This window comes from Megascapheus bottae, chromosome 1 (assembly GCF_031878675.1).
Source record: "Megascapheus bottae isolate mThoBot1 chromosome 1, mThoBot2.hap1, whole genome shotgun sequence".
Taxonomy (NCBI): domain Eukaryota; kingdom Metazoa; phylum Chordata; class Mammalia; order Rodentia; family Geomyidae; genus Megascapheus; species Megascapheus bottae.
Genome location: NC_143509.1, coordinates 21,631,481 through 21,766,102, shown reverse-complemented (window position 1 = coordinate 21,766,102; position 134,622 = coordinate 21,631,481). Strand labels below are relative to the sequence as shown.

At 38.5% G+C, this 134,622-nt stretch overlaps 1 protein-coding gene across 1 annotated transcript; it reads left to right on the top strand.

Annotated features, from left to right (window-relative positions):
• The first annotated feature begins 15,566 nt into the window (after nt 1–15,566).
• Nucleotides 15,567–129,928, top strand: Wdr49 (WD repeat domain 49). Its single transcript, XM_090335375.1, has 19 exons — nt 15,567–15,650; nt 16,010–16,243; nt 29,957–30,397; nt 33,572–33,748; nt 34,560–34,734; nt 43,243–43,410; nt 45,424–45,572; nt 56,083–56,316; nt 71,362–71,526; nt 74,999–75,114; nt 85,255–85,385; nt 87,597–87,695; nt 89,868–90,023; nt 92,409–92,596; nt 93,525–93,725; nt 100,643–100,821; nt 109,705–109,808; nt 112,590–112,739; nt 129,761–129,928. Exons 2-19 carry the CDS (start codon nt 16,055–16,057, stop codon nt 129,904–129,906), a joined length of 3,168 nt encoding a protein of 1,055 aa, XP_090191501.1. The 5' UTR covers nt 15,567–15,650; nt 16,010–16,054; the 3' UTR covers nt 129,907–129,928.
• The last annotated feature ends 4,694 nt before the right edge of the window (nt 129,929–134,622 follow it).

Sequence of the window (134,622 nt, the reverse complement as noted above, 5' to 3'; positions counted from 1 at the left end):
TGCAGCTATTACCATGTTTCACTTTAGATAGGTAATCTTGGGTCATTTAGATACAAAACAAATCAGACTAAATTGTTTTATTGTCATAATGTTAAGGTATACTGTTTCCTAACAAAGTTTTCCCTTCCTAAAACATAGATACAGGTACACAATGAAAATAGAGAAATAGAAACAATGTAGGTGACAAGTAAGCAAGAATGAACACACTGCCACAGATTCTTTGTCCGGTCCAGTGGGACGTCAACTAGGGCCAAGAACCTAGAGGGAGGAATGAAAGGGACAGGAGACATGAAGAAGGCAGCAAGACAAGCGTTCTGATCAAGCTGCGATTTTTATTTTTCACACGGGTTTATATACCTTTTCAGGAGAGGCAAGAGGGGGTTGGGGTACTGCTTGGGGTAGGAGGTCAGGTGATAGGATGTTTGCATATCAACATAAGCAGGCATGCATTGCTTAGTAACCTAATTTACAAAATGTTGCCCTTAGGACAAGGAACTATGCAGGCACATTCTTATGCTAAGAATTCAGGGAAGGGGAGAATGTTCCCAACATATCCTCCCTAAACCTTAAAATAAGTGAGGGGCGAGGATTTAGGCAATATCTTCAACTGCAGGTGCGTATCCCTCAGGTGGGGATTACGGTTCCTCTGGGAGCCCCATAGTCCTCATACCCATTTAGCATCTCCCACATCTAGGCTGTTCAGTACTGGATGGAAAATTCCCTTCACCCATCCAGAGTCACCATAATGGCTGCAAACACGTAGGGGACTTTTGAGTTTAGCACAGAATGTCCCATCACCAAGAGTTTTTCCAGTCCTCTCAGCAAACGGCTGTGGAGTGGTGGTGGATTCAGGCAGGACAGAATATGTGGCAGCAGCCTCATCTCTCAGGAACTCCAGTGGAATGTCACACCTCCTGCTGGGTTGCCTGCAAATTTCTGGGCAAACTGGTTAAAGAAGCTTAACCTAAGGCCTGAATTCGGTGAATAGCAACCAGATTTCCTTTAAATGAGGCTAGGATTCTCTAGACAGGTATAGAAGACTTGAACCTGTAGCCATTGCCACTCTCCACAAGTGCAGTCTCCACTCTTGCACATCTGTTACTACTCTTTCCCATACCTCTAATTTATCCTGTCTCACTTTCCAAAAATGACTGGTCCCTTCATCTTAAGGGGAGTTGATGGGCGAAGATTCATCTTCTATAACTTCTTCAAGCTGACTCAGGGGTGTTGTCTCTGTACTTGACCAGGGACCTTAAAAAGCTTAGCCTATTTTACCAAGGGGTTGCCAGGATTAGCTATCAGGAACAATGATTTGCTCCAAACTAGAGATCATATTCAACATTTAACAACTGCACAGACCTTCTTTGGCTACAATAGTTTAGCTTACTTAGCACCCATTTGCAAAGGAATTTTCCTGATTATCTGGGGAACTTAATCCTGCGACTCTTAACTATGCTTCAGTTGCCAGATCTAAACAGATCAATAGGGACACAAGCCTCAGATACACAAACTTTCCTGAATTTGTGGCTGGTGTTAAATCAAAATTCGCTCAGTTAGGACTTTAAACTACCCACTATCACAGATGATTGACATGTTTCTGCCCAGTTATGAAAGGCATGGGCATTAGTAAGGCATGCTTACAAACTATTCTATGACCTCCCGGCTCTGATTAATATTGAATGGCCAAGCACGAGTGACTCTAGGATCTGACACCATCTCTGCCATCCAAGCAGAGGCTTTCTGCATCTGGGTGCTTTATTTCTTTTGTCCCAGTAGTGTCTCTCCATACAGGGATAAACAACCCATTGGCATTTCACTTTGTTGATTGCTGGACTTGAACTTGGGGCCTGGGTGCTGTCCCTCAGCTCTTCAGCTCAAGGCTAGCACTCTGCCACTTTGAGCTCCAAAGCAACTCTGCCTCAATAGCACTCTGCTGCCAGATTAGACACCACAGTATCAAAGGGACTTTGCTTTGCCCGGGGTTGGCTCAAAACTGCAGTTTTCAGATCAATGAGTCCTACAAAAGGCCACGTTACTCCAATTAAAGCAACAAGGTGGTCAACACAGAAATAGTCTCTAAGCATGATCTTACCTGGAACTTGGTGAGGGTCAAAATTACATCTGAATAAGGATCTGCTGTCCTTCTCCATGTGCCTGCTGGAGATTGCTATAAAGTAACTTACAAGAGCAAGCTGAAATAGCAATTAAGCAATCATTTTGGTAGTCCTAATTTTCCTTTTTTCTCTTTCTTGAAACAAACATTTAGGACAACTTCACTTTCAAATTTTGTTCAGAAACCCATTTCTAATGTTCTTTAAAACTTTTACTGATATATTTGCTTAAACAATTAACACTTTAGGCTTTATTTGTATTTGAAAAACCTTTAAGGTCCCAAGAAACTCCCTTTGCCTTCAAGCCTCCTAGGGCTCAAGCACTACCTTTTTCTCCAGGTCTCCTTGGGTTCAAGGAATGCCCTTTGCCTTTTAGAAGAGCCCCCCCCCCCCTTTTTTTTTCAGTTTAGATTACTTCCTAGAACTCCAGTAACAGTTTAAACTCCAATAAGTTTTTCCTTAATGCAAGAACTACAATCATCAGTGCACCAAAAATCCAGACATAGTTTCCTTCTTTTCTAAACTATATCCAATTGCGAAGTAGTATGAAACCAAATTGTAAGGAAATAAACTTTTAAACATTCCTTTTAAAACCCTTCTCCCCAATTTAATACATTTTTAGTGGCAGTTTAAGAAATACGAGTTACATCACCCATATTTTATTATCAGATTTCCAGTGTCAGTTTGCAAGGAAAAAGATAGATAGGATGAAGACGGTCCACTCTGCCGATCTGACCAGGTTTAAATGAACAGCCTCTATGCCAGCTTACTTTTTTTTTTTTTTCACCATGCGTGGACCGTCCCTAGGGCCTGTCCCACCATGGAAACCCAGAGCTGCACCTTTGCCCATTCACCTCTCACCCCCAAAGATGGCCACACAGGACTATCCCAAGTTTTCTCTGTCCTTTCTCTTGACATTTGATTACCTAAACAGTTTTAAAAGACAGGCAAAGTTTTTGACATTGATAAACAAATTCACATTTAAATCCCTAATACATGTCTCCAAACTTTAAGGAAATAAATTCCAAATTCCCTAATGCCTCTGTGCTGAACAGGATACAATGTTTGCGATGTAAACAGCTGTATGCATTGCAATACCAGATTTTTTAAATGCAGATTTCAGGATCTTTAGAAAAATACTTTTTACCAGTTTCTCTTTAACACAATGTAATTATCCTTTGAGACATAGGAAACATTTAAACCTAATACTTTTCTTGAAGTTTAAACTTAGAATTACCCAATTGCCTTTGTGTTTAAGTATAAATTTATCCATTGTTTTACATAGCATGCTGACAATTTAACCTTGAACAATGTTCACTCATACCCATCCACACACACATTCATACTCAAAGATCTTAAAGCGTGCAAAATTAATATCGGTTGTTCATATTCCAGAAATTTTAGTATCATGAGGTTTTTTTTTTTTTTTTTTTTGCCAATTTTATTCTTGGAGGTGACAACCAGGTTTTAAAACAAAGCTTTCTAACAAGGCAACTTAGCTGAAATTTATTCTTCCAGAGCTCGTTTCTGATATCAGACATATTATTTTTTGCAGAAGAAAGTTGGGTGGGAGTCTTAAACCTAGAAGAACTAAGACTGAAGTCTGTGTCCTGCCACCAACTGTCTCCACACTGTCACTTCAGCAGGTTGTTAGGAAAAAGGAAACTAGACTAAGCCTGTAGCTGCTTTGTCTGGTCTCAGCTCACCTCCACTGCATCCGAGTGGGAGGGGCCATACCAGGCCCTAGACCTACCCCAGGTGGGGACGAAACTTTTATTTTCCAGAAATAATGAAATAGATACACAAGGAAAAACAAGAATAAGACAGAAAAGCAGAGACTTTTAAGAAACTCCTAAACTTCTGATGGCATGCCTGGCCTTAAACTACCAGAGTGATGGAAAGACCGAGGGGCCCTGAAATCGGGAATTCAGGGGGTGCCTCCCCTATGGACATTTCCATTCCTTGGTAGCTGGCTGGCGGAGGCCATACTGACCTATTCTCAAACAGAACCAGACATTGACTTACAACAGAAAACAGGACTCAATCGGATACATTTAACACAACAACACGAACTCAGATGAACGCTCTCACCAAACAACTTATTTAGACATGTCTTGCCGGTGAGAATCTCAGACATGCCCTGTTACTGACAAGAAATCCAGAAGGGGGTCAAACGCGTCCCTTGACCACCCAGGCCTTGCTGCATCCAGCTTTTTTTGGCCCACAGTGCACTTTTTAGACAGACATACAGGGTGGTTGGCCGACTTATACTTACCTTGGAGGCCTTTGCTTTAAACCTGGGTGTCTTCAAAAAAAAGTTGTTAAAGGAAAATCAGTATTTCTAGAAAAAAGCAATCTTTTATGTCAATAGCATAAATATACAAATTATTAGGAATTGATGAAAGCCTTGGGAGCCCTGGTTGGGTCGCCCCCATGGGCATGCTGCAGGGAGATCATGAAGAAACCTGTATTTGAAACTTGTATTTGTCTGATCCTTATTAATTTTAGTCGCTCCACTTGTTTTTCCCACCAATAGGCCACTGCTCCCTATGCGATTAGACTGTGGCCCCTAGAATTGGGGGAGCAGTTCTATGCTAATTTTTCATAACTAATGCAGTCATCATAGAATGCTACAACATCCATATCTTGTCTCTCCATAGAGATTATAGGACAGGTCCTCTTTAAGAGCAGTGGCTGGATGGCTCTAGCCAGGACAAGGGGCATGCCAATTCCTAAGATGCTGCTAGGCCAGCTACACCCTGGAGCTGGGGCCTGTGGCAGTTTCTAGTTGCTGGGAAATAAGGCCTGAGGGCCTGCAGCTCCTGGGGACAGGGTATTTTAGGTGGAGTTAGGCCTTTTGTCTGGCCTGAAAGGCTTCCCTGTGAGGGATCAGGTATCCACCCCCCAGGGCTATGTCTTTTGACTTGGCCTTGCTGGCCACACCCATAACAAACTCCTCTCCCAGCACCAGTAGAAGAGGTAAGCACGCAGGCCTTTTGGGCTTGTAGGGCCACAACCAGCATCTGTGACTGGTGGGCTTGAGTGTCCACATCCCTAGTGACAACTATCCACCTTCGCATAGATCTTTCCTTCATTCTTGCACAGACCAGTTTGTGGTCTGGGGTCATACAGGGGGCCAGGAAGCTCAGCCTTAGTTAAATTTTTCCAGTCTTGGGTGGTGAGCTGGTGAGCCAGGCCTTGGAGGATGGTCTCGGCCCAGGGCGAATTAGGCCCATCCTCACAGACTGCTTTCTTAAGCTCTTTTAGGGCAGGTCTATTGCCCCCAGGGTTAGCATTTACCGGGAAGGCCAAGCATGGTGGGGAGGAGTAAAATGGCGGCTTGACCCGCCCTTTCCGTTCAGGGGATGAGCTGCCACGATATGGCGGGTTAACCTCCTCTTCCTGTTTAACACGAGGTAAGCGCGGGAAGATGGATAGTAAAATGGCGGAGGCCGCTCAGCCCCCCCAATTGTCTGCTGCAAATTCCGGGGCAGGAGCACTTGGTGTAGGGCTCTGGGGCCCGATCCCAGGATCAAAGGGGCCCAAAAATCCCTCCTCAGGGTGAGGCTCTAAACCCTTTTTGTTTTCCTGAGCAGCGGGAGGGCTAGCTTGTCACAACTGTGAGCACTCCTTATTTAAAGTTTCCTTGGCCCTAGATGTAACTGAGCCAGGATAGAAGCAGGCCTTAAGGGCAGACAAAGTCGGATAGACCCCAAGGGGAGGGTCCTCTCCCAAGTAAATCTTCCTCCTTCTCACCAGGAGCTATATGCAGTCCCATGTGGCCCAATTGAAAAGAATGGCTGCCATTAACGCGGAGCATGTTAAGGCCTCCCAGACCTTCTCGGCCTGGAGATCTGAAATCCAGATCTGACCTGTCCTGAGCCGCCAACAAAATACCATCAGGGTGTAGGGGAATTGTAAAAAAGCAATCTTTAGGATCAATGATCATTTTATCTACATAAAAACAATTCTTTGTCAAATACATTTGGTAAAGGCTATTTACAGTGTACATGGCCAAGCATGCACTATTTAGTTTCAAGCAGAAAATGTTCCTTATTTGACCACAATTGCAATAACTACATGAAAATTCTTATAAAAACATGAATCTTCTTAATAATCTCCAACTCTTTGCCATTTAACCTCATTAATCCTTCCCTCGTTGGGAACCAAGGACATAATTCTCCTAGGTAATCGAAAAACGCCTTTGAGTCTTTCTTTTTAACCCAGTTTCCTCCTGTCTTGAGAGCCTATGAACGATTCCTGTGACGATGATGCCTGTCCCATGGCCAGTCACTTACCTTTCGTCGTCTCCACTCTCAGCGTTGACCGAGATGTCTCGGGTGGGCCACTCCGAGCTGGTCACACAATCACTTGGATCCAAGTTTTCCTGGAAGACAGCGTTCCTCAGCCTCTCAGGCACTCGAGCCGCACTTCGGGCGCTATTTGTCCCGCCCAGTGGGACGTCAACTAGGGCCAAGAACCTAGAGGGAGAAATGAAAGGGACAGGAGACACGAAGAAGGCAGCAAGACAAGCGTTCTGATCAAGCTGCGACTTTTATTTTTCATCCAGGGGTTTATATGCCTCTTCAGGAGAGGCAAGAGAGGGTTGGGGTACTTCTCGGGGTAGGAGGTCAGGTGGTTTTTGAAGGTACGTACTGCTTAAATTATCTTACAGAGATTGTGATTTAATTCTTTGATTTTTACAGGCAAAGATTCTGAAGTAAGGGAGGTCATGGTGTTGGTTATTGTCACAGATCTTTTGCACTTCCTCCCTAAATTTGAAATTGATTCCTTCCCCTCAATTAATATCTCCTTTGGTAAAGCCACAAGGAGCAACATTAGCATAACTACATCTTCCAAAATAGATGATTGCTTTCTCCTCAGCTAACTGCATCCCCCTGCTTTACCTACAGCGGACCCAGAACTGTGATTAGTGTTGCTGTCATTTACCCTGAATGTGTACCACTTCCTTTTCCCTCTCGCCTCTCCAGAAGCTCATAGGTCTTCAGCCAGTTGCAAGAGTTAATCTTGAGAATTAGCAAACTAAAATGTGTTGAGAGTAAATTGGGATCCATTTTTTCTGACAGCATTTAGTCTCAGCAATGATTGCAAATCTCCATCTGCATTTTGCAAGATGACTTCTATCTGAGCAACTTGCAACCACGTGATTTAGGAATGTCTTGTTCATATTCACTTGACAGTAGCTGTCTCTGCAGCTGGGAGCTCGTGGCCCTAGGCCTGCAGAATCTTTCCTCAGAAGAGGAGGGCTGCGCTCTCGGAGGGAGATGTATTGTGAGTGTGTGCTCTCTCAGGACTACAGCTTCCAGTCTTTGGAAGTGCAGATGCTTTCAGAACTTTTGAGTTTTTCAACTCTGAATTCCTTCTCACTGCATTCCCTTGCTCCCGTTTTGGCTTTTATTTTCTTTGCTTTCCTACACAAAATTTCTTAAGCCAAAGGTGACTCCCAACATTTTTTTTACAGACTGGGGACTAGCACATTATTTTTTTAATACGACATAGTTGGTAGGCCGAGAAAAAAAAATCAGTATGAAACAATAGTGAGTAAAATAGAATATACACATTCATACATATACACATATATACATACATATATATGTGACATATTATAAATAGAATATACATATGATGACAAACGATGGCTCTTTCCATTATCCCCTTTTTTGTTCATTTAATTAATAAATATCTGCTGTTTACATGTCAAGGTCTGTACTAGAGGGTTGACATATAATTTCATTACAATGATTATATATTTATATTTTATATAATTTCAATAGTACTAATAGTAACATACATTATGCCCATACACTATTTTTCCTCTAGTTCCATTTAGCCAATTGAATTTGTTACCAAGGTTTCCCATGGCAATTTCTCACAAATCAGTGACTCAGCACCAGAAATGTATTGTCTCAAAGTTATAGAAGCTAGAAGTGTGATATCAAGGAATTAGCATGACTGAATGTCCTTTAAAACACTAAGAAAAGTTCCATTCCACGCCTGTCCTTTAGCTTCTGATAGTTCTTGGGCTTGTGGCACCCAGACTGCAGTCTTCACACACCCTCACTGAATATGTGTTTAAATCCAAACTTCCCCTTCCTGGAAGGACACTAGTGTGCTGGATTATGGGTTCTCCCTACTCCCATGTAACTGCTAGTATAACTGCATCTGATCTCACTTCCTGAGATATACAGAGCTAGGACAGAACACATACATTTCAAGGGCATCTAGTTCTAGCCATAGGCCAACTCCAGTATCACCTTCTACCAGGTACAGTCTACCAGAGTTCCTCAGCAGTCTTCATGCAAGCTTGTTCTTAACTGAAGTCACATCTACATCACTGTGACTTCTTTAATTCATGAGTATGCACAGGATCCCTTACTGATAGTTATTTGTGTTGACATAGAGGTGCCCTGTACATGTTAAGACATATAAAAATCAACCAACAAAGAAATATTGACATAGCCCTTTCCAGTTAGCTTCTATTTACATATGCTTGCTTTTATTTCGCCCAAAGTGATGTGTTCTGAAGTGTGCGGGTAAGAATGATTGTTTGATTGGAAACTGTCAGGGAGATGAACACCCAGAGTCCGCAGAGCAGAGGCCTTGTATTCCAAGTCAGACCCCATGTCAAGAACCTTCCCATGAAGTATCTCAGCCTTCCAAAAATTGTTTGCTAGTCTGAGACGCTCTTACTTCCCTTTTACTCCTCTGCTTTCCTGCCAGTGAGCAGTGGTTACCTAAGATATTATTAAAACTGTCCATAATTCTCCCTCAGACTGTTTTCCCCTCCTTCTCCTCTCCTTCCCCCCCTGCCTTCTCTCCCCCACTTTTTTCTCCTATCTCCTTCCCTTTTTTTATCCCATCTTCTCCTGTCTTCCCTCCATTTTTGCCCTCCCTCTTCCCTTCTATCCTTTACTTTCTCCCTCTCCTTATCCTACCCTTTCCCTTTCCTCTCATCTTTCCCCTTCCTTCTCCTAGTCTCCCCCTTTTTTGTTTCTCCTCCCCTCCCTGTCTATTTCTCTCTATATCCCTTTGTCTCTCTCTATATATAATTTTATATATTACATGTCATGTAATATAATGTGCATAATAATCTATTTCATATACAATGCATTTTATATATTATATAATACATAAAATATATATTTGTTATATATTATAGGATATAAGTATATATTCTATGGTTATATAATATACTATCATTACAATTTAATATTATATATATAATCCCTTTCTTTCCCTTGATGCTAAGCCATTCAGTGAGTCGACATTGAATTAAAATCAACTTATCTAGAGGAAGGGTTTTAATGTGAGATAAACAAAATAGGTGATTCTAGCATTCAAGCATTCTAAGGTTCACATGATAGAGGGTAAATGCCTTGGGTTTCTTTTCTCTTTTTATTTAAAACATGATTCACACAGAGCCAAGCAGATTAGGTCTGGAAAGACTTTAGTTGCCAGTATCTTGACTAGTTCTCAAGCAGAATTCTTTTTTTCCCAAAGGTCTTTCCCATCCCTCAACACACACAATGACTGCACTCAACAAGTAACTAGAATACCTACAGTATTTTGCCCTTGGGGATGGATTTAGACGTGAGGCCGTCCTAGAAGCAAAGGAAATGTTTCTGGAATCTCAGCCTCTGTAAGAAAGGTCATGATGACATTTTATAAATTTGCTTCATTTTGTTTTACAATTGCAATATTCTAGTCTGTCTGTGGATTTCTACCTAATTAACCTAAAGTTTCAGGGACCTTGCCTTTCTCTGTCTGCACTAATGATGTTAACTCATGTATAATGATTTTGCAATTTACATAGAGACTTCATTGTATTTTCCATTTTTCTCTTAATGCCATCCTAGGAGATACTTTCATCTTTATAATTATAATACTGAACTATAATTGTAATACAATTATAATACTGAAAATTCAAGAATCAAGATTTGAACCAGGTGTTGTGACTCCAACTTCTAAACCCCCTTTCACTCTGTTACCCAGTATGCACTTCTTTAGTTCTCTACATTCTTTTTGGAAACTGGCAGTAAAGAAGGACTAAGAAAGATCTAGGGTTTGAATTTTAGCCTTGCTTCTTCTTTGCTGGGTGATCCTAGCAAAATTATTTAATATGTCTAAATTTCAATGTCTTAGTATAAAAATTGTAGCAGTGGATGAAGTGGTGGGTTAATGGGAAGAGTTGAGGAATAAAGAAGGGGATATGGCGCAAATACAGCAGGAATCCTTAATGTACACATATGATAAGGGAGTGAGGACTGTGATGGGAGGGTGACAAAAGGGGGAACTCTGAGCAGGAAACACTGGACACTTAGATGGACATGTTAAATTGTAATGTACAGCCTTTTGAAGTTCAATAAAGAAGGCGACAATAACAGTGACCACACACAGAGCTTTCCGTGGAATCCTGGATCAAGTTCTTAGCAGAAGAACTAGCACTCTTTTATTGACATTCTTATATTGTATGGCTTGAAAGGAAGAGATGCTTCATTTCCTTTTACTTCGCTCATCTGTGATAAATGAGGAAATATCAAGTATCTTGTAGGAACATCATGAGGTTTTAATAAAATGCCTTGTAAAAATTCTTAGTGCCATCTTAAGCCTATAAAAGGAATTCAATAATTTTTTCATTTCTATTCCATTGCATTCTTTCAGTTTCCCCAATCCAAATGTGTTTACTGGGTTCTCAGTGGTTCTTTTCAAGCAGTTCTTTCAAGCAAGCCAGTGTTTTAGTGGTTTCACACAGTCCCCACAGTCAAGGTGCCTTTGCCGCCCTGCTCTAAAGCTTCTAGTAGAAGAGAATGCACTGTTCTCTCAGAGAGGCAGCATAAAGTTGCTGGGTAGCCTCAAACAGGTCAATCTCCCAGTAGGTGGCTTCCTTGTGAAAATGCCTGCATAGGCCCTAGAGACCCACAGTGCCTGGCAACAAGGACACTGGACTAGAAAAACAAGCATGCGCTATGCTAAAAGCAAAGGGCAAAGAAGTGACCTATGGTTTGGGCATGTCTCATAGCATTCGAATAACTGATAGAACCTGAAATGCTTTTGAGAAGCAATTGTCAGTACTAAGTCAGTGAATTCAAAAGATGCCTCCTGATAAAACCAGAGCAGCCTTTATTTTTTAAGTAAGTGGAAACAATGATTCAGTAGCTACAATTTACTATCCATCTGAATTCTCTTTCTGTGCTTTTATATATTGCCTAAAATCTGTCTGTCTGTCTGCCTATCTATCTACCTGTCTCTCCTTATCTCCCTTTCTACCTATCAATCATCTAGCATGTATCTAACATACATGCATACCACTGCTTGTTTGGCTAGAATTTTACATGTGATGGTACTTGTTACAAAATTGTGTATTTAGTAATTTAAAATATGATACTTCATAAAATCCATGTTCAAGTACTTAGAAAGTCTAAGGAAAACTGTGATAAAATCTCATTTCACTTTGAACATTGTTCAGAAGATCCAAGAATTCTGTTGCCTAAGGTCTCACAGGAAAGTTGTGTTCTCAAAAGACAGTATTACTTGAGCACAGGTAGGCTTTCCATTTCTTGTCTGTTTCCAAGGGGAACCAGTGGAAAAGAGGAAAAACATGTTTCCATTTTACATAGAAATTGTACATATAAAAAACATGCTTTGTTTCAAAAGTGCTTGAATAGTTTACTAAGTTGTGTGGTTTAAAGTACAATATTAAGTTTTGCTCCTCTTCTCAATCGTTTTTTTTTTAATAGGTCATAGGGCTTGAATTCTGGGCCTTGATGCTGCCCCTGAGCTCTTCAGCTCAAGGCTACTCCCTTACCCCTGGAACCACAGCCCCACATCCCTTTTTCTAGTGGCTAATTGGAGAAAAGAGTCTCAAAGTCTTTAGTGCCTGGGCTGGTTTGAACCGAGATCCTTAGATCTCAGCTGCCTGAGTAGCTAGGATTACAGATGTGAACCACCACGCCTGGCCTCTTCTCAATTTTCTAACATCATTTATGCATGTCTTTCCAACTCAGTGCTACTTACCCTCTCCTTGCAAATAAATAACTCACTGGTGAATTTCATTTCCCCCATGTGATTTTACAAGGACTCAAACACCACAAGGTTCTTGCGTTTAGCAATGTGAAATTACAGACATTAGAGAGATATGATTTCTGTTCTTCGGGAGTTAACTTGATGTGTGAGTATGCACAGAAAACTAGTTCTATTATAAGGCAGACAGAAAAAAAAATGCTTTGGTTAAAGTATTAAAAAAAAAAAATTGTGGCCAGGAGTTTCGGATTAGTGTTAGAGTGCTTGCCTACCATGCACGAAGACCTGAGTTCAATTCCTCAGTACCACATACAAAGAAAAAGCTGGAAGTAGTGCTGTGGCTCAAATGGCAGAGCTCTACCCTTGAGAAAGCCCAAGGTCAGTGCTCAGATCTAGGAGCACTGAGTTCAAGGCACAGGACTGGCACACAAAAAAAAATCTGCAATAATCAATTCTAAGCGTGAAGATCAGGAACGGGGGACAAAAACGAATATTTATTATGGTTTTAAAAATGTCAATATTGTCGTGGAGCTTTCTCCAGGACTCTGGGAGGAGGCTGTCTTTACACTGTGCTATTTGCTTCCTAGGGCCATGTTGGAAAGGCCTGAGTTCAAGAGACAACCAGACAGTTTTGGATTACTGTTGGGAACTGAGTGTGGGGTCAAAGAGACCTTGGACCCGCACAGCTGTGTACACAAGGAAATAAGCTATTAGCATGACCTTGGGCTATGTTAATCCTTCTTGTTTACTTGATTGCTGTTTTATATGAATGCAACACCTGGCAGTTTCCTGGTGTTTAGAAAAGTATTTAAGATTGGACTAAAGAAATAAACGGGGCTACAGTCTTAAGCTCGCAACCTTCTTGGGCCGATGAGTTGGGCTGTAGTCCTCCCGACCCCATCTTTTTCTTGTCTTCTTCTTTTCCAAGTCTCTACCCCCAAAGTCAGGAATCCCCATTCGCTGCTGGCTGGCTCTGGCAGATTACTCCTCTTTTGGCCTGGAGAAACAGTAAATGGGACAAGGAGGTGGCTGGACTTACTTTGGTGGGAAACCCAACTAGGAAAGGAAACCTGGTTGGATTTCCAATTAAAAAACAAACAAACAAACAAAAAAAAAAAACAAAAGCTGAGGGAGGATTGTAAGGGAAGTTGAGGTGGTGACTGGAGAATTCTAGGCTAGGATGCAGAGCGTTAGTCAGAAGAGGCTTCAGTCAAATGGAGGACAAGCACCAGAAAAGGGATTAGGAGAAGTGGGTGGGTCTGCCCTTGCATTGGTGGAGATAAACTATGGAAGCAGGAAAGAGCTAGGATTTGGGTACAAACTTGAAAACATAGATTGGGATGAGACACACATGACTTTCTGCTCAGGAGGAAGAGTTACTCAATCCCACAGATATGCTTGCAGACAGGTTGGCTGACTCTGCCATTCTGGGTGCTGGCTGATTCCTGATGGGAACATAGGCTGCCCCGTTCCTATATAAGGGGAGTAAAACACATGCTTAAAATCTCCTTTTACCGGGATCCTGAATAAACTCGGGTTAATTATAAACACCAGACATCCTGTTTTGTATCTGTCCTCTGTTCTGAGCCATGTCTCCTGTAGCCACTTTGCAGCTATGGAAAGAGGAGGACCTGCCCAGCCCCAGTGCCTCTGCTGTAACAAGGCCCCACCTGATTGATGGGGAGACAGTGGATGTCAGACCTCCCCAGGCTGAACTGTCTCTGAACAGTACTTGTGACAGAACTTCCACCTCTATGCATAATTCTTCTTAAATAGAGGTGGTTGTTTGTATTTTTTCCTCCCTGCACAGTCAGCTGAAGATATCTGAAGATGACTTCCCATCTTGCCATGTAATAAATTTCCTTTCTCTGGCCTTCACTGTGTATTTCTACCTGGCACATACACAATGGTGAACAGACCTGACACGTGGAACGCCCAAGTGTTTAAGCCTGGGGTCCAAAACTCCAGGTGCAGAACCACTGTGAATTGATGGGTCTTCTCTCTCTAGCAAGCTGTCACCAGTGAGCCTACAGACCACCTTCATCCAGCGACACCCCTGCAGAATCTCCTATTGGAATGGGCACATGGAAGATCTTCACATAGGTAACTGATTCACAGTAAGCAAGGAGGCGAATCTCAGCAGGCTGGGGGATACAGTCATGCACCTGAAATTATGCCACACTGCTACAAGGAAGGTCGAAGCCATTTATGACCATAAAGAGCAATTTCTAATGCCATACTTTTCCGGAAATGACACTGTGTCCATTGATTAACTTCTACTGTCATTTGTTGGCAGCTCATTATACTTTCCTGTCTTGGCTAGTGACAACATACAGAGTTGCATCTTTATGGACATAGCTACGTAGGCCAGGCAGCTGCACAGCCTTAGAATGATGAGAGGCTTTTTCATTGTAAGCAAGGGGACTATCTGCCTCTCCCAGGGTAGGGTCTCTGGATATGGGGCTTCCTCCCCTCTTCTCTCCCTTAGTATCTGTTACAATGGCGGGGTGCTGCTGGCTCATGCATGTGATCCTCTCTACAGAAGAGGCTAAGATCTGTGGAGGCCAAGAGATTTGTGGTATCCATAGCCCAAGTGAGAAGCCCCAATGGGATGATCACATCTGGGAATTGGAACCTGGAACCTGGAAGAATGGGCTAGGCCATACTGCATTGTACTGTTGTACAGCAAAATACCATTGACTTGCTTAAGGTAGGATGAGAACACTGAGGTTCCAACTCAAGGACTCATGCTTGCTCCGCAGGCATTTTTACCACTGGAGCCACAACCCAGCTCTTAGTGTGTGATTTAAAAAGCATACCTTGAAGAGGGGCTGAGAGTTTGGCCTAGTGGTAGAGTGCTTGCCTAGCATGCATGAAGAAAAAAGCTGGAAGTGGTGCTGAGGCTCAAGTGGTGGAGCTCTAGCCTTGAGAAAGTCCAAGGACAGGGATCAGGCCCTGAGCTCAAGCCCAGGACTGGCAAAAAAACAAACAAACAAACAAAAAACTCCAAAAAAACAAAAAAAAAATACCTTGAAGAGTAGAACACAATCATATGATACCTTGAATGAAAACAGAAAGTAGCAGTTAAAAAGAGAAAGATGATAAGATTCTTACTATGTAAAAAATAAGGCATGTATTTTTGTGTGTATGGGAAATATAAAATTGCAGCAACTAATTATGTTGTTTCATAATTCCTAATGTGCATTGTAAAAGTTGTCTTTACATCATTGTTTACTAAAAATGAGTAGGCTGCCCTTCTTTAAAGAAAACAATAACTGACATTTACATTATGCATTCAAGCCTCACTTCAGTCACTAGGGGTGGAGGGGAGGAAAAGGAAAAGTTTTAAGCTGGCTTTATGCTTGTTGCCAGGAGATACACAAAGGCACCAGGGAGAGATGAGACAAACAATGCCACCACGTTGCTGAGAAGGTGTCCTTGTGGGGCAGATATGTCACTGATAAAAGAACATTGAGTTGTGCCACGAAATGCTCTCAGGTGAGAAAATGCTGCTGGAAACTGTGCTGTGTTCATGTAAGCAAGAAGAGCCAAAGACATTTTGGGAAGTTGCTTTTCTACTGCATTTGAATTGTCTTCAGAGTTGGGTTTTGGTGTGTCAGTTGCTATAAACATAGACGAAGCTTTATACATTTTTTATCAAGTCAGGTTAAACCTAGTCAAAGGAGGGGCATTGTGGGGTTGAGATATAATCCTCAGAAGCAAATAAGTGAGCAGAGGGAGGGCTTTCATTGCCAACCAGGAGTTGGATGTTTTACCTCTTGCTTGGATGCCTTTAAAAGTTTGTGCTTTTGGCTTTTTGGAATGTTGTTCAGTGTAGTTTTTGTTTTTTTCTGGAGGTACTTGTTGAAGGGAGCAAAAATAAAAGCACAGAAAGTTGAAGTATGCTGAAAAGAGGTGAAATTGTTATGAGTTACCAGGACACAGCAGATGAGTTAAACAAGGAGTCCCAGTCTGGATCAGAGCACTCTGAGAGGAGAGGAGGTGGAGAAGGCAATGAGGATTATGGCTCTGTCCCACTTGAGAGCCGGCTTAGTGTGGGCGACTTTGAGAAAATACAGAGCGCCTTCAAGGTAAGTATGGAGCTTATTGAATAGAAGGTTTGTGTTGCACACAAAGTCATTAAGCTAAAATGGGCAGTCATTTCTCTTTTTAAACAGTTTTTAAGGAGTGGAAACTCATCAGGTCTGGATTTTACATCATCTGCTTGGTAACTGCATCTCTGAATTATTTCAGGGTCACTCATATTTAGTTTGAGATGTCTGTACATGAATAACATGGCCATTGAAGATGGATGGTTTCTTAGAAATTAATGTATTTGAGGGAAACAAATATTATGGTTGTTATTGAGAAAAGCCACATGTGATGGTCTGAATATGATATAACCCCCACAGACTTTCATGTTAAAGGTCAGATCCTTGGCTGGTGATGTTTCTTGGAGGAGACTTTAGGAGGCAGGCGTAGGGCTGAGTTGTAGGAAATGAATCATGGGGTGGGTATATTGTCCCTACTTCCCTCCCTCCCTTCCTCACTCCCTCTCTCTTCCTCTTCCCCCCCTTCCTGTCTGTCATGAGATTATGTCTCCTGTAGGACCAAGTAGTTGTGAACTGAAGGCTCTGAAATGGCAAATCCAAAGAAATATTGCCTTCAGTGAAGTTCTCTTGGGTATTTTTATCACACCAATGAGGAAAATCAGTAATACAAGAGTTTGTTAAAGGAATCACCAGAACCAATGAACTGTCTTCCCATTTGACATGAACATAGAACTGGGCAAATGCAAACATCAACATCTGTTGTATGAAAATTCTCTCCATAAAAAAGACCCATCTCCTATACTTCTTGTTGGTCTTTGAGCAGTGTCATTTTAATTCCATATGGAAAATATACCCTAAGATTTAACTATAAATGAATAATTTCCTTCTCCTTACCTTAGTCAATTCACGTGAACTTTGGTAACCATGAATAATGAAGAGTATGTATCAAAGTGATTGGTAGCTTCAAATAGGAAGAAATATCTTCTGATGCTATGGAATTTAAATAGAAAGAGCTTCCATTCTTTCTACTTCATTATGGATGCTAAAATTTGATATCAGAAATTCATAAGATTCTCAGTAGGTGGTCAGAGTATCTGTATTACTGGAAGCAGGTTTGCAGTATTTCAGAATGCAACTTTGAAATTAACAGCATGTGAAACTTAATATTGGCTTATAATTGGCACACATTTTAAAAATGTTTAGCTATCCATCTACACATTACCTTTTGCATAACTATTCACATTCTCTCTGTATAAAAATATTGTCATCTTTATCTACCTTTTTTTTTTTTTTTTTTTTTTTTGCCAGTCCTGGGCTTGGGCTCAGGGCTTGAGCACTGTCCTTAGGTTCTTTTTCTCAAGGCTAGAGCTCTACCACTTGAGCCTCAGCACCATTTCTGGCTTTTTTCTATGTATATGGTACTGAGGAATCGAACCCAGGTCTTCATGCATGCTAGTCAAGCACTCTACCACTAGGCCAAACTCCAGGCTTCTACCTGCCATTTTTAAAATAATAGAGTCTACAATATTTAGCATCAAAGACATGCCCATACTTTTCTCATTTTAGTTCTCATATATCTGTTATTCATCCATCTAACCCTCTTTTTCTGAAAGATTTCAGTGTTACTCCTGCCCAATGCCACAAATGAATCTGGCAGATTTTGGTAGACACAGCATCATTTTGACAGCTTGTGGACAATGAGGGAAATGTAACAGCACATGATGACAGCTTGGACTCTGGAATGAGCAGAAACATGATAGTTTAGTTCTGGTGCTAAGAACACAAAAGATTTGAATTCTGGTGTCTATTAAGAGAACAAATGTTAGTAAAGTTCTGTGAGTGAAACTGATCCCCAAGGTGAGGGGTAGACATATTTTCAAACTACAGATTAGCAGCTCAAGTGAAACCGGAAAATCTAGTCAGAGGTGTTTTTGTTGGGGGGGGGGAATGTCATTTGTTTTGCATTAAACCTTTCTAAGTTGGATCATTAATTTTGAAATTACCAGCTGATACTAATGGGCCAAAAATGGAGAAAAGAATATGATTTAGAGCTTCCATTGTAAATAGAGGATCTATGATAGCTTTTTATAAAATTGAGAGGAGGGCTTTTAAGAAAAAAGTCCGTCCGTTCTTAACACATTCAACAGCCAAAGAAGTTGTATGAGTAGAAGAACAATAAAAGTCACTGGTGGATTTCATTTTCTTTCAAGTGATGATATCAAAGGCCCTTCTGTCAGCCAGAAGGGACTGAAAGGTGTATTATTCACAGCACTATACGATAATAGCTACTCCAGCTTTCCTATAGAACTTGAAATGCTTCAAGAAATGACGTGTCTCTGGATATTTATATCATTTTGATGTCAGTTGTATTGTGTATTCTCTTAGAAACTACAAAAGCCAGCAATAATATAGGAAAGAGTGGCTCTGGTACTGATTTTATAGGAATTATGAGCAGTAAAAATTATTATCTAAAGGAAATGAGATTTTTTTGAAAGCTTCACTGGGGTTTGTGAGACATATATTAGGTTTCTTGTGCATGATGAGCTATATAGGTATACAAACATTTATTTGTTTGCTCTGTTGTTGATCTTTTTTTCATATATTTTTATTGTAATTAATAGAACGGTTACATTATATTTGCCAGATAGAAGGTGCATTAATTCACATACATTGATACCCTTTCTCATATCTTGGTCCCCATTTCCTTCCCCCCTACCTCCACCCTCTGGTGTTGATCTTTGGGTGTCAGTATATTCTCTCTTTTGTCTATTTGATCTGGGACTATAATTTGCCTTCCACTGCTAGGCTGTCTGGATTGGGTCCTGAATTGTCTTTCCCAGCAACTGTTTGTTTCATTTCCTGGCACATGTGTGTTGGCCCTGGGTTGTGGGTTCAAAGCCAGGTGCTGGCCCTACTTTATCTACTGAATGTTACCATTAATCCAAGCTCTGACAAATATTTAGTTTTATATCACTATTGGAAACATGTAACCCATGAGGTATTTATGCTTAAAGTCAAATGCTTCAAAATAGTTCAGTGTGAGAAAACAAAAACATCCTAGCAGGAAGTTTCCAGAAACGATCCAGTGAGAATTCTTTGAACAAATTTACTTGGGAGTGAATGAAATCTGATCACCACAGATTTGTGCTTCCTTAACTCAAATGCCCAGAAAATTCAGAAGGAGATTATGGAGGCCCTAAAACTGTGCTTGGAGAATAAAATAAAATAATAACAGTTACGGAACTTATCTTTGATTTATCTGTATACAAATCTCAAAATGGCAGTAGACAGATTCTCTAACAGGAAGTGTTAACCATGCTTCTTTGTCTCAACTGGAAAAGCTGAGGATAGACATCTTGCTAGACAGACTAGGCTTTATGCACATTTAGAAATTTAGGTTTGATTCTTTCCTACCTTTTCCTTATTTTTTCTTCTTTCAAAACAGTCAAGTTTCCTCACAACTTATGAAGAACCCAAATTTGATGGACTTTCTTCTTGCTCAGTGCACCTTCACTAGTACAGTCGCCAATGATCAAGCCTGAGTGGACATGTCCCAGAATGCACAGTGGCTCTTGAGCCTTCCCTTCCCCCAGACACCATCATTTTGATCAGGAAGTACAATTATACATGATCATTTCATTCCTTTCATTCTGGACATTCGGATTTTGATGGATTTTCATAAAATAGGAGAAAGGCTGTGAATATCATTTACATTTTTGTACGTAAGATTGCTACTTAGAATATGAAATATGTTACATAATAAACTTGTTAATTTTTAAAAATAGTATTTTCTAATTTTCTGCATTGAAAGGTATGTGGCATGGCATTATTAGGTGATATCCTATGAAACCATCATCATAAATGTGGTTCACTGTTATTAAAAGGACATTATGCAGTGCGAGGCTGATAGTTTTTAGCTACCTTAATTCAACCTACCCCTACCCCCAAAGTTCCTTCATTTTTGGGTATGATATACATTCCCTAAAATGCTTTTCAGGTTCAATGCATAATAATCTTATGCATGCATGAAGTTCTTGTCACAATCTTATGATTTTTACCTAGTGGATAATAGTTCCTTTAAAAGTATATATTTAAGGCTGAGTAACATAGGCTTTTGCCTGTAAATCTCCTACTCAACAGGCAGAGATCTGAGGATTGCAGTTCAAAGCCAGACTGAGCAGAAAAGTCCTTGAGACCCTTCTCACCAATTAATCACCAATAAGCCCAAAGTGGAATGGTGGTTCCAATAGAAGAGCACAAAGTTTCAGTGAAAACTCAGGGACAGTGCTGAGATCCTGGAGCACTGTGCACACACTGAAATTTAATTATAGTGATACAAGAGAAAGGGTATACACACACACACACACACACACACACACACACACACACACACACACAACACAACACATGAAGCCCCCTCGCCTCACTTGTTAACCTCGGTCTCTACATTTCTAAGTTCAGTAAAAGAGATGATCTGAGATGCAGTAAGAATTGAAAACTTTCAGGATCCAAGAGGAAAATAAGAACAATTCGGTTTCACCAGAATTATGACCTTCTTTATTTAAAAAATGAAGATAGATGTATTGATCTTGCTTTCCCCTGCAGCCACAATTGTGTTCAATTCACTTCTACTTCATAGGAAACTTGTTGGGAGCCAGAGTGGAATCAAATTGTACCTTGATTTGCATCAGACAATGGCTTTATTGTCTTATTGTTTTATGGCCTTATTCTGTTTAAATGACCTGAGATTTACCATATGAATGTAACAGCTGGAAGTTCCCTGGTTTCAAGAAGGGATATAAGCCTGGAGTTGACAATAAACGAGGCTGCAGTTTTTACCTGGGCGGCAGACATCCCGGACCCGATGTGTTTGTCTCTCTTCTATTTTTTCCAGTCCCTGCCCCCTATTTCAGGAACCCCAATTTGCTGCCAGTAGGCCCCGGCAGAAACTCAGTTGTTCCATTTTTTGGCTGGAGAGACTTTCATTCCAAAGTTTCGTTTTTTCATGCAGAGATTTCAGGGGCTTGTGTAAATATTAGTCGGGACACTTTAACTCCATTTGATTTTGTGAGTTCTTGAATCATTGCTAACATAGTGTAAAAGCAAATTAAAACCAACTGAAGCCATTGAAGCTAGAAAAAGCAGTGCGATGAGCATTGGCTGGCAGACTGGCATCTACTGTGCTGTTGTTCAGTCTCTCATGAATGTTCATTGGAAGATGAAAATTGCAAGGGTGATAAAAACTGGTACATCTGCTCTGAAATAACTGATCTAATCTTCTGCTCCAGAAGAGGACCATGAACATTGACAGCAAGTGCTAATACATATTCACAGCTAGTTTATGACCAAGGGAAATTGAGGCAAACCCAGCCGCATAACGCATGTTTATCTGAAATTTAATTATAGAGATAGAAGGGAACGGGTGCTTTTTGATATTGTATACTCACTCAACTGTCACGGAACATTACCCCCAAATCACGCCTTGTGTCTGACAAAAGAAATATTAATTTCAGGGAAGTGGTTCATAAGAGTAGCAGGTCCTGGAGAAAGCAACAGTGTGTCATCCTGTTATAAATCATTTTTTATGTAAAGAACAGGGCATTACAGAATTATAATGATCTGAATTAAAAACATGAAACTTACCAACTAAGAAAAGAGTTTTGGCCTTTATAGGATTTCTTTTTTTTTTTCCTGTTAAACATTTTTTTTATTGTAATTAGTAAAAGAGTTACATGATATTTGCCAGATAGAAGGTGCGTTAATTCACATACATTGATACCCTTTCACATGTCTTGGTACCCATTTCCCTCCCCCCCCCACACCCCTCACCCATCTTGGTTTTCCCCCTTCCCTATCAAATTTCAAATATCCAAATACAAATAAATTCAATATATCAGATAACAAAGTGAGATACTATACCAATATGAGATAACCAAGGGACAGCAAAGGAGATGAGAGACAACATAGTACATTAAGGACAACAATCATTCATTATATGGCTTTTGTTTCAATATCCTGGAGGCCCTTTCAATTTAGAGGATTTCTTTTTAAAACAATGTTTTTATTATCTTTCTGTAGTTGAACAAAGGAGTTGCTATTCAACAAAGCAGTTTATGAACACGTTGATTAATGTCATCCCTTGTCATTCTCATCCATCCCTCTCAGCTCACCCTTCCCTCAATTTTCTTGTTTTTTATTATTTTACTTTTTTGCCAGTCCTGGGCTTGAGCTCAGGGCCTGAACACTGTCCTTGGACTTTCTCAAGGCTAGAGCTCTACCACTTGAGCCTCAGCACCACTTCTGGCTTTTTTCTATGTATGTGGTACCAAGGAATCGAACCGGGGTCTTCATGCATGCTAGGCAAGCACTTTAACCACTAGGCCAAACTCCTGGCCCTCCCTCAATTTTCTTAATTTTGTAGAGCATTCATTGAGTTTGTTGCTGCATTATCCCCCCTTCCTTGTCTTCTTCTTTTGTCTATCCCCATCTTGTCCCTACCCAACCTTTTCAAGTACTTTTTGGTGTTTATTTTGTTGAGTTATGGTTTTGTCTTTCTAAAGACTTACATTGTTTGATTTCTCTCCTAAATCTCTATATTTCAATTTGTACATTTATGTACACTTGCATACGAACCACCACATTTACTTTTACATTTAAAAACTAAAATCTAGCTTCCACAGATAAGGAAAATATTCAACCTTTTTTGCTCCGGGCCTGGCTTACTTCACTTATGTTTTTCTAGGTCTTTCCAATCCTTTGGAAATGGTGCAGTTTCCTTAGATTTTTGTGACTCTAATGTTTCATGAAGCCTAAAGTCTACATTGCATTGAAAATTAAAGCAATATAGATGTGATATTCGTGGTAATTTTTACGTTCTAGTAATCTAGGGCCATTGGTCTTTGGTAACAACTGGAACACCTATGCCCCCCATTAAAGCAACAATATATGAAAACTGCCTTCTCTGTATTGTTCAAAGCGAGTGCTCAACATTTAAGATGATATTTGCCATGAAAGGATGTATTCATCAAATGAATGAATCTACCCCATATTTTTTCCTTATGATGCATTGTTTATACTAATGAGTTGAAGCCTTTATGGGTGGATAGATGGATGGATAGATGGGCTCAAAATATGGATGGATGTCTATCACCATTTGACATTTGTTTCTAGGGTCTGGAATCAAATATTCACCAATGGATAAGAGCCATGAATCTTAGATCCAAACTCATCTCTGTCTTCTCTGAAGACAGAGAAGAATATCCAGATTTCTAGTGAAATTGGGTGTTTCTTTCTCTATAAATTTAAACTGGAATTTATATTCTTATTTTACACGTCTCTATTTATGGAGTAGAAGAAAGGAAACACATATTTTAAGAAATAAATATAAATAACATTCACAGCACAGTAGATTTTGAAAGATGAAGTGAAGTGTATGCTCTGAGAATGTATCGCTCTTTTAATACCAAGAAACAAGGAAATGTGTAGGGTTGTACAAGAACTACAATGCATCTACAGCTAATGAATCTTAAGAGCAATACTGCAGCCTGGCCAAGTGTTTTACTTATTAATTTTTATAAGGATAACTTTATATTGAATTAGTGAGAAGTAAATCTGATCAGCCTTTTTGAGGAGGATTTGGCAAGACATATCAAAAGCTGTTAGATTTGCATCTCTCTTATGGCCAGAGATGTTCTGACCATAAAACAACATTGAGATTCCACCTCATCCCATTTAGAATGGCCAATGTCAGGAAAATTAATAATAACAGATGCTGGAGGGAATGTGGCCAGGAAGGATCACTACTGCACTGTTGATGGGAATGTAAACTTGTTCAACCACTCTGGAAAGCAGCATGGACGTTCCTATGACCCAGCAACCCCACTCCTGGACATTTACCTAAATGACCACAAAGAAGGTCAACTAAAGCTACCATCACAGTATTTCTTCCATAACCAAGACATGGAATCAACCAGATGCCTCTCAGTGGATGACTGGATCAAGAAAAATGTGGTATAGATACACATAATTCTGTGCTTCCATCAGCAGGCATGATTTCACACCATTCATAAGGAAATGTAAAGACTTGAAAACCATCATATTAACTGAAATAAGAAACATAGGCTGCCTGGTTTCCCTCATTTGAAATAATTAGTATATGTCTAGGATAGTTCTAACAGAGGATCACAGTTGCTCAATAACTATGTAAATATGACCTTATACAAAAGTACCAATCGAAATGAACTACAAGATACGGAAATGAGAATGTTTTTTTTTTTTTTTTCTTGGTGTACTGGTTACTCTTTCTTCTTTTGTTTCCCCCTGTTTGGTTTACCCCCTGTTGATATGCTTTGTATTATATATAAGCTTATCTGATTTGAGGATGCGATAGGTAATCACAGAAATGGTGAGGGAAAAGGACAAAAAGTGAATAATGCAACAGTGACACTCACAAGACATTTTGAAATGAACTTTATGGCTTGTGGGGGGAGGATAGTTGGGGCGGAGGTAAGTGGGAGAAAACGAGAGAGAGAGTAACAATGTTTGACAAGAATTGTATTCAATTCCTTACTTATGTAACTGTAATCCCTCTGTGTATTACCTTTATAATAAAAAAACAGCATTAAAAGCTATGAGAATATGCATAACCTTTTAGGGATTATTTTCCTCAGGAATGAATTATATAATCAAATAAAGATGTATGTATAGTCCTGTGTTATATGCAACAGTAATACCCTGGGGATTGTTGAGTAATAATAGAGGTTATAAATAACCTTATGTTTTATCCACAGACTATTATGAGGAAAAAGAACAATGTATATTCTAAGAAATACTGTCATAGTCTTACTTAAGGCAATCTGAAAGATTAATGTATTAAAGAACTACTTGGTAGGGGCCGGGAGTTTGGCTTAGTGGTAGAGTGCTTGTCTAGCATGCAGGAAGATCCAGGTTCAATTCCTCAGTACCACATACATAGAAAAAAGCCAGAAATGGTGCTGGATGCTCAAGTGGTAGAGCTCTAGCTTTGAGAAAGTCCAAGGACAGGGCCTGGGCAAAAAAAAAAAAGAACTACTTGGTAAGCAATACATAGTCATTTTGACTTCTGCCTAAAATATATCTTAGAGGGTGAAAATGTAGAAGATTTTTCATATTTTCCTTCCTCATACTTTCTTTTCCAAGCATGGCATATTTGTGAAAAAAAAATTTTTTTAAAGCATTTAAAAACTAAGTTTGATTAGCAAACTCAAATGTTTACAACTCAAAACTTGGGATCTTAAGGACAAAAACCAGTCTGTATAAAGTTTTTATTTTTAGAAAGGGTGCACTTTTGGAGTATACACACACATAGGCAGTTTCCAGTGTCAAAAGAGAAATCTGAGTCTAATACAACTCAAAAGGAAATTTTCCATTTTCTTTTTTTAATTTTATTTAAAGATTTTATTCACTGATTTCAAATGTCATGTTTAAAAAACAAGTATTCAAGAAGCTCAACCGGAACTGACCAATGCAGAAAATGTTTTCCAGGCAGAAGAAAATAACTTTCATGATGTCCTTTCAATGTGATTCAGGCAAACATACTTTCTAATCTTCTAAGGTTATGCAAAACCAGGTGTGATAGCATTTGCTTGTTACCTCAATACTTAGGAGGTAGAAGGAAGATCATGGGTTCAATGCCAGCCTGGGCTGGATAGGTAATATTCTAGTTCAGTCTCAACTAATCAAACAGACCTTTGTCCAAACAACAAGGACTGGGGCTAGTAAGGCTGGAGGTTTGATTGTCAGCACCAGATGTAGGTAAGTGATGTTTGCCAAGGAAACCAACCACACATCCTGAGTGTATCAGTCATCTGATTCTCGTAAGAACAATTGGAGCTAACAATTCATAATTTTCTTTCCCAACTGTTAGAAAGATGCAGCAACAATGAATTTACAAACATTGTTTTGTAAGAACCGCATAAAACTATGCTTTACAATTGCACACCTACATTTCATATGGTCTAGAAGAATTATTCTAAGAGAGGCCAGAGTACTGCATTTTTAATTCAAGGAGACCAGACAATATTGATTAATATCATTGAAAATCTATTGTGTAGATTTAAATCATATAGATTTAAATTATAAGACTTAAATATAACATTATATAATTATTATCTGAAGGGCTTATGTCCATGTCGGAACAAATTTTATATTGGGAGGAAGGTTTTATCAAAGCTATAATAATTAAACTTTCACTAGAGAGGGATGAGTGATTTTATGCTCTGTTTTATAATTTAGAAAATTAAGTTTCCTAAATTCTGGTTCCTTTTTATACCTGTCTTACATGCTTGTGAATTTAAGTTTATATGGACATATCTTCAGTAAGAGAAAGTAAAGCTTAATGGAGCAAGTTAATGTAAAGATAGCCTCTTATGTAGATTTTCTTATCAATGTCTGTCTCATCCAAACCCTGAGAGGTGATGACTGGCCTAAAGGTACACAGATACTGGATGATAAATTTAGACATAAGAGTCTAAATGCTAACTAGAGTCTTTATTCAAATACATATATATGTATATGAGTATATATCTTCAAAGTTAAAGACTATTTTGCCTTATTATACTAAATCTCATGCATTGTCTGTTTAAAACAACTAAATCATGGTACATGAGCAGTTTTTTTAGACCAAGGTGTTTTCTTAGGTTCTTCTCCATGGAGTTATCTCCTGCCTCCAATTCTTTTTTTTTTTCTTTTTCTTTTGTGACTCAGTCTGGGCACTGTCCCTGAGCTCTTCAGCTCAAGGATACTACCCTACCCTTGAGCCACATCCCATTTTCTAGACATTAATTGGAGATAAGAGCCTCAGGTCCTTTTGTGCCCTGGATCCTCTGATCTCAGCCTCCTCAGTAGCTAGGATTACAGGCATGACTCCGTGCCTGACACTGCCCAGAATTTTCTAAACACACACACACACACACACACACACACTATATATATATATATATATATATATATATATATATATATACACACACATATATATATATGGAAGGTTTCTGGCAACAGAGTGTCTTAGAACAGTTTCTTACTTGTGTGTCTATGGCTCTGAAAGAGTATGTATAGTTATTTAATTTCAGGTCAAAACTGTCTTCTATACCATCATGACAATGGTGATAGAAGCAGAGCTTGTGGTTATCGTGTTGGGGGTATCTACTGTACATAGTTGATCTCCCAAGAAGTATTTTAGTATCAGCTAGCATGCGCCACCTCTGATTGAAAAGATCAATTTACTTAAGTCAAAAATTATTTATACTTTCTCTCTCTCTCTCTCTCTCTCACACACACACACACACAAGTTCAGTTATGAAGTCCTTAATAGTTTTTAAACCCTTCTGAAGAGAATTAACATTTATTGTGCATTAATGGGCTAAACACACATTAAATTATATCATAGGCTACACAGATATGAAATTACCAATTAATCCTAAAGCAGTCCCAAGAGTGAATTATCATTATCCCTATAGAGATATGTAACTGCAAGCTGTGGCTGGAGCTCAGGCGCTCTATCCTTCACTATCTTTCCATAGTTTGGATATGTGTTGTATGCTGGAATGATGGCATTAATTCTAGTTCCTGAGGATCATTGATGAAATGAAAATCAAGTAGGTGGTATCAAAATTAGTGCATTTGTGCTTTTATACTTAGACTAGGTAGTTTAATTGAATATTTAACTCATTTATCCAATTTGTTATGAAATAGAATTTATAAATTTAAATCACATTATTGATTGAAACACCATAATTTTTGATGAGTTAAGTCTTTGGTCCTTGAGCCTTTCTGCTCTAGAGCTTGAGCTACAGATTCACCTTTAGTTTTCTGGTGATTATTTGGAGATTAAAAGTGTTGTGAACTTTCTTGCTTGGGCTGGTTTTGAACTCATGGTCCTCAGCATCCTGAGTAGCTAGAGTTGTAGTTGTGAGCTGCCAGTGCTCAGTCAAGTTAGAATTTTTTAATTTAATCCTATTTATTTTTATCTTTTTAAGAACATTCTTAAGCTTTGAGTAATGGTATGACAAACACATAGTTTTTTTTTTTAAACTTATCTCAATAAAGGTAATTAGCAAACACCAGTAATGGGGAAACTGAGTATCAGTGGGGAAATATAGCTAGCTAGAGGTTCTCACATATTGGCTGGATCTGGGGTGAAAACTACATTTGTTTGACTCATGCAACAATATGCAGCTTTCTGTGTCATGTTTCCTGACTGTGTCTCCAATGTAGGAAATGTTGATAACTTACTACCAATCTGTCAAAATTGAACTACCCACTTAGGTAAAAGAAAGTGCATCTTCATTATTCATTGTGAATGTGCCTGCTTCCACAGATTTATCTGCATCTATAGTCATGGCATTGATTTGAGAGGCATTTAAAAACATATTAGAATCTAAGTTTCCCAATAGCAAGACAAGGGAGAGAAGATGGGAAACACTTACTTGGTCCTTGGGTTTTAGCTCTTAGACTTCCAGGAAGTCTTCATTTATTTCTGTTGGTGATTTTTCTGTTTCACATAGCCCACCCCCACAAGTGTGATGGTAAAGTGTGGTAAGTTCAAGAAAACTGTGATGTTGGAAAATATATATACATGCTAGCTTCTTTTGGAAGGAGCCTAATGTATTTGGCCCTGGGTTCAATTGTGATGAATTAGCAACATAAAAGGAAGTGACTTTTAACAGGAGTACATGTGAAACCTAATTGTGTATTGGGCTAATTATTAAAATGGGGTGACCACAGGGTTACAGAAACTTGACCCCATGTTTTCCCTTGGAACAGCTACCGGGGTGTGCAAAAGATCCTGCAAAGAACACTACCTGGAAAGCCGAGACCTCAAGGCCAGGTGTCTTCACTGTTCTTTGGAAGGGCCTGTTTACACGAGAGGATTGCTTATCCCTCAGTGAAAAGTTGGTGTTATTATACTTTTACTGGTGATATTCAACCACTTTTGGAAATTTGTCTTTTTCTCATCATGTCTGTATTAGTTGCCTGAGGCTGACATAACAAATGAGCAGGAACAGAGGCTTGAATGTGTAAACTTATGAGCTTAAAGCTGCGAAAGTCATAAGTTGAAAATGGATTGTGCACTACTAAAATTTAAGTATCTCCAGATTTATCTTCCTTCTGGAAGCTCATTTTCTTGTCCTAGAGGCTACTTTGTGTGTGTGTGTGTGTGTGTGTGTGTGTGTGTGTGCAGTTATTGTTGTGAATATCTGAACACCTCTGTGACCTCTCTTTCATGAAACAACTTTTCTGACTCTCCTGCCTTTCTCTTCTAGCATCAGGACTTTGCAGTTAAGGATGTCATTTCTAGCCCTGTGAATTATGTTCCTTAGCCACTATCCATTTAATTGTAGCACCATTTTTTCATATATTTTTATTGTAATTAATAGAAGGGTTACATTATGTTCACCAGATAGAAGGTGCATTACTTAACATACATTGATACCCTTTCTCATGTCTCGGTCCCCATTTCCCTCCTCCCACCTCCACCCCTCATCCTTGTTTTCCCCCCTTCCCTATTCTATTTCAAATAACCAAATATGCATATATAAAATATATCAGATAACAAGGTGAAATACTGTAACAATATGAGATAAGCAAGGGAGAGCAGGGATACCATTTTTCTTTGCATCTTAGAATTATTGATTGTTTGATGTTGGGCAACAATGCTTTGGAACCTATTATGCTTTTGCTATTGTATTAAATCTCTATTTCTCTGTCTAGTCCCTAGAGCCAAGGAGAACCATTTGTTTGTCCAGAGATGAATTCATGCAGAGGATGATTGAGACCATTGGCTGGGGCACCAAGGAAGAATACGGGGAGCTCTTTGACAAAGTAAATGTGACCCGGGATACCTTTATTAATTGGGACAAGCTGGCCTCCTTTATTCTGTTATCTCTCTATGAGAAAGACGAGCGGACCAAGGCGATGGTGGTTCTCCAGTGGAGCGATCTGGAATTCCTCCCCGGAAAACACAAGGACACTATTCAGAAAGTGATTTTCCTAAAAAATTCCAGTCGTTATCTGAGTATCAGTAAAGAAGGTTTACTGGGGATCTGGGGAGAGAATTTAAAGCTCCAAAAAACACTGCCTATCACATCAGATGCCACCAAGCTCAAACACCTGTGGGTGACAAGTCTTGTGTCTCTGGAAAATGTAAACAAGGTAGGAGGCCTTGCTAAGCCTTTCTAAATCCCTTTGTTAAAAAGAATAACAATAATTAATAATAAAAGTAAATAATAAAAATAATCAAGTTAAGGGCTGGGAGTTGGCCTAGTGGTAGAGTGCTTGCCTAGCATGCACAAAGCCCTGAGTTCTATTCCTCAGTATCACATACACAGGAAAAGCCAAAAGTGTTGCTGTGGTTCAAGTGGTAGAGCTCTAGCCTTGAGAAAACCAAAGACAATGCTCAGGCCCTGAGTTCAAGTCCTAGGGCTGGCAATAAAAATGAAAGAAAGAAAGAAAGAAAAAATATAATCAAGTTAAATAAATAAAAAGAAAAAAGGAAGATGGTGGGAATACAGGGCAGGGCTCCTGATCAATCTCAAGTGTCTCAAGGCAAGAGAGTTGCCTGACTCTGGGTGTGCCTTACCTGACCTGAAGGAAATGGAAGTAGAGGCAAATGAGTGCCTCCGTTTCCCAAGCTGCTCCCTGTTGCCTTGAAATGACATCACTGATAATGGCTCAGACCCTAGGCTCTGTCCTAGACATGTCCCTGCTGCATTGTTAACTAGTAAGTTAACAGTTTGCAGCAAGCTGGTGAATCCCACACAGAGCAAGAGAGGCATGGGACAGCTTAATGTCCTTAAGAGAAATTCTACTGGTCCCTTCCTTCATCCTGACAGGTGCAGTGACTTAGACCAAATGTCTTCACCTGACTGTACCTGTGACCAAGGGAAGATTTTGTAAAGAAACTTAACTTGGTAGTGGAAGTAGTCACTTAGAGAATTCATAATCTTTCCTTTATCAGGGTTGAACTGGGATCTTGTGCTTGTTAGGCAGGAGCTGTGCACCTTGAACCCTGCTTCCAGCCCTTTTGCTTTGGTTTTGCTTTTAACATAGGGTCTTGTGGTTTTGCCCTGGCTGGCTAGGACTTCCATCTTCCTATTTATATTTTCCATGTAGTAGGGATGTAGATAGACACAAGCAACCCTGCCCAGCTATGAGCTGAAATGAGGTCTTGCTGGCTTTTGAACTGCGATTCCCCAGAGTACTGAGATGACAGATGACAACCACTGTACCGACCAAGAAGATCCATATTTTACCATCTCTTGTCACACAGATGGTCAAGCGTATCCTAGTCCACATCACAGGCCTAGACAAGCATGATGAACAGTTTGTAGAACCTGGTATGCCCTGGGACCTTGAAACCACGGTGTCTACCCAGTCAATATCAAAAAAGCTTCGTCAAATTATTTCATCTGTCAATACTTTTGCATTTCTAAAAGGCATATCATGATCAAAACAAAAATATCAGTGTTGTTCCTTCTGTTAATAGCAAATAATCACTGGCTGAAGCCTCTATCCTAGCTATGCAGGAGGCTAAGATCAAAGAGGGAGAGGCAGGGCAGAAATGTCTGTAAAGTTCTATTTCTGTGAAAGGAACTTGGCACGGTGGCAGGAACCTGTCATCCCAGGTGGATGATAAAAATAGGTGGATCACAATCTAGGCATATACTCATCTATATGATTACCAGTACAAAGAAAGGACTGGAGTGGTGGCTCAGTGATAGAGAACCTGAATTAAAGCATTGGGCTCTGACTTCAAATCTCAGGACTGCAAGAAAAGAAAAAACTCCTGAATGTCACCAACTACCTAGTCAAATTACCAGTCTCCTGAGTGCCTTAGGGTCTGAGAAAGGTTGCTATCTTTGGAATTATTGACATGTATCCTCTTTTTCCTTTCGGGGAATCTTTCCTTTTTTTGTTTCTTTTGAACTCAAGGCCTCATGCATGTTAAGCAAGTGCTGCTCCATTGAGCTAACTCTACTTGTTATGTCTATTTTGAGTTACATACTTTTTCTGGTGTTATTTCTGGCTATGGAAATTGAGATTTTTGATTAAAAAAACATTAGATGTTTGTCTCTAAGAGCTTCCCATGTCTAGATTTTAATGGGTGTGCAGAGGATGAACACATGTACCCGTTACAGGCATGTTAAGTGAATTGTCATCAAATGAGCGATCTTACTCAGTTTTGGGCTTGTTTGTGTGTTTAGAACAGGTTGGCATGCATTCTTCACTGAGGGAATACAAATTGTCCCGTTCTTTCTTGACTTGGGATAATATCCATTACCATTTATTATTTGATAATTGTTCACTAATTAGAGGTTGACAGATGATATCCTCATGTCATCCTTTCCTTTCCCTTCACAATCTGGAATACTTCTATTAAAAGCAACTTACTTTTCTCATTTAATCATTTAATTGTCATAAGTTACACATTATATAACAAAGGCAGGACAAGTGCCCAGTTCCTCCCTTTTATTTACCAGTTTTCAAAATAATGAGTGGGTTTCATGATATTTTCTAAAAAGGAATACTGAGTGCTTGTATGATTTTTGTTTTCGGTAACATTAAAAATGCATAGATTTAGAAAATGGTGCTGTTCCTTCAATTCACTTTGTTATTCTTCCATATCAGATAATGTATCATCTTTAGCCACCAGTTGGCTTCTGACCTTTTATAACAGTCTTTGAAACCTTCCTTGCTTTTTGGCCCACCGAGATTTTCTAGGATGGTATTACATCTTTCCTATGTCAGGCCTAGAAATGGTAATTTTTTGATGGGTTTTGTGTACCAGATAAACAGTAGCCTAACTTTATGCCATTGTTTTCAGTTAAGATAATCTACATAGATTCAAATCTTTTGCACTATTGAAACCTTTTAAAATCACTTAATATATAGTATGTTTGATAGGACTGTGTATTTTGCTCTTTTTGCATGAAGTATCCTATTGATATGTTAGGACTAGTTGTTGTTTTTTTTTTTTTTTGTCAAGACTTGTCTTTTCTTTGTGATAAGTTACTCAGTTGCTTGGTCCATTATTGAAATGCTTATTTCTTTCTTCAATGCTCTCAGATTTTAGTCTGTATTTTGGAGCTCTGTTAGAAAAATGAGAATGCAAAGGGAAGAGGGGAAAACAATATGATTGGGAGGAGATGGGAGAAGGGAAATGAGGACAAAAACATGAGAAGGGGTATCAATGTATGAGAAGTAATGCACTTACTACCATCAATGGAGGAGATCTGATTTCTTGATTGTATTTGCATATCTGCTTTGTATAGCGAGTCTACAAAACCCACTACAAATTCCTCATGCTTTTCTCTTCTGCTATTTTAGATAGCAGTTGCTTTTACAAGCAAGGAGATTTGTTTCTATGATCTACTATCCAAGGAAGACTTTCCTTGTCAATACAAAGTCCAAGGCCTGAAAGGAACACCAATTTGCATGGATTATTGGTATGATCCACTGGATGCCAATGAATCAATTCTGTCCTTTGGGGATATAACTGGAAAGGTAAGTGAGAGATGAGAAAGGATGAGCACTATGGATTTAATCATTAAGCTTCAGCTCAAAGTAGAAACTAAAATGCCACGAGTATGATGTCCTACCTTGTAGGTTATAATGTAACATATATTGGATGGGACAGAGATGGATTAGATGACACTTTGTCTTCTTGCTTGTATAAAAAAACTTCATTATATTTTTCTGTTCTACATATATTTACATTTTCCTCATTTAGGAAAAATGAGTTGGTGAATAATTTTCCAGTATAAAATGCCTGATCCATTAGGTTACGGTATTGATAAAGGGCTAATATTAAATGGAGTAAACATATCTTTCAAAGCAATTCTGATTTTGATTCAGAAGTTTTGAGGTGCTTAATATTGCACAAGTAAGGCGTGCTTGTCCCAGTATCATTCAGTAAAAGAATGGCACATGAGAGAGGGCAGAATGGAAACCCAGCTGCTGGGGGCCGTGGCTCCTGCCTGCCTGTCCACTTACTCAATGACACTGGAAGAGGCCAGAGACCTCTGAGGCAGCTTAATTTGAATCATTTCCTTTTATAATCATGAAAGCTATTTGTCCTTATTCTTTTTAAGTGACAAGTCCATCTTAAAAGCTAGTAACAGGCTGTCCTTAGTCACTGGTTCATCAACTTTGTAACTGTTCTTTGTTTTCCAGAATTGCTCATACCTTTTAATAATCATGAAGAAATTCTATTCTTATACTATGTGTTCCTTATTGATCTTGATGAACCCAGACTCCTATAAGATAATTACCTTCCATGTGTTGTCTTTTCTGTCATTGTTCCATGGTTCTCAAGGTTCAAGCAATTGCTTTCACGGCAGCCTTGATTTCCCTGTTTGAACGGCCTGCGAGTAGCTGTGAAGATGAGGAAGCCACCATGACCATTACCTGGGCTGAGCTAGTGTCTGGCTGTCATAAATGCTGCCACGTACTAGAACATATGCTTCATCACGGGGCATGGGTCCGACAAGGTACTGAATTTGATCAACATTAATATCTGTTGGTGAAAATGTTTTCCCATAAAATGTTGACATGTGGTAGCCAGTGATTTGTTCTCTGGATGTTTTGGCTTGGACTCTGCTATACCTTTCATGTTGGCAGAACATATGTCAAAGAACTTTCCTTCTCAGGCCAGGAGTGTGGCCTAGTGGTAGAGTGCTTGCCTAGCATGCAGAGAGACCTGGGTTCCATTTCTCGGTACCACATACATAGGAAAAAGCCAGGAGTGGTGCGGTGGTTCAATTGGTAGGGATCTAGCTTTGAGAAAGCCCAAGGATAGTACTCAGGCCCTGAGTTCAAGACCCAGGATTGGCAAAACAAGAAACAAAAAACAAACTTCTCTTCTAAAATTGATCTTTCATTCAATTAGTTCAGGTGAATTGTGCAATCAAGAGCTCTCACAAATAGGAAGCAACTCATCATAAAACCTAATTAGCTTCAACCCAGTTCTAATGTAAACTCTCATCATTCTGTGGTGTCAGGACTGCTAATAACATGATCGAACTGGTCCTTTCAAAACATCTCCTTTGTTTTCTTCATGTTATTCATAGGGAAACATGATTTGGATTGTTTTCAAAATGAAATTGTCTTAATTTTCATCCTTCTCCCTCTTCTCTTCCTCTCCATCTTTTCATGATATAATGACTGAGTTCCTTTCATTAAGAGCCTTTGAACATCCATGGTAATAAATTTTTACTCAAGAAAGGATGATATTTATAAAAGAGAAATGTCAAAGGAATAACTCAGTTTCAGGCATGAGTGTTAGCATACTGATGTAAAATAAGGTTCATTCCTCTTACTTAAAACTGAAGCAAAAGTATCTTCATCTTATTTAAGTGGGTCTGTGTTACCTTTTAAAAATAATTGTATGTTGACTTTTAAAGTAGATATAGCCATTTGGGGCTATATATAAATGACTTGAACCTCCAAGATTTTTCATTATTAACATTATTATCCATGTATAGGCAAACACTGAAAATTATAGACTGAGGTTATTGTAGCTATTAACCATTACCCAAACATACAAAACACATTGACCTTTTATTACATTGAAAGGTGATATCTCACCTTTGTCTGATCAGGGCTGGTAGGGCATAGACAACACTTCATTAATTGATAGAACACATCCCTAATTACAATAGTAATTAATGGAACTAGTAGTGCCAGGAACTGAGATCCAGATAGTAGCTCCTGTCTCCACTGGGAGCCTTCTTAATTGCTGGGAATTAACTTTGGAAGAGAAACCAGAGTTAGCATCTTGCTGGTTGTTGCTCCAATTCCCCGACTCTCTATCAGATCTCCAGGCACAATGAGGCAGCTCCACTGAGCATTTAGGAAGGCTGCCCCTCCTGCCAGTGAGGCACTGCCCTCACTCACTGCGTTCCAGATCATTTGGGAGCTGGCTGTCTCTTCCTGCCACTTCTTCTATGTGTTCATACATTTGCATCAGAAAGATGCATCTGTTTTGAGTGTGTGTGTGTGTGTGTGTGTGTGTGTGTGTGTGTGTGCGCGCTGTACCCATTCTGGAGCTTGAACTCAGGGGCTGGTGCTGTCCCTAAGCTTTTGTACTCAAGGCTATCGCCCTACTCTTGAGCCAAATCCCACTTCCCATTGTCTAGAGGTTAATTGGAGATAAGGGTCTCAGGTCCTTTTGTTCCGGGGTTGGCTTTGAACCTTGATCTTCAAATCTCAGCCTCCTGAGTAACTAGGATTATAGGCATGAGCCACCGTGCCCAGCAGTTTTTAAATTTTTATGGATGTGTTTTTTCCCCCCTGTGGCAGTAGTAAAGATTGAACTTGCTAGGTGAGAACTCTTTATCACTTAAGCCAGCTCTTTAGCTGGTGAATTGTGATTTTGATATTTAAAAGTGAAACAGATGTTATGATTCTTTTCTTTCTATGAAATGGTGGTTGCTTCAAACTACACAGAGCCCTATACTGCTTTTAGAGACGGAACTCCAAGTTCCAAGGAAGAAATAAAACAGAAACAGAAACTCCTTCAAACAAGAAAGTATGCAATAAACATAAAGATAGTTTCGTGCTAACTCATAAGAGTCTCCAATGAAATTCTTCAAAATTGTAAAAAAAAAAAAAGGAATTCTGAGACATGGCCCCATTTTCGATGCCAAATGTTGTAGGGTGGCCTAATCTTTTTTACCCTAGTGGCACTCAATAATATTATAGGTTTTAGTTATCACCTTGCACCCCAAGTCCTGTGCCACACTGACTAAATTGCTATGACACAAGGTCAATTTTGGCATTCCTATGGGGCAGATACATCCCTTTATTGCTTTTTTTTTTATATAATGACAATGTAACAGTAGCGTGGAAGTGTGGAAAGCTAGCCTCTTAAAGAACAAATACACTCTAGTTGTGTATTTCATTTCTCTTCAAAATGTTGCATGTAGAACTTCAAAAATGTTTTCCCTACTAATCCCTAAATTTACTGAAAATATTAAAAGCAAATAGTAACTTTTGCCATCTCTTTCCCTGGCTTGATATTTAATATCTTCTCTATGATGACCTATCACTTACTTATCTCAATTCCACAGGGGAAGGAAATGCTTCTTTTTATCATATAATTTGATTTTAAGGAAATGGCCTTGCTCTCACCTTTTACTCAAGCATCTGCAGGAGCTGTGTTCTGCGGTTTAATCAGAAACAAGTTATGTCTTGGTTTAGATAGAAAGTGTGAATTGCAGAGACTCCAATAAGTAACACTGCCAACCCATAAATGTCACTTGGTAAAACTTGCAGATTCAAATCTCACAGCTCTGCACACACTAGAGCATAATGCTTGCTCCTTCATATATGCCTTTATAGCTTCCAAACTAAAGGTGCTAGTTGGATACCATGGGAGAAACTTTTAGAGTGAAAATATTTTTTGGTTGTCCTATAATTATATTAAGTAATTTTCATAGATTTAAAAATATATAATAATGTAGTAGTGTATACTTCAGATCTTATGTTAGTGACTTACATTGTGTCAAGTGATTATAGGCCATCATAATTTTGAAAATGAAAGTGTATTCAGTGAAGTTACTTCCTGAATCGGAATACATATTAGAACTTTTACTTTTGTTAATTCTAGTAAAGTTATAGTAGCAACAGATGATCTTATGTCCCAGAAAAGACCTCAGATGCTACCTTTTTTATTCTGTCAGTTGTGGGCCCTGAACTCAGAGCCTAGGCATTGTCCCTAAGTTTCTATGCTCAAGGCCAGTACTCTACCACTTGAGCCCCAGCACCACTTCCAGTTTTTGAGTGGTTAATTGACAGTAAGAGTCTCAAGGGGACATTTTGGACTGGGTTGGGTTTGATCTTTAGATCTCAGCCTCCTGAGTAGTAAGGATTACAGGCATGAGCCACTGGCACTCAGCAAAACCCTAACTTTTATGGGATCTGATTCCTTCCTGGGTCTTTTCCTTTCCTTCCCTCCCTCCCTCCCTCTCTTCTTTGCTTCTTTCCTTCCTCTTTTCATCCCTGCCTTCTTCCTTTCTCTTCATTTCTTCCCTAGAAGGAAACAGAGTAAATGAAGAAAAGGATGGAGAGAAAATGAGGAGATAAGAATACAATCCCTCTGAGTATGGTGGCTCACGCCTGTAATCCTAGTTATTCAGGAGGATGAGATCTGAGGATCAAGGTTCAAAGCCAGCCTGGGAACAAAAGGATCTGAGACTCTTATCTCCAATTAACCTCTAGAAAATGGGAAGTGGGGCTTGGCTCAAGGGTAGTGCTGTAGCCTTGAGCTGAAGAGCTCAGGGACAGTGCCCAGGCCCAGAGTTCAAGCTCCATGACCCACAAAAAGAAAATACAATCTCCATGGGGACAGGCACTAATAGAGTTGTGAAGGAATCAAGAACAGAAATATGGAGATGGAGTGGGGGATTGATCTGGGACTGTAGGCATGTGGTACAGAAATGGAGTTGGAAGTAGGCCAAATTCCATACCCAGTCCTTTCGTACTCATGGCAGTGTGGCTTTTAGCTCACAGCCAAAGAGAGCAGGGGCAATCCCAAATCCATTTGCTATTAGCCATGCAGATTAGATTTAGGAATGTCTGTTTTTTCATCTGTAAACTCTGGATGGGATAATTTACTCAGCAAAGAAGATTATTACAGAGTGAGAGCTCCAGGCATGTAGTCTGGTACTGGAGAGAGAGTTTATAAATTGTTTTCATAACGACAAAAAAGTAATCCATAGGTCAAGGGGAAATTTCATAATACGGGATGAGTATAAAATATAATATCCAAGTGTATTCTAATGCAGATCAGAGGTGGACCATTCTGCTGTTTGGCAAGCTTTCTGTAGTTCATAGCACCCCTCACAGTGAATTGATCTGCATACCTGACATTCTGTGAGGAAATTGTTTCTCAGCGTTCCCTTTCCCAGCGATCCTCTTTCTCAGACCCTTTTATCCTTGCATAAGTTGCTTTCTGGCATTAAGATAGTTCCAGTATGAAAGGCCAAATAACTCATTCACATAAAAAGCATAGAAGCTAAAAAGACGACCCCAAATTCACACAGTGGTATGAATTGTTGCTATTATCATAATCATTATTATTATTGTTGTTATTATTATTATTACTCTAGGAACTTAAAGAATCACCTGAGTAAACAGATAGAGAATGATTTCCCAATTCAAACTCACCTGGCAGTCATAAGCTCATCACCTCAGTTCCTCAGATCTGTCAAGATTGGGCTTTATGAATAATAATGGGGGTTCTTTAAATTTTAATATTTTACATGCAATTTTGTGTATGCATGTCTTCTCATGGAGAGACACTGTATCTTTCAGTTGATTGCCCAAAGGTGTGGCCTCTGGTTGACAAGGGATCAAGTCTCTTCTTCTGTGTCTGTACTCAGGCCTTCTCCGAAATGAATTCCTTGGGCTCAGATTTGTGAAGTAGTATGTGGTGTGTCATTCCACCGAACTCAGAGGGCAAGCACACGACTCTAGATCTGAATTTTTGACAATCCTTTGCTGCCTTTGGCAAAATCTGGGATATGAGTGCAAGTTGTTTTCCTTGTTCACAAGATAAAGAAGTAGATTATGTCTCTTGCCAACATTCAATGCCAGAAGTTACACTTCGTTTTGTACCCTGGATTTTGTCTCATAATTTCTCACCTACCAAAGTGCTATCTTTAAAAAGAATTTTTAATAGTGAATTATTTTTTAAGTAATTGTACAAAGGAAGTTCAATTCCAGTGTTATAATTTTGTTTCCAAAACTCTGAAACCTGCATAGATTGCTTGTTCTTCTAATTTTTTGGGGGGGGGTGTCTTGGGGCTTGAACTTGGCCTGGGAACTGTCCCTGAGCTCTTCAGCTTAAGGCTACCACCCCATCCCTTGAACCAAACTCCACTTCCTGTTTTCTAATGATTAACTGGAGATAAAAGTCTCAGGTCCTTTTGTGCCCAGGCTGGCTTTGAACCACGATCCTCAGATCTCAGCCTCCCAGGTAGCTAGGATGACAGGTGTAAATCATTGGAACTGTCCTCCTAGTTACTGCCAGTGTAGCTCCTAGGGAGTCTCTAAGCAGCATTGTATGAACAATACAAAATCTCAGGTTTCCTGAGAGTGCGTGAGAGGATGATTGGTCTACAATACAAAAACTGGAGATGTTCTCTCTGGTTGACAAGGGATCAAGTCTTTTCTGTGTCTCTATTCAGGCCTTGCCCAAAATGAATTCCTTTGGCTCAGATTTGTGAAAAAGTATGTGGTGTGTCATTCCACCAAACTCAGAGGGCAAGCACAGGACTCTAGAACTGAGTTTGTGACAATCCTTTGCTGCCTTTGGCAAAATCTGGGACCTGAGGGCAAGATGGTTTCCTTGTTCACAAGATAAAGAAGTAGATTATGTCTCATGCCAACATTCAATGCTCAAAGTTACACTTCGTTTTGTACGCTGGATTTTTGTTATGACTTCTCACCTACCAAAGTGATATCTTTTAAAAAGAATGTTTAATAATGAAAGAATTATTATTTTTTGCCAGTCCTGGGCTTTAGCTGAGGGCCTGAGCAGTCTCCTTGGACTTTCTCAAGGCTAGAGCTTGTGCCTCAGTACCACTTCCAGCTTTTTTCTATGTATGTGGTTCCCAGGAATCAAATCCGGGTCTTCTTACATGCATGTCAAGCTCTCTACCACTAGGCCAAACTCCCAGACCTATTTTTTAAGTAATTGTATAAAGGATGTTTGAACCTTCATCCTCAGATCCCAGGCTCCTGAGTACCAAGGATTGTAATCATGAGCCACCGTGCCTGGCCTTGTTTTTTTGAAGTTTGGAGTCATATGAATATGACGCTCTCTCTCTCTCTTTCTCTTTCTCTCTCTCTCTCTCCTTTTTTTTACTTCAAATGTATTGCAGTGAAGCACAATAAGGCTTTGAAAATGGGGTGACATGTTTTAAGACAGAATATCAGTAGATGGCAAACTGAATAGTTCCAGTCTTATTAATATAGTTATAAATGGGTCATAGTAAGACATTTATTTTCTTGGTAGACAGGAATGAAATATGTTTAAGTAATAAATCTTAGTTGCTTTTAGAACAACCCAAAAGACTTGGTCAGAGGAAAAGGAATGCATTGAGCCACACTTCGGCCTCTCAGAATTTCCTTAGCTTTAGTAATTGTTTGGAATTTGTACGTACATATGTAAACATATTTATATATATACATATATATAGCCAAGTCCATCAAAATAGCAAAATAATAAAACGAGGTGCTCTAAAAATCTTAACTTTTGTGCAAAGGTTCCTGCCTAGTTTGTTTAAGCTACTATAACCAAATAAACCAGGTAGTTTGTAAACAATAGAACTTATTTTCACAGTTGTTCAAGCAGGGAAGTCAGAGATTATGGCGCTAGAAGAGTTACTGTTTGGTGAAGGCTTTCTCCTCATTTCCCAATGGTGCCTTCCATCTTTCTCTTAAGAATAGTGTAAGTGACAAGGAAGCTACCTCCTTAACACCTATGTGTGTGTGTGTGTGTGTGTGTGTGTGTGTGTGTGTGTGTGTGTGTGTGTGCTGGTACTGGATGTTGTACTGATCCGTGGTATCTACCACTTGATCCACAGCTCCACTTTCAGGTTTCAGTGATGTGCTGGTGTCTCACGGACTCTCTCTCCCTGGGCCTGGCTTTGCCCCATGATTCACAGACCTCAGCCTCCTGAGCAGTGAGTGTTCTAGGCATTGCATTGACACTTAGCCTCACATCTCTTTTAGGAGGGCACTAATTCTCTTCTTGAATATTCTTCTCTATGGCCTAACTGTCTCACCGAGGACGGTGATCACCTGGGAGCTTAATAGTTCAACATAGAAATTTGAGAGACCATAAACAGTCAACTATAGCCATGCCAATTAAGGATCTATTTTCAAACAAGTCCAATCAGCAATACATGCATTATTATATTCAATTGGAGTGAATAATAAGGTAAAAAATCCTACAGTGAGATGACAGAAGTCTCCTATATCAGAATATGTTGTTATTCAGAACAAGTAGCTTAAAATTTGGCATATTTGTTTCAGTTCCCCTGGCCATAAAGGGAAATAGATGAATCTAAATGAATGCCTGCACGTGCATCTATTTCATTATAGCATGATACTTCCCGAACACAGAGAGATCTGTATTGTTTACACTGTACAGGATGCATGCCCCTTCTCCCTCCCTTCTGCATCAGAGCAAACGACTGTCCTATGATTCTGGGCCTCTAATTTGCTCCAAAGGAGAGATACTATTCGCTCTCATGTTTGCTATATAAACATCTCTGATGAGAGAATTTGAAACAAAGGGGAGTGGATTGCTAAGTGCAGATAGTCTCATTGTCCACTAAGGCGTATCTTCTAAGACTATTGAGGATTCTTTGTGATAACTAGACAGGAATATTTCCAAGAGACATTCTATTAAAACAACTTCCTTTGAAGCTATCCAGAGTAACATAAATCTTTTGGGGGAGAAAACAGCTACCCTGACCTGAATCCCTAGTGCTTTAGAGACTTGGTAAGACTGACTCTTCACCTTTTTGCTTTCAAGCATTGTAGAGCTGTCAGAATTTAAATAATCTGTCCATTTGAGCATAAACTTGACCTTTGGATAACAGCAGATGGTTGCTAAGCTCTTGTCTGCCTGCTCCATGCCCAGAAGGTAGAACACAAAAATCTGGTCAATCACTCATTTTATGTTTCCAGAATCCCATATGACTACTGTGATTAATATTGTTTCTTTCCATGTGTCCTATAAAAAAAATTTAGGATATCCCTAGAGTGAGAGGAAAGTCAGAATGCAAAATTTGCTGTAACTTTTTAGTGTAAATTTATTGATAGGAACCAAGAGAGCTGTTTTCTAAGGGTTGTGATGTATCATCATAATGAGTTTAATTTTTCAGTAGAGCTTGTTTAAATATTTCTGTTTTGCTTATACCTCATTAAAAGGCAGCTATCGTGTATTTTCCTCTTTCTTCATCTTTTTCTCTTTTTTATTCTAGTTACTTACAATGTATCATTGGATGCTATCATTTCCAGCACAACCTCCAGTACAAACAGTGTGGTGCTGGCTTGGAGAGAGAAATCAAAAAAACATCTTAAAATGACATCCTTCAACATTGCCCAGGGCATTCATGGTTTTGATTACCACTCTCGGCTCAACTTAATTGGTATGTAAAATAAATCATGATAACGATGAGCACCTCATAAATTGTCTAGGAGGAATATTTGTATTCATGAAGCCTCTCTACCTTGTTGCTTTATTGCCACTGAGACCGATATGAGCAGCTCATCTTTTATTGCCTGAGAATGCCTGATAATGATGCACTGCATGTGAGAGACATTGGGGTGAAAATATGAGAAAGCACCCCAAAGAGTTTTAATTCACAATGAGTGGGGGATGCAAAGTGATATAAAGAAAAGATGGTTAGTGCAATGTCTGCTATTGTGTCATCAAAGGTTCTGCCCTAATACGTCATTTTTATGGTCATAACTACTGCTGTTGCTACTACTAAACACAGACCACGCACACACACACACACACACACACACACACACACACACACACACACACACACGAGAAGGCTAACGTATAGGAAAACTTTCAATTATCTTTCAGAATGCATTCACAAATGTTTCTGATGATCTCTAGCTTTAGTCTATTAAGGAAGATTATGCTGCAGCAAGAGAGTTTACCTTCTGCTGAGGAAACAGAAATGTGTTCATGCCACTAAATATTTAAATAGAATATCTTGAAATTCTGAAAATAATTAATTTGTGTGTGTTGTGTGTGCATGTGTGTGTGTACATGAGTATGTGGACACACAAGCAATCATACAAAAGATGTGTGATTGGGACATTGAAGGACAATTGCAGAGATCCCAGGCCCACATTCCAGCCATTGTTCAAGGGCGGAGTACAGTCGTTTGCTGAAAGGATGGAATGCTATCCGTCTCAACAATCATAGTTGTCAGTTAGGATTTTAATCTGACTAAATAGGCAACACACATTTCCAAGGAGTCCCATGGATTTAGAAGAGATGGGTAAAAGGGTTGGTGAGTCAGTTGGGCAGGAAACTCCAACAATCCTCATTTTAATAGAGTGAGAAATTATTCAGTCCCCGGGCACCAATCACCATTTGTATTTGCCACCATGCTGGCAAATACAGGTGACTTACCTGTAACCCTAGCTACTCAGAAGGCTGAGATCTGAGGATCATGGTTCAAAGCCAGCTGGGGCACCAGTCTGTGAGAATCTTATCTCCTAACCACCAGAAATCCAGAAGTGGGGGCCGGGAGTTTGGCCTAGTGGTTGAGTGTTTGCCTAGCATGCACGAAGACCTGGGTTTGATTCCTCAGTACCACATACATAGAAAAAAGCCGGAAGCGGTTCTGAGGCTCAAGTGGTAGAGCTCTAGCCTTGAGAAAGTCCAAGGACAGTGCTCAGGGCTCAGCTCAAGCCCAGGACTGGCAAAAAAAATAAATAAATAAAAAGAAATTCAAAAGTGGTGCTGAGGCTCAGCGTGGTAGATCAGTAGCTTTGAGCTGAAGAGGTCAAGGACAGTGCCCAGGCCCAGAGTTCAAGCCTACGACCGACAAATAAATAAATAAATAAATAAATAAATAAATAAATAAATAAATAAATAAATTCAAATGACCGCAGTTCCACAGTCAGTCCTAAACCAGGGAAAACCAGAAAATACTGTGTTTGCACAACCTGAATAGGTATAAATGTCTTACTCTTGAAGTGTTCCCTATTACTGTCTTGTTTGAAGCATCTACTTGTTGAAAGCATACAGTAGGACATAAGTATATTTGTGATGGCTGTATGTGCTTGACCATTGAAATGGCAGTGAAAATGTGTTCCTCATATTTTTAACCATGAAATTTGTGAACTGTCAATATTATTTCATTCCATCTTCTACCACTGTCTACATTCTCCTGCCATGCTTTTTGGTCCCATGCCTTCTCCTGCTCATGTTTGGTTTTCTTTCCAGCTCATGCACACTCATGTTCCCTAGACCACCCCTTTTCTTCCATTGGGTAGAGCTCCTATCTCCTTTGCCTACTTCAGTGGGTATTGCAAGATCTTCCTTTCTTTGAGGGTAGGTGAATTAGTGTTCATCAGAAGTTAATCACGTTATGGGCATTAAAACCCAGTTCTTCTATTTTTGTTCTGATTAGCGACTGCTGGCATTAACAATAAAGTTTGTCTTTGGAACCCCTACGTTGTCTCTAAACCAGTCGGGGAACTCCGGGGTCACTCAGCCAGTGTAATTGCTGTCCAGTTTTTTGCTGAAAGAAAACAACTTTTCAGCTTCTCCAGAGATAAAGTAAGTAGTATTGTGTATTTACTTTCTTTAGTTCTATTTCCCCATTTCCGTCAGAACTCTATTGTGATTCTTGAATTTCTCTGAGCAATGATGTTAATTAACAAATACCGGTTAACCACGATGCTGTAAAAATACTTATTTGGAAAAAAGTGTTTATTGATGATTACTTAATAATAGTCATAAATAACTGGGCAAAATATTTCATTCAAATTCTGTTCAAACTACATACCAATGGGTTTAATCCTTGTTATTTTTTAATTGGTGTCAGTCATTAGGCTTGAACTTAGGGCTTGAGAGCTGTGTTGAGCTTTGTTGTTTAAGGCTAACTCTGATGGTTAAGTGGAAAATCTTACAGATTTTCCAGCCTGGGATGGCTTTGAACTAAAATCTCCAGATCTCAGGTTCCTGAATAGCAAGGATTATAGGCACGAGCCATTGATACTTGGCAGATTTAACCCTTCTTACTGGGCTCTTGATGTATCATATCTTAGGAGTTTCCAAAGTTCTCACTAATTCAATAAGAAAAATTGGACTGGTGGCTACAGGCTTGTTGCTTTGGTAGATATTAAACAGTACAACCAGTTAACTCTTATGGTTTGATATTTTGAGACTTGTTGAAATAGAAATCTACATGATTGCGATGACCATGAAGCACATTTTAATTAGCTATCTGTCTACTTCTCACTGGTAATATTGATAGAATTTTTGTTTGTATTGTGCAATGTTGGGTTTCAATCTAGGGCATTGTACATGCCAAGCCGGTACTCTTTGATGACAAATTTTAAATATGCTTTAACCACATAATGGTAGAACCAAACAATCTAAGTTGAATCTTGAGCACAGTACAGATACTCATTAAGCAAATTTCTTAACTCTCTACAAGTCTTATCTTTTGTGTCTCTGTAAGACATCCTTTTATGTAATTTTTGACTTAAACAACCAGGTGAGATATTTTGTTATTGAAGACAAAAGTGGTTAATAAGCTTACTGAGGACAAATTACTCAGGCTCAGTAAATCTGAATTTCTATTCTATGCTTAAGTAGTATAAGTATTAAAGAATCAATACTCAAGTTAGGTAGAAATTAATCTTTGACTCCTTAGCCATTAACCAGCCTATAATCTTTCCAAATTTACTTATTTTATGATTCCCCCTATCATGTAACTCTTTCCCTTTTTCCCTTAAATTTTACTAACCAATAACTAATTCCTGTTTATTTGACCATCAACTGATCAACATTAGTTTCACCTGTCTGTTTCAATGGCCACTGCTCTGATTAAAAATCTTGTCTTTCCCACCACCATGTATTGCAAAGGTTTCTTAATATGTTTCCTTAATATCAAATTGTTTGTCTCCCAGCTACCCTCCTTTTTCTACTAGTTAAGTAACATGCCAGAGACTTCTTCAATCCGAGATCTCTGCCATCCTTCTAATGATCAAGTGAAATCTTAAACCCACCTCTCATTTATCAGGCTATCTCTATCCTCATTTTCTTTGGCTCACATAATGTTGTTAGGCTGGATCAGGTGATGGGCTGTTCCTACCAGCTGTTCAGGGCTCTGCAGCTTCCTGTTCCTCCTACCTTTGCCTTATCTGTCCAAGGCTGACATACCCTTCAGTCTTCGTACATTGGGGAGAGGCCCTTGCCTCCATTAGGTGTTTCTTTCTATGCAATGCTGTCACATTTGAGTGTTCTTCATTAACATTTGTATCATTGTGGCTTCCTTAAGGAAGCTGCTGTCATTTTAGCTCTTATCTTGGTATCCACTTCAGTTCTGAACCCTTTGTCCAGTTGATTCGGTGATCACTTCTTTACACCTCAAAGTGAAGGCCAATTGTTGTGCCTCTGCAAAAACAAAAACAAACTTCAAAGGAAATGGTTTATCATGCCCTCCTTGTTAGATTTGGTTGTTCTACTTTTTGAGGACTCTAATCATTACTGTCTAAGTTCAGTGGTGGACCGTAACCCAATCTGAATTGTCAGCTCAAGCAACATAGAAGCACATTGTCTCTTTCATTAGGATTTGGTAGTTTGATCACCAAGATTTTATTTTTTGCTACAATCATTTCTGTGTTCCCTAGACCTAAGAATCTTATTGATATTAAAAGTATCCATGTTTAACACATGTTGAAGATAATCTGTGAAATAGTATAGCTGTTAAGGAAATGACCATATTCACAAGTCAGGGATTGATCTTTCTTTGATTTTATACATACAAGATCCTCAATAAGTAATTGTGAAATGAATAGATCCTTACCAAAAATAAACACAATATAAATGCCTGTTATTGTATCATTATTACCTTGAAGAATTTTTTTTAAAATAACTTTCAAAGTTAGAAAAGCAAAGCCCGAGAGTTCTAAATGATTGTGTACAACTTTCATTCATGTTAAGCCTACCTAGACTCTTTCAGGGGCAGTTTTGTCATCAGTCTTCATTTTGACTTTGAAACCATCACATCATAATAAAGCTTGTCATGCTGTTATTGCTCGCATTATCCTGAGTTCATTTCATTTTGATAGATGAATGATAATCTCAGTTCTTATGTCAGGGGCAAACAACAATGATTTCTGCTACTGTTCTGCTGTGTGCCATCAAATTCTGCATGTGTATAGAACTGGAGCTCAGCCAGAGAACTGGGAGAATGGAACAGTATCTTTTCTTCTTCCTTTTCTTATTTTCCAAGGAGCCTTTGACTGAATCACGTTTGGTCAATGAGTTATAAATTAGATGATTTTCAGACCAGAGAAAGATCTTAGTAATTTCCTCCAAAAATGACCCGAGGCTTAAGTTCTGCTAAGGAAGATAGTACCATCGATCAATGATGTTTCCCAGGGGTGATTGAATAATAACTCTATTCCTTTAGAATTTGGCATCAACCTACATAATAGCCTAGTTGCACTTTGCTTTGGCTTCCTCACTAGTTTCTCTGAAAACAGCAGTCAGTGCAGCAAGACCCTGCTGGGAGCCAGTAATTTGGTCATTTGGAGAAGTAACTACCAGGGGATAAAAAGGATTTTCAAGGCCTTGGAGAAAATTTCTCTGCTGGTGGCCAACATGGAGCTGAATTCAGCCTTTCTAGTGTACACAACTGTTCTCTCCTAGGCTACTAATTCCGATTTGGCCACTGAAATTGGATTGGTTTGTAAGCTAATACCTTGAGCTCTGGTTTTATTCTTTGTCTCCCCCCACCTCCCGCCGCCCCAAGCCTGGCATCTGTTTTCTAGAACTACAGTTGTCAGGGAACACAGGGGATTGTGTCTGTGACTACAACTTACCTATTTGTCTTTTTCCCTTCTTTATACTACTCTCCCTGATTAAGGAGCTTAACTTGTACAAAGTAATACATTAATCCCTCCTGGTAAAAGTTACAAGCAAGGCGAAAACATGTAGAGCAAATATGTCCTTTTCTCATTTCTCTTTCAAATCAATTTTTCTCCAAGAACAAAACCACTACCAACATTTGGACGACCTTATTTTAATGTTAATAATATTATTAATATTCATAATAACACAAATATGTTATTATACTATATTACCCTCTTGATGTGTAGAAATACTTATTAGTTTGTGCAAATACTTATTAGTATTATATCAAATATATTTTCATCTTTCCCTGAACAGAAACCTTTTGGAGATTTGTTTTTATTTTTAAATTACATTTATTTATTTATTTTTCTGAGCTTCAAAAGGTTGCACAAGTGAGTTACAATTTGGTATGCCCATCTCTGTGTCCAATGCTTCTTCATTAAAGGCTTGGAAACTTTTATACCTGAGCTGGCTTCAAATCATGATTCTTATGTCTCAGCCTCGTGAGTAGCAGGTGTAGCAGCTGTGAGCCACACCTCCAGCCTGTCATAATTATATGCCTGTTTAGTAATTCCAATATGTGTAATCATTGATGATACAACCCTGATATTTGCGATTCTGGCCATTCTACCTCTGATTAACTTATTTCCTTTTGGTATGCTCAGTTGTCTTCTTTACCATCACATTTTTTTACACTTGGCGCTCTCAGAGCATGTTGAGGAATGAAATGAGATGCTTTCCTCTGGAGGATGTAAGTGATTGCCTTTGCACAGAGAAAAAGGGGTTACTGTCCAGCCCTGGATATTCAGGCAGCACTGTTTTTGCTATTTATTCTCCTGCTTGACCCCACTCCATGCTTTCCTTGTACTCTCTTCATTTACGTCTACTCCTTACTGTCTCCATCTTAGGCATGTCTCTTTTTCTTTGTTACTTCTTTTGGGTGGATGCAGATAACGTTCTAACATTCACTCTCTGAAAGCCCCACCAGGCAAAGGAAATTGTACCCCAGACCTGTTTATTTCATGCAGGAAGGTCTCTTGAAGAATCCTTACTTTCAGTGACCATTGAATTACACTTGCTTGTTCTAGCTATTGTTAATCGTTTCTTTCAAAGTTGTGGTTGCCACAAATCTTGAGTGAAAAGAATTTTAAATTGAAACTTCAGTTCCAAAGGGAGACTGATCTTTGAAAAGCAGAGTGAGAAAAACTTGGCTTGAAAGATGGGGAAATTTTGGCTACCATTTTCAATGTTAAGTGAAGAATGATAATGAAAGAATCAGTTTAATTGAAAATTGGAAACTCGTCAAATGAACTTTCATTTGGAAAACAACCAGAAGTCTGGAATAAAAATGTTGGTATTAACTACATTGCTTGCCAGTTTTGGAGTGAGCTATATTTTGGCTATTTGAAGCTGTCAAGGATAGAGCATACAAAAGACAGATAGGAAACTAGATCATAGACTTATGTGTCTCTCATTTCTGTTGAAAATAACTAGAAGAAACATGTGAGTGATAATAGATAGGTGATAGATGGCTAGATAGAGATAGATAGGTAGATTCATAGATGATAGAATGAGAGAGAACGGAGATGGAGGAAGGAGAAAGTGAGAGACAGAGAAGTAGAAATATAAATATAGATTGTAGATTGATTTTTTAAATAATTTTTTACTGTGATTAATAAAAGGGTTACATTATATTCACCAGATAGATGGTGCATAACTTCACAAACATTGATACCCTTTCTCATGACATGGTCCCAATTTCCCTCCCACCCTCCCCCTGCCCCCTGCTTATTTTGATTTCCCCCCTTCCCTATCCAATTTCAAATAACCAATTAAGCACATATAAAATATATCAGATAACAAGGTGAAAGATTGGGAGATGATATTAAGAGATACTGAGGAGGGAGAAAGAACCTGTGTGCGTGCGTGTGTGTGTGTGTGTGTGTGTGTGTGTGTGTGTGTGTGTTAGAGAGAGAGAGAGGAAGAGAGTATAATAATTACAGTATTGAATTTTTTTAGCTGTTGATATATTTTAGATATGAAGCCTTTGTTGTATGGTTAGTGAAGATCTTCTCCCACTCTGTAGGCTTTCTAGTTAGTTTGCCAGCTATGTGCTTTGCCATGCAGAAGCTCTGTAGTTTAGTGCAGTCCCATTTATCCAAACTTTCTTTGATTTGTTGTGTTTCTGGGTCTTTACTAAGAAAGTTTTGACCTGTGCTAAGGAGACCTAATGTATCTCCTATTTCTTCTTGCAAGTTTTAAGTGTATCTGCTTTTACCTTGAAATCTTTGGTTGAATTGGAGTTAATCCTAGTGCAGGGTGACAAAGAAGGATCCAACTTTAGTTTTCTGCAGGTGCTTAACCAGTTCCGCCAGAACCACTTGTTGAAGTGGCTGTCTTGCTTCCATTCTATTTTTTTTTTTGCACCTTTATCAAAGATTAGGTGGCCATAGGTCTGTGGGTTAATATCTAGGTCCTCAGTTCTATTCCATTGGTCCTCAGGCCTGTTCTTGTGCCAGTATCAAGCTATTTTGGTTACTATAGTTCTGTAATAGAGTCAAAAGTTTGATATTTAAATTCTTCCTGTGCTATTCTTTCTGCTAAGAATTGTTTTTGCTATATGGGGTCTTTTATTATTCCATATGAAATTTTGGATTGCTTCTTCTATTTCCTTAAAGATAGACATTGGGATATTGATGAGTATTGCATTGAATTTGTAGATAGCCCTTGGCAACATTGCCATTTTCACAATGTTAATTCTTCTAATCCAGGAGAATAGGAGGGTTTTCCATTTCCTCAGTTCTGCTTGAATTTCCTTTATCAGGATTTTAGTTTTCATCATAAAGGTCCTTTACATTCTTAGTTAATTCCTAGGTACTTTATTTTCTTTGAGGCTATTGCAGAAGGAGTTGCTTTCCTGGTTGTTGCCTTATTCCTCTCATTTTTGGCATATAGGAAGGCAGCTGATTTTTGAGGGTAAATTTTATACCCTGCTACCTTGCCAGAGTTTCTAATCAGTTCAAGCACCTTGGCAGTGGAGTCTATGGGGTTCTTTAAATACAGAATCATGTCATCTGCAAAGAGGGAAAATTCAACAGCTAAAAAATTTGAATCACTCCAAAACTAATCTCCAAAGAAACAATCGTCCCAGATGGAACAAAGACTTAAAGAGAGACTTCTCTGAAGAAGAAATAAAAATGGCCTATAGACACATGAAGAAATGCTCGACATCTCTGTCCATAAAAGAAGTGCAAATCAAAAAACACTGAGATTCCACCTCACTCCAGGTGGCCATTATGAAGAAATCTAATAACAAAAGATGCTGGTTGCGGTGGGGCCAGGAGGGATGGCTACTACACTGTTCATGGGAGTGTAAATTCGTTTAACCTCTATGGAAAGCAGTATGGCGGTTATTCAAAAGACTAAATACACAAAAAGTTCCCCTGTGACTCAGCAGAGAGGTGAGCTAGACAGATAAAATCACATACTGGAGCTGACAAACTCTGTTTTAATCCTTTAAAACAATATGCAGGGAGCCTTAAGTCTTAATACCCTGATTTCTAGATCTTGCTTATGCAATATAGCATTTGCTCACAATGCTGTGTTATCAAAAGAGAACAAAGAAATAACCCAAGAAGTGTGAAGAATGATATCGTTGTCATTATGCAGAATGCTATGCCCTACCATAATATAAAAATATAAGGTTATGCCTGCTAACATGAGAGGAAGGAGAAATAGAGATCCAAAGAGATCCTCTCATGAACCTGACTTAGTCTGTATTGGGATGGAAACCACAGATTTTCAGTCTGGTATAAGTAGACATAATTACAGATAACGTTGAAAAAATATATATGTATGTGTGTGTGTATATATATGTATACATATATATCTAGAGAGAGAGTTTGTGTGTGTGTGTGTGTGTGTGTGTGTGTGTGTGCTTGCTGGTGCTTAAACTCAAGGCTTGGAGTCTGTCTCTGAGCATTTTTGCTCAAGGCTACTGCTCTACTACTTGAGCCACAGCTCCATTTTCAACTTTTTGATGGTTAAATTGGAGATAAGAATCTCCCTGACTTTCCTGCCTGGGCTGGTTTTGAATCTCAACCCCAGATTTCAGCCTCCTGAGTAACTAGGGTTTTCAGGCCTGAATAACCGGCATTGGCCCAAACTACAAATTGAAGAGAACCAAATGTTCAATTGTAATTTTAATATTAGGAGTTTATCAATCTGTTTTTCCTATGGAGAAAGAACACATCTCTAGAATATCTGTAATAGAAATTAATAATAGCTCTGTTCTTCTCTAAATTGTCAGTTAAATTTTATATGTTAACTTGAATGTAAGTGGAGAGCTTGTGATTCTCAAAGAATAACTAGACATTTGAATGGAATTTTTTTTCAGAGGACTTGCTTGATAAGACTGAATTAATGTGAGAATGTGAGTTCTTTCATGTGATGAGAATGATAGTTAGAAAAATTGAGTGTAGTTATCTGGTTTAAAGTGAAGCCAAATGATATTACTAATTAAGGGGGGTAGATCTCTTATTCTAGGTAATTTTCACTGACCTTCAAATCAAGTAGAACCCTTAAAGCATAATTTGAAGGAATGACCTGGGGAAACATGTTTGAAAAATATGACTGTATGAGTCTCATCCTCAGAGACTCAGATTTAATTGGCCCAAGAAAACATCCAGTAAAACTTGATTTCCACAGCATGGTAGGTATTTTTGCTTAAGGTCAAGTTTAGGAAACAACAGTATAGAATATGAGAACATAAGGAAAACTGAAAATGCCTTAGCAGTCACTTGACAACACCTAATTTCTAGAAGTGTGCTAGAATATGGTTCTATGAACTGGTGAGAGTGTTCAAACTATTCTAAGCAGAAGGAAAAATAAAAACAATTAAAGATGGAAGTTGGACTTGGTGAGATTATTAACAGAGGAAAGTTTAAGGTTAAGAAGGAGAAACAGAAATTAATTTTAAGGAAAATCAATGATAATGTACATTTCAATTAACACCAATTCTAGTAGTGTCAATACTAGAAGAAGTCACCTGTTATAGATTACAGAGGTTAAATTTAAACTTTTAATTTTTCTATTTAGTTAGCATGACTAAGTTCAATGAAATATTAGGGGCCATTTAAATTATTTGAACAACACTATGGGAAATAATTCTGAGGAAACTACAATCTATTAAAACAGTTATTATTAACATGCTTACTTATGATACCACCAAATGCTATTTTTCCAAAGTATAGTGGTTTCCATCAGGACAGGTGCATACATGTTAAGGTACTATTTTCCACAATAAGGATGTAACCATTCTTAGTATCATGGGTGTTTGAGAATCATCCAGATGGGAATGATATTATGAGTATAATACTCAAAATAACACTTAACCAAATCTATTTATATTTATAACACATTGAAATATATTTATAAGACTGAATTCTTAGGCATTTGTAGTTTTGTGAGTAAATGTTTCTTGGAGAGCTTCCAGTACATTTTAAATGAGAAATTTATCAATGATCAAGAATGTGAATGAATCTCTCAAAAAATATTCTTGCCCCAAGCCCCATTTTTCTTTATAGATGTATGCTTGAGAGGGATTAGTAATCCTGTTCATCTGACTGGAATTGGCTAAGTCAGTTCAACTTTGTCATAAGGGTTGGTCGATAGGTTATTCTATACATCAGATCCAATTGGAAATCGAATCCATATTCTCTTCTCATTAACACCACGGCTGATCACCTCCCCCCCCCATCACACTCCAAAATCTGTCCTTTCTGTTTGCTATGCAGGACACGACACTTGGTGTGACTCATCTTCATTGGAATGAAGGGAGCCATGAGGGGAAGAAAGAACAGGGAAAACAAGTGATTTAATGGTTGTGGAATAGAAAGCAAACTTTCCTCTGAGCAAGGATTCACCGTCCTCTAATAAATGTGTGACATTGACGTAACTTGATTGTATTGACTAGCATCTGTGATTTCTTTGAACTTAATTTCATTTTATGGCACTTTTGATATTTCACCTACACATGTAGGGGGCAGCAGCAGGCAATGGGAGAAAATGAGAGGTGGGGGAGAAGGAGAGACAGAGACAAAGACAGACAGAAACTGAGATTGAGGGAGGAAAGGGAGAGAGAGACTGAGGGAGGAGAGGGAGAAAGAGAAAGAGAGAGGAGACAGAGACACAAAGACAGGAAGGGAGGCTCGAGAGAGAGAGAACCACCATTTTTGGTACATTTGAACAATATCAACTTAAATCACATTATGATCTACTGCTTAGAATTCTGACAAACCATGAGTCAAGGCATTGGCAGGACTTGACTGCTTTCTACCTCTACCTTTGTGATGTTTCTGACTTCCTTGGGTTTTGTCTGTCTTCACATCCAGCAACTCTAGGAAGAATCCTTATGTGGCATCACTCCTATCACTTTTCCTGCCTCATTTTTCCACATTTAACAACTCTTTCTTCTACCCAACTCCACAGAGGATCAAAGGAAGTTGCACATACACACATCCACACACAGAAATAAGCATGATAACACTCAATAAATACTAGCTGAAAATGGGGGCAAGGAAATAGGGAAAGACTAAGAATATAATGGAGGAAGTACATTTATTCATTATACTATATATACATATATATCATAACAAATCTTTCATTCTATAAAAGATGTTCATTTAATGAATACTCTTATCACATTGAACTCATTGAATTAATCCAGGATAATCTCTCTTTCTTAAGTTTATTAGTTTAACCATATCTCAAATTATTATATATTTTTGTGCCAGTACTTACTGGAGTTGGCTTTGAACATCTATCCTCAAATCTCACCTCCTAAGCAAGGGGATTACAGGTATAAACCATGGGCATTTGGTCTAAATTATTTTTGCTTTGGGAGATAACATACAAGGCAGGTCCTGGGGGTTTAGAGATGGGTGTCTTTGCTTACCACAAGTACATGCTACCAGCATAGCTCTATTCTAGACACTGGGATAAAAACCATGCTTCCCCTGGGACACTTATAGTTCAGGATATAGTTTTAAGCAGGTAATGAGCATATATTATGGCAAAAATCTGAGCCAATGGCACTGTGGATGAAGATGCTTTCGGTCAAGAGTTAACTAGGCAAAACACTGTCTAAAACAATAATTAGGGTTATTGACTTATTTATTTGATGATTTTATTTCTCATTCAGGTTTTGAGGCTCTGGGATATTCACCACCAGCTCTCTATCCAGAGGGTTGCTTGTCCTTTCCCCAAGAGTCAAGACTTCAGATGTCTTTTCTACTTTGATGAAGCCCATGGCCGACTTTTCATCTCATTCAATAACCAGCTAGCTTTGTTGACAATGAAAAGGGAAGCCAACAAGAGGGTGAGAAGCCACACAAAAGCCATCACGTGTGTCCTTTACAACTCACTGGCCAAACAGGTAATGCTGCCTTCAGTTGGGTTGTTGTCCTAACACACCCGGAAGTCTAGGGTCTCATTTCCTCCATTGGGCCTCATATAAAACTAAAGAGAAATCCAGAAACACAAATGTGAAGAGGAAATGATTTAAGGGAAGTGCCTGTGCTTTCAGTGTTAGTGTATCCAGGTAGATCGCAGAGAGATTTTCTTTGTAGGTGTGACAATAGAATACAAGGAATAAACAGTCTTGTAGCTAAACAAATACACAACGCTAATGTAAATGAACTTATCTTTGTGACCCACTAGAGTTTAGATTTTCAGCCAAATGCAAATGAACCTGGTTATAAAAATCCCATTTAGGAACTCATGATCCTCCAGTTTCCCTGTGGAAAGTTCTGAAATATGTATGAAATGTAATTAGCAGCATCCAGGTTTGGGGGGCCAGGCTATTTTACACTTGTGGCGCTGCATAGTGGCTCAGAACGTGAGGCTGCCACTTAGTATGCCGCTCCAGTGCTCTCTCTCTCTCCCCTATATGTTAACAATACTCTACAGCCTTTGCTTAGGGGTGTGTTATCTGCATCTCAATGAAGTTGAGGCTTCTCCTGCTGCCAACAGGCCAAATACACCACAATCCCTTTTTGAAGAATGGGGTAGGGGTAGATCCAGCCAGGGAAGCTTCGGGCATGAGGTGCATAGATGACTGTGGGGTGGAAGAGAGAGGCAGAGCCACACTGGAGGTCTGTCTGCTGCAATGATCCCATCAGATCTGATGGAAACAGCACAGTCGCAACAGAAGAGAAAAAGCAAGTCTCCAACTTGCAGCCAATTAAACCATAACTCCAACCCATTCTTTCCTTTTCCCATCAGTAGGTGGTTTGGCTTTCCCATAGAAATGAGCAGCTCGGATTTGGGCAAGCGGAGGAACGCCGTTTGGTGGTAATGATGTGTGTGTCGTGTAGCTATTTCAAACATTCTGTTTGCTCATTATTCTAGGAGATAAAATCTTTTTCTTTTATTTTTAATGAAACAATTCATTCTGCATTCCATCTGCAGGAAAACATTCCCCCACAAATGTTTTATTGAACTTCATGAAGGCAACCTGTTCGATTGGACTCCCTGTTGGCCATGACAGATTTAGTTGTGTCTCAGAAAACATTCTGTTAATTGAGATCTTTGGTTAAAAAGCTAAGTTTATTGTACATATATACATATGTGCATGTTTTTTCACCCCAAGATGAGCAGTATGTCTGGAAAAATACAGGAAATGAGACATACAGGAAAAAAAAAGATCTAGAATATACATTTGGACTGATAAGATCAAATCAATGTCATGAACATATACAGGTTATAGAAAAGAAGAACATTAACTTTTTATTTTATTTTTAAGGTATTAAGCTATACAGAAACATTGAATGCTGTATCTATAGGAATGTAATAAAGCTGGGTGTCTATAGCTCATGCCTAGCTCTGTGGAAGCTTGAGATCAGGAAGATTTTTGGTTCCATGTCAGTTAAGGAAGAAAAGTTTGTGAGACAGCATTTCAATAGAAAAGAATATGGGCGTGATGGTATGCACCTGTTATCCTCGCTACTTCAGAATAGGTAGATCACAACTCTGCTGCATGTCCAGGCAGGTGTCAAGTCAAGATCTTACCTCAGGAAAACAAATCAGTGCAAAAGAAGGGCTGGAAGTGTGGCTCAGTGGTAACCATCTCCCTAGGAACTGTGTGTGTGAGAATATATATATATATATATATGTATATATACATATCAAATAAGTACAAAGAAAGTAACACCTACAGTCTCACCAGACAGTGATAATTTATTACTTGGATCCTTATATGTCACCCTGCACCAGAATTAATTCCAAATGGATCAAAGACCTTGAAGTAAAAGCAGATACCCTGAAAACTTTACAGGAAGGAATAGGAGATATATTAGAGATCCTCGGCACAGATCAAAACTTTCTTAATAAAGCAAGTTAAATAGAAAGCCCACAGAGTGGGAGAAGATCTTCACTAGCCATACAACAGACAAGGAACTCATATCTAAAATATACCTACAGCTCAAAAAATTGCATCTCTCAAAAAAAAATCCTCAAAGAAACAACCATCCCATTAAAAGGTGGGCTAAAGATTTAAAGAGAAACTTCTCTGAAGAGGAAATAAGAATGGCCTGTAGACACATGAAGAAATGCTCAACATCACTGACCATAAAAGAAATGCAAATCAAAAAAACCTTGAGATTGCATCTCACTCCAGTTTTAGAGTTATCAAGAAACCTATTAATAACAGTTGTTGGCAGGGATGTGGCCAGAAGGGTTTGCTACTACACTGTTGATGGGAGTAAAACCTTGTTCAACCACTATGGACAGCAGTATGGCAATTCCTCAAATGACTAAACAAAGAGCTCCCCTATGACCCAGCAATTCCACTCATGGGCATTTACCTAAATGTCCATAAATAAGGACATACTGAAGCTACTAGCACGATGAGGTGCATTGCAGCATTATTTACTTAGATAAGTTAGGAACCAACCCAGAGGCCCCTCAGAAGATGAATGGATCAAGAAAATGTGGTGTTTATTCATGATGGAAATCTATGCTGCCATCAGAAAGAATGACTTGGAAAAAAATGTATTCGTTAAATTAAGCCAGACTCAAAGAAACATAGGCTCCACGATTTCCCTCATTAGTAATTATTAGTATATGTCTAGAATTCCCTAGCAGAGGAACATAATAGCTCAAAAGGTATGTACATATGGTCATATAGGATTAGGCTAAGTGAAATGAACTCCAGGATATGGAAAAAAGAGGTTTATCTTTGTGATTGTTGTTGTCAGTGTACTATGTGAAGTTATTTCTTTTCTCATCGTTTCCCCGTATGGTTATCTCATGTTGTTAGTGTATGACTTTGATATCTGGTATAATTTAATTTGTTTATTAGAAATAGAGAAGGGAAGGGGGAAACAAGATGATTGAGAGAGGGTGGGGAAGAGAAAGTGGGGAAAAACATGTAAGGGGTATCAATGTTCAAGAAGTAATGTACCTGATAAATGCAACTGTAACCCCACTATACGTCACTGACAGTAACATACAATTAAAAAAGAAATCAAGGACAAAGTTAGAAAACAAACATACAAAAATCTGGATCTTCCCTTTTTTTTTGCTGACCAACTCCTGCTGGAAAGATGCTGTTTCAGGGCTGTGGAATGAAAGCAGAGGAGGCAGGCAAGGAACCAGTGCAGTTCAGTAAAGTGAAGTTGAGATAGAAGCAATGCTTTCTCTACTGGGGAGTGACAGATCCTGCTTGGGGTGGGTGGGTGATATTTCAGCAAATCCATGCAGGGTGGAATAGAAAAGGATTACAGACAGGATTACAGCCCGAGAAGGACACTGGACACACATGATAGCAGGATATTTTCTGGCCAGGGCCTACTTGATGGAATTCTTATAGGAATCTGTGGGGATTAGGGAAAGCAAAGGTAACTCAGTGTCACCTAGAGAGAGAGGGTCATTCACTGATGGTACTATAGTCTGATCTGAGAAAATCCAGCCCAGGCTTGAGGTCAAAACAATTCTCATAGTTATGATCTTGGACCCCTGGAATACTCAGACCTTGAAAGAAATCTCACAGGTCAGACATGTTCATGTCTATCTGAATTCTCTCACAATATATAGTATTTTTTTTTGAAGGTGGGGAGTTGCTAAGGGCATGTGGGTCCTTAACAAGATTAAATAGTACATAATAAATAAATAATAAATAGTACATTAATTAACCTGGGTAACTGTTAACTGATAACTGTCTCCCATATTATGTATTATATGTAAGTACAACAACATACAACTGTATATTAAAGTTATATATACACATCCCATGTAATTCACCTTCCTTCCTTCTTCCCTCCATCTCTCCCCTCTCTCTTTCTTTCTTCCTTTGAGTGTGTGTGTGTGGGGGGCAGGGAACAGGCACTAGGGTTTGAAATCAGGACCTGGACACTATCCCTGAGGTTTTTGCATGAGGCTAGTGCTCTACTATTTGAACTATAGCTCCACTTCTGGCTTTTTTGTGGTTTATTGGAGGGAAAAGTCTCATTCATGCACCTTCCTTCCGGGCTGGCTTCCAATCACAATCCTCAGGTCTCAGCTACCTGAATATCTAGGATTACAGGCATGAGTTACTGGGACCTGCTTTAATTCTTCAATAATTGTTAAGGGCATAAAGTGGCCCTTAAATTGTGAGAATGGCTGGATTTGAGAAACAGGGGGTTGACCTGGGCAGACTGCTTCCTGAACTTCTATTTCCTAGTTTATGTTTCTGTGGAGGGGTTAGGGATAAAAATGGTAACATGTTATATCTAAGAAGCTAAACATTTCTGTATGTCCTCTGAGAACTGTCTGTTCATTTTTTTCCATTTATTAATTTTATTTTTAAGTTTTTGAGTTCTGTTCCTACATGCATCCTTCATTTGTTGAATAGCTGGCAGGTATTTTCGCCTGTTCTATGGATTATTGTCTCTTGGTTTCAGTGATTGTTTCTTTTACTGTGCAGAAGCTTTTTAATTTGAGGCCATTCTACTTATCAAATCTCACACTTATTTTTAGGGCAACTGGAGTTTTATTCACAAATAATTGCTTGTGTTTCCTTACATTTTAGGAGGAGGAGAGGTAGTTTTAGAGTTTCATGTTCTGTATTTGATCGTTGAGCCATTGGAGTTGATTTTTGTATTGGTGGGCTGGATTAGGGTTTATTTTTAGCCTCTTACATGCAGACTGCCACTTTGCCAGGACTATTTTTTTTTTCGTATATTTTTAGTGTAATTAATAGAAGGGTTACATTATATTTGCCAGATAGAAGGTACATTAATTCACATACATTGATATCCTTTCTCATGTCTTATTCCCCATTTCCCCCCCCACCCCTCATCTTGCTTTCTCCCCTTCCCTATCCAATTTCAAATAACCAAATACAAATATATCCAATATATCAGATAACAAAGTGAGATACTGTAACAATATGAGATAACCAAGGGACAGCAAAAGAGATGAGAGATAACATAGTACATTAAGGACAACAATCACTCATTATATGGCTTTTGTCTCTATATCCTAGAGGCAGGACTATTTTTTTTTAAAGAGAGACTATCATATCCAAAGTGTGAGTTGTTTCACTTGCTTGTAAAAAAAATTAGATGGCTGGAGCTGTGTGATTTTATTTCTGGGCCTTCTGTTTCCTTGGTCTTTGCTTTTCTGGTCTGTTCCGGTACCATGCTATTTTTTTTTTATGGGTACAATATACCTTTTTTTTATTGTAATTAGTAAAAGGGTTACATGATATTTGCCAGATAGAAGGTGCATTAATTCACATACATTGATACCCTTTCACATGTCTTGGTACCCGCACCATGCTATTTTTGACACTATGGTTCTGTAGTATAATTTGAAGTCCAGTATTATGGTACCTATAGCTTTGCTTTTTGTTTGGGATTACTTCTGCTATTTGTGGATCTTTCATGATTTTATATGAAATTTTAGGTTGATTTTTTAAATTTCTGTGAACATTGGTATTTTGATGGAAATTGCATTGAAAGACTAGATTGCTTTGGTCAGTATAATCATTGCACAATATAGGGCCAAGTTCAAGGTATGTGTGAGTGTGTGTGAGTGTGTGTGTGTTCACATGCACATGTGCGCTCGCTCACACTCAAGGCTAGCATTATAGCACTTGGGCCATACCTCTAGTTTCAGCTGTTTGCTAGTTCTTGGAGACAAGAATTGTTCAGATATATCTGCTTCAACTGGCTTCACACTGTGATATTCAGATGTCAGCCTCCTGAGTAGCTAAGATCAAAGGCATGAGCCACCAACTCTTGGCTCCATAGAGTTTGTCTTGGCTAGGTCTTGCCATTGGCCCAGAAGGCCTATTAGCTTTCCCTCTCCTCTTTGGGTGAGCATCTCTGCACGAAGACATCTTTATCTTATTGACTTCTTAGGATTCCTTAACCCTCCTCCCCATCCTCAACTCTGTGCTACATGGAAACTAATATTCAGAAGTCCCACTTATCTAATCAAGATCCTTTTTCAGTCCATGGCTGTCTCCTTGACTATCTAGTTTGATGTCATCTTGGATCTTTCCCCTTTATCTGAATTTAATGAAAACTCTCTCTTCTGTTGACATTCCAACAGCCATTTGCCGACAATTCATGATTATTTCACTCAGTGAGGACCTCACATAAAATCCTTGTAGGAAAGCAGTTTGGCACAGTTCTTTGGCTCTTCTACATCTTCTTGTCATTTTGGTTTCCTACCTTCTAATCTAAGAAAGCAGCATTAAACTACAGAAAGTCTTTGAAAAGGAAACACATACTTATTTCCTCAGGCAAAGATTACTCTCCCAGCCAGGAGCAGAGCAAGGTGGCACTGTATGAGCAAGTCCCTGGAATGTATTCTTTCCTTTTTGAAAGAACTAAAGTACCGTAATACCCTGGAGGCAGTTATAATGAGCTGTCTTTGTACTGATATCTTAAATAAAGCTCTTCTTAAAAAGAAATCCATGTATGTTAGGAAACTTAAAATGTATTACTGGATATTATAATGAAGTAGAATAGATAAAATTTGATTATGGCTTATCCTTATCCTGATGGTGTAGATGTGTGTGCTTTGTTAAATATAATATTTGTTTGTTGAAGGGATTAATAGTTAAGCTAGATATTTAGGTATCTTCATATTTTGATATGTTATACTTACCATTTTTTCTGAAATACTGGTTTGGGAAAAACATTACATGTAAAGTTCAGATACATATAAGAAATTAAAACAATGCAATAAATTTCTGTAAGGAATTTAATATTATTAACATTTCATTGGCAATTTCTAAAATCCCTGTGTGTGGATAGTTATTCATAAATGTGGTTTGATGACCTACTTTTTATTCAATAATCAGTTTAGAATATATTTCTTACCCATTCTAAAAAGCACTCATTGTGTCATGAAAATTTACTGATCAATTTCTCCCACAGAGTGGGAGAAGATCTTCACTAGCCATACAACAGATAGGCTTCATATCTAAACTATACCTACAGCTTAAAAAATTGCGTCTCTCAAAAAAAAAATCCTCAAAGAAACCACCATCCCATTGAAAGGTGAGCTAAATTCTTAAAGAGAGACTTTCCTGAAGAAGAAATAAGAATGGCCTATGGACACATGAAGAAATGCTTGATATCTCTGACCATAAAAGAAACACAAATCAAAGCAACTTTGAGATTCTACCTCACTCCAGTTAGAATGATCATGATCAAGAACTCCAATAACAACAGATGCTGGCAGGGATGTGGCCAGGAAGAATTGCTACTACACTGTTGGTGGGAGTGTAAACTCGTTGAACCACTATGGAAAGCAATATGGCAGTTCCTCAAATGACTAAACATAGAGCTCCCCTATGACCCAGCAATTCCATTCCTTGGCATTTAACCAATCACCCAGAAGCAAGGACGTACTAAAGCTGGTAGCACAATGATGCTCATTGCAGCATTATTTACCATAGTGAAGATATGGAACCAACCCAGATGCCCCTCAGTAGATGATTGGATCAAGAAGATGTGGTACTTATACACAGTGGAACTCTATACTGCCATCAGAAAGAATGACATCACCCCATTTGTAAGGAAATGGAAAGATCAGGAAAAGATCATATTAAGAGAAGTAAGCCATAACCAAAGGAACATAGGCTCATTGGTTTCCCTCTTTTTTTTTTTTTTTGGCCAGTCTTGGGCTTTAGATTTGGGCCTTGGATTTTTCTCAAGGCTAGAACTCTACCACTTCAGCCTCAGCACCACTTCTGGCTTTTTCTAAGTATATGGTACCAAGGAATTGAACCCGGGTCTTCATGCATGCTAGGCAAGCACTCTACCACTATGCCAAACTCCCGGTCCGGTTTCCCTCATTTTTAATCAATAATACACAATGAGGGCTCTCCTAGCAGTGGATTACAATAGCTTAAAACCTAGGTACATAAGACTAAATGAAAGAATCTCTAGGATATGGAATCAAGAGCTTTATCATGTGTGATTATCGTTCTTAATGTACTGTTATTTCTCCTTTCATTTTTTGCCTTTGGTTAATCTCATTTTATTACTGTACCTGACTTTGTCACCTGGTATATTGTATATAGGTTCATTTGTTTATTTGAAATAAGAAAGGGAATGGGGGAAAACAAGATGATTGGGAGGGGATGGGGGAAGGGAAATGGGGACAAAAACATGAAAAGAGGTATTAATGAATGAGAAGTAATGTACCTCCTACCTGGCAAATATAACTGTAACCCCTCTATGCATTATACCGACAATAATAATTTTTTAAAAAAGAAATGCTTTGTAAATGAATATGCTTACTTTTGACTTTATCTCTTTAGTTCTTAGAAAAGGATTTCTAGGGTAAAGAATCAGATAATTTGAAAGCTGGGTGTGGTGGCTCACGCCTGTAATCCTAGCTACTCAGGAGGCTGAGTATCAAAGTTCAAAGCCAGCTCAGGCACAAAAGGACTTAGGACTGTTATCTCCAATTAACTTCCTCAAATAAGGAGTGGGGCTTGGCTCAAGGGTAGGGTGGTAGCCTTGTGCTGAAGAGCTCAGGGACATCACCCAGGCCCAGAGTTCAAGCCCCATGACACCCCCTTCCCCCCAAAAAAGGAATCATATAATTTGATTCAGAGGTTGCTTACCAGTATCTTCTCCTCTTAGCTAACCACAAAGACTGTACTAACCCTCTATGCAGCTATCTCTTGAGCCAGTGTGTAGCTGTTGATCTCCTGAGGGATTTGGTAGAGTCCCATAATATCTAAGACAATGGGCTGGGAGATTTGCTCAGTTGAAGACCAGGATCCTCAGTTGACCCAGAGAAATTCTGCTTGTGAGAGTTGATTCTCAGATCACAGGGTTCATTTTGCCAAATTCGTCATTAAAAATGAGGTCTTGTGTCCTGGCCTCTATGGAGGGAATTTCTTTGGGGATTGAAGGGTCTGACAATTCAAACACGTCCACCACTAGTTACCTGGAGGGTTGTAACCTCTGACAGAAGAGATGAGGGTAAATAGGCTTGAGAAAAATTTGTCTTCACCATAAAGGACAATCTGTCATTTTAGTGCCTATATTTAGGGCAAAATCAATGAGATTCTGTTTGGAACAGAAGTGCATGGTGATTAATGTTTTTTTTTTTTCCTTTCTCAAATTATTGTTGGGCTTAGGATGGCCACCCACTCTTCAGATCAATCCTGAGATTATGTTCTCTCCTCTCACTCGATGGAGGTGGATGTTGTATCCTAAGCTTGCAGGTTGTGCCAAAATACACACACATATGCCTACATACACACATGCTCACAGGGACAGCCAAACCATAGACTTATGAACAGCAATTAAATAAAATATCCCCACCCCTTTGGTGTCAGCCACATCTGCTGCTATATTTTTCTATTTCTGCTCTTAACATAGACCTAAGACTTGAGATGCAGAGACCATGAAGAGAAGAAGGGAAGGTGGAGAATGCATTGGAAATCCATATCCAAATTAAGAAAAGAGAGGGCTGAGGTACTTGAGGAGGGATGGGTGAAAATGCTGAAAGGGATAACAATGGTCAAGACACATGGTACTAAAAACTGTTCTTTTGAATGGCAACTCCTGTGTATACCTACTTAATGATAATAAGTATAAAATATATAAACAAAGGACAACTAGTTGAAATTGTGGGATATGGTGATAGCCTCATGCATCTAGAAATTGTCTGATTTACTGTGACAGCTTAAGAGCAGAGAAACTAAAAGAACCTATATACAGTTAATCAGCACTTCTCTCCAATGCCTAAATTGGAACTATTCCCATCAGAAAGTCATAGGTTTTGAGGCCCATTTGCTCTAGGATATCGTTATAGGACATCGCTTTTCTGATATGCACTTGCTGGAGTTTAGTTTGATAAGAGACAGCCTGAAATAAACCACACACCTAAAAGAATTTGGTGTCATCAAAGTGTGGTGTGTAAGTGCGTTGTCAGTGTATTTTTTGCTGGCCTTTATTACTGATAAAAATAGCTTGCTAAAATTAATTTCCCAGTGGCCAACAGTCAGACCCACTATCTTTTAGCCACACCACTCTTGGCGCACTTGGAAAACTTTTCAACTGCATTGCTATTCTTACCGTGGTGTGAAATTGTCATAGTAAGGGTCTCCTCTGGTTGACACTGGTTGTATGTTTGTGACACTGTCAGTTTCAACACATTGCTTTCCTGAAGACAGCATAACTAGAAGGCAGATTTCCATAAAATGAAATCAGACTGCCTATCCACTGTTGTCACTATTGATTTAGATTTCATGAGAAATTGTTAAATGAACAAAGAAAGGAGAGGAAAACTGATGAATAATTTATTGGGTCTCAGCCAAGTGTGTAGGGAGGTAAAGTACAGAGTAGCAGAAAGTGAACTTTTCTGAAACTTTTTTTTTTTTTGGTGGGTCATGGGGCTTGAACTGGTCTGCGTATTATCCCTCAGTTCTTCAGCTCAAGGCTACCACCCTACCCTTAAGCCAAAGCCCACTTCATATTTTCTAGAGGTTAATTAGAGATAAGATTCTCAGGTCCTTTTGTGCCTGGGCTGGCTTTGAACATTGATCCTCAGATCTCAGCCTCCTGAGTAGCTAGGATTAGAGGCATGAGCCACTATGCCTGGCTGAATCTTAATCTAATGTCTACACTAGATAACAGGTGGATGGATGCCTTGGATGAGGCCAGCTTTAGAATAAGTAAGCATATTTTCCTTTGAATTTAAAAGTTATACTACTCTTGTACTTCTATTATAGGATAAACATTGTGTAGTCCTGAGATGCCTAGCAGAAAATAGTTACTAGATAAATACTTTGGAAGAGAAAGAATACATTTGGTTATAACCTTTCATCTTTTCTTAAGGGACCACAATGAGAATTTTCAGATATGCTTTCAAAATTGTGGTTTCATGCATTTGTTTTTAATGATTAGAATTTTTTTTGCCAGTCCTGGGCTTTAGCTCAGAGCCTGAGAACTGTCCTTGAACTTTCTCAAGGCTAGAGCTCTATCTCTTGAGCCTCAGTACCATTTCCGGCTTTTTTTCTATGTATGTGGTACCAAGGAATTGAACCCCTGTTTTCGTGCATGCTAGGCGAGCACTCTACCACTAGGCCAAACTTCTGGCCCTAATGAATAGAATTTTAATCCCTAAGCAAGTGCATAAGGCATTCAAAAGTATGAAATAATGTAAAATTTCAGTGTGCATCTAAAATCTGTTTTCTAAGATTGTAATTATACCTTCATTGTTATCATTAAAAGAAAGGAAATCTTAGTTTCTTGAATTAATTTGAATTTGTTGATCTGAAAAATATTATAGAATCTGGGCATCAAAGGTTCATATCTGTCACTCTACCTACCCAGGAGGCTGGGAATGGGAGGATCGAGATTCAGACCCAGCTTGGGAAGAAAAAAATCTTAGCTGCATTTACGCACCAAAAATCCAGGACAGGAGGACTAGCTCAAGTGATAGAGTGCCAACTAAGCAAGTAAGATGAGCAAATGCTGAGTCTCAGAGTTCAAGTCCAGGTACTACCAAAATTACATACATGTATACATGCACACAAACATACAGACATACACACATACATACATATACCTAAAAGCATATATCCATCCATACATACACATATCTATCCATATATACACTTATATACATATATGTACACACACATACATGTCTATATATTCGTATATACATAAAGTAGGTACAAATGAAAAATAAAAAGTGATACAAACCTTAATAAGATATGATTCATAGTTTAGATAGAATAGAGTCTAGGAACTTCAAGTAAATTTAATGGCTTATCTAAAGTTATAGTAAGTGATTTACAATTCTTAGCGTCTTTAAACCTCTTAATGAGGGTTTGAGCTTGTTGCTATGATTATCCCTGGTTTATGGATAAGGAAATTGAGGCCTACAGAGGTTAATTAACATGCCTGATCTTAATGCTCATGACCAGACAATCAGCTGGCCAGGAAGCTGACAGTTTGGCGGAAGTATCTAGGCGGGGGCATCAAGGCATCCATTGCTCTCTGGGTTACACAAACAAAACCAACTGGAAACACAGTCAGCTTCACAACACGAAATGATAATTAAAGCGGTAGATTACATTATCGCCAAGATGCAACTTCATTCATCTTAGAAATTACACCAGGGCTGAACAATGATAATGGAAGACTGGAGGTACTTTGATTTCACTGAGAGGAAAGGTGCAGCATGCATAGAGCTTAACGTGATTGAAGAAGCATTCTCATCAGAGCTGTAACTTCAGGCGAAAAAGGTCTAAATGAGATTGTGTGCTCATGATTGGTTCTTTGCTGGAACATAAATGCTTATAAATAGTGCTAAACAGTATCACCTTTTCCTCAAACTTCTGGAACTACTTTATCAGCTGAAAATCTCTCACCTCCACAGTTCTGGCAGTCTTTAGATGGTCTTATGCTTTGTACCACTGATAGAAGTATTTTCTGAAACCAGCCAATATAATTTCCGTAACATTATTTGCCTCATTAAGGCCAAGAGTTTTGTTTTTTAATCTTTTGTATTAGTCGTGGACTCTACTGATTATCAAGGAAAATTATAGATCTTCTCTAAATAAAAACGTTTTTTTTCTGGGTTTGGAGTTTGGCCTAGAGGTAGAATACTGGCCTACCATGCACAAAGACCTGGGTTTGATTCCTCAGTACCACATACATAGAAAAAATCAGAAGTGGTGCTATGAGCTCAAGTGATAGAGCTCTAGCCTTGAGAAAGCCCAAGGACAGTGCTTAGGCCCTGAGTTCAAACCCCAGGACTAGCTAAACAGAATGAAATCAGTTTTTTCTATCACTTAGCATTCATGTAAGCTAGTGATTTCCTAAATTTCTTCTCCTGCTGACTCCCTTTCTTGGGAAGTGTGTGTGTGTGTGTGTGTGTGTGTGTGTGTGTGTGTGTGTGTGTGTGTGCACTTGCCAGTACTGAGGCTTGAATTCAGAGTCTGGGTCTATCACTTAGTTTTTTGCACTCAAAGCTGGTGCACTTCGGCCATAGCTTCATTTCTGGCTTTTTGCTGGTTAATTGAAGGTAAGAGTCCACGGATTTTCCTGCCTGGGCTGGATTCAAGCTGTGATTTTCAGATCTCAATTTCTGTATAGCTAGGATAATAGGACTAAGCCCACTGGTGCCTGGCTCCAGGAACTTGATTGTTTCTCATGTTTGAAATATTACCCAAGTCCTCTTCTCTTGTGAATGATTTTCCATACTGTGATAAGGGTAACGTTTATAACATGGATATTACTGACACTCTCATGAATATAGAAGCTGGAAAACAGTACTTAACTAACTAAAGTCATTGGCAAAATTATGGTCATAATGTTGTTTGAGAGTTCTTGTAAAGATCAAATGAAATAACTGAAAATGTATGTATGTATACATGCATGCATGCATACCCATATAAATAGATAAATACAATGAATGATAAAAAGTGATACAAACCTGAATAAGAGATGATCCATAGTTTAGATAGATTAGGATCTCCAAGTAAATTTTATGGCTTGTCTAAAACTATAGTAAGTGATTTTCTGGTCTTGTGGTTACCTTTACACAGGTAGTGTTGTCTGGCATTCCTGTTTCCTCATTTAGCCCAGTAACTCTTAGGTCAGGCTGTGCCTGTGATGAACTTTTGGAGCTCTTAACAATATCTTTGCTTGGTCAAACTAAATAATATTTCTAATTTGGCTTGTGGTAATGCTAGTTAAAGTTCCTCAGGTATTTTTCCTCTATAGTTCTGGACCACAGACCCACTGAAAGCAGAATTTTTCATTCCAGTACCACAGCCATTATGAGGCTGTCACAGACCAAATATTCTTGTGTGTCCAGAGAACATGCTTCCATTCACTTGTCACCTGAACATACCGGATAAACATCAACTCAGTTGGTATAGAAAGTACAGCATTCAAATTGAACATACTCCCAATTAATACACATTTCCACAATGATCATCAAAACCTACGCAGGAGAAAATACTTTGGTCTTTCAAAAATCTAGGAGCTACTTCAGACAACATCCTATCTAAGGGTTCCTAGACATATAGAGTCAAAACTAGCAATCTATTTGCCACTATAAAAGTCCTCCTCAATACTTAGTTTTAAGAGAAGTATACTTTAGAAGGCCATAATAATTGTTCTTATTTCAAATCACAGCTGACAGAATCAAGTGAGGTAATATATGTAAAGCTTTTTAGAAATGCCCGGCATAGGGAAATCACCCAATAAATGTCGGCAGCTGCTATTGTTGGATTTTAAAAAAAGTGATTTTCCAAAATGCTGTATATAATCCTACCTATTCTAATGCTGTGTTTGTTGCTTTCATCTTGAAGCACATATGTAGATTTGTACTTGTGTTGATTGTGTTTAGCTAACCAGCAATAACTAGTGGTCATATATGTATATGAATGTGTGAATATATATGTATGCATAAACACACAAGCTTGAGAGAAAGAGAAATCAAGCAAGGGAATAATGTCATAAAAAGCAGTAGCTCTAAACATTTGTTGAAATTAGCTTTTCCTCATCATGGCTGGCAGTGATTCTTTTCTGAATGCAAATGGAAGTGTAGTAAAATGTTTCTTTTCACATAACAAATGGTGTCAGGGCCCCATGACTATAAAATATGGTTTCTTGTCTTAATGTGAAAGATTTATGAGTTAGTTTATTTCTTGTAGGATTTGATTTCCAGAGAGCCTCTAGACACTTACTGGAGTGGTGGGGAGAATGAGCAAATTCCCTCTGTTCTCTGATAAAGTTAACCATGACTTCGTTTACCTCTGCTGTGGCCTAGACCTTCCTTGCAAAGTGACCAGCTTAACAGAAAAGGAAGAAAACACATTACAAATAAGTTACTGCTGGGGCCCTCAGCTCTTGAAATGCCTAGGTTGTGGCTATTGAAACGAATAGAATGTGGTTGATTGTGGGACTCATTTCTCCCCAATGTTGTTTTCTCTCAGGTAATCAGCGCAGATGTGGGATCTGCTGTTTCCTTCTGGATGGTAGATACTGGGCAGAAAATCAAACAGTTTACCGGTTGCCATGGTAACGCGGGAATCAGCGCAATGGCTCTGGATGCCAATGAGACTCGGCTTTTGACTGGCGGCACAGATGGGACTGTGAAGGTGCGAATGCAATGAGGGTTTTTTTTTGTTTTTTTTCCTCCCCAGATATGAGGAGACTCACATTCTGCTTGAGGAAATACAACTTATAGATTTACTTTCTTTTCCGTCCCTTTCTCCCCACTTGGTCTTACCTTGTGGCCTTGTGAGAGGTCAGACACTAGAGCTGAATGCTTATCCCATCTAAGAACAAAGCCGCTGGAAAAGTAAGCCTTAGTGAGAGTAAAATAAATAACTGATTTTTATGAATACATCATTTATGTGGCTTACTTTACAAAGCCTTTCTCGGGTACTGAATAAAAGAAACACAGGGAGAGAAGCAGTCTGGACTCATTTTCAAAGGCTTCAGTTAATGTCTTCACCTTCCTAATCCTATGAAATGAGTACTTATAAAGACATCCGCTCTTTCCAAAAAAAGGATATGGGAGCACATTTTTTTTCAGAAAATGAACACTTAAACAAGAACATTGAATACTTTGATTTTTTGTTTGTTTTGAGGAAGTAAGACAGCGAAAGGGAAAGTCATAAACATGAATAATAAATGTAACAACAATGGATAATTAATATTATTATCTATCCAAAATTAAATGATTTTATGCTTCCAGTTTTCTTTTTGTATAGGTATAATTTATGTCTATAATTTATATCAAGAGGATGATACCATTTTACTTTGTAGAAGGATGAGATTTTCATGCAAGGGTCAAGATTACCTAGATTCAATATTATCTGGTTTTGCCATCTGAAATGATGATAGATGTGATAGTCATTCCTCTTTTTTTCTGCATGGGAAGGTCACAGAAAGCCACCTGGTTGTGTCATCAGAATATTTTAGGATTCCGGCAAGTATGCAGGTGAATTGCAGGTTGGGAACCATTTGTGTGAGGAAGAGTTAGGGTGAGAAGTTCTAAAGTGAGAACCTCTGCAAATCACTAGCCCTGGGCTCTGCAAGGCTAAAGGAAGGAGATATGGAATAGGAATTGGGCTTAAATAAAATCATTAGTTTATAGGGAGCTGGTAACACTTGGGAAAGGCATCCAACCATATCTCTGGAACTGGAGAATAACATAGTGTCTTCGGCAAAAGGAATGAGTCCATGACTCATCCCCCAGTCCCGGGAGGTGACATGAAAGTCAACAACCAAGCAAATGGATTGACTCACCTTGGAAAGTAAGGAATTGGTTTTAGAGTTCAGGTATAGCCCAACCAGTAGCTGTTGCTACAATATTCCCAGCCAAGGTCTTAGAAGAACCTATATCTTCAGAATTTTGAGGAAATCACATGACATAGATTTGGGAAGAACAATGCTGGAGGAAAACAATATCACATGGGTGGTATTTGTTCACCCTTAAACTCTAAGCACAAACTCCTGAGAGTAATGTAATTTTGACCAGAATAAGCAATGGGTTCAAAGGCCGTAGTTATCTTCATCACAGTAGCACAGCAGAATTCTGAACCCTGACAACCTCTGTGTATTTAGGGCACATAAATGAGGATGGAGGGGTTCTTGCGACAGTCTTTGAGGAACTAAGACTGAATGACAATTTCTAACCTCATGTATAATTTAGGGTCCCCAGTCAGGCTCTACGTAACCAAAGAGTTAAAATTATGACCCGATTTATCATATTTCTGAAGGATCTGTTTTCAAGTGAATGTTTTAAATAATGTCTGCATACAACAAAAATGAAATATAGGAGAGCTTTACCTTAAAAACAAAGCCCTTTTGTCATCCTGTTTCCAATTTACCCTGAGGTGTCATTGTGTGTGGTTTCCTGATTGTTTCTGTAGTCCAGGAGTGGGTGGGATGGCACGCCACAAACTACAAACGCTGCTAGTCTGTACTTTGCATTTTCAGCTCCTGGACATTGGTTCAGAGAAATTTGTAAAATTATAACATTAAGTAATTTTCATTGTGTGCTTCCTACGAGCCAGCCACAGTTCTAAGTACTAACACACACACACACACACACACATACACACACACATTCAGCACACACATCTATAAGATTGGCACTATTCTTTTCTGGTTTTAGAAAGTGCGAAGCTCGGGCTGGGAGTTTGGCCTAGTGGTAGAGTGCTTGCCTAACATGCATGATGACCCAGGTTCGATTCCTGGGTACCATTTACATAGGAAAAAAAGCCAGAAGTGGTGCTGAGGCTCAAGTGGGTAGAGCTTTAGCCTTGAGAAAGTCCAAGGACAGTGCTCACACCCTGAGCTCAAGCCCATGACTGGCAAAAAAAAAAAAAAGTGCGAAGCTCAAAGAAGTAAGGAAAATTGTTTTAAATAGCAGAATGCATGAGATTAGACAGAGTGTAGAAATATGAAGATGATTCCTTCTTCGCTTTTTCTCTTCTTCCTCCCCCTCTTCTTCCTTCTCCTTCTTCCTTTTTTTAAAATGATACTTTGTATGGTGCATATATACTAGCTACAACTGAGCAAGACTTGCAACCCAATTTACCTTTATATTTATTTTTATTTAATGATTTTTTTCTTTTTATCTCTTTGATTCCTCTATAGAGGAATCAAATCCAGGGCCATATGCATGCTAGGCAAGCACTCTACCACTAAGCCACATTCCCAGCCCCCACGTCATGTTTCATAATGGCAGCATTATGTGTGACTTCATAAGTATTTCACACTCTGATTATTCCCTTCCATACTAATAAGCAATTGGGTTGATTCAAAGTTTTAATCTTTGTGAATAATGCCAGAAGATGTACTTGAAAATGTCCCACTCATAGGTGAGTGTCTCTGTGGTAGGATTGAGTTTTAGAAGTTGAGCTTTGGAGTACAGAGGGAATGTGTGTTTTAATTCTAGTACATAATGAAACGTGTCTTCTGACAGGGTGTGACAGCTATGTTGCAGAGTGAGGTTTTTGTTTGAGCTGTGGCTAACCTACTAACAATCCTAATGTCTTTTCTGCCTGAACCCAAAGAGTAGACCTACCCACTTCTGTAGGACAGGGCCTAGCTAGGCTTCCCATCAACAGGAGACATGGCCTGAAGATAGAAAAGTGGAACACAACACGTGCTACCCAGGGTTTGGGTTATATCTTGACTCCGTTAAGCAAGTAACAGGAGTGAGGAGTAAGGTCCCCATGTCACAAATAAGGCACAGGAACAGGCTCTCAACAGACTCCAAAATGTAACATTTCAAGATTTCATAGATCTCTTTACTTAAACAAAAATTGAAAATCTTTGAGTCTACTACTGGTAGGATGTAGCAATAGAATTGCTAGTGGGGTCTGAGATACCTGCATATGCATATATCTCACACACACTGTAATTAATCACAGTGTTAGAGTAATATATATAATAAATTTTAATATTTAAGAGAATTCTCTTTATTCTGTAACCTCATAAAAGCAATCCCAATTCAGGATGTAAATGCAAAAATTTAGAATAGCAAAGTTGTTAAACTCATCAAGGGTACTTTCACTACCTGTCTCATAGGTGATTTTGATTTTTCCCTTCAAGGTGTGGGATTTCAATGGACATTGTCACCACACCCTAAATGTCAGGCAAGATGGCACGGTGGATATTTCTCAGATCCTGGTTCTGAAGAAGACAATTCTGGTGGTAGGCTGGGAAAGGTATGACATGCAGTATGTATAATTACAGGAAGATAAAATGAGGATGCTTTTATTTGACTCAGGATTGGATAGAAATACACAGAAATCTTGGCTGACTGAGTCATTCTCCTATTACTGGCTCAAGGGAATGAAATGCTAGGTGTAACTGATTGCTTAGGAAGTAAAATATCATCAGATCACCCTGCATGAGTGGCTTTGAAAAGTGCTTACTGGACTTTTTCCTGGCTTTAGGAATTTCATTTTTTCTTTACAAAATTTCAGGTAAAGATGTAACAATACCACAACTTGAGTTCCAAAAAGCCTCCCAGCTCTTAAAGACAATGAATTTATATTTCTTCAACTTCACCAGAAACCCAGTCTTTCTTCTCTCTCTGATTTCCAATGCATTGTAGAAGGGAAATGGCCCACTGACTTGTACATGTATTCTTCTTCAATGAAAAGGCCATTCACAACTCATTTCACTTCCCCAGAAGCAGGTTCTCTCTGTCTTTGCTTTCTTTTCCTTCTTGCATTCTGAGAGAACATAGGGCTCCTACACAGGGTCTTTTCTATGGCACTGCATCAGTATCGGAAACCAAGTGTTTGATGGTTGAGAAAACAAGTGTTGTTCATCACATTCCATTCTAATAGGTGATTCATTCAATGGGACTGATGATTCTCCTGTGATCTGAGTGGTCTGAAATTAGTATTATGTCTGGTTTTATACCTTATTTGAAGTTTTTTTTATCAATCATAGGAAAAATAACTTCTCATGAAATGAACACAGACTAGCAACTGTTGAGTCATATATTGTACTGCTTTTTGAGGTTAGGTTGATACTAAGGAGAAAAAGTATAAATTGGATTACTGTACTTGGTACTAAGCAGTATTTTACAGTCATTCTCAGCTTTGAGGGACATGCTTCCTGCACAGCCTATAACTGGTCTTTTAAACACAACAACAGCTTATGGAAAATAATGATCACTGTAATGAAGCTTTGGAAATGAATACATTTAATCTCTACTATCATGACAGAATGGCTGATTTAGTTTAAATTCTGAGCACTTAAGAAAGGAACTTAAATAAATTAATCAATATAAGTCAAAACTTGGAAATACCATTTTCTTTAGTTATTTTAGATAACCAGAATGAGAAGTTAATATCAAATGTAAGCTTTTCTGAATTTTTTGGATTACTTACATGGGAAAATGTAAAGGATATATCAAGTTATCAAAAATTTTTAAGTGATTAAAATGGTTCTATTCTTCTTTTGTTGTATTGTTGGGTAATATATAGAGAGGGGTTACAGTTACATTCATCAGGTTGTTGGTACATTACTTACTGAGCATTGACACACTTTCCCATGTTTTTCTCCCACTTTTCCTCTCGTCATCCCTTCTCAGTTATCTCGTTTTTCCCCTTCTCTTCCTTATTTCAAGTAAACAGATTAACGTATGCACAATATACCAGGTACCAAAATAGTTCTGATACAATCTCAGGGAGCAAGACTTGAGAAACTTGGGAGGAGAGTGAGTGAGGAAGGCAACCATTCTTTCTAGCTTCCCCCACCTCTCTTTGCATTGTCCGAGGTTGTATACTTTGGGTGGAACTGAAAATTCAGTCAGTACATTCTTCGTTATATTATTTTCATGTCCTAAGGGAGAGCTGTTTCTTTAGGATGGATTTTGTAGGATCCTGTATATCAGGTGGCTTTTATCAAGCATATGTTTGTTTGCTTATGAGCTGGAGGCTATTAAGCTGGCTTCTTAACAGTTCGGTGATTAGAGAAGGAACTGGAAGATTGACAGTCTACGTAGTATTAAGCTTTTTGTGAAACCCAGAGAGAGCCAGTTAAGTTAAGCTATAGCTTTAACTCCAGGCTCTGTGTCAATACAGAGGTTGCTTTGATAATTTTGCCCAGGATAGAATAGAAACTACATTTATTGAGTGGAGGTACTTAAATACACCATCTGATTTGGTTTATTTATGTGCGATGAGATTTACTATTGCACATGGCACACACTATCTGACTTAATCTCTCCTTTCATCTTCAAAGACAAGCAATATTTTGTAGATAAGTTAACTCTCTGTCTTTAGCTTATCCCTCTCTAATCTTACATATCCATTTGCTTGTAGGAAGTGTTGGGAACGAAATTCATGATTTATTCCCCTTTCCCAGGCTACTTTTTCTCTGACATTTTGGAGCTTTCAGTAGTACCCAGACACCGAGCTTTTCCTTGTCACTCAGCTTCACAATCCATTTGTCAGAAAGTCATTTTATGTCCAAAATGTTTCTTCAGTCTGCTTGCCTGTGCATTCCCACTGTGTTCCTCAGAGCAGAGTACCTACCTGGACGAGTGTCAGGACCTTGGTGTCCTGCTCTCCTCCAGCACATCCCTTACATCCATTCACTGTCCCTTAGCCACAGTGATTTCCTTCACAGCCAGTTCCATGTTGTTTCCTTGTAGAGTGTCTACAAAATACTCTAAGCATCCCCCCTCGACCCAGCCTGAATTTATTTCTGATTTTATAGATTCATTTTTACGCTGCCTACTGTCTAATCAAAGAGTTACTTGGCAATCAAGGATCCCCCTTCAATCTGTACAGCTCCACATCCCTAGATCCTCACTCTTTCTCCTTAGTTCAACATTCAGAAAATGTATACACATTTTACTACTTAAATTAGTTCCTATCTGAAGATTTATCCAGATGTTTTGTGCATCGGGATACTCCTTTTAACACTCACAATGGAAGGGAGAGATGGAAATATGTTATATCCCTTTTGTTTGTTCTCTCCAGCCTTTTGAACTTGATTTAATTTAAGGATCTATCTATCTATCTATCTATCTATCTATCTATCTATCTATCTATCTACCTATCTATCTAACTATCTATCTAATGTTCAATGCCCAAATATACTTATTTGATGACTTGACTAAGGTTTAGAGAAATTTATTAATCTATGTTACACTTCTTATATTATCACATAGTACTTAAAATTTAGTTTAACATATTTTCCCCTTTCCTTGTTATAAATCTTTCAAAAAATTGCACCTAGAAAAAAACTATAGAGGGAAATGTAGCTGGGACTATAGATCGGATTATAACAATCTGAATGCAAAGAGTCATGAATTCTTTTGCAAAGGGCACATTGTATCAAACAGGATATGGTAAATGCTATTATAAATAGTTGGAATTAGAGACTCATGTTTGTTATGTAGGAACATGTTCATTCATTATACAGGCAATTTATCTGTGAGGAAAAAAAGCCCAAATTCAGAATTACTAGACATATATAATTTTATTTCCTGTTATTTTAAGCAAGATCCATATAGAGACAAAATTGTGAAGAAGCACAGAGTCAATTAAAAAGCACCTTCTCAAATATCTGGCTATATTTATGTTCATAAAATTAAATCAGTGTGTCAACAATTATCTTTTCATTTGCTCAAAGTAGGCACTTAATATGTAGAGCTGTAATAAAATCTAATTAATATTCATAAAGATTCAAGGCTTCAATTCATTGTAAAATTCTTCATACCTCATTAAATTGTAGTTTCTCAACTTGATTTCTCTGCATTCAATAAAGGAGAGATCTCTGTTTTCTCACCCATTTTATTAAGAAATGATTGGCAAAGAAGGTTGTTTAGATTTATGATATAACGAAAGTGTTTTTCTTGTGCCAGGACTGGGGTTTTAACTCAGAGCCTGAGCACTTCTCCCTTGAATGTTTGGATCAAGGTTGGTGAGCTACCATTAAGCCATACTTTCATTTACAGCATTTTCTTGATTAGAAAAATAAAGTCATATGGATTTTTCTGCCTTGTCTGGCTTCAATTCTTGATACTCAGATTTTAGCTGCTGAGTAAGTAGGATTCCAGACTTGAGCCACTAGTTCTTGGCTCAAGAGATAGTTTAATATATATCACAAAATAACTAAAGAACACAGATCAACATACTAATCACTCTATATACTCTTATGCATCTAATATACTATTCTATATTTTATAGAATATATTTTATGTAGTATCCTAGATATTACATAGTAATATTCTATGCTATAGTACATAACAACTGCTCTATATTGAGTACCCTATATATAGAGAATTTTGTTGTGAGAAACCTTCATGAAGGGAATTTTCTTAATATTTGGACTCATGCATATTTTAAAATAGACAATATTTCATACAAGTTGAAATATTTCTGAGACTATTATTGAGAGTAGCATCCTTCATGGAGCTCTGTTCAAAGTAGATTTGTAATGAATAGTAGTAGTAGTAGCTAACTTGATTCTTTCCTCTTTTCCCTAAACCTTAATCTTCTATCAGCATATTCAGGTTTCATGTAAGCTGTTAAAAATTAGAACAATTAATCTCAGGCTTAATTTGAATTTTAAAGTATTTTGTAAAAGAAATGACATTAAGAATCTGAAGTGACTTAAGAATAAAACTTACCTAATTGAGACCTATTAAACTCAAAAAATTGGATTACTAATGAGCTCTAACCCACATGACTCTCTTAATTTTTAGAATCTGGATCAGAATCAGAATGGAAAGACACAAAGTAGTGTTTTATTTTAAATGAACCTTTTCAGAGCTAAGTAAAGGATAAGTATGTTAGGCAATTCTGTGTGTATGTGTGTGTGTGTGTTTGCTAGTCCTGAGACTTGAACTCAGGGCCTGCATTCTATTCTTGAGCTTTGCTGCTCAAGGTTAGTGCTCTCTTGCTAGACCCATGACCTTATATTCAGCTTGGGGTTATTAGTTGGAGATAAGGATTCATGTACTTTCTTGTCTGGAATGCTTCAAGCTGTAATCCTCAGATCTCAGCCTCCTGAGTAGTTAGGATTACAGGTATGAGTTTGGCCTAGTGGTACAGTGCTTGCCTCGCATGCATGAAGACTCAGGTTCGATTCCTTGGTACCATAGACATAGAAAAAAAAGCAGAAAGGATGCTGTGGCTCAAGTGGCAGAGGAAAGCCCAAGGACAGTATGCAGGCCCTGAGTTCAAGCCCAAGACTGGCAAAAAATAACTCTTAAAATCAATTTTGTAGTTACTCCAGTGTCCAAGATACGGCTCCACCTAGATTACTAAGAAAATTGAAAAACAGATGAAAATGAATTTGTGAGATTCAGTTTTTTTAAAAGTCTAAAGCATGATAATTAAAAATTAAATGAACAATATGTGAGCAGTTAACCCTCAAGGATACAATTATTTATATTCTTATATTTTCCTCTTTGCCATTTTTACATGATAGAGTTTTGCTCTAAAATTTATTTTTTGAGCAGAAGATATAGCTCAGTGATATGTGTTTTTACCACTACAGAGGTCTCTAACTTGTTTTCTAGCAACACACACATAAGAGATTATTTTATTTCCATCCTTCTCCTTTTCTTTTCTCCTCCTCCTCCACCCCTCCTCCCTCTTTCTTCTTTTTTCTTCAGTGAATCTTTGCAATTAACAGGAAATTCTGAACTCTCAGAAGTGATTAGCCCATCTTAATCCTGAATTAGAAGGGCAGTCCTCATTGCCAGGTTACAATGATCCCATACAATACATTCAGAATTTCAAAGGGCTCTCGTAAATATCAGCTAGTCCAGAAAGCATGGGTCCATCAGAATCCTATTCTATTCTGAACTTTCATTTAACTCTTGGCAAAAGTGCAAACTTAAAAAATGTTACTTATGAAGGAGGAAAAGTGACAACTACAGTGAACATCCTTAAGGTACTTTTGAGGACAACTGCCATTTCACATCACAGTTTCAGGGTAGATTTTAAGGTAACAGTGACAAGCCATTAGTTTTTCAGCATTTTGATACACAAGGTCAGAATATCAGAATGGCTGCTCTCTGTACCATCTTAGGAAAAGTTGTTTGTGCCTTTAGGGGCTGTTCTCTGAATATACTTAGTGCATCATCTACTTAAATAGGTCTCTTGGCAAAAAGGGGATTTGACAGTAAATTTTGGCTAAAAGTCAATAGACATACTCAATAGATGCAGAAAAGGCATTTGACAAAATCCAACACCACTTTATGCTAAAAGCTCAGGAGAAACTAGGAATCCATGGAACATTCCTCAGTATAATAAAGGCTGTGTATGACAAACCCACAGCTAGCATTATACTTAATGGTGAAAAGCTAAAGCCATTTCCTCTAAAATCAGAAATGAGACAAGGAAGCTCACTCTCTCCACTCCTCTTTAGCATAGTATTAGAATTCCTAGCCAGAGCAATAAGGCAAGAAGCAAGCATAAAGGGGATCCAAGTAGGGAAAGAGGAAGTAAAACTTTCCCTGTTTGCAGATGACATGATTCTGATTTAAAGAGCCCTATAGACTCCACTCCCAATCTGTTTGAGCTGATTCAAAACTTTGGAAAGGTAGCAAGGTATAAAATTAACCATCAAGGGGCCGGGAGTTTGGCCTAGTGGTTAAAGTGCTTGCCTAGCATGCATGAAGACCCGGGTTCGATTCCTTGGTACCACATACATAGAAAAAAGCCGGAAGTGGTGCTGAGGCTCAAGTGGTAGAGCTCTAGCCTTGAGAAAATTCCAAGGACAGTGCTCAGGCCCTGAGCTCAAGCCCAGGACTGGCAAAAAAAAAAATTAACCATCAAAAATCAACTGCCTTCCTATATGCCAACAACGAGAGGAATGAGGCAACAATCAGGAAAGCAACTCCTTTTGCAATAAAGTACCTAGAAATCAACTTAATGTCCTGAAAAGGAAATTAAAGCAGAATTGAGGAAATGGAAAACCCTCCCATGCTCCTGGATTGGAAGAATTAACATCGTGAAAATGTCAATCTTGCCAAGGGCTATCTACAAATTCAACACAATGCCCATCAATATCCCAATGTCATTCTTTAAAAAAATAAAAGAGGCAATCCAAAATTTCATATGGAATAATAAAAGACCCTGTACAGCAAAAATAATACTTAGCAGAAAGAACAGCACAGGAGGAATTTCAATACCAAACTTTAGATTCTATTACAGAGCTATAGTGACCAAAAGAGCTTAGTTCTGGCACAAGAACAGGCCTGAAGACCACTGGAATAGAACTGAGGACTTAGATATTAAACCACAGATCTATGGCCACCTAATCTTTGACAAGGGAGCCAAAAAAAATAGAATGGAAGAAAGACAGCCTCTTCAACAAGTGGTGCTGGCAGAACTGGTTAAGCACCTGCAGAAAACTAAAGTTGGATCCATTTTTGTCACCCTGCACCATGATTAACTCCAAATGGATCAAAGACCTGGAGGTAAAAGCAAACACACTGAAAACTTTACAAGAAGGAGTAAGAGATACACTAGGTCTCCTTGGCACAGGAGGAAACATTCTTAATACGGACCCAGGAACGTAACGAATCAGAGAAAGTCTGCATAAGTGGGATTGCATTAAACTGCAGAACTTCTGTATGGCAAAGGACATAGCTAGAAAACTAGCTAGAAAGCCTACAGAGTGGGAGAAGATCTTCGCTATCCATACAACAGACAAAGGCTTCATATCTAAAATATATCAACAGCTCAAAAAATTGAATCACTCCAAAACTAATCTCCAAAGAAACAACCATCCCATTAAAAGATGGGCCAGGGCCGGGAATTGGCATAGTGGTACAGTGCTTGCCTAGCAAGCACAAAGACCTGGGTTCAATTCCTTGGTACCACATGCATACAAAAAAGCTGGAAGTGGTGTTCAGGCCAAGTGATAGAGGTCTAGCCTTGAGGAAAGCTCAAGGACAGTGCTCAGGCCCTGAGCTCATGCCCAGAACTGGCCAAAAAAAGAAAAAAAAGAAAAGAAAAATGGGCCAAAGACTTACAGAGAGTCTTCTCTGAAGAAGAAATAAGAATGGCCTATAGACACATAAAGAAATGCTCAACATCTCTGGTCATAAAAGAAATGCAAATCAAAACAACTCTAAGATTCTACCTCACTCCAGTTTGCATGGCCATAATCAAGAAATCTAATAACAACAGATGCTGGAGGGGATGTGGCCAGGAGGGATCACTACTACACTGTTGGTAGGAGTGCAAACTCTAGGATATAGAAACAAAAGCCATATAATGAGTGATTGTTGTCCTTAATATACTATGTTACCGCTCATCTCTTTTTTCTGCCCCTTTGTTATATCGTATTGTTACAGTATTTTACCTTGTTATCTGATATATTGTATATATGCTTATTTGTTTACTTGAAATAGGATAGGGAAGGGAGGAAAACAAGATGAGGGATGGGGGTGGAGGAAGGAAATGGGGACCAAGACATGAGAAAGGGTATCAATGTTTGTGAAGTAATGCATCTTCTATCTGGTGAATATAATGTAACTCTTCTAATAATTACAATAAAATATATGAAAAAAGAAATGAGAAGAGTATATAATAAGGACAGTAGGAAGGATGATAAGAATTTGTTCTAAAATATACCTACAGCTCAAAAAATTCAATCTCTCAAAAACAAATCCTCAAATCCCACTAAAAGGCAGGCTAAACGCTTAAAAAGAGACTCCTTTGAAGAGGAAATAAGAATGACCAAAAGAGACATAAAGAAATCCTCAACATCTCTGGCCACAAAAGAAATGCAAACCAAAACAACTTTGAGATTCCACCTCACTCCAGTTAGAATGGCCAGGATCAAGAAATCTAATAACAATAGATGCTGGAGGGGATGTGGCCAGGAGGGATTAATACTACACTGTTGATGGGAGTGCAAACTCATTCAGCCACTAGGGAAAGCAGTATGGTGGTTCCTCAAAAGACTACATATAGACCTTCCCTATGACCCGGCAATTCCACTCCTTGGCATTTACCCATCGTCCAGAAACAAAGACATACTAAATCCACTAGCACAACAATGTTCACAGCATTATTTACCATAGCAAAGATATGGAACCAACCCAGATGTCCCTCAGTTGATGAGTGGATCAACAAGATGTGGTGTTTATACACAATGGAATTCTATGCTGTTGTCAGAAAGAACATTGCCCCATTGATAAGGAAATGGAAAGACCTGGAAAATATATTAAATGAAGTAAGCCAGAACCAAAGGAGCATAGGCTCCCTGGTGTTTCTCATTTGTAATATTCAGTACACATCTAGGATTCTCCTAGTAGAGGATCACAATAGATCAAAACCTGTGTACATATGGTCATACCGAATGAGACTAAAATGAAAAGAACTCTAGGTTAATGAAACTCGAGTTTCGTCTTTGTGATTGCTGTTCTTAATATGTTATGTGAAGTTATTTCTTTTCTCTTTTTACCCTTTATGGCTTATCTAATGTTGTTACTATATATGACTTTGTTACCTGGTATAATCTATATACATTTATTTGTTTATTTGAAATAGGAAAGGGAAGGGGTAACACAAGATGATTGGGATGCAGTGGGATGGGGTAACTGGGAGAAAAACATGGGAAGGGGTATCAGTGTTCAAGAAGTAATGCACCCACTATCTGACAAATATAACTGTAACCTCTCTAATGTTCCCTCAACAATAAAAAGAAAGAAATGAAAAAAAGACATTAGACATAAAGGGCTTGATCTGTTTCATCTTCTCTGTCCTTAAGGAGTAATGTCTTTAACCAAAGATACCAATATGTAGAAAAAAGTGAAAAACTATATACATATGATGTTATTCTGAAATTATACTGTAATTTTAGAATGTCAAATTACTTGTAGCATCCTATTAAAGCCTCAGTGGAATTGAGGTAATATTTGTAGCAAAATCATTGGTTATTCTTATTAAATAGAGGAATACTATTTAGCCTGTTTTGGAAAATATTTACTTTTTATCATATATTGATATGTTACATATTACATGTTGTTATTGTCTCCATGAAGTCTTTGCAAGTTTGATAATGCCCATGATGGTTAACTTTGCTGTAGGATCTTGGAAATAGATGATAAGCTGATAAGTAAATACAGTAGGCTTGGTATTAGCAGTTGTGAAAGAACAATTAATGTTGTGATATTTAATATTTATAATTTATTGAGGAAAATTAATGGAGAGTGAGTGGAAAGTGGGAATCTGGTTATTCTGGATGACAAGTGGTGATATCATTTGGACAGCATATTTTTTCAAATTTCTGAAATCATGCTAGTCAAGTGAATAATGGCTACTCCATAACTATACCAATTTTAAATTCAGTTAAACTCTACATTTCCTTAGTGCTATTACTGTGTTCCGACGGCAGAACTTCAATCAGTTTTCCATCCCAAGTGAAGAATGGAAAGGAGGAACAAAACACCATGATGAGGTCTTGTGTGCTGCATTTTTACCTCCTCAAACTCTTGCTACGGGTAAATTGAACTCTCACTGTAAAATTGGTTGGAGACAGTTTGCTTTGCAATGGGTCACTTTTAACAAAAGATTTTCCTTAACTGCAGCATGAAGGGATTTTCAGAAGCACTCATGTATACATCAGGCTCCCTTTGATCCTTATTTCTAGGGCCATAGTCCTGAGATCAAATCATCAGCTCCAGTCCTGGCGCTATGGTTTCACACCCTTGCACTACCACTAGTCATGACATAAAGCTGTTTGAGTTAAATTGTAGATCGTGGTTTTGTCTGACTGATAATAATTTCCATTTATATTGGTTTTAAAAAGGACACACTACACATGTAAGGGCACACTTAGTTCATTGACAGATATTTATATTGTTTATATTTTCCAAGAGAAGCCTCACACCTGCTGGGTACAAATCCTCTTGTGATAGCCCTGAGATGTTTAATACTGGTTCGTATTAACCCATTAGCTACAATAATATCCAATGAAGAGCTGTTTTTATACAAATGTCTACAAAAGCAATTCATCCTCGAATACCTTTGATGAAATTTAGGAAAGTATTCATTATCCTCCTGATCAATCTCTGGTGAAGGAAAATATTCAAAAGATAGATTCTATTCTGAAAGTCTTTGTGAAAGTCTTTATGGCATTCGAAAGTTCCTATCTTGACATTCTGGATTGTTTTTTAATAGAGCCACCAAGAACATCATCAATTAAGTGAAATAAAAAGGTACAGGGAAAGACCTATCTACTAATTTTTACTATGGTATGTTCATTGATTTATGTGCATTTAAGTTTCCACTTTTTTTTTTGTTTTGTTTTTTGTTTTTTGTTTTTTTTGCCAGTCCTGGGCGTGAGTTCAGGACCTGAGCACTGTCCTTGGACTTTCCTCAAGGCTAGTGTTCTACTCTGAGCCACCGCACCACTTCTGGCTTTTTCTATGTGGTACCGAGGAATTGAACCTGGGTCGTCGTGCATGCTAGGGAGGCACTCTACCACTAGGCCAAACTCCCGGCCCGGTTTCCACTTTTTTTTAAGAAATTACTCTATAGCTTTCTAATAAGACCAGTTCTGTAGCTGAATTTTTTCTTTATAGCTTTGGACTTCCATCCCCCTGGAATCTGGTGGAGACAGTAATCGCTGTGTGGCCATTATTGTGAAGGTGTTGTAGTGTTTCATTGTACTGGTAACCTCCAATGCTGTTAGCTCTATGTGAAGACATTTGTTCAAGCACTGTACAAATAAATCATTTCAAACTCATAGTGAGCAATGATCCCGTAGACATTAAACTCCACCCTTGTAGCCAGTTTCTGAGTTACACGTGCTGCTTTCTTTAGGAGAATATAGACTTTAGTGGGCTCTTCCTTTGCTCCAAATCCCAGAAAAGTGCCCTAAGTACATCATTTCCTTCTCTTCTTTTTTGACTCTACACTTACAATTGAGGCTGTGCTTAGTAGGGAGCTTATCTGTTTAGCTACAGAGGCCAGACATGATGGATTTTTTTATTCTTCTTCTACAGGACAGACTTAGTTACAACCTCACGATTTGGTCTTTATTCTCTGAGTAGAGCAGGAAAAAAGTGCTTTATGTAGGGAGAGTTTAAGGATTGATTGGACACAATAATGTTCAATGAAAAATACAAGAGAGAAGGAATGAAAACACACACACCTGCACACACACACAAATAATGCAAGGAAGAGAAGTCTAGAACTAAATTTGCTTCTTCTTCCTAATAAGATCATGATGACAATGAACATTTTTCAGCACTAACACTGTGCACAGCACCATTCGAAATCCATTCCAGTTTCGGAATGACCCTCAGAGATAAATACAGTTATTAAGCCAGTTTTACAGAGGAGGAAATTATGACATCAAGTAAAGTTAAATATCATGCACAGGCATCTGCAGCAAACAAATAGCAGAACATGGACCTCAAGGTAAGTTAACTGTAGGATCTTTATTTCTGAAGACTTTATGACTTTAAAATGAAAGGTGATAACTGTTATTTCCACACATATGCTACAGAGGTTACTGTCAGGATTGTGGATCTAAACGTAACAAAACTATTGGTTACTGGTGTCTATATCACCAAGATATAGAAAACAGCCTTGCTTGGGCACCTGACTGTGTAAGACATATTGGCAATGATTTCCTCTGCTTGCTAGTGTATGCGTTTTCTAGCTCTTCTTTTGACAGTGTATATTCTTTACCCTGGCTCATGTAGGAAGTTACGATGGAGAAATCATTCTGTGGAATAATAGCACAGAGAATGCTTACCATGTCCTTCATCCTGATTACCAGAGACAGCTCAGCTCCAAATTAGGTGAGTGCAGGTTTAAAATGAAAATAATGGAGCCTGAGTCAGACCGCAGTAGACCTCGCTATTTATGCATGGATCCGGTGCAGTTTGCTTCATAAATTATACATGATTGGATATATGTGCAAAGGACTAGTGATATTGTTTCCTTGTCACTGACTGCAAAGAACTGGAGATTTATTTGGCTTAGCAAATTCTCCATGCTTGCCATTTCTTCTGCTTCTGCTGCCTCAGCATTCCTGTATTACTGATAGCACTAAACAGGCCTCTTGTTTTGATCTCGTTTAGTTTTAGCCAATATATCTTGCCAAATTGCTTTGGAGGGAGCCTTGGGTATCCTTTGGTAGAAAGGCTGTGTGTTTTCTCTATGGGTTGTTCAGACTCGATCTAAAGCTGGAATTAAATATTATGCCACCACCTGGCAATATTAAATTATTCCTTGCTTCAGAATCCTGTGAGGGACATCAGGCAAGGACTGTATTGTATTTTAGGGGAGTGTAACAGAGCATATGAATATTTTCTATTTAAGCAAACTGTGTTGACAATTGCATCTCACAGTCTCACAGTTTTAGTTTAGCTCTTTTTTTTGGAGTCTGAAAAGGCTTTTGCTTAGACTAATTTATTTGAGTAATGACTATATTGTTGCCACAAGGAAGCCAGAGTCTGTTGTCTTAATTGGATGAACTCTCAAGAAATGAATTCCCAGCCTTAGAAAAGCAATAGCCATCAGATGTGTGTGTGTGTGTGTGTGTGTGTGTGTGTGTGTGTGTGTGTGTGTGTTTGCAGGGTGGGGGAAGAGAGAGATAAAAGCCAAAGAAGAGATTTATTGAGAGTAAGAAAACCAATTTAAGAGTTGAAGGGATTACTTGTGTGCCAGCACAAAGCTCTGACCTGTTTCTTGTACAAAAAGTTAACCACTGAGATTTAGCTCAAATCCTTCTTCCTCTTTCTGTAGTGGCCTTTGAGAAAGTGCTATGCACTTGTGCAGTGACCAACTTGTGATAACATTAAAGAAATAAAGAAGCAAGAAACTCAAACAATTCCGAATTTCAAAAATACCGAATGAGTACTGCTAGAGATTTCTTACTTGGAAAGTTTGAAGCTATCTCTTAGTTAGTTTTCATAATTTTGGTCAAAATGTTCATAGATTTTGAGATGAATAATCTCACTTTTCATTAGTGTGTTTTGGCTAAGACCAACAGAGATTCAAAGCACTGTTAAGAATGTCTTCTTCCTCCTGAGAATAACCCATTAACAAACAGCATTTCTTTCTTTCTTTTTTTTTTTTTTTTTGCCAATCCTGGGCTTGAGCTCAGGGCCTGTGCACTATCCTTGGGCTTTCTCAAGGCTAGAGCTCTACCACTTGAGCCTCAGCACCACTTCCGGCTTTTTTCTATGTATGTGGTACCAAGAAATCAAACTCTGGTCTTTGTACATGCTAGGCATGCACTCTACCACTAGGCCAAACTCCCGTCCCCATACAGCATTTCTTAAAGAAAAAAGACCATATAAGCACATAGAAATAATCATAGTTCATATTCATGATCATATTTCCAGAATAATTCACTTAAAACAGAACTTCTAAAACATGAACATATAAATACATAGAAATTACCATTAGGTTTCATGCTTATTGCTGTGTTTGCAAGACTAGCACTATTGAGTCAGAAGCTGAAAAGGCCATAGCATTTTTTTTTTGCTAGTTCTGAGGATTGAACTCAGAGCCTGAGCACTGTCTTTGGGCTTTCTTAAGGCTAGAGCTCTACCACTTTAGCCACAGCACCACTTCTGGCTTTTTTCTAAGTATGTGGTACCAAGAAATCAAACTGTGGTCTTTGTACATGCTCGGCAAGCACTCTACCACTAGGCCAAACTCCTGGCTCTGGCCATAGTATTAAGAGCATATTCTTCTTGAGCATATTGCAATCTCTGTGCTATTAGCAGTAAATATGATGTGACATCCTTCTTAATTTATGCCAAGGAAGTGTGTATGGGGATATGAAAGAAAAAAATAAAATAGACTGTCCTTCAAATTGGAGGTTAGGAAGACTTGGAGAGTAGGAGTTCTGCTGGAAGGAGTCTGCCCAGCTTCTGTGGGATTGGTCCACTTGGCTCAGGATGAAGTGTACACAGCAAACGACTCTCTCCATAAGACACCTGACTTTGTCTTTATCACAGATAAAGATCCTCAAAAGCTCCTTGGTACTGATAGTAGCTGCTTCATCCATTCCATGGCAAACCAGACTCCCCCAAACTTTGAGGGGGACATGGAGGGCAGGAATGCAGTGACAAGGCTTTGCTTCCTTGAATCCAGGAAAAACATTGCCACCACAGGTAAAACCCTAGATGGATTTTTTTTTTGCCTGACTGGGAGAGGAAAGAATAAAGTTGAATCTATTTCTATCTAGGTCTTGTAGCATTTGACTTCAGGTGTCTCTCAGGCCAATCTTGTTTTATGAGAGGCCTCGGGTCTTACGACAGGAGACTAAGGTGGAGGAGAAGGGGCAGGAGACAGATTGCCTCTGACTGATAATTTACCTGGGGTTATAGATGTCAAGAACACAGTGAGCAGAATTTTAACAAATGTTCGCTATGAGAAACAACTGAAAATTGGTGTTCCTGTCTTGACAGAGGTGAGTTTTAGTAGGTTAGAGAACATAGCTGGGTACTTGCTGCAAATATATGATTTAGATCTCAGGTCCACATATAGAAAAATGATAGAAACTGAGGGAGGCACTACTGGCACTTGTTCTCAAAATGGGCCAGTGGGAGATATTGAAGAGCCTGCAGATTAGAGACAGTGGCAAGCTTTGAAATAACTGCTGGTCCCTGAACAAGAGCTCAGAGGTGTCTGTCTTGGATGTTGCTTGTGCAATGGTCTGTGTATCTTTATCAGTTATACATGATTTCTATAGTAAGTCAGGGTCCTGATTTGATCCTTCGTTGTGATATATTCTAACAGTGTGACTGTAGGACTTACTGTAATGATTTCTTATTGTATAGATGAATTAAGCTTTAGTGTAAAAAGTTTACAACTACTGCATTAGTGTAATGTTGATGTAACCTGCATGTTCCCTCCAATAAAAACCTATGTTCAAGAATATTGCATATTGGCTGGCCACTTGTGGGGCTCATGTCTGTAATCATAGATATTTAGGAGGCTGAAATCTGAAAATCAAGGTTTGAAGCCAGTCCAGACCAACAAGTCTGGACATAGAGATGTGGCTCAAATAGCAGAAGAATAGCCTTGAATAAAAAGCTAGGGAAAAGCATGAGGCCCTGAGTTCAAGCCCCAGCATACACACACACACACACACACACACACACACACACACACGCCATACACACACTCACACATATGAATACATTTTGTAGGAACTTCCAACTGACTTGTATTTTAAGATTTAATATTATTCTATCTTCACATTAGAGATCTCGGCATATGGATAATACATTCAAATAAAAGAAATGAAAGTATATGAACCATGTTTTCCATATTCACTTTCCCATGTTTAACTAGCAAAAGGAAAATCTACATGATACAGCCACTTGAAAATATTTGTCATCAGTAAAGGTACACCTCCATTTGCTTTAGAAACATTATGGGCTATTTAAATAGACTTGTAACAGTTTGATTGTAAAATTTTCTATTTTCTTGAACTCATTTTGTACTCACAATATGAGTCATTATGCTCAAATGCCTCTCATTTCCTCTACACTAATTCTTCCTAATGTTATTAGTATTCCCAAATTGTTTCCACACATGCAGCTATATGCCATGACTTCTACCTTAAACAGAAATGATTGCTAATCGTCGAGACATTTGTGAAGTAAATTAAAAAGTCATCTATAGGTTTATCAAATAACAGGGATAGAATCATTTAGGTAAAGTGTTTTTACAAAGCATATCAAAATGGAAAGCACAAAGGTCAGTTCTCGGTCTAGTAATAAAATGAAGTCTAATAAGGCTTACAGTAAAATCCCAATGAAAAGTTTAAAAAACAAAATACAGAAGCAGGGTTGAAAATATGTCGCTCAGCAAAACAATCTATAGCTATTCTATTATCACATGTCCGAATCTTAATTTGGGCATAAAAGTTTTCACTTGTTTGTGTGTATGTCCAAAAATATGTTAGCAAGGAAGAAAAGTAATACTTCATAAAACATTTTTTGAAGGAATAAACTAATTCCTTCTAGCTTAAAAAAAACCACACATAAAAAAACCAGCCAGGCACTGGTAATTCTAGCTACTCAAGAGGCTGAGATCTGAAGATGGAGGTTTAAAGCCACCCCAGGCAGGAAAATCCATGAGACTTTTGCCTCCAGTTAACTACTAGGAATTTGGAAATGGTACTGTGGCTCAAAAGGGCAGAACTCTAGCCCTGAGTGGAAAAAGTTCTGTGAAAAAAGTGCCCAGGCCCTGAGTTCAAGCTCCATGACCAACAAAACAGAACAAACAAAATCCCAGATAGCAAGTATAATGAATGAGGTGGGGACATCTCTAAATTTCATGTTATATCTTACACATTGTCATTCCATGCAGCCTAGGGAGTTGATACATAGTTATCATCAATGCATGATTCTTCAGTGACAGAAGTAGATTGCAGTGTTACTCACTTGGCCAGCATGATATTTTTAATTTCATAGGCCAAGTCACATGAGGAAATTGTTTCTGGAATTTGTCGTTAGAGTTTCCAAATTTTTTTCCTTCCTTGTTAGAAGGAGCCAATTTGGTATCTTGTGGAGGATCTGGCTTTGTGAGATTCTGGAATACATTTAAGAAACAACTTCTGGCTGAATTTTTGGCTCATAGTGGAAGTGGATCCATTATTATGTCTATTGACAAATGGAACAAATACCTTACCACAGGCACCACTGATGGAAGGCTGAAAATCTGGAATATAGAGGTAAATTGAAAAAGTTCTCATATTATCCTCATTATTATTTTTTTCTTGCTTCTCTGATAAGATTGTATCTGTTTGTATAAATCAGGCCTTCTCTGTTTTCTAGATAGAGGAAGAAATAGTCTGGCTTGCATATCTTCACCAGAGCATTTATAAGTTTTGAGCAGACATTTCTTTTAAATAATTGCTAGAGAAATCCAGAATAGTCCTAAATGCAAAACATATTAATAGGTAGTCAAATCAGGCAGCAAATGTAGGAATGCAGTTAGATACTACAGCATTAATTGAATGTAAATAGTTATGATAGCTTCATTTGAAATTAGAAGGAAAATATAATTTAGGCTACTAGCTCTTCATCTAACATTGCTGCCATTCTCAATTAGTTTATTTAGTAAATCACTGTATTTTTGCTCAATTTTCAAAGAGCATTATAAATTTTATAGTATTTCAGTCTCTACGTGGCAAAATTCATGTTTATTTTATTAAAAAAACCCTTAACATTACTGTTTACTTATCTTCTTCTCATCTCCCTTTCCTCCCTCATCCTTCTTTCCACTTCCAAGGTCAGTAAAGTCAGTAAGAAGGTCACAATCCATGCTCTTCCTATCTCTTCCTCCTGCGTAATGACATTACAGCTGTGTGTTGCCATGCTCAGCTTGTATTTTGCAGATAGTGTCTCTTACCATCTTTACATTTCTGAGCTGGCTTAAAACTAGAATGTTCCCATCTACACCTCCAGGAAGGACTTAAAAAAGGAAATAAAAGGTTAATTCCATATCTGTAACCCCTGTTACCATAAATTCTCTTTTGCATTTGGATCACAGATGAATGAGTGTCAGCGTACATCTTTTTCATTTCTGTCTTTTTGTTACATCATTGCAGTCGCTTTCCTACGTGGGATTTTACAATCTTGATATTTCTTTCCCCTCAGGAGTACTGTCTTCATCCCAGTAAGAATAAAATCACACAGACGCCACCTCTGATAAGATCGTGGCAACCTCACGAGGACAGAATAAGCTCGGTAGAGCTATGCGAGGTCGGTGGCTGCGTGCTAATTGTGTCTTCTTCTGCGGACTGCACTGTCTGTGTGACAGGCCTTGGAAGGGAGGCACCTGTCCTCATCTTTGGTCAGGTAGAAATATGGCTTCTTTATTGTTCTGTGGTTTGCTGGACATTTCCCATGAGCTTAGGCTGCTTTCTGCTTGGATCTCATCATCTGTGGAATGTTCAGAGGCTTCCATCCTGATGGCTCCTCCAGGTAAACAGAAATATGGTGGACGTGCTCAACCCAAAATAGTTTAGGATTTTGGAGAAGGATTTTTTTTTCTCTGAAAGGAAATGAATTCCTTCCATTTCAAAATTTAGTGAAATGCCATGTGGATAAAGCTACATGGTCAAACATCATCATCACCATCATCAATCACCATCATCTTCATCATTATCATCATCATCATCATTGTCATCATCATCATCATCAATTATTGGTACTGAGCCTGGGAATTGCTCTTTTATTTGCTTAAGGCTATCACTCTACCACTTAAGCTCCATCTGTACTTCCTGCTTTTGAGTGGTTAATTAAAGATAAGAGCCTCATAGACTTTCCTGGTCTGGCTTTGAACCCTGGCCTTCAAACCAACCTTTCCTGAGTAGCGCGTGCTGCCATGATCAGTTTGTTCTTTTAGAGATAGGGTTTAGAGTAGCTGTGAGTCACCAGTGCCTAGAAGCCATGTTTTAAGTATCAGTAATAATCAAATGTAGAATCTTGCAAGTTGAAATCTTCTTGGTCATTTGCTTCTGCCAAATTAATGACGGGTAATATCTGTGGAGTTCTGCCCCCCGACCCCATGAATCTGCATGAGTTAAGATCTTTGCATGAGATTCCCACAATTTCTCAGTCTGAGAAGGGGGACACACATTATTTCTATGTTGAGATGATGAACCAGAGTTATGAAGAAGTTGAGTAACTTTCCTGGGTAGATGGTCTCCATGGCAGAGCTGGACTTTCAACTCACTGGTACCCACTTCATATCTCATCCCTTCCTCACAGGAAATTAAGCTCAGATTTGTTCCTGTGAAATAAATTGTGAAGTGAAGGGGATGGAAGAAAGAAAATGTTCATTATCTCATATTGTATGGGATTTTTTTCACACTTTTGTTTTCTCGAAAACTACCCAAGTTCCTTTTGTTCTAAGCAGATAGTATATGTCTGTGTAGTTTTAGCCAGTAGAATTCAAACATGGTGGTGGAGTGGGTTTAAGTCAAATCCCCTCTGTGTCCCCACCTGCTTTGGTGCCTTTCAGTAACTAGAGGTTTTAATTGCATTCCACGCGTATGGAAAAAATTCTGTGCAACCCTTGGGTTGAGGGAAGTCAGAACATCTGGGAAGATGGACGCATGTAAGGCTGAGCAACTTGGAGATATCCTGTACTGCTCATGAGCTCTATGAGTGAAGTAAGGCAAACATCAGACTTTTCTGACAAAGAAGAGCAGAGGCTGAGTGGGTTGCTGTGTGGTGAGTGAGAGGGGTGGCTCGGGCTTAGTAATTGAAATCGAATAGAAGTTGAAAGCCTGCTTCTGGTAAGTGAAGAAGTCCAAGCATCCAGATGTTACCTGTCATATTTTTATGGTACCTGGCCTTACATTGTAGTCTTTGGTCCACTTAGAACTGATTCTGCTGCAGGGTAATATTCACAGATCTAGCTTCAGTTTTCTGCATGTGCACAGCCAGTTCTGCCCACATCATTTGTTGAAGAGGCTGTCTTTTTTCTATCCTTCGTCTGTGGCTCCCTCATCGAATATTAGGTAGCTATAGGCCTGTGGGTCCTTTTGGGCTTTCTATTGGTCCTCAAGCCTATTCCTGTGCCAGTACCAAGTTGTTTTCATTATAGTTACAAGATATGAAAACAACCATAATGTGCCTATATACAAGTAAACACACTGTATGGTAAAAGAAAAAATATATACACATATATACACAAGATATGAAGAAAACCATGCAACCTATGTTTCTTTGGGTTTGTCTTTACTTCATTTACTATGTTTTTACCAAGTCTTTCCATCTCCTTACAAATGGTATACTGTCATTTTTTTCTGATAGAAGTGTAGAATTACATTCTGTATGTATATCACATGTTTTAAATCTGTTCATCTATTGAGGGGCATCTGGGTTGATTCCATAGTTTGGCTATGGAAAACAATGCTGCAATAAATATGGTTGTGCTGGTAGCTTTATTATGGACTGGTTTGTTGGTCTATTGGATAAATGTCCAGGAGTGGGATTGCTGGGTCACAGGGAGGCTTTTTGGTCAGTCTTTTCAGAAGTTGCCATACTACTTTCCAGAGTGGTTGAACAAGTTTACATTCCCACCAATAGTGTAGCAGCATTCACTTCTGGCCATATCCCAGCCATCTGTTATCCTTAGTTTTCTTGATAATGGCTATTTTAATTGGGATAAGGTGAAATCTTAATGTGTTTTGATTTGCATTTCTTTTATGGCCAGTGATGCTGAGAATTTCTTTATGTGTCTATTGGTCATTCTAAATTCTTCTTTGGAGAAGTCTCTCTTTAACTCTTTAGCCTATTTAGTAATTGCCTTGTTGTTTCTTTGAGTATATATATACATATATGATAATATATTACAATATATTATATTATATATTATATATATTAAGGCTACAGCCCTACCTCTTGAGTCACTGTCCCATCTCCCATTTTCTAGTGATTAATTCAAGATAAGAATCTCAGGTTTCTTGTGCCCAAGCTGGCTGTGAACTTCAATCCTCAGATCTCAGGCTCCTGAATGGCTAGGATTACACCCGGCGAGGATTTTTTTTTTTTTGTGGCTCTTACTTTTTTGAGGTCTAAGTATATTTTAGATATAATGTTCTTGTCTGATGCATTGCTAATAAAGACCTTTTTTTCCCATTCTGTGGGCTTTCTAGGTATCTTGCTAGCTGTATCCTTTGCCATGCAGAATCTCTTCAGCTTGATGCAATCCCATTTATCCAGTCTTTTGATTCATTAGGATTCTATATCCTTACTTAGGAAGTTTCAACCTATGCCTAGGAGCTCTAGTGTTTCTGCTATCCCTTCCTGTCATGTTTTTATGGTACCTGGCCTTACATTGTAGTCTTTGGTCCACTTAGAACTGATTCTGTTGCAGGGTGATATATAAGGATGTAGCTTCAGTTTTCTGCATGTGCACAGCCAGTTCTGCCCGCATCATTTGTTGAAGAGGCTGTCTTTTTTCCATCCTTCATCTGTGGCTCCCTTATCGAATATTAGGTAGCTATAGGCCTGTGGGTTCTTTTGGGCTTTTTATTGGTCCTCAAGCCTGTTCCTGTGTCAATATCAAGTTGTTTTCATTACTATGGCTTTGTAATAGAGTTTGAAGTTTGTATTGATACTACTTTAATGCTGTTCTTCTTGCTAAGGATTATTTTTGCTATTTAGGGTCTTTTGTTATTCCAAATGAAGCTTTGGATTGCTTTCTCTATTTCATTGGCGAATGTCTTGATTGTGTAGAATTTGTAAATTGCTTTGAACAGTACTGCCATTTTCATGATGTTAATTGGTTTAATTCAGGAGCATGGAAGATTTGTCTATGTCCTTAGATCTGCTTCAATTTCTTTTTTCAGATTTTTTTATTAAAAAATTTTATTAACACTGATTTTTTAGATCATATTTCAAGTGCCGTGTTTAGCAAACAAGTATTGAAGAAGGGAATCTCTCTATGCAATCACTGGCACATAAATTTTAGAACAGAATTAAAATTAAGCTGAGACTTTGTATGTCATAGATATATTTTGATCTATATAATCTTTTAGATTTTTAATATTTCAGATTTTTAAAGTTTTCACAATAGAGATCGTTCACATCTATGGTTAATTCCTAGTTTTTCTTTTTCTTCTTTACTTTTTTTGAGTCTATAACAAGTGAAGGTTGCTTTCCTAATTTCAGTTTCCACTTTTCTCATTGTTGGCACACAGAAATGCTACGGATTTTTATGGGTCGATTTCATAATCTGCTACTTTGCCAAAGTTTAGGACCTGCTCAAGTAAATTGGGGGAGAAATCTATAGGGTTCTTTAAATGCAGGATCATGTCATCTGCAAAGAGAGGTAATATTACTTGATTCATTTTTTGGAACCCTCTTTTTTTTTCTCTTGCCTTATTGCTCTTGCTAGGACCTCAGTCCTTCTAAACCTGCACAAATTCATATATCCTATGTCCTTTTTGGTTGTTTAAGACAGAAAAAGAGCCACTAGAACTGGGTCAATTTTAAAAATGGTGGCAAATGATGGTAAACATAAGGACGTCTGAGTTTTCTCATCCCTTCTGCTTAAGATTTCTTTTGAAGGAGTCCCTTTTCCTTTTCCATAAATTAAAGTGCCTTGAAGATGGGATGCTATTTGTCTCAAGAGAGAAGGGAAGAGAAGAGGGAAAGGACAACAGAAAGAAAGGGAAGAGAAGGGGAAAGGAGGGGAGGAGAAGGTAGGACAAGGAAAAGAAGGGAAGCAAAAGGAGGAAAGATGAGAGAAGGTAAGGTAAGAAAAGGAAAGATAATAGGAATTATTTTCTGACGTTTAAATGTAGCATACATATTTCAGTTGAATCAATACTGATCTAGTAGATATAAAAACATGAGGGGAGATGCAATAATATATTTTATTTTCTTATATTAAGACTTAATTTTGTGCAATCCTGTTAAAGTGTTTGAGAGTCAATATAATATGATGTCATGTAGTTCATAAAAGATTTTTTTAACTCCCTTTCAATCACTTGAATCATAGCTTTTGATCTTCAGCTAGCTTTCAAGTTAGTTTTTTTAAAGTGTTCTAGCATGCCTATTTCTAGAACTGGCAGAAAAGGGGTGAGAATATTTTTCCATGAATACACAGTTATTCAAAGAAACTGTCAAATGTTTGTGGGATAAGAAGAAAGTAGATGACGCCTGAATTTTCTTGAGTCTTCTTCCAACTCTAAATTCTGTCCTGTTGGGCAGTCTTGTAATGCTGACTCCTCATTCAACTGATGTAGTGGTTTGGAATGGCTGTATCTATTCCGCCAGTGTTTAAAATGTGATTGATCTTACCAAAGAGGTCATGAATGATCTTGATTTCATTCTCCCAGGGAATCTTTGGCTCCTGCATGAAGCAATTTCCTATTCATAAATGACATCTGATGCCATGGCCCACACTGGCAAGATGCTTTAGGCTGCACCAGCAGGGAAGTTGGCATCTCAGTGATGGGAGGGTGGAAGAGTGGGAGATGGTAGGGCAGGAGGAAGAAGAGTTGGGAAGGGCCAAGGTTGTTCTTATGGGAAATAACCCAGTACAGAATCCCTTCTGAGGGCCACTAACCTCATTCCCCTAACACCTTCCTCTAGATGCTAAGTCTTAACACTTTAGCATCATCTTCACACATATTGGGTACCATCTTTCAGATACCAGTCTTGTTGGGTTTCCTACACCATAATAACCTTGTTTCCATCAGCTGAGTTTCCTGGGACTCAGGATGTTTCTCTTGTCCTCTGGTGGGTGTCAACAAAAGGCTGAGTTTCTTTTGCTACTTGTTATTGTGTATGTCATTCAATTCATTTGTTGACATGTATTTTCCCCCTTGACTCTGATAAATATTTCATTTTGTAAAGCTTTAGGACATCACTGATCAGTCTGTAATCTAATCATCTATACCCAGGATGCCTTATGTTTCGTTCATATCACAAAGGTTGTGTCCTGTGGTACAACCCTGTGTATACATGAATGATATATGACAAGGAATTGATCTTGCATTTAAAATATGGAACAAAATGTTAACAGGGAGACTAGATGGATATATGTAGAGCTGTGTAGGCAAATTCTTAAAATGATTATATAGCACATTTTTATAACAAAATCTATAATTGGAGAGTTTCGTTTTCAGGATATTTTAGGAAATAGGATGCCAAGAAAGTAGTTGTAGAGAAAAGTTATGGTAATTATTTAATAAAGGTTTGTTTTGATTTTAGTAAACATACATCTTGCTATTTAAGATTTTAAAGTAGAACTAAAAAATCTTTTGCAGCTTATTCTTTCTGGCTTATGCCACTTCTCATTGTCTACATTTATTAAATGCAGATATAGGAAAATATGCATTACATATGATTCATGTTTCAATACATACAATTTTGAAATATTATTTTTATTATCTTCTATTTTTGTTAGATTACATTAATAGTACAATGGGGTTTCATTGTGACAATTCCATTGTGTGTACAGTATACTTTGAACAAATTTATATTCACTAGCATATTCCCTTAACACTCCCCCCTTACCCTATTTTTTAGTGTTTTTTATGTTTCATGATTTTACATTCCTGTTCGGTTCTTCTTCCTCCTCCTTTCAAGTCTAGTTTCCACAGATAAAGGAAAACATGGGATATTTGGCATTTAAGAGCTTGATATAGTTTGGGCAACCAACCAAGGACTTGTTCTGTTCATTTTTCAGAAAATGACAATACTTCATTATTCTTTATAGTTGAGTGATAACCTATGATATGTAAATATTATAATTTCTTTATCCACTGATTTGTTATTGGTAAACTAGGCTGATTTGGCAGCTTAGTTATTGTGGATAGACTATGATAAATATGATGGTGTGGTGTCTCTTTTATATTGATTTAAAATTCTTTTTTTTTGTTTTTGCTGGGTCGTGGGGCTTGAACTCAGCCTGGGCACTGTCCCCGAGCTCTTCAGCTCAAGGCGACCACCCTATCCTAGAGCCAAGCCCCACTCTCCATTTTCTAGAGGTTAATGGGAGATAAGAGTCTCAGATCCTTTTGTGCCCTGGGCTGGCTTTGAACCTTGACCCTCAGGTCTCAGCCTCCTGAGTAGCCACTGCACCCAGCTTTGACTTAAAATTGTAAGGATACATACCTGTGAGTAGTATGGCAAGGTCAATCCTAACAGTCATCACCAAGAAAACAAAACAACTATATATTCTAACAAAAACCAAGGGAAAATAAATTGTAGAAGTAAATTTTATAAAAATAAACTCGAATTTTTTTCAGGGAAAACATTGGCATATTGAAAGCTGTCTTACTCCTCCTAAAACAAATATGGATTTAATGGAAAGTGAGATACAAGAGGAAAACATGAAAGAAAAACCTTTGTCTAAAGAGGATCCACTTGCAGACCTAAGTGACTACTGTCTACCCAGCATAAAAACAGAAGATGACCCACCGCACACGTAAGTAATTTGAAGTATTATTCAGTTATCAACAGGAGCCTCCATCAATTAGATGTAAATTTGGCCCAGACCTTCTTTCTTGCTTTGTGGATATTCAAAGGCTGTTTCAAGTATTTCTCTTAATTTGGTTGAAAGGGAGTTTGTAAGTAAATAAGAGGGTGTCTCACTAGGGACATGTGATCTCTGAGTCATATCTAATTTTATTTCTTGAATCATTGACTTCATTTATGTAATTTTTTCTGTTTGAGATAAGGTTTTGCTATGTATCTCAGGCTGCCCTTGAACTCTCAATCCTCCTGTCCCATATATGAATATATATGAATATAGGCATGTACTGCCGTGCCTAGCCTATGTACCTGTCTGTCTGTCTGTCTACCTGTCTACCTATCATCTATCCATTTTATCTATCCTCTATCATCTCAGAATGTTTATCAGATTTTAATTTTAGCCAATTGCACATGAGATTATGTAAAAAGAGGTTTACAAAGCTTGATTTTTGAATATTAGACATACTCTTCTTAAAGCTTCTTTCCTTTCTGTGTCATTTTCACCCTTCTTTGTTTCATGTCAATCTGCAAAATCTGGGACTCTAGTACATTTACTCTTCAATGGCAGTCAGTTTCATTGATTTTGTGTGTTCTTGTTAACCTTTGTTCTCATAATTTTACCTTCTATACTAAACAAGCATTGTATGTATGTATGTATGTATGTATGTATGTATGTATGTATGTATGTATTTATTTTGTGGGTCATAGGGCTTGAACTTGGCCTGGGCCATGTCCCTGAGCTCTTCAGCCCAAGGCTAACACCTACCCTTGAGCCAAGCCCCACTTCCTATTTTCTAGAGTTTAATTGGAGATAAGAGTCTCAGGTCCTTTTGTGCCCAGGCTGGCTTTGAACCTTGATCCCCAGGTCTCAGCCTCCTGAGAAGTTAGGATTACAGGCATGAGCCACCATGCCCTGCATAAGCATTTTATTTTGCGACTATGATCCCCTACAGCATTGGAATTTCTCCATCTGCATAATCTTAGTTTTTGACAGAAATTCACAGAAAGTATAAAATGCTTCTCTGTATTCTCCACTATCATTCCACACAATGTCCTGGATTAGTACAGCCCATTGGTTATAGATAAATATGAATATTTTTACTAGTAAGCAATCTCCACAGCTTTCTTTACTGCTCATTCTTGATTTTTACAGATATACAATATTATACAGGAGTGTAATATTGTGTATAATATTGTATATCTACTAGAGTGTATCGTAGCAGTATAGTTTTACTGTTCTACAAATGTGTTTTGTTCTACTTATCCATCTCCATTTACCTCACATCTAGGCAACCATGCATTGATATTTTACTGTCTTCTTAATTTTGTACATTGGAGAATGTCAGATAGAGTGATATATTGTGAAGCATTAGGTCAGTTTTGATCACTTAGTAACATACTTTTCAGATTACTCAAAATCTGCAAATGATTTGCTAATTATTTTCTTTACATGGTTGAAGAATATTAGATTGCAGGAATGTACCACAGTTTGTTTACCTACTTACCATTAAGGGCTTGCTTCCACATGATGAATAATCCAATTGTAAACAATCAGTTTGCAGCATTTATTTGTGTTGGTCTCTTTCATTCTATTCATCTATATTTGTCTTTTCCTCACGACACTGTCTTGATTACCGCTGTTTTTCAGAAAATCAGGTACTTTTTGTTTTTACCTCTACTTTAGTCTTCACATTATGTTTATATTCTGGGTTTTTAAAAAAATATTTTCATAAAAACTTCAATTTATTGATACACAGATCATTTGATAAAACTGGTCAGGATTGGGTCGGGAGTTTGGCCTAGTGGTAGAGTGCTTGCCTAGCATGCATGAAGACCCGGGTTTGATTTCTTGGTATCACATACTTAGAAAAAGCCGGAAGTGGTGCTGAGGCTCAAGTGGTAGAGCTCTAGCCTTGAGAAAAATCCAAGGACAGTGCTCAGGCCCTGAGCTTAAGCCCAGGACTGGCAAAACAAACAAACAAACAAAAAATGGTCAGGATTGTGTTGAATCTATTGGTGAAGTTGGAAATAATGGAGAATATTATTTTGTTCCACCCATGAGTAGCTCTTCATTTGTGTTTTTTAAAATTTCTTTCCTTACAGTTTTTACTTTTTCTAAATAGACACTTTACATACAATTTGGAAGAATATACATCATATTTCAATTTTGGTGGCAATGAAAATGATGTGCTTTAAATTCCAAACTCCAATGGTTTCCTGTTATTATATAGGAAAGATAGTGATTTTTGTATATTAGTCCTACATCATGATTCCTTACCATAATAGCTTATTTGTTCCAAAGATTTTTTGTTTTTGTTGTTTATCCTTTAGCATTTTCCACACAGATTATGTCATTGCCTTTTCCCAATCTCTACACTTATAATTTTCCTTTCCTTGTTTTGTTACATTAACTAAGACTTCCAAGATGTCATGAGAGCAAGAATCTTTTTGTTGTTCTCGATCTTAGCAAGTGAGCATGCCACGTGGTATAATTACATGTATTAATGGTATATCTTTTTTTTAAATTTTTTTTATTGTAATTAGTAAAAGGGTTACATGATATTTGCCAGATAGAAGGTGCATTAATTCACATACATTGATACAAAAATGTTCTTTATCAAGTCAAGTAAGTTCTCCTCTTTTCCCATTTTCTGAGCATTATCATGAATGAAGTTTTGTCATGCATTTTTTTCTGCTTGATTCATCTAATCATAAGTATTTCTTCTTCAGCCTATTGACATAATGATTGTATCAATTCATTTTCATGCAAATCAGGCTTGTATACATAGGATTCATCTTCTGTACCTATGGCATATAATTTTTATGCATGTTTGACATGGATTTGCTAGCACGGTGGTACAGATTTTTGCAATCATGTGCATAAGAGGGATTGGTCTGTGTTTCTCTTTTGTTGAACTATCTTTGGAATGGACTTGTGCTGGCTTCACAGAATGAGTTACAAAATGTTCCTGTGCTTCTGTTTTCTGGAACAGATTGTAGAGAATTGGTGTCATTTGTTCCTTCAGTGTTTTGCAGCTTTTACCAGTGAAACTCTCTGGGTGTTTTGGCAGGTTATTAATCATTAATTCAATGAAGAACTGTTAAATGTTTATTAAAAAAAGTACTCTTCCCAATATGCACATATAATACCAAATCAGAATTCTTCTAGAGATAGACATTTGAACCTAGTAATTAGGGAAGAATGAAAATATTTTGGTAATTTTGATTTCTTTTTTATTCCCAATAAGAAAAAAATGGGGCTGGGAAATGTCAAAAATAGTTTTATACAATATAACTGGTGATGATGCAGCTTTTATGTTGAAGAATTAGGACACCATAGAAGATCTTTGCATCTTCCCTTCTCTCAAACAGGAAGAATATAAAAGGAGAGCAAAGCAGAAGGAAACTACTGACATAGCTCTTCCTTAGCTTAGCACATGGGGAAACATTGTTCTTGTTTAAGAGATAAGGCTCTCATGGACTTGTCTGTCTGGCTTGGCTTCAAACCATGATCCTCATATCTCAGCCTCCTGAGTATGATTATAGCTGTGAGCTACTGGTACCTGGCTTGATTAAGATTCTTTGGTTGCTTGACTCAGGCACCTGTGCCTTTCGTGTTTCCAAAGAAGTATATTTGTAGGCTATCTCTTGTGTCTCATCTTCAACAGCTCACATCTATCAGAAGACAGTGATGGCCTTTAGAATATCATATCACCTTCTCATACTTCTGATACTTCCTCTTGCAAGCTCTTGAACTCACTTCAATTTTGCCCATAGGGAAACCATACAACTTTGCAACCATACAACCAATACTTGACCCACTATTTCCCTTACCCATCTTGACAGAGTAGCTGCAGCTATACATTTTTACCTGCAGATAGTGTGTGTGTGAGTGTGTGTGAGGTGTGTGTATGTGTGTGTGCGTGTGTGTGTGCCACTGAATTTGAGGTCTGGGTGCTGTCCCTGAGCTTTTTCACTGAAGGCTGGCACTTTACTACTTAAGTCATAGCTATATATGTTTTTGGAAATGAGAGCCTCATGGACTTTCCTGCTTGGGCTAGCTTTGAACTTCAATCCTCAGATGTCAGTTTTCTGAGTAACAAGTACTATAGATGGGAGCTACTAGCACCCAGCTTGCAGATGATTTTTTTAAGTATTAATGAGATGTTAGCCTGCTGTCTCAGTCCGCTGATGATGATGTTGGGGTAAATGCATTAAGCACTTTGGTCAATGTGAGGGTGAGGCCAGAAGCGAAGAACCTCACTATGCTTCTCACGATTCTCTTTGGTGTCATCAGTCCTGTTTCTATACCTCAGAGTCTCACTAGAACCTCAAAACTAGCAAACTAGGCCATGAAGGGAATGGAACACTATACGCTGGAATCCATGGATGAAATTTTCACTTTCTAATTAACAGTCCTGCTGCCAGACTTTTTAGGCATCTGCTGATAGGCACTAGAAGGAAAAAAAAGAAGTCTCCTTTTAAACATCTGTGACAGTCAATTATGCTTCGGTATTTGTTCTTTCAGTTCCTTGAATTGTGGCTTGTTGAAATGTCAAGTGTCATTGTACTTTCAAGCTGAAGGATATTTTCAATTTGGAAATGTAGCGTAGTGAATCTGGTACAAGCATAAAATGTTGAGAACAGAAAGATTGTATTGAGGTGAAATCACTCCCTGCCCTCTCCACCTCACTGTGCCATGTGGTGAGGAGATAAAGTCCTGTCACGGTGGAAGGAAGATCATATTTCCTCTTCCTGTCACAGGCTGGAAGGGCAGAAGGGAGGTGTGTCAGGTCCTGATTAAAACTGGTTCCAGCAATGCAGTAATTTTCTCTGTGGATTTTTTGCAGTACTGGGGTTTGAACTCAGAGCCTTGAGCTTTCAAATGCTCTGTCACATGAGCTTTGTGTCTGGCTGTAATTTTCTAGTTATAAAAATGTCATTTACCAATTTTGACCTTTCCTGAAACTCAAAGCTTGGTAATTTGAGCTTTTTTTTTACTTTGTTCTCAATTTCTAGATCATTTTATTTCACTTCCTGCCGTTCCTTGGCAACTTTGATGAATAATAGTGCTGACATATTTTTATCTTTACAAATTTATTTACCTACATATTTGTGGTACTGGGGTTTAACTCTGGGTCAAACCTCTGGCTTGCTGGGCAGAGGCTCTGTTCCTTCACCTCAAGTCCCCACTATCCCAATCCCAAGGAATTTGCTTTCTTTGAATGCATGATGATATTTTCAAAACAAGCACAGTTATACTACCTTCTCCTGAAAGAACTGAATTGGTGCCGATCCCCACCCTTCCCTGTCAGAGGTTTGTCTGTTCACATAGGCTAGGCAAACACTGTCACTGGGGGCTGGATTTCACCTCAGATCCATCTTCTCTACCTTTTACACAAGGGACACACACACACACATACAAATACCACCTGGTGGAAGTGATTCACCTTTATCCCATTTTTTTTGATGATTTTCTTTAAGTAGTTGTACAGAGGGGTTTCAATTCAACCCGTGAGTTTTTGAGTACCATGCATCTTGGTCAGTGTCAGCCCTTCCATTGTTGTCTCCAGCCTCGCCTCTCCCAGTCACCCTCACCCACTGCGTCTTGAGAGCTCCATTTTTACATGTCTACGTTTTCCATTATGACTGCATCCTCCCACCCTTCCTCTCTCCATGCATCTACCCCTTTTTCCCCTCTGATGCATTTTTAAATTCACAGATATCTCTTTAAAATGGAACTAGGCTGTGTCAGATTAGATACATATACAAATGAAAGTGGAGTTGAGTCTTTGGGCTGTGGGAGAAATCTAAGTGAGAGACACAAAATTGTTTCCATTGTACAATAGTGTTTTTTTTTTTTTTTTACAAAAGGACAAAGCTGAAAAAAAAATGTTTGTTCTCTTTAAAAGTTCTACTTTTATCTAGTTCAAACAACTGGACTGGAGTAAATCTAAGCCTTTCCAGCCATGAGAGAACACAGAAGTATGCCATTTAGGAATGACTGAACTACTTGAAAGAAAATGGCTAAAAATGTATCATCAGTTTTGACTTGTCAAGGGCAATTCTCAATTCCCCAGGAAAGGGACTGGGGACCTGTGTGGGAAATACACAGGACAAGAGAACTGTCAGCTATGAAATGTTCTTTGAGCTTTCCATCCAGTACCAGAGACATTATAGGTCTTTTTAATTTCTCATTCTTGACTTGGGAAAAAAGTATGTTAAGTGAAGTAAATCAGGCCCAGAGAGACAAAAGTTGCACATTTAGCTTATAAACTCATAAGTAAACATGTTGGGTGGCATATGAGTGTGTGAAAATATATTGACTGAAATATGGAAGATTCAAGGGAGAACTAAAATACCATAATTTCTTAAAAAGGCAAAATCAAAGTTCAGTGAAAGGAGGCAGGTTCTCAAAAGGGGTGGGGTGGGATCAAGGAGAAAAGGGTAGAAGAACAAAAGAGGAAATAACTCTACATGGTGCATTAAAAACAACAGCCATGGAGAAAAATCTCGTGTTTCCATATCTTGGATTTCATTTTGCTTAGCATCATCTTATATGGTCACATGTGCATAGCTATTAAGGTAATGTGAACCTCTGCTAGGACTAACCTAGACATATGATAATTATTACAAATGAGGGAAACCATGGAGTTTATGTTTCTTTGGGTCTGGCTTACTTAACTTAATATAATTTTTCCTAAGTTTTTTTCCATTTCCTTATGAACAAGGCCATATCATTCTTTCTGATGGCAGCATGGAATTTTATTGTATATATAACACATTTTCTTGATCAATTCATCTTATTCATTTCAATTTCCTCCTATGGCTTATTCCCTGTTGTCATTGTATTTGATTTAGGTACCCTGTGTATTGTAGATATGTTTATCTGAATTAGGGAAGGGAAGGGAAGAGGAACAACAAAATGGTGGGATAAAGGACAAAGGATGAACCAGTGCAGCAACAATACTCACAAAACAATAGTTGGAAATAAATTTTTTAACTTGAGGGGAGGAAAAGTGGGAGAAAAACAAGGGAGAGGGTGACAATGTTTGATGAGAAGTGTATTCATTACCTTATTCACATAACTGGAATCCTTCTGTACGTCCCCTTGACAATGCAATAAAGTTAAATTTAAAAAAGAATAAAGATGAGGGAAGGAGAATGTAGTCAAGAGTTCAACATGGAAGTGGTGCTGTGGCTCCAGGGATAAGGCAGTAGCCTTGAGCTGAATAGCTCAAGTCCCAGAGTTCAAGCCCCATGACCAAAAACAACAACAATGACAACAACAACAAAAAGAATTCAATGTACATGCTACAAAATAAAGAAGAATGAAAAGAAAGATTGCTTCTGGGCCTCCATGAGTATATAAATTATCAGAGATTTAATTAGTTGCCCCAAATACAGCCATGAATATTACAAAAATTAAATAATGAATGTTGATATTTTAAGGATGCCTTGGCATGCTTATGACTGTGAAGTGGTCAAACTGGGAAACAAATAGATGAATGCAAAATGATAAAAAGACAGAGAAGAAGAAGAAGGAGGAGGAGGAGGTGTGGAAGGAGGGAGAGAAGAAAAAAAGAGAGAAGTGGGTACATAGGAGTATAGATGAAAATGTTGAAAGGACTGATACTGATCAATATGAATAAAATCACAAAAATATAAATAAATAAATGAGATGAAAATACTTTCTAAAGAATGTGCCTGTGACCTCATCAGCTTAGTCAATTAAAGGAGAGGATTATGCCAGTTCCTGTCTATTTGGAAAATTGTGAAAAAATAAATAAGTGAGAATTTAGAAATACTGAAGAGAGTAAAAACAAATTTGGGACATGTATAAATATAGCTGAGATATGCTTACATGAAGAGATAATACATGAAAAGGATGAAAAGGAGGAACAGGCTATACAATATTGAAACAAACAAGAAACTTGAGGAAAATAAAATAATCAAAACTATAGTTTTAGAGCTGAAGGTGTGAAGATGAAAGGATTCTGATAAAACATTTGAAATATAGTATCAATTTGTATTATATGAAGTATTAAAGTACTTTATAATATTATTGTTTGAGAAATAGGTGGGGGTGGTGAAGACTTATATTGTCTCAGTTCTGGGGAAATAAATAAAAATAACATTTAAAAGACTAACCCCAAGTCTTAAGGCTAGGTTAACAATTGGCACAGAGAAACACAATGGCTGAAAACTGAGAATGAACAAAAGGAAGGAATCCCTGTAGCAAAACCAGAGTTAACATTTAGTCATGCCATTTGGCAGACTTTGTTCCAGCATACTTATAAAAATAAACACATGAAAACTTTATAAAAATGACAAGATTTTCCATGATATCACCACGGAGTGTTAGGTTCAGACTTCCAAAACATTTGAAAAAGAAACATTTTGAAAATATATCTGAGTCATTCACTGGTGACTCATACCTGTAATCCTGCCTACCCAGGAGCTTAAAGCTCAGAAGTTCACAGTCTAAATATGCTAAATAACATGCTCTTATCATAGAATAAAGCTTATTCAGAGGGAAGAAAATCTACCATGACTGGAAAAAAAATTAATCTATCCTAAGCCTTTTGGAGAGTGTGACCTCAGCTTCCTGAGTAGCTGAGATTACAAGTGTGAGCCACTGGTGTCAAACTGAACTGCACTCTTGATTTCATTAGTCCTTATTTCTTTATATCACCAGTGGAATAGTAGGTATGTTATCCAAAGATATGAAATATTTTAGGTAAAGATAAGACATGTATTTACTCTAGCCAAGAGTATCAATTCAATCTGTGGTTAGTATTTGATTTAACCAGGAACTATTTTCTTCTAATGCCAGGCCATCAGTAGACATCAATTTACTTATACCTTATAAGGGAAGAAACAGCTATAAGAAAAAAGCAGATCAACTTTACTGTGATGAAATTACACCAAAAGCAGCCAGTAAGTAATCTCTGCAGATGTATGATTGTATTGTTCCGTATAGATTGGTGTGACTAAGCAAAAATATATTCTATCTGTTAGGAATGCACTCCTTAATGAACAGAACATAAAGTTCTCTTTTTAATGAGGGAAGAAAGTGCGACACAGAGTTAATAATTGAGTGAGTCATCCAAGTGTGTAGAAAAGGTGAGTGGAGTGTCACAACTGTAAGATCAAACCCTGAAAAGCTCATATAAAGTGATGACTGAAGAACATTATATCAGTGACATAAATGGTACACAGAAAGCCATTTTGTGCCTGTTCTCATTTGTGTGGCATCTAAAAATGTAGCTGTGGATGAATTTTGCTGGTAGAATGGTGGCAAGATGAGGCTGATGAGACCTGAGGAAGGAGTGATGCCAAAAGGCTGATCAGAGGGTGCTGCATCACAGAGAGGTAGGAGATAGTTGTGTTGGGCTCTTTGATAGGAGGGTAACGACTGATAAAATAATATATAATGAACCTGGTTTGGGTGGTTCTCAGGAGGCTGAGAATTGAGCAGCAAGAGATTGCAAGCTAGCCTGGGTAGTAAAGTCCATGAATTGCTTATTTCCAGTTAGCCAGTAAAAAGCCAGTCAAAGTGGATGTGTGGCTCAAGTGGTAGAGCACCAGCCTTGAGCAAATAAAACCAAGTAAGGGCATGATGTCTGAACTCAAGCCCAGTACTGATGCATGCACATTCTTCATATTCTATATTCTATAGCCTTCATATTCTATAGCCTTAAAAAATCTAGAAGAAAGGAACTGAATTTTTTTTACCATTAATAAGTCTTTGAGAAGATAGATACGTTTAACCCTATTTTATGCACTACAAAATTTGCACTGAAACCAAACTATATGTGCAGTTCAGTATTTATAATAGTTAATGCAAATCAAAAAATGAGCTCCAGAATTTGAGACCAGCTTGGGTCACAAAAACCAAAACAGTGGAAACAAAAATATATCTTTATCACAGTGAAGCATGACAACGATCAACACAGCTGAGAACAAATCTTGTAGACACCGAAGCCTTAATAAAAATATTTTACTCACTAGTATATCATATATCACTATTCCATTCCTCTCCGCTAGGTGTTTATACTTTCATGGAGTACCAGCACTGATGTTAAGAGTTTCTAATGAAACCCAGTAGAATAATTTGTTAACACTTGGTGCACATTGATAAATCTAATCCCTAGAGGAAATCTTTCTTTAGGACTCTGTGAAATATTATACATAAAGCCCTTTGACCAGTGCCTGGCATATTAGGAGAACTACATACAATTTCTTTATCAATGTTACTGCTAGGACTTTGGAGATGATGTCTTTAAGTCCACAATCTGCTGATTAACAGCCATATAACTCAGGCAAGTGACAAAGCCTCCTGAACCTCAATAGCCTCATCTGTCTCATAATACAAATGACGAAGAAATCTCCATTAACTTGATATGGCATGTTGATCCCAAAGAGTAATCTCTGGCCTGGCAGTATCAAGAATTACAGACATTAAAATATAACTTCTAGTACCCTCCTCACCTCTTTTCTAACCTTATTAAATCAGAAGCCAGAGGTGGTAATATAGGGTCACAGTATTGTGGGTTGAATCCTTGTTTGGTTTGCTTTCTTAGCTAGTAATGTCCTAGAACTTAAACTATTCCTCCAGCTCAGCTTTTTGCTCAGCCATCAAACACGGAAGTTCATGGACCTTTCTGCTTGGGCTGGCTTCAAACTATTATTCTCCAGGTCTTGGCCTCCTCAGTAGCTAGGATGGCAGGTGTGAGTCACTAGTACGTGGCTGTAGTCCTTGCTTTAAGAAGTGCTTCAGGTAATTCTGATGCATATTGGCATTAGTGAACCCTTGACTCCATACTTGCCTCCTCTGTAGCAGTTGTGGAGGAGAGAGCCTTTTCCTTGGTTCTGAGCCACCCCCTCCGAGCTGATGGACTGTTTGCTCTATCCACGGGAGTCTCAATACTACAAATCATGTCTTGAGTTCAGCTTTTGTCGATTTCTGTCTCATTATTTACCTGTCACATGGAGCAAAAAAAAAAATTCTTTTCACTTTGTTTAAGACTAGATTCTGCTTCTCAGGGCATGCTTAAAATAGATTCCCATCATTTCGTGGTGTGAATAATAAATGTCATAACCACAAAGCTATGGTTTACATTATAGGGGAATGAAAATGTACCTGTGAGCTAGGGGAGGGAAATGGGGACAAAAACATTAGAAGGGGTATCAGTGTGTGAGAAGTAATGCACCTACTAACTGACAAATGTAACTGTAACCCCTCTATACATTATCGTGTCAATAAAATTTAAAAATAAAACATGAAAAACCAAAAAAAAAAAAGAAAATGTACCTGTGAAAATCAAGATGTTTTGTTAAACATAGACTAAGGGAGAGGAGGCGTGCTATGATTTTCCTTTCACAAAGGATACACTTCTTTGAAACTGGAGCTTTTTCAAAAAGAGTAGAATATCTACTTTCAAGAGAAAATAGCCCAAATAAAAGAGTACAAAATGCAAAATGCCAACTAAACGGCAGGGAAGCCTTGGGTTCATCTGTGTCCCTTTGAATAGAAAGAACCTTGGACTTATTTTGAACAACTGTGTTTAGAGGATTTACTGATCATTGCAGCTGTACCAGCTGAGTAATGAGAAGGTGAAATTAAAAAGAGAATATTAACTATGAAGAGTGCTAGCTTCTTCCAAGGAACTAATGCCGTTTCTCTCCTCTTCTTCCCTAAACCTTGCTTTTGTGGAGATGCATTTAGGTCTTTGAGCATCAGAGCCCTACAAGAAGTACCTGAGGTAAATAAGCCGGCTTTTCTTCTAGATCCAGACAAATACTTTAGGAGAGAATGGGAAGAAGAGAAACTCCATATTCCAGCTCGGCCGCCTTTACTTTCAGAAAGTAAGTCCTCTACCCTGCACCATTCCCACATTTCTTATCATGCAACACATCCATTTTCTAAGTATGGAAAAACACATTTCCTGTATGCAGTTGACAGTGAGACCAAGTATGGTTGTCTGTTGAGGTCAGCTGCCAATCTCTGCTTGCAAAAAAGGACAATCCCCCCCCCCCCACCTGCATCAAGCCAAAAAACCTTAATTTTCCAAACTGATGCCAGAGAAAGAGCCATCATGAAATTGCTTTACAAAAGAGTCTCTGGTAATCTTGTTTTGTTCTTTTCAGGCCTCTATAAATAGAGGCCACTTAAAGTGTATTGTTTCCCTGGCTTCCAGCTGCAGAGAGAAGCTACAAAGAGAGTTCCAGAAAACTGAACTTGGAAAATACAAGTGAATGATCTCTGAAGATTTGGAAACAATATGTGGAAAAGGGGGCTTTTTTTGGTTGTTCTTTCTCTTTCAGACTATTTTCGTCTTTCTGGGTTTCTATGAATTTAAAGAATAATTTCTGTAGAAAAATCTTTAAAAGGTATTGGAAGGGCAAGGGAGGCAGGGAGTATGAGGCACCTGGACTCTGTGGAGTGCATCGAAAATAATGAATGAATGAAACACATCAGCGTTTAGCTTGTCGCAGTCACAAGATCAGAACCGCTCATGCAGACATCAGAGTTCTAAACTTTTCAAGTGCTCTGACATGACAGGGGTTCAATATCATCCTTGAACAATAAAAGCCCTTGCTTTAGGAGGGTGCTTCCTATCTGGACACTAAGAGAAGCTTAAGCTTCTCTTTTTGGATTGGTCCCCAGGGGCTAGGGAGCACATCTGGTCATTGATTTGTCTTTTTAGAAGCAATTCCCCTTACTGCAAGGAAACAGCAGTTATTTCTCATCACCACTGTTTCCAGTCTGCTTCTCAGTGCTCCTTTCTTTTCTTACAATTTTCCTTGGCTAAATTTAGAATCATTTGTATGTTGTGATGTGTGCTGTCTATAGTTTGGCTCACTTTTCTTTAAAATTATGAAGCTAATCACATTAGGGATTTAAATAACCTTGAGTGCATCCGACTCTACTACCAGTGTATCTATCATATCAAAACCAAACCAGGATGATCCACCTTTACAAATCAATGTGGGATGCATTCATTGTATTCTTGGGAACCACAGAAAGAATCTGGGGTCATAAAGAGTAAAGAGGGATCCAAGGAGGAAAGAAAAAATAAAACCCCATGAAAAGCAAAAGAAGCAAGATGAGCACTGGTAGCTCACACCTGTAATCCCAGCTACTTAGGAGGCTGAGATCTGAGGATTGCAGTTTGAAGCCATACCAGACAGGAAAATCTGTGAGACCCATGTTTTTAAGTCACCACTTGAAAACTGGAAGTGGCTTGAAGTGATAGAGTCCTAACCTTGAGCAAAAGAGCTCAGAATTAAGGAAAGATGTAATCAGGAAACAATGTTCCAAGAGCAAGCAGTGGGAGAGAGAGAGGTAGTAGTTAGAAGCACACACTTACATCTCTTTCTCTTCAGCAGCTGGAGCCCCTGGAATGTGAGGGGTCTTTGATACTCTGCAGAAGGAAGACACTGCAGACAAATTCTGCTATAGGCCAGGAAGATGTGCATGTGGAGAAAATAGAAATGATGACTGGGTAGAACTCCCCAGAACATCTAGGACCATATGAAATTGTTAAGGAAAATAATTTGAACTAGGATTTCTTCTAAAAGATGATTTCTTTTGCCTTTTAATTTTCTTTCTTCAGTCTTCCTTCCTGAGCCCCCTTTAAAAATAGTTTCCACTCATCTATCAATTGTTCCACCTTTTAGAAGTTCCACAGCCTCTCTGGGCATGCATCATCCTAACTGCCCTGAAGGCTGAGATCTCAAGGACAGAGTTCAAAGACAGCCTGGGTAGGAAAAGTTGGGGAGACTAAAATAAACATCCAAAAGAATGGCCCATGTGATAGAGTACCAGCTGAACATGCTTAAGGCATGGAGTACAAAGCCTAATGTCACAAAAGAAGTTTCACACATTTGTAGGGCAAAGTGATGTAAACCACTGTCAACACAGAATGCATGATGCATTATAGCCTGGTAAGCATCTGCAGAAGCACACAGGAATAAGTCAGCCTCTCAGTGCAGAGTGAGGAGCCCATGCTCCACTCCTGCTGCCTGCACAAATGTGTAGGAAGATGGCATGACAAAGGCAATCAGAGAGTGGAGGCTAAGAAAATCCAGCAAGAATAGACCCATCAGGGATGAAGAACGGACAAATAAAGATGACACCAACAGGGGCTGGGAGTTTGGCCTAGTGGTAGAGTGCTTGCCTACCATGCATGAAGACCCAGGTTTGATTCCTCGGTACCACATACATAGAAAAAAGCTGGAAGTGGTGCTGAGGCTTAGGTGGTAGAGTTCTATCCTTGAGAAAATCCAAGGACAGTGCTCAGGCCCTGAGCTTAAGTTCAGGATTGGAAAAAAAATGACAACAACAGATTAGATGTTATAAGAAGTCATTCAAATTTTACACAAGAGTAGAGTTGAATAGGATGAGTGAAGTTTCATACTGGTTGAGTTAGAGGTGCCAGTATGCCTTTAGAAGTAAAGGTTGAGGGGATGGAACAAGATTGTTGTGTGTTTTGCTTCATATCCTGGAGTTCTACCAGCAGATACTGAGATACGCCTTGTTGTTGGTACTGAGATATCCCTTAGATATTGAAGCTACTTACTATATCCTAAAGAAGGCTCTGATATGTAATATCTAATATCTAGCATCTAATGTGGGGTGTTGGAAATAGAACTGTAATGCCTTCACACTCAGCCTTCAAAGATCTGGAAAGGTAGACCAATAATTATAGCCATTATATACATGTACAATGGGTCTTATGGAAACTTACAGTAATGGAGTGATGGCTTACCAGGGAAACAAGGGTATGCCTGTTTACATATACAGTATGAGCTATATATTAGAAGTTAAAGTTCTACTGGCCAGTTAAGAGAAGCAGGAGATGATATGTCTGGTAAAGGATAAGCATGTGCCAATGTAAGGTGCTATGAATAGTGAGGCTTGCTAAGGGATCTGCATTTGCTTCACGTATCTAGGTTCAGGAGAGAAAGACCAGATCATCAATGTAGTAAGGATCATGAGATTTATTTTGTGCAGAAATAAGCCATTTACATTTTTCATTGAAATGCTTGGAATTGCATTTTATTTCTTTGGTTTTTACATCTCTTTCTAGTATTCTTTTAGTGATTACCCTGACAGTTCAATGCTCTTTAATTTATTCTTTATTTCTTCTTAGAACTCTAGTATTACAAGCTGAAACACTTCCTGTAGTATCTTTTTAGTATGGGTTTATTTGCCAATAATGTCCCACTAGCTTATGTGTTGCAGAAATGAATTTATTCCAGGATATTTTCACGGCATTTATAATTGTAGGTGGCACATTTAAAAAATTTCCACCCTTTGGAGATAACATGTTTCTCTCCTCATAGAGTTCCTGCTTAAAAACCCTACATTCACTGTTACTGATACTTCTCAGTCTAGCTGCTTTTAAGGTCTTTATCTTGGTTTTCACTAGTTTTACGGTATTATACCTACATACAGTTGTCTGTGCATTCGTTTATGTTGCTAAGGTTACCTAGAAACTCTTAACTTTGTTATTCTTTAATTGGAAATACTCTAGTCATTTCAAATATTTCTTTCCCATTCCTGCCCTCCTCTGTTATTCATAGGTAGAGTAGACTGTTTTACATTAAGAAGGTTAGCTCAGCTCATCTATTTATTTTTCCAGTCCTGGGGCTTAAACTCAGGGCTTGGGCATTGTCCTTGAGCTTTCTCAAGGCTAGTACTCTACCACTTGAGCCACAGCACCACTTCTAGCTTTTTTTTTTTCTGTACACGTGGTACTGAGGAATTAAACCCAAGGCTTTGTAGCTGCCAGGCAAGCACTCCACCCGTAGGCATGATAAGCACTCCTGACTCATCATGTTGTTTTGGAGTCTGGGTTTCAGTTTGAATTTCTTATATTGACTTACCTGTGAAGACACCAATCCTCTCTTCCTCCAGTACACATTGAAATCGATCTAATTAGTATTGAATTTTTAGCTTAGTGCATTTCTGAAACTGGACATATAGCACTTTTATTTTTAGTGTGCCATTTGAATTTGTTTTATATAAATTTTGGTTTACAATGGAAGTTACCCATTTTTTAACCCATTTTGTTAACCTATTCTGTTTTACCCCTCCCCTCCCTCTCTTTTACTCTTCACCTCTCCCCTCCCTGCCCTCCCCTTCCTTTCCTTTGGCTCTGGGCTTGGGAGAAGCTCTAAGTGGGTAAGTCTGAGCTGAGGATGTATCTAGGAGGGTATCTTGCTGCTACTGGAGGATGTACTGAGAGGCAGAATGGCTGTGTTTCAGGGGCTGGGAAAAGTGTGCAGTGAGCATGAAGTGACATCCCTCCACCATTGCTCCAGTGCCTGGCCCCTCTCTGCCCTTTTTTGATAGGGCTCCACATGGACCCTGCAGGCAGAGAGAACCACTCCCTAGGGCTCTTGATCATTGTGAAAGAGTACACTTGGCACAACAGATTTGGTGCTACAGGAAGAACACTAGTGAATGGCATCGTCTCATCTCACCTGTATCTTCAGGCATTTTTCACCTTTCCTGGGGCTGTTACCTTAGGTTGTGATCTTTGAAGTCACTGTCATTATCCATACTGTATTATAAGATGGTAACCATCTTTGGGATTCATGTATAAAGAGAACCAAACATCAAAGCAATAAATGCATAAAGATCAAATCTCAAAAGTAAGGCTGGCAGCAAATTGCACTTCTACTATTTGCTAGCTGGATGGCCTTAAATGGCTCCGTGAAATTCTGTTTGTCAATTTCTTTCAAGAAAGTGAGCTTTGTGTTGGGTAACCTCTTCAAAATATTGTCATAAACATTGAATGAGGCAGCCCACGCCATGCCCTAAGCACAGTGAGACTGCGTAAGAGCTGGGTACATTTTGTTTATGGGTGATATATTGTTACTACTATTCTACTATACAGTTCTGTGACATTGGAAGTATGACAGCTGCAGTTTTCTCCACAAAAGATCCATCGTGTTGTATGCTGAGAAAACAGAGAAGCCACATTTTGAGAGGTCAAATTTGGAGCCTTTATTGGCGTGCCCGTCGTCTGCAAATGGACTCCTGACACAGAGATCTGCTGCTCAGCAAATACACCTAACACTGTTAGAATACTGAGCCATAAGAGTTGGAGAGGAAAGAAAGAGGAGGAATACAATACCAACAGACCAGATCGACTCCAATGGAGAGCTGAAATGGGGTGCCACATAGATTAGGAGCAGTGCCGGGAGACAGGACAGGAGCAGGAGGAATGGACTACACACATGTGCATGAGCTGATCAGGGCCCAGATAGGATCAGGTCAGGGAGCAGGGTCATAGGAAACTTGAGAGCTCACGACCCAAGACTGGAAAGTCCAATGACCTGTTGTCCTAGTCCCCCACCCCTGCCCCTCGGAATTCAGGCAAGCCCATTACCTGAGGATGGACTTCCCTGCCCCCACAATGAAGAGAAGGTGGCACCAGTTAAACCCAATACCCTGTCAACCACCTCAGGACCAAGATGCTGCTGGTTAGATTCAGCATTTGTATTTCAGGTGGATGAGTTTTAATAACTCATATAGGTTTATACAGATGGTAACCTAGGTTGGTAAGATGGTAAATAGTTCGCATCATTTCCTAACGATGGTAGAGAGATAATGTCTGGAGGAACAGTTCTAGACCATGGATGCAGGTGTCAACACCTATAAATACTTCCAGACATAGCCCTCTTAGTCACATGGTGTCATAACTATGTTCCCTTGAGAGCCTGTTGTCTTCTATACTTCTAAATTATATTAAGCTATCTTTGTCATTTCCATTTAAAATCATTCATCTCCAGGAAGATGCCATGGAATTCTTTTAAATCATTATTTGTAAAAGAACACTTAAAAACCTTTCGTCAGAGTTTTTAGTCCTCAGTCCCTCCCGACCTGCAGGTGGGATAGAGAGAACATGCCCTGACCAGGACAAGCCGAGAAGGGACAGGGCTGACTGATTGCCTGCACCCAGCCCTCCATTACCCGAGGACAATCAGATACGCAGGGAGACCCATCAAGGCAGGAACTCATTTATTGAGGAAGTCATTCAGCTAATATAGGATGCAGGAGCCTATCAGCACAAAGGTGGGCAGGGCAGGGAGGGGAACCATGTGTTGTCTGAGAGGGCGGAAGGGTTCGGGGCCTATCGCAGAGGGGGCCTTACTTTACATCACAAACCACAGCCATGCCTTCCAACCGGGCAGCAGGCACCATCTCAGTCAGGTGCATTCCCAAAACCAGGAAATGAACACTGGGCCATGAGTTAGGCCTCCTTTTCTACAGCATAGGTTTCCATTTTCCTGATGTGACTGTTCCACATCTCCCCCTTTTTTGTTTCATTAGCTGGTGCTTGCCTTACTGGAGGGTCTGCCTGTCTTAGGGCTTAGATCTTTTTTTTTTTTTTTTTTAAGGAGGGATCTGACTTGAATCATTAGGGGGCAAGTTTAAGAAATACTAATCACATTGCCCACTTTACCATCAGATTTCCAGTGTCAGTCTGCAAGGAAGAGACAGGATGAAGCCCCGTCCTTTCTAAAAAACAGTCCGGCAAAATTTTTGAAACTGATAAATTCACATTTAAATTTCTGACCCTAATCTCCAAATTTAAACTCAAGGAAATAAATTCCAAGTTCCCTGATGCCTTTTTTCTAAACAAGATACAATGTTTACAATGTAAACAGCTCTATGCATTTGCTTGTTAGTTTCAAGTATAAACTCACCATTGTTTAATCTTGAACATGTTTGCTCACATACATTCACACTTAAACATCTTAAAGAGTGCAAAATTAATATCAGCTGCACATTTTCTGAAGTTTTCAAGAGATTCAAATAGATAACAAAGGTGTGCATGCACACTCACACAAAAACCACAAGGATCCATACTGGTACCAATTTAAATAACATGTAACATGAACAAGACAGAGAAGCAGAGACCTTTAAAGTAACCCCCAAACTTCTGATGGCATGCCTGGCCTTAAACTATCAGTTACGGAAAGACCATGGGGCCCAGAACTCAGGGGGAGCCTCCCCTATGGAAATTTCCGTTTCCTGGTAGCCTGCCAGCAGAGACCATTCTCAAGCAAGAGGGAAAGCAAAACCAGACATACTCCTAACAAGAAAACTGGGCTCAGTCAGATACACTTAACACAAAACACGAACTCAGATAAATATTCTCAAAAAAACAGCTTATTTAGATTTAGACATGTCTTGGCGGCAGGACTCGAACCCACATGTCCTCTCAGACAGTGCCGTTATCAACAAGAACCCCAGAAGGGGGTCAAGGCGTCCCTTGATCACCCAGGCCTTAGAGAGCTTGCTGTGTCCAGCTTTTCCTCTCTGTTTTAGGCCCACAGTACACTTTCTAGGAAAAAAAATACAGACATACGGGGGGGTTGACCGACTTCTGCTTACCTCCGGAGGCCTTCGCTTTAAACCTGGGTGTCTTTTCCAAAAAAGGTTGTTATAGGAGGGGCGGTAAAGGAAGACCACTGCTTATAGAAAAAAGCAATCCTTTATCTCAATAGCATAAATATATGAATTATTAGGAATTGATGAAAGACTTGGGAGCCCTGGTTGGGTGGCCCCCATGGGCATATTTACTGCAGGGAGATCATGAAGAAATCTGTATTTGAAACCTGTATTTGTCTGAGCCTTTTTGATAACACAAATGGGGAATTCTGAAGCTCTTCCTGTATTAATTTTAGTAGCTCCACTTGTTTTTTTTCTGCCAATAGGCCACTGCTCCACCCATACAGGGTCCCTAGAATTGGGGGAGCAGTTTTATGCCAACTTTCTCATAACTACTACAGTCATCATAGAATGCCACAACATCCATATCTTGTCTCTCCCTAGAGATTATTGGGCAGGTCCTCTTTAAGAACAGTAGCTGAAAGGCTCTCTCCAGGGCAGGGGCATGCCATTTGCTAAGATGCTGCTAGGCTGCCTAAGCCCTGGAGCTGGGTGGAGTTTCTAGGAGGTGGAGTTTCTAGGAGCCAGGAACTTAAGGCCTGGGAGGAGATCTGAATTAGCCTGCTCTTCTGGTTTAACATGAGGTGGAGAAGAATTTTTGCGGGAAGAGGGATGGTAATATGGTGCAGGTCGCTCCTTACCCCAGTTGTCTGCAGCAAGTTCTCAGCCAGGAGCACCTGGTGTAGGGCTCAGGGGCCTGGCCCCAGGATCAAAGGGGACCAACAATCCCTCCTCAGGGTGAGGCTTTAAACCCTTCCCCACCTGAGCAGCGGAAGGCCTAACTTGCCTCAACCCCAAGGCTCCTCAATAAAGGTTTCCCAGGCCGAGTCACCCTTTGAGGTCACCTTGGGGCATCTCTGTTGTCCCTAGATGTCTCCTTAGCTGAGTCAGGATAGAAGCAGGCCTTGAGGGCAGACAAAGTCAGGTAGACCCCGAAGAGAGGGTCCTCTCCCAAGTCAATCTTCCTCCTTCTCACCAGGCACTCTACGTGGTCCCAGGTGGCCCAATTGAAAAGCTTGTCCACCATTAACCAGGGAGTGGAGCGTGTTAGGGCCTCCCAGACCTTCTCAGCCTGGGGATCCGAGATCTCCAAACCTCAGCTTTAAGCATAAATCTCAACGCCTTGAGCACCAGGTCCTCATGCTTGGTGTGAGATTGCCCCATCTTTTCAGGGAGACCCTTACCTTGTAACTCGCTTGGCTCGACTCACCGAAGGTTTTGCTTTTGATGAGCACTCATTTCAAGCCCCACATTGGGTTCCAGAATGTCAGAGTTTTCAGTCCTCGGGCCATCCCAACCCGCAGGAGGGATAGGGAGAACACTCCCCGATCAGGACGAGCTGAGAAAGGAAAGGGCCGACTGACCGCCTGCAACCAGCCCTCCCTTCGCTGGAGGACAATCAAATGCATCAGGGAGACCTGTCATGGCAGGAACTCGTTTATTAAGGAAGTAGATTTAGGGTGCAGGAGCCAATCAGTACAAAGGTGGGCAGGGCGGGGTGTTCCACGTGTTCACTCTCACTATAGGTAAAGAAGGGGAATCATGTGCTGTCTGAGAGGGCGGAAGGGTTTGGGACCTATCCCAGAGGCGGCCTTACTTTACATCACAAACCACAGCCACGCCTTCCAACAGGGCAGCAGCACCATCTCAGCAAGGTGCAGTCCCCAAGCCAGGAAATGAGCACTGGGCCATGAGTTTTCTATAGCATAGGTTTCCATTTCCCTGATGTGATAAGCTCCACAAACTTTAGTGACCAATATATTTCCCCTTCTATGCTACCATCACTGAATCTACCATAAGTCCCTTCACTGTGTTTTACCTATATTTCTGCAATTTTCATAATTACAGAGTAATTGTGAAATGAAAAGCCTTTTTTTCCAGACTTACTTTGAATGTTCTAAACTATTACCTTGAACTTGGGACACTTTTCAAATACTTCTCAACCCCAGGTGACTTTTTAGTGTTACCTATTGGGTTTTAATGTTCTTTTGTGTTCTCTTTCTTTCCCTTTCAACTTGAAACATCTTTTGCAGTCTCTCTTTAGCTTCCAAGTTGGCCCCAGTGGCTCCCCAAACAGCTTGAAACCCCTCTTTGATATGCTTTATTCAAAAACCTGAGAAGTACTTAGAACTCCCTTTGGGTCAGGTTTTGCCAATACATTCTTCCCAGAATATATTCTATACCTGTAAACTCTTTAAAATTTCTAGTATAGAGGAAATACTATATCGGGAATATCTCAGGTAAACATTTTTTGTTTCTATTTCCATAATAATAACAATTTTTAAGAACAAATTGTGAAATAAGGAAAATGGATGGTATTATTCAGATCATTGCCTTAGGGAAAATACTCAGTGAAGATCACCTCAGGGGAAGGGAAGAACCGAGAGCTTTTATAGAGGCTAGAAAATGAAGATGTCATATCTGTCTGGAAAGTCACAAGGAAGGACACATAGAATCTCATGTTAAAGTGAGTGGTCCTTTGTGTTAATTGCTAGTGGAGTACAAGACAATTGGGGGGTCAGTGATTTTTAGAATCATCTCCAACTTCCTCTGCCCAGGATGCAGGTGAAGGTAAACATTGTCAATTCTCCTTGTGTTCAAGGTTGATCATTATCAATCAATGCTAAATACTCAGAGGTGATCATAAATCTCCAGAGCAGGTGAAGCAGCCTCTCAGAAGTCATCTCAAGGATTCTTGCTGATATTGCTCCTGCAAAACCAGTTGAACCATATATCGTGAAGTGACAGTTTGGGGTTGCTGGCAGTCCCAGAGAGAGACAATTCCAGGGATGGCTAGCTGGAGAATACACAGTCATTTACACTGTCACACTTCAGTCCTTGATGATGTCATCCAAGGTAGAAGAAGGAAAGCAGGGAAAGTCAGTTTGGAGAATCTATAGCCACACATGGAAAGAACTTAGAAGAACTGAAAAATACCTCAGAGTTATCCATTTGGCAGGCTAACACATTTTAAGATATCTCCCCAAACCTTTATCTCCAAGGAAGGGAGGGATCCCATTATATCCATGCCAGACAAAGCAGAGTTTGCAGACACATCAGTGACTTACTGTGTTACTCAGCTTTCTGGGGCTGTCCAAATATCAGCAGAAAACAATTTATAAACAGAAAAGACTAATTTTGTCTCACACTCTGAGATTTGGGCATGTGGCAAGGCAGTACCTGGTGACAAGCAGGTAAATCAAGATTCCCTTCAAACTCCCACCCTCCAATCACCTCACATTCTTTAAAGGTTCTACCACCTCCCAGTACTGCTAGGGGCTGGGGACCATAAACTAGATGTTTTAGGAGTATGGTGCCTTCATATTATTCTGTATATTTGTTTACATAACAATTACCTTTAAATTCATGAAGATGTCATTAATATGTCATTAATAGTCAAAAAAGCATACTTTAAAAGGCCAGACAAGTTTCAAACCACTAGAATCCTATGGAAACTAGTATTTAGTTTATTCACTACGTACTCTTTGTCACCAACCTGCTACTATCTGATTAATATACAGTAGTGGCGGAAGTTGAATGACAACTTGACAATACCAATCTAGAGCTTAGACAGAAGGAGGGTAGTAGATCATCTCATGGCATCACCTGGAATCCTATAGAAAGATGGAATCTAAGGCTTTCCTTTGCTTCTATGGAGTCGAACGTGCATTTTTAAAAAGATGCTCTAGTTGACAAGGTCTATATAGAGGATTTAGGATTGGGCAGATAATGCAAATTAGAGAGAAGGCTTTGGTAATAATACATACCTCTACACGAACATCAGCTGGTCACCATATGCTCTGGTTACACACACGTCCAGCCCCCTGTTGCTGGAGTCTCTTTTCATCTTCAGCCATTAGTCCTCATCTGAGACAGCTAGTCACCAAGTAGTGGTCTAAGAAGGAACAGAAAACAACTGATAAATCAACTCTGTTATGTTAAAAACAAGTGAATCCTTTTCTACTATAGTGAAAATATTTTAGATAAATCATGACCACTGTGTCTTTCATTCCTATTGTGTTTGAAACACTCTAGTTCTGACTGTAACCAGTCTAGTCAGGCAGCCAATTATACAGTGACAAGTGTATAAATGTTATATTCTCACATAGGAAAAATAAATGAATGTAAATAGTTACCCATACCAGTAGGTGTTCATTCTTAAGAGCAGATGTTGTGGTTAAATGGATAGCTATTTGGATCTTTGGCATGTAAATCAATCATTTTATTATTAATTTGGGTCTTTTGGGTTTATAGACTGTAGGAATCCTGAAGTAGGCAGGCAATGAGTGGCACTGATTTATAAGTTCATTTATTTAACAAATAAAATTTCTGATTCCCTTTCCATGAGTGAGATGCAATGTGGGTGATCAGTGTACCAAGACAGACAGGATCTCTACTCCTCTTGCATTTGTTGTCTGGAGGGAAGAGGAACAACAAATAAGTGCTGTGATTTGAGTGTGCCGTCTCCACAGGCTGATGTGTTGAAAGCTTGCTCCTTGGCTAGTGGGATTGCTTTGGGAGGTAGTAGAAAGTTGAGGAGGTGCTGGAGAAAGCAGATGACTGGAGGTTAAGCTGCCTCTCTCCTCTGTGGTCAGGAGCTTTTGCTGCCATGATAAGAGAAGATAAGCTTGAATGTTGATATTGATAGGAGCTATTCAGACAAAACAAGAAGATGAAGGTAGGAATCACCACATCAGTAAAAGCCGTGGGCACATCTCCTAGACCCAGAATGATGAGGTCTCATAAGGATGAATTCAGATCCCAGCCACAAGTTGGGAAGAAGTGAAATAAGGCCACTCACTGTTGCTGGAATAGTAAAGGGAAGGGACTTATATGATGAGATTTTCGGGGGGGGAGGGGCTGTCATGGCACATGGGCTTTGGCTGCTTAGATAGGACGTTAGGTGTACAGAGAATTCCTTAGAATGCTTTAAAGAGGGTTGTGACTCAATGATTCCATTAAATGAGGCTCTGTGAACCCTTCTGGGCAAACTACTCTCCAAAACTGTAACTGATGAGGCCTGAAAGGCGAGAAGTTGCTGATGTCTATGCAGGAAGTGGAGAGAGCTTGAAGATAAATGGTAAGTTTACATCTGCAAATATTCGTAGTCAGGATTCCCCAAGAGATCGCAGCCGCTATTCACAGGAAGCTCGGCAACTTTGTCCTTGTAAGAATGCACTGTTATTTGTGGTCACCAGTGTCTGCATCCATGCTGCGGGAAACATGAGACTTCACGGCAAGTGTATTAGTCAAGGTTGAGCTGGGGAAGTAGACCCAGCAGGACTCTGTATGGAGATTTATGGCAAAGAATACATTATAGAAGAGAAGTGGCTGAGCAGTCCTCCATTGTGTGGGGTTGAGTCAGTGAGGTTATATGGATACACGGGGTGTGTATAGATGCTGTTGTTCAGGGTGGATTTTTCTCCATCTCTTAACCAGGCCTCCACTCTGCTTGGAAGATGGGCCTACATGACTAAAGTACTTGGATTAGGGACTATAATGACATTAGTGCAATCCCCTGAGTGTAACAGCTGTGTGGATGTGTGAATAACTTAGAGCTTGAGCTTAACCAATATATCAAGGAAATAATCACAACAAAGGTTAACATCATTATTTTATAATCTTAAAACATCCAACAAATGGTCAATGTCTTCATACATCTATGACTACCCATTTCACATGTGTTCCTATCATCCTATGCAAAGATCTGAACATTGACCCAAGCAGATGTGGTTTCTATGATTACTGAGAGGGACTGGTGGATGTCACCCATCTATTCAGAAGGTGTTAGGTTAACGACATCATCTTTGCTGTAGAAGGGAGATTCATAAATGAAGCCAGTGAAAGTTGAGCTTTCTGACATCATCCGCAGAGTCATTTCTGAGTGTCAGGAGTAGCTGAGAGAGTAAGAATGTTCTAGATAAAGGGAGAAGAAAGACAAGACTTCTTTCCCAAAGATGATGGGGGAGAGGGCAGGGAAGGGAGGCAGAAGGAGGACCCAAGTTGAGGACATTCAAGTTGAGGTAATTTGTTCAGATTTATTTTCTCATTCTGATTAAGAAGACATGTTTTATGAATAATTTAGTGTTTTAAGTTTAATACTCTTTTTCTCACATTTCTCACAGAGAATTCCTCCTTTCTTTTTCTCTTTTTGTTGTTGTTGTTTTTTGCCAGTGCTGGAGCTTGAGCTCAGGGCTTGAGCATTGTCCTTGGGCTTTCTCAAGGCTAGATCTCTACCACTTGAACCACAGTATGTGGTATCGAGGAATCAAACCAGGGTCTTCATGAATGCCAGGAAAGCACTCTACCATTAAGCCAAACTCTAGGCCCTCTTCCTTTCTTTACTCTGTGTTTTCTACTTTGTTACCATATACTTGCTCTTTATATATGTATATATATATATATTCTAGATCATATTTTATTATTATCTTTTGCGTTTTGGTTTCTTCCCTGAGTATTTATTTTTTTGCCAGTCCTGGGCTTGGGCTTGAGCTCAGGGCCTGAGCATTGTCCTTGGACTTTCTCAAGGCTAGAGCTCTACCACTTGAGCTTTAGTACCACTTCCAGATATTTTTCTATGTATGTTGTACTGAGGAATCGAACCCAGGTCTTCATGCATGCTAGGCAAGCACTCTACCACTAGGCCAAACTCCCTGCCCCCTGAGTATGTTTTACAAGTATGAGCTCTGTGGTCTTCCTTCATCAGTGAGCTTGCTAGTGCATATTTTAAAACTTCATTTATCATAATGCTGGTAACATTGTAAACTGTATGAAAGATGCATATTTTTTTCTCATGGTAGTTCATGTATTGATCAATTTGTATTTTCTTTCCCAATTTTTCTTCAGTTTGTTTTTGCTATAACATCAGGTCCCTGGGTGAAAAGTTGGCACGAGACATTAGGATACTTTCAAGGTTTTTTTTTAAACCATCAATTGAATTGAACTGATTTTAGCAAAAAATGACTCAAGTATGCTACTTCAGGAAACTGCCTCATGTGTTCCTCTGAACCAAACCAGATCAGAGAGTTCTGCTTCTGGGTAGCTTTACATCTTTCAACGTCCAGTGGCACACATGAATGATAAAGCATTTTGCTAGGCAGGATGGCCCCTCGATTTCTGTGAACATCTGTTTGGTAACCCTGTCTGAGATACCACTACTGGCCTCTGATACTCCCCACTGCGCTGTTTCTTGTGCAATTTGTGCCTTATCTCAGCAGTCTGAATGCCCTTCTTCGTTTGCTGTAGGCTGCAGATTATATTTTTCTCTGAATTTTTCTGAAAATTAAATTGGAGCTATTTTTCTATCCCTTTCCTGGATATTGGTATATAATTTCTAGGAAATAAGAAAAAAAGATGTAGACATCCACATTTGTACTAAAAGTACATTTTAATGGCAATACATAAAGATGTCATACATAAAGAATATGAAATTGCTCACTATTGTTTTTGACACTGAGGTCTTTGGCTTGGCATTTAAAATTCTCCGCTGTCCAGATCAGCTTCCTTGCACTTTACTTTTGGTTTATTTAATATTTCTGTTAAATTGCACAGTTATTTAGTTATGTCAATAATAGGTCATGCCAAATGTGAGTGGTTCACAATTATAATCTTAGGTACTCAGGAAACTGAGATCTAAAGATCAGAGTTCAAAACTGATGTATTGATACTACATTTCCAATTAATCAGCATAAAGCTAGAATTGGAGACGTGGGTTAAATGGTATAGCACAAGCTATGAGCAAAAATGTCATGCTAGAGCACAGTGCCCTGAGTTCAAGGCTTGACACTGACACCAAATTTGTTTTGTACTTAAAAATTTAATTTTGTAATTACAAAAATTCCAACACCTCCATTTAATCAGGTTATATTACTTTTTTTTCCAAAACCCAGATTTTTCATTATTACCAAACCATTTTCAAGTTTTGCTCCTCCTTCTTCATACACCAGGTTTATTAAAAGTGTGCTATCTTGTAAATATTACATTAGGACCACACAGTAAATTCTCCAACTATTTCTCTTTATTCCAGCCAAGTACCATAAAAAAGGTTCTACCACAATGACCCTCCAGAGCTGGGAATACCACCACAAGAACTAGAGTGGTGGCTGTCTGGTGGCCTTCAACTGTGGTCTTTATTTCTTGTGGTGAAACGATGTGCCTTTCCTTGCTTAAGTTCCTTCCTGGTGTTGAGACAAAATTTTTAAATAATAAAATAATAATAGTTACTCTTTATAAATTATTTCACTTTGCTACTCTAGACTAATGTTTCTGTTCCCCATAATCAAGTCTTTCTTCACTCACAGGTATATAATTATTAATTTAAATCATACCTCATATCTGGAGATCAAAAACTCCATAAAATACTACCATTTTGTTTTGTTTTTAGTCATGAGGCTTGAACTCTAGGCCTGGACTCTCCCTGAGCTCTTCAGCTCAAGGCTAGTGCTCTACCACTTGAACCATAGCATCATTTCCCATTTTCTGGTGTTTAATTGTAGATAAGAGCTTCACGGAATTTTGTGCCTGGGTTGGGTTTGAACTGTGATCCTCAGATTTCAGCCTCCTGAGTAGCTAGGATTACAGATGTGCGTCACATGGGCCCAGCAAAGTTCTTAAAAGCTTCCCTTTCATCTCCACATGTTGTCTTTGTGTGTCTTTATACAAATTGACTGCATTCTCTTGTAGAGGATGCTTTTGTTAGTTGACTATCATGTCCCTTTACTGCCACTTGAGAAAAGACATATAGCTTGGTCGTATTTGCTTAGGCCCAAGCAAAAAGCATTGTGCAGGCATTTTGTGAAGTAATGAAAATCATTCAAAAGACCCAAATTATTTTCTCGAGTGATGTGTTACCATTTCCTCCCACTTCTTTTTGATGGATAATAGCATTCACAGAAGTTATTTGGTCCTTCCCTTCCCCTTCCTTTCACTTCCCACAGATTCCTACATCTTACATACTAGGACATGATTGAAGAGGTATGTGTTTAGTCACACAGACACTCATACTGTATTTTGTTTATTTTCATTGTCTTATTTCCATACAGAATAATTTGTTCTTGGGTTTTTTTTTCTTATAAGTCCTTGGTAGCTGTAACATAGACTATTAAAAAAAAAGAAACAAACAAAAAAACCCATAGAAAATATCAATTTCTTTAGACGGAAAATCTCTGTCATTATACAAATGCATAATATAACATGCATTGTTAAGAATTGACTTCTCAATGCAAATCAAAATCAAATGTAGAGCAGAATCTTAAAAAATGTTCCCCAATACACACACTCTTGTTTTTAGAAATATAGCTTCTTTCCTTTCTTTTGAGAAAAAAAGTAAACTTGGAGAATTTTCTCCCTATTATTTCATTTAATTGAGTCTCTTACCAAATGTAATTTACATGTCATTTCCTTCATCATTTTGTAGGTTTGAAAGCTGTGTTTGAGGAGAAAAACCTGTCTCCCAAAGAAATTCTGGATTGTGAAAGGAAAGCCAAGCAATTATGTGCAGAAACAAATTGTGAAGTGAAGATAAAAAGAAATAAGAAGCAATTACAATTGAAAGAAAAATAAACATTTTCTTGTTACACAGAGCAAGTACTTAAACTGTGAAACAAAAATCAAGAATTCAGTCCTTTCTTTACCTGTGTATTTGAGTTTCTGAGCGCTTCACATTCAGGAGATACCTGGTGTATCCGTTGCTTTCTCAGGATTCTTAACACAAACACCATTCCAGTGAAAAGGGAGGAATGCCAATTACCTATTCTAAAATGTTTTCATGTGAAAAATGTACAAAATGACCAAACTGGTGGCCCTTTTAATTACTTCCATAGACAAATAGTTAGATCCCTTTTCACCATGACCAATCTACATTGAAATACATAGAAAACATTGCATCTAAATATCTAGACTTTTCAATAAGGCAACCTTTCCCACATCTTTCTACTTTCTAGAGTTTTAAAAATGACTCTGATAATACCTATTGGAGCTTGGCAATAGCAGCATTTTCTAGAATATTTTAATTATACCAGCCTATGATGTGCAGTGTGATAATTTGATACATATGTAAAAGACATGTAATGATCAAATCAGGATTGTTAATTTATCTCCTTAATCAGCATGCCCAAGACAAGCAATCAATCAACATTTTTTCCTACCTCTTGCAATCATCCATCACTAGCGACTTTGACTATCATATTAACTTACTTGTACACTACTCAGAACATAAGATGATACATCCAGGAACAAGCCAATGGCATGAATAGTCAGTTGGGCTTATTAAGATCAGTGTGTGTGTGTGTGTGTGTGTGTGTGTGTGTGTGTGTGTGAACTGGGGCTTAAACCCAGGGCCTGGGCACTATCCTCAAACTTTTATGCTTGGGGCAACAACTTTGTCACCTGCACAGTTTCTGGATTTTTGGTGGTTAATTGAAGATCAGAGTCTCATGGACCTTCCTATCTGGGCTGGCTTTGAACCACAATCCTCAGGTCTCAGCCTCCTAACTAGTTAGGATTATAGGTATGCACCACTACTACTAATTTAATAATCAACATTTGCTAATAATCTTTGGTGATTAAAAAGATCTTTAGTTCTATATTTTGTAATATTGTTCATTATAACTGAGTTTAATAGTACAATCAAAGAGGTAGTAGCTTGAAACTCCTTGGCTCCCCCCCCAAATTCTGGTATCATATGAAGGACAATCTACATAAGTGTTCAAGCAAGGAAATACTTGGATCTGAGATTCACTATTTCCCCATGTTGAAACACTTTTTGGTATGTAATATCTTCTAGGAAACTAGTATTATTGTGTTGTTCTTTCATTGTACACTGTAGAAAAATGAACAAATTCATGTTCAGCTTTTTCAGTGAATTAGCATATATCTCTAAAGAGCCCTTCCAAAAATATTTGCAGTTTAAGATGCAACGTGTAATGTCACATGCTAAAGTGAATGATTGACAAAATATAGGAGTGCACATTAAGTTGAAACACAGAAGTTTAATGCATTTGAAGCTTACACTAATTGCACACACTCACGTGCATGCACTCCCACCCCCTGCATACATTGAAATCTGACATTTTGATCCAGACAAGGATTTCTCAGTTATAACCAGCAGAGATGGATTTATTCTGGATCTATTTCACTCTTAAGATTGTGAATTTTCTTTTCATTCTATGTACACTCAATTCTCATGGAGATTATTTTAATGAAAGGAATTCTAACAGTAGGCTCTCCAGCATCAGAAGAGAAATTGTTCTGGTCTGTGGAAGGGTAGTAAAGATTTTTCCAGAAGACAGTTGCCTAAACCTTCATAATTATATGCATCTGAGTCAACATTCTGATTTCTATGTATATTGCCTTTCATCCTCAATAAATGACTATCACATATGGGAAAGATACAAGGAAATACGTTTTTGTGTGTATGTTGTCAAGAGACTGTTCTTGGGCAGAATAATATAGATTAGAATGCTTAAATGTGATAAGAAACTGCTTGCAACTTACCCTCAAACAATTTAGAAAATATATAATGTTAATGTTAATAAAAGAATATGTAAACCTAACTCTGTGTCTATTTATTGTTTATCATTTGTCCATTATTATCTATAAAGTATTAATATATAGAATATATAAATGTGAATGGAACAATTGGGGAAACTGAAAGAGAAGACAGAAAAAATTAGTTTTTTGCATTGCACCTGTAATTTCTAGGTAAATATTAAAATGTTTCAATATGAATCGTTTAAAAATTGCCTTAGACAGAGCATTCCTTAAAAATGTATAAACTCTTTCACAAAGTTATTGCAGAGAATTCTTTCTTTGAATGGAAGGTTTGATTGAAAAATCCATCATTACAAACTCAGAAAAATGAGTTAAGAATCACAATTTCGTGATAGTAAAATGGAGTTAAATCCAAGTCATATTCCCAGAAATTTAAAGCAATATCCATGTGTCATAAATATAGATTAAACTGGAATGTTAGCTCATGCCTGTAATCCTATGTACTCAGGAGAGTGAGAGCAGAGGATCACAATTCAAAGCCGATGTAGGTAAAATTCTGTTTCCAGTTACCCAGCAAAAAAATCTAGACTACATGTGTGGCTCAAATGGTTGAGTACCAGCTGTGAGTGGAAAAGCCAAGTGAGAATACAATGCCCAGAGTTCAAACTTCAGAATAGGCACAAAAACAAAGGGTATATAGTGAGGTAACATGCACTTAGTTGAAGGTTCTATCCAGCCACCTGTCCGTCTGTCTGTCCATATATCCACCTATCCATCATCTGGTTCTGGGAAACAGATACAAAAGATTATTTAGATATCAGATAAAGTACACTTATTCTGCCTTTATCTTCAGTTCATCCATATAAAATGTCATGGTTTATAAGCCGAGATTGAATGAGCTCATTAGTTTCTTCTGGCAGAATTTGGAGGTTATTTTCACTAAACATAGTCTACTTTTTACATTTCTTTGAAGTATTGAGTCTTAAGTAGTCTGATTCATATATGCAGACCTCTTTCTAGTCTGTCTCTTATATGGGCAAGGTTTTCAGTGTGTACAACTCCAAGTTCATAATGAATTAATTTCCAGGCTTCCTCTAAGAAAGGAATTAAGAAGCATTGTCTTACAAGTATATGTAATGATTTGAACACATGCTTTAAAGTTATGAATATGAATACCTCTTAGTAGTACTACTTCTAATTGTGCTAAGCAGGAGCAGAGGCTCAAATGTCAACAGCTAATAGAACTGGAGGTGTAATAAGATGTAATAAACTGCTCCTGAAACATATATATATATATATATGATTCATTTTCTGCAGTGAAAGGAATTAGTCATTAAAATAGGATGCATCATGATTTTCAATACTTGTTTGTAGGATGTAGATTCATGGTGAGCATAATTTAACCTTTTTTCTTTCCAGTACATTTCCCTCTTATCACTCAAAATATGGAACAAACTGATAGAGACAAATTGGCTGAATTTAGTCCATGCTCCAGTGTAAAAAAAAATTAACCTTTATATTCTTTCTAGAGGCATGCCTTTGCTATTATGTGCTTAATATTTGGCATTAAGAACATTTTCATTCACTTTAAAACACTATCAAATGTTAAAGTCAAAAGTGATGGCTTCACAACTGTAGCATTTGGCTTATACGTGTATATGTATGTGTCTTTCTCTATATGCTATAAATATATATACATATACATATTTATTAATAGCATAATTATGCTTTAAAAATTTATACCAGGACACTTTGGTTCTTGTAATTTTTTTCTAATTTTGTAGGATCTAAATAGTGGGGTGGAGAAACAAATTTGTGAAAATATTTATTCAGTAACATTTCATGGACAGTTATGATATTTTTATTACCTATTGTAAGAGTCTAAACCAGTAGTATAAATTCATGCTTATTGGTTTTATTCCTTAAAGTTCACATATTCCTTGAATATGTGCTCTAATCTAAGGTCCTTACAGGAGAACTTTAAATGGCCTTAAATGGCCTTAGAAAGTGTGACACCACCTCTAATTCTAGCTGCTCAGGAGGCTGAGATCTGAGGATTGTGGTTCAAAGGCATCCTGGGCAGAACAATCCTTGAGTCTCTTCCTTTTGGGAGTTAGCTACCAAGAAATTAGATGTAAAGTTGTGATTGGCATGACAGAGTGCCAGCTTTGAGTAGAAGAGCCAACCGACAATGTCAGGCCCTGCGTTCAGACTTCAGTACTAGAACAAATACCCTTCAATTAGAAGATGACAGTGAATAGTGGTCCTCAAAATTCTTAGTCCTGTCATGAAGGAAGAGCTCTATATGAACATTTATAAGTGTTAATAGCATCCTTGAAAAATGTTTTTGAAATTTATATGCTGACTTTCTTTCTTTTGCATGAATTTATCAGAAATAATATTACAATTCATCCCCAATAGAAACATGTTTAGTAAGGGTAGTAGGACTAGATTTCCATCTCAAAGATCACTAGTGGACAATGTAATGTGTTTGAGTTTTGATTGCCACTGAAGTGGCTGATTCTGACGACAAAAATGAGATAAAAGCTTTTCAAGAACACATGCTTTTTTATTTCATTAATGGCCCATTTGTAGAGAAAAACCTTATAGAACTCTAAAGTGCACACAAAAGTAACACCAATGTACATTATCAAGTTACTTATGGGTAATAGCATTATCCTGATATAATTTGGTGAATAAGTATCTTAATCTGGTCTTTTTTCTAAGCAAAAAGAATATATTATGTCATATATAACATGATACATACTATTATGCATACTTAATGAA

Bases quoted from the DNA above. Each gene is read 5' to 3' on its own strand.
- Wdr49 (XM_090335375.1), top strand. From the start codon at position 16,055: ATGCTGAAAAGAGGTGAAATTGTTATGAGTTACCAGGACACAGCAGAT. The intron at 16,244-29,956 runs GTAAGTATGGAG...TTCTCTGTCTAG, and splicing joins AAATACAGAGCGCCTTCAAG to TCCCTAGAGCCAAGGAGAAC. The intron at 87,696-89,867 runs GTGAGTGCAGGT...TCTTTATCACAG, and splicing joins ACAGCTCAGCTCCAAATTAG to ATAAAGATCCTCAAAAGCTC.